The following is a 124,378-nucleotide window of genomic DNA, read 5'->3' as shown; positions in this document are numbered from 1 at the left end:
AGGCCTTTTTTGTCCCGATTGATAACTTAAGTAGGAGTTGCTGTCCATATCTCTAATTTACTTTTTTTTTTTTTCTTGGTTTTTCGAGACAGGGTTTCTTTGTAGCTTTGGAGCCTGTCCTGGACTAGCTCTGTAGACCAGGCTGGCCTCGAACTCACAAAGATCCACCTGCCTTTGCCTCCCGAGTGCTGGGATTAAAGGCGTGCGCCACCACCGCCCGGCAATTTACTTATTTTTAGTTAATTATTTTGCAAGCACATTTAAGTTTACAGTGAAGTAGGAATGTATCTCTAGAGAGTTCTAATATCTCCTTGGTCTTCCCAACAAGCCTCCCCCCACCTAAGCAACATCCCATGCTATGAGAAGTGCCTTTAATAGAGATCATTAAACCAATAATCAACTCAGAACACCTTACTACTCATTAAGTAGTGCACAGTGGTACCAATTTCGAGTAATAGACTCAACAGGGATTTTACATTATTAAAGAGCTTAGGGACTAGTGAGCTGGTCCAGAGGTTAAAGGCACTTGCTGCCAAGCCAGACCGCCTGAGTTCTATCCCTGGAACCCACATAGTGTAAGGAGAGAACAGACTCTGACATGTTGTTCTTGAGCCTCCACATGCTCTCCGCTCAATACATAAATAAAATGTAATTAAATTCTTTAAAGAGTAGTTGCTTTTGTTAATTATATGTTCTTATTCTAGGGTAATTTCATTTCTAAGGAGCAGTGGCACTAACATTGCTTCTTTAAGGCTGGCTGAATTTGTTACCTCCTACATCCACAGCATTCTACCTGGATAAGATAAATAAAACCTAATGTACAGGAAGAGCCATCAGCAGGCAGTGGACCAATGTACCCTAGCCTGGTTGGATCCCCAGCACTCCAGAAAGAGCTAATAGACAGGAGAAACTGGTCACATCCTGAGGTGTCTGGAAACATGGCTCAGTGGTAAGAACACTGGCTGCTATTACAGAGGACCAGGGTTCTCTTCCCAACACTCACATTGCAGCTCACAACCTTGTTCAGCTCCAGATCCAGGGGATCTGTTGCCCTCTTCTGATATTCCTGGGCACCAGGCACCCATGTAGTCCACATTCATGCATACAGGCAAAAATACTCAAGCACGTGATAAAATAAATAAATCTAAAAGTACTTTTTATTTTAAAAGTCTATAAGTAACTTTTTTAAAAATCCTTATATTTTAGAGAGTTCTTTGATTTAGATGTTTCTAGAAGTAGTCTCTGGGGTCAAGACTCCAAGTTCGTCAGGAAAGGATTGAAAACACCAATAAGTTAGCCTTGTGGGGCAGATACTATGCCCTGAAATTCAGTCATGTGCTACAGTTCTAATCTCCAAATAAACACATCAGAGGCTTATATTAATTACAAACTGTATGGCTGTGGCTTATGACTCCAGCTTCTTGTTAGCCAGCTCTTATAACTAAACTCACCCAATTTCTATTAATCTATATGTTCTGTGGCTTTACCTGTGTGCCATTACATGCTGCTTCCTGGATGGCAGGATGGCATCCCCTCTGCCTCTGCCTTTCTTCTTCCTGTCTCTCTCTTGGATTTCTTGCCTGGCTGTATCCTGACTTGGCATGGGCCAGAGCAGCTTCTTTATTAACCAATCATTGCAACACATATTCACAGCATACAGAAAGGACATCCCACAGCACCAGTTCCATCAAAGGTGGATATTTACAGAAAGACATAATTAAAGGAAGATGAGGGCTTCAGGATGGGCCCTTATCCAGTCTGACCAGCGTCCCTTGCACAGGAGGAACGAAGGACACATTCACAGCCTGGGGAGGACACTGTAGACCAAAGGAACAGCAACAAGCCCAAGATAGGGTCAGCCCAAGGCAGAGGCAGTCAGAAGAATCTACTGTGTCAACAGCTTTGCCTTGGACTTTCAGCCTCAACCACAAGGAGCTCATGTGGTGTCGCCCAGCCTTCTGCTGCCTTGTTTGTCAATCTTAACAAATCAGTCCAGACAGTGAGCAGATGTGACAGGGAATGGAATGGGAACAATAAAAACAAGATAATCATCCAGTCAGCTGCCAGGATGGCAAATGGCATGTAATCTCAGAGAGACTTTGGATAAGTGTGTGAACAATGTCTCTGAGTCACCTAACCAGGAAGCTGGATTGTGTGTGTATAGATGGTTCCTGGCTTAGGACAGACTCAGAGTTTTTCACCTTTATGATATTACAGAAGCAGCACACACTCAGTACAGACTGTGTTTTGAATTTTGATCTGTCCATGGCTGGAGATGTGTGATGTAGTGCTCTTTGATGGTCCTGGGCAGCCTGAAGTCAACTAACAGAATGGAAGAAGCTCTGTAGTGTGCTGTGCTGCTAAGCTGGGTTGCTTGTAGGCTGGATGATGCATCAAATGCCTATCTTTATTGAGACAGGGTCTCACTATATATCCCAGTCCTTGAACTCATGATCCCCAGCCTCCACCCACCTCCTAAGTGCTAGAATCACAGGAGTATACCACCATATCCCAACTCTTTCTCTCTCTCTCTGCTTTATTGTGGAAACAATTTTATTTATTTATTGGCATAGAATAAAATGAAACAAAAATTGACATTGCACACATACACACAATGTGCTGTAAGTATGATTGCCCCCCACCCACCCTCTGTTTCCCTTCCTTTTCCTCTCTCAGATTGGGCCCTTCAGTGGATACAAGAGATACCCATGATGCCCCTTCCTGAGGAGATAAGGAGTTGTGGACCGTTAACGCTTACCTGCCTGTCTGCCTGCCTGCCTCTCTCTTGCCCACCCTTTTTCCCTCCTGTCTCCCTTTTTGTAACTTTAGCTGTCCTGGAACTAGCTATGTAGACTAAGCTAGCCCCAAACTCATAGAGATCCACCTGCCTGTGCCTCCCAAGTGCTGGCACCACACCTAGCTGGGCAGAGAGAGGAAATGAGATGGCAGAACAGAAAGACATATAGACATGGGTATACAGGAAGTAGGCCTCTTGGGAAGCTGAGGAGTCGGTGAGGTGAGGTTGGCTGTGGCTTGTCCTATTCCCCTGATCTCTCAGTTTTTCACCCCAATATCTGGCTCTTTTTTTTTTTATTAATAAGATAATTTAGCAATTTGTCTTACATCTGGTGCCTTAACGTTTGTGGCACTAATTCACTGAAAAGCCACTTGTGACCTTGCAGGCCAATGGCTCAGGCTGGAGCCGCATTCGGCAGGAGTATCCACCCAACATGGATGGGAGTCTCTTTGGATTCTTCTCTCCTGGTGGGTGGTGGGCTCTGTCTGGATTCCCATCTCAGACTGCTACCACACTAGGTAGCTGCCTTGAAACTCCCCCAGACTTCTACTTTTCTACACAGTTGACTGACTTGGTGAGTCAATTAAGATATCTTAAAGGAAGAAATTAGTTAAAGAGAAATTTTCCCATATTAAAAAATGGGAAACGTTTTTACAAGGGAGGGAATTTGGTCTCTGTTTGATAATACATTAGGCAGTCTGAAAATGGAACAATTAAATGAGAGGATAATTAATGTTGATGGGATTTACATAACATCAATTATTAATATTATTTGTTTGATAATTTTTATTTTAGCATTAAAAAGGTTGGTAAATTTGAGTACCAAGATAAAAGTTTTAGAAAAACTTGTTTAAACAGATTATAGAGATATTCAAACCCAGACAGAAGAATTTAAAGGTGAACATATCTCAGCATTGAATTATACAGTTACAGAGAAACAGCTTTCTTTCAAACAACCAACCTTAATCTACCCAGTAACCTTATCAGAACTGCCAAATGCTCAAGGCTGTGTACAAGCTGTGGAAATGTTAGATATGAGAAGATTTAAAGAAGCTGTAGTTTCATATGGTATACATTCTCCATTGGTAAAGCAAATGTTAAACTAGTGGTCAATTTGTAATAGAACTATCCCTCAGGACTGGAAAATTTTGGTTACATCTATCCTAGAAGCTAGTCCACAGTTACAGTCAAAAATGTGGTAGAAAGAGGAGGCTAAGACTATAGAACAACAATGTAGGGCTAGAGGTATGGAAATTTCCCAAGATCAACTTCTTGAAGAAGGTGATTATGCTGATATACAAAGACAGTCTTTATATGATGACCACACTCTAAATTCTGTGCTGCGTGGCAGCCATGCATGTGTGGGAAAGCAGTGAAGAAGTAGGGAAGCTGGGCAGTGGTGGTGCATGCTTTTAATCCCAGCACTTGGGAGGCAGAGCCAGGTGGATCTCAGTGAGTTCAAGGCCAGCCTGGTCTACAGAGCAAGATCCAGGACAGGCACCAAAACAACACAGAGAAACTCTGTCTCAAAAAAAAAAAAACAGGGAAAAAAAAAAAGAAGTAGGGAAGAAAATTGAGTCATTTACAAAAGTTATACAGGGCCCAAAAGAAACCTTCACAGATTTCTTACAAAGGCTGCCTTCAGCGTAAATAAAATGATACCAAATTCAGAAGCTAGGCAGATAATAATTGAATATCTGGATTTTGAGAATATTAACACAGCATGCAAAAGGATAATTAGGCCATTAAAGGCAAGATCAGCACCATCGGAGGAATGGATCTGGGATACAATTAATATTGAATTTCATGACCATGATGATACATGGATAGGAGAGGTGATTTCAAGAGATTTGAAGAAAAATAATAATGTCAGATGCTTTAATTGAAGTAAACAAGGTCACCTAAAAAGGGACTGTAAATAGGGAATTCCTAGAAACAATATTTCTTCAAGGAACAATGGCAACAGAACACCCCTCCCTTCTGGAGTATGCAGAAGATGTAAAGGCAGACATTGGACTAATGAATGTAGATCAGCAATGGATAGACAAGGAAATCCTTTGCTTTTGCTGTTGGGAAACTCCCTGAGGGGCCTCTTATAGGCCCCCATGGATTCAGTTCAGTCCTTTCCTGCCATCATGGAAGAAACCCCTTCTCAGAGCAATTAAGTAACCAAATGCATATTGTAAAAAAGCCATACTGTTCAGGGTGATAGTAGAGAGAAAAAAATTCAGGAGAAACTATAAACCATTTTTTTTTTTTTTAGCAAACTTCTATAAATAAAGACCAAAATTTAAAAATACAAAGAAAGGACATTCTCATTGAGGGGCTTGTAGACATAGGTATGGATATAACAATAATTTCACCAGAATCTTGGCATCCAAATTGGCCCCTTCAGGAGGTAAATGTTAAGTTGTTAGGGATTGGAACATTATCTCAAGTGAAACAGAGTGCAAGATGGCTCAAATGTATAGGTTCAGAAGGACAGAGAGGAAAATTAAAGCCATATGTGGCTAATGTAGCTATGAATTTATGGGACTGTAATCAATTACAACAATGGAATACCCAGATTAACAGTTCTCCAACCTTGGAAACAAACAGATGTTTCTAAGAGAAATATTAGAAGATATTATAAAGAACAGTCACCAGCCATCCAGATTGTACAAGAACAAAGCACACCACCTGCTGATCTTTCAAAGATACCAACAGCTCTACCTTTATAATGGTTAATAGACAAGCCTGTATGGGTTCAGCAATGGCCTTTAACAACAGAGAAACTGCAGGCCTTGGAAGAGCTGGTAGAAGAACAGTTAAATGCTCAGCATATTGAAGAATCAACTAGCCCTTGGAATTCTCCTGTATTTGTTATTAAAAAGAAATCTGGTAAGTGGAGAATGGTAACAGACCTAATAGCAATTAACAAAGTAATTCAGCCAATGGGCTCTCCACAGTCCAGAATTCCTTTGCCTACTCTGTTACCTAAAGTATGGCCTCTTTTTTTAGGTGATTAGTTTTTCATGGAAAAAAATTACACACAATATGGGAAGTCTTTTGGCATTTGAACACACATGGAATAAACAACTGTACTTAATGGAGGCTTTTGGGGATCAGAAATAATTTTTTAAAGATTTATTTATTTATTATACAGAAGAAGGTGCCAGATCTCATTACAGATGGTTGTGAGCCACCATGTGGGTGCTGAGAATTGAACTCAGGACCTCTAGAAGAGCAGTCGGTGCTCTTAACCTCTAAGCCATCTTTCCAGCCCCAGAAATAATTTCCTTAATAAAATATAATTACATAACTTCTCTTCACACCAATCCCTCCCTCTCCTTCCCTTCTCCATCAGTTTTAAATTTGTGGTCTCTTATTTTTATTTATTTATTTATTTATTTATTTATTTATTTATTTATTTATGTCATTCACCTCAGCAGAATGCCAAATGCCATTTATTGAAGGAGGGAGGAGGAGGAGGGCCTCTTATAAATACCGATTTAAAAGACTGTTTCTTCTCAATATCCTTACAAGAAAAGGACAGAGAAAGATTTGTCTTTGCGGTGCCTTCTTATAATTCTCAGCCAGTTAAGAGATATCATTGGAGGGTTCTCTCAAATGGGATGTTAAATAGCCCAACCCTATGTCAATATTTTGGCTGAGAAAAATGTTCCTTGCTTGCTCATGACAGACTAATGAGATACATTGCATGAGAGTCAGCAGAATGTCTGTTTTTAATCATATATTTACCTTTGGAGTGTGGCCTTTTTATGACTCTTACTGCCTGAAAGGTTTTGTTTGAGTCTTTAAGCAGTGGAGGGGAAGGGAAGGAAGGAGCAATGAGAGTAGATCAACATGAGAGAGAACAGCATGATGAGATCAGCCTGAGAGAATAAAGAAAGAAACCATCAAGAAAGGTGTGAGTCTTTCCATTTTCCCCTAACCCCTCCGATAGAAAAATCATAGCCTCGCCAATGCCACAGACTTCTTCCAAACCCTGTGCTGTCCCAGAGGCTGGCACTTCAGGACAGCAATAGACATCAACATGGCCTCAGGTGGGGACCCACACCATGGGCATCCATATGGCCTTCTGTGGTAACATGGGCCACAGACATCAACACAGACCCAGACATGGCCCTCGGTGGCAGCAACAGACCCCAGCATCACATGACCCCAGGTAGAAGCATAGGTCACCCATATCAGCCTGTTCCTCATCACGTGTCACGCCTTCCATTCTACTTCTCTCCCCAAAGCACGGACCCCCACCTCTCCTTCTCGCCTACTTCTCCACCACATACTTGTTTAGGAGGTAATTCCCATAATTCCCACCTCTGAGAGAAGGGCACACCCAAACCCAGAATTTCTGTAATAATATGATGAGAAGTATTCAGTTAAAAAGTACAAAACACAGATGGGCAGTGGTGGTGCACGCCTTTAATCCCAGCACTAGGGAGGCAGGCACAGGCAGATCTCTGTGAGTTTGAGGCCAGCCTGGTCTACAGAGCGAGTTCCAGGACAGCCAGGGCTACACCCATCTCTAAACAAAACAAAACAAAACCCACAAGTAACTGATATTGTCCTATACAGGAGAAAAAGTAAGTCAATAGAAACTGTCCCTGCAGAGGCCCAAAGGTTGTAATTATCAGATAAATACTTTATTATAAAAAGGCATCTATCTGTAAATGTGTTTAGACAAATAAAGAAAATGGCTTTTAAATTTTATCTATTTTGTCTGGCCTGGAATTTTTATGTAGATAGAGCAGGCTGGCTTTGAACCTGAGGCAATCTTATCTCTGCCTTCCCAATGCTGGAATTATAGTTATGTGCCACCACACCCACCTACATTTTTAATAGAGGATATCAATAAGGAAATAGAAGTCAATTAAAACAAAAAACAAATGCATTTTTAGAAAAGAAGAGAAAGAAGCAAGCCTTCAGGCATGTGGCACCTAATGTCCTCTGTGTTCCTTCTCCAGTTTGGAAGACAGGGACTGTGAAATAGAAGTTTCAGTCAACACACACACACACACACACACACACACTCACACGGCAGTTCCAGAGTGGGAGAAGTATAGTGATCAGAGGGGCCATGGAGACTGCTCAGTCTGTAGAGCACTTACTATGCAAGCCTGAAGACCTCACTTTAGAGTCTTGTCGCCTGTATGAAGAGCCAAGTTCGTGGTGTGCCTACAATCCCAGGCTGGCGTGGCAGGAATAGGCAGATCCTTTGAGCTCACCAGCCAGCCAGCCAGCCAGTCTACAGTCTACTGAGCTCCAGTTTCAGCAAGAGATACTGTCTCAAAAACTAAGGTGGAATAATCAAGAAAGACCCTCAGCAGCACCAACCTCTGGTCACCTTCACGTACATGTGCACCCATATGCACACACAGACACACACACACACACTTTAGAACAGCCTAACAACAGATAGGAACCTGCAGAAGAGAAAACTGGCCACTTGAAGGAAGCTCATTAGAGATACCATTTGAAGTACAGGATGAAAAGGAACTAGAGACACACACATTTGAGCCCAGGAAGGACAAATCAATCCTTTAAAAAAGCCATCAGCAAACTTGGGGGTGCGCAGCAGCCTGCCTGCCTCCAAGCTGCTCAGACTGCGGGTGGTGTGAAGGGGTTGTGGTTTTCAGATCTCAACTGATGATCCTTTCCTTTTAAGTCACATGGGGCAGGACCCTAGAGCTTGCCTTGGGGAAGTTTATTTGTTTCTAGTTCAAAGGTTTCTTAGTCTTTAAATGGCACTTACGGGTTGAGAGAGCCCTTCACACTGCGGACCCCTTCATGGTGCAGACTCCTTCACAGCTGTGCAGACCCCTCACAGTGCAGACCTCTCATGGAGCAGACCCCTTCGCTGTGCAGACCCCCTCACGGTGCAGACCCCTCACTTTGACCACTGATGGCTCCAGCAAACCATCTAGAGCAGACATTCTGAGGGATATTCTGTAAGAACTGACTCATCTACCCATTTTCCTCTCTGGCTACCAGACAGCAAGGCCTAGACGGTCATTGTTTGTAAGATTCCAATCCTAGCGCTGGGTTCTTCCTCTGTATTTGTGACTATGTCACTCATAACTGCTGCTTGAAAACGCTTCCCTGGACAGACTTGTAATTGTATTTTCTGAACAAAACAACTGGAAGTTATCTGTAAGGAGTAGTAAGGGTTAATTCTTAGATTTAAGGTACTTTTTTTTTTTTTTTGGTTTTTCAAGAGAGGGTTTCTCTGTGTAGTTTTGGTGCCTGTCCTGGATCTCGCTCTGTAGACCAGGCTGGCCTCAAACTCACAGAGATCCACCTGGCTCTGCCTCCAGAGTGCTGGGATTAAAGGCGCGTGCCACCACCACCCAGACTTTTTTTGAGGTCTTTTTTTTTTAAAGATTTATTTATTTATTATAGTGTTCTGTCTGCACGTTTGCCTGCAGGCCAGAAGAGGGTGCCAGATCTCATTACGATGGTTGTGAGCCACCATGTGGTTGCTGGGAATTGAACTCAGGACCTCTGGAAGAGCAGCCAGTGTTCTTAGCCACAGAGCCATCTCTCCAGCCCAAGATAATTCTTAAATCTAAGAAAAATGCTTAAATTAAATTAAGATAATTCTTAAATTTCTATTTTAAATATCTATATGTAGAATCCACATGACCTCTCTGTGCTCTCTTTCTTAAAACTTTTTTAAATTTATTTTTTTTTTGCATTTTGTACAAGAAGATTTTATTTTAATAATATTTCCATAATAAGTAATCACCAAGTTCTTCTTCAATGACAGGGTCTCATGTAGCTCAGGCTGGGCTCAAACTCTTTATATAGCCAAGGATGATCGTGAACTCCTGATCCTTCTGCCTTTACTTCCCAAGTGTTGGGATGGCAGGTGTGAGACACCTTGATTATTGTATGTAATGTTGGGGATAGATCATTCCCTTATGCATCCTAGGCAAACATGCTACCAACTGAGCTTCACATCCAGCCCCTTAAATCCCATTTTAACAAAATATGGTGTACATGAAAGCCTTTTTTTTTTTTTTTTTTTTAGCTGGGGATCAAACCCAGGGCCTTGTGCTTGCTAGGCAAGCTCTCTACCACTGAGCTGAATCCCCAACCCACATGAAAGCATTTTAAAGTAGTGGGTTACAGTTTTTAGAAATAATCATTGCATTTAAAAAGATGAAATAAGTAATTGGACAAACTTTGTTAAACAGAACAGTAGTTTTGCAGAAATTTTTATTGAAAAGAAAGGAAATAAAATCTAAATGAAATGCTGGGCAGTAGTGGCACACGCCTTTAATCCCAGCACTCAGGAGGCAGAGGCAGGTGGATCTCTGTGAGTTGAGGCCAGCCTGCTCTACTGAGTGAGATCCAGGAAAGGTGCAAAACTACACAGAGAAGCTTTGTCTTAGGAAAAAAATCTAGATAGAAGAGCATTGTGCTGTACTGACATGTTCATTAAAGACTTCCTGATTTCCCATTTATCCTCCAAAATAAGGAAAGGTCTTTAGAGAAGTGGAAGGAGCTGTTGTGCAAGTTTACTGTCAGGCTGTCTGTCTGTCCACTGAGTCAGCAGAAGTCCCAACTTGCTTAAGCCATTGATGGGGAGAAGTTACATCAGCTTGACTTTGTGAATGAGGATGACCAGAACAGGCTTGATATGGGGAACTTCTGTTTGATCTGGTGAACTTAAATGGAGAGTGGAGAGAGAGAGAGAGAGAGAGAGAGAGAGAGAGAGAGAGAGAGAGAGAGAGAGAGAGAGAGTCCTTAGACTCTGACCCACTTCATGTCCCTACAACCATTAGGTAAGGATCTCACACACATGGGAAAGGGACGCCAAGGCTCACATGGTCAGTAACTAGCCAGGACCAGGTTTGTGCACAGGAAGCAGCTTGCAGGCTCCAGAATCCAACAGTTTGCACGAGGTGAGGAGTGGAGTCATCCTTCATTCTGCACTTCCCAATAACGCATCTCTGGCTGAAGGGACATTTCCTCTCTCTCTTTCTCTCTTTCTCTCTCTCTCTCTCTCTCTCTCTCTCTCTCTCTCTCTCTCTCTCTCACACACACACACACACACACACACACACACAGAGGAAAATATTTTTTTAAAAAAGACTATTTTATTTACTCTTTAACAACTTCATGTATGTATACATCATAAAAATATTATATCATACACCCCCCTTTCCCTCCCATCCCTCCAGCACATGCCCTTCCCATCTTCTTGTCCTCTCTTTAAAAGAAAATAACACAGAGACCACACTACCTGTGTGTGCATTGGTGTGGAGCCATCCACCACATGGGCAACCTACTGCTGGCCACATCCCTGAAGAAAAATGACACCCTCCTTCCAGCAGCCCAACTACCTGGAGCTCCTCAGCAAGGGGTGGGGCCTCATGAGCCCCTTTCCATCCATGCTGGAATGTTGACTGACTTGCTCCTGTGTAGGTGACCGCAGCTATTGGGAGTTCATGAGTACAGAAGCCATGTCCTGTCTAGAAAACAACATTTCACCCACCCTGCCCCAATCCGCAGCGCTTGCACTTTTTCCATACCCTCCCCCACACACACCTCTAGGATGTTCCCTGAGTTGTGATGTCGCTGATATGAATGTTCCATGTGGGACTGAGCACTCGATAGTCACCTTCAGCTCTTCAGCAGCTCCATGTCATTGCATTGACAGCTGCCCAGTGCAAAAAGAAGGTTCCCTGAGCAAGGCTGAGAGCAGCGCTTATCTATGGGTCTAAGTACTTAGAAGGCACCTTGACAATATATCAAGGGAGACATTTCTATGTGACAAACGTTGGTGGTCTTGCACTGCATAGGAACGAAGCCTCAAATTAGGAAGAACCTCAAGCAAGTTTGCATGGACGGAGTTCTTTCAAAGACTCTGCCTCATCCCCTTCCTATGCAGGGTGCTGTAGCACAAGATACTGGTGTCTTGCCAAGAAAACCTGGCATGAATATCCTTGATACAGCCCTTTCTTATGGCCACATGGGCCAGCACTTCAGTTTTCCCCCTCAAAGGCCCTTAGAACTTTTATTAAGAAAGGGAAGAAATCTAGAGCAAGGAAAAAAAAAAAAAAAAGAAAGAAAGAAAGAAAGGGAAAAAAAAAGAAGCCTCCTTCAGAGGTCAGACAAGGGGTTGGGGATTTAGCTCAGTGGTAGAGTGCTTGCCTAGCAAGCACAAGGCCCTGGGTTCGGTCTTCAGCTCTGGGGGAAAAAAAAAAAAAAAGAGGTCAGACAAGCCTCATTGTGCAGACCACAGTGTTTCTGGTGTTTGTTTATTTCCCTGTCCTCTTGGCCTCTCAGCCTAGTCTGAGTTTAGCAGAAGACAATGACCTGGCTTGTTTCCTCTCTCCAGCTTTTCACCGTAACAGCCACTTGGAAAAGTGACGAGTGTGTCCACAGAGAACAGGAAAGACTCTATAGTCAATGGGAAAGTTTGGGACAGTGAGTGGTCTCCACTAACATTCAAGGCCAAGGCTGAGAACCCCACAGACTCTAGGTTCTCAGGAAGGAGGTTTAAATGTGATGAGCCATGGTAGTGAAGGGGGACATATAATAACAAACTTTAACATTGATTACATACAAGTTACAAACAAGCTTACTTGGAAAATAGTGTTACATAGAAATAGAAATTTAAAGAAAAAAAAGAAAAGAAAAATAAATAAGAGAAAAAAAAGAAATAGAAATTTAGCTAAAGCTGTCTGTCTTAATTGTTACTCAGACATAACTTTAAACTGTTAGCTTACTAACAGGCTTTGTCAGGACAATTTAGAAAAATAAAGGAAATAGAGTTGTATTCCTGATTTTATCAGAATTTACGTTTGCTGAAGCTAGATCTTCTGTAAACCGTCTCATTAGGGCTCCTTGTTCATTAGACCCCCTTTCCTTACAGACTCCCTCAAGGAATGACCCTGGTTGCCAGCTGCTCAGAGAGCAAATCCTGCTTGCTTTAAGATGACTGAAACTAGCCGGGTGGTGGTGGTGCACACTTTTAATTCCAGTACCTTGGAAGACAGAGGCAGGTGGATCTCCGTGAGTTCGAGGCCAGCCTGGTCCACAGAGCGAGTTCCAGGACAGGCTCCAAAGCTGCACAGAGAAATCCTGTCTTGAAAAACCAAAAAAAAAAAAAAAAAAAAAGACTGAAACTAATCTGTTTAATTGATAGAAATGTAAATTTAATTCATTTTTAAAGAGTTAATTTATTTTATGTCTATGTAAGTGTTCATCCTTCTTCTATGTCTATGCGCCACATGTATGCAGTCCCTGTGGAGGCCAGAAGAGGGTGTCAGAGCCTCTGGAACAGGAGTTACAGACAGTTGTGAGCCACCATGTGGGTGCCGGGAAGCCAACTCTGGTCCTCTGTGAGAGCAGCCAGCGTTCTTTTGCTGGTCCATCTTGCCAGCCCCAGAAAAAACCAGAGTTCTTTGACTCTACAAAACTCATTTAATTGTTCAGAAAATGTAACTTGGGGTTGAGGATAAAAGCTTACATGAGATTATGAGATTATAACTAAAACCCCGTGAAAAGTGAGAGGTTTTTTGGTCAGGGTCAAAACCTCCTTGAACAATAGCTAGCACGTAGGGCTAGGTGCTAAAATAGTTTCTCCTTTTCAGTACACAGGACTGATTATTTCTTCTTCTTCTCCTTCTCCTCCTTCTCTTCCTCCTCCTTTTTGGTTTTTCAAGACATAGTTTCTCTGTGTATTCCCAGATATCCTGGAACTCACTCTGTAGACCAGGCTGGACTCGAACTCACAGAGATCCACCTGTCTCCACCTCCTGAGTGCTGGGATTAAAGGTGTGTGCTACCACCGGGCCATGAACTGACTTCTTGCCAGAAGGAGTTAATATATCACTGCAGTAGTTCAGCTTCATTTGCTACATCACAACTGATGTTAAACGGCGCTGGTTACCGGCGGAAAAGTCACGGGCCACGACCACGACTACCAGAGTTAGAAAGAGCTTTATTAGAAAGAAGCCAGGCCTGGTGGGAGGAGGAGAGAGAGAGAGAGAGAGAGAGAGAGACAGAGAGAGAGAGACAGAGACAGAGACAGAGACAGAGACAGAGAGACAGAGACAGAGAGACAGAGAGAGACAGACAGACAGAGAGAGACAGACAGACAGAGAGAGATAGACAGAGAGAGAGACAGAGAAAGAGAGAACACAGAGAGGAAACACAGAAAGAGTGTGGGGGTCTGTGTCTGTCTTTTTAAGGTGGGGATTGCGTGACCACTGGAAGGGTACACAGTTGCCCGCCCGCCCCCACTGATGATGTAAGACGTTAGACCCAAGCTGCACATGTGCCAGAGTAAGAGCAGGATCCTAACACCACCACTTTGCAGCAATACCAGGACTGTGGCTGTGTAGCTGGATGGAGCGAACATCTGTGCTGTGTTTGTTGATATCTCAAGAAAAGCCAGAAGACCTGGCTTGCTCACCCCTTACACCACTACAGCAGCACTGACCCAGGTCACATGGAGAACAGTCACCTGGATAGTATTTGGAGAGTGGTGGGCATTTGATTAACTATTCTGTATATACTTTTGTTTGTTTGTTTTTTGAGACAGGGTTTCTCTGTGTAGCTTTGCGCCTTTCCTGGAACTCACTTGGTAGCCCAGGCTGGCCTGGAACTCACAGAGATCCGCCTGGCTCTGCCTCCCGAGTGTTGGGATTAAAGGCGTGCGCCACCACCGCCCGGCATACTTTTTTTTTTTTTTTAATAGCATGTAGTTAAAATAAGAAATATAAAATCCATGGTATAGTAGTTTAAATTTATAGGAAAATTTTCCAGCAGAGATGCACATTCCTTTCTATGTAGATGTTTGTTGTTTAATCTAGCTATTCTTAATCCCAAATCAGGACTTCAATGAAAAGAGTTGTTTTTCATTAAATACAGTGGCTACCCTTTAAGCAACGGCTGTCCTGATCAGCACCTGTAACTCCGCATCTACCAGCAAGCAGTCTCAGCTCAAGGGCAGCAGCCGGCGGGAATTCTGTTCCCTCAGGCACTGATCTCTCAAGGTCACTAAGGGAAACTTTATCTAGATCTTTACCTCTTTAAATATCTCAGGATTCAGAGGTTGAGGTGAAATTCTGCTAGCTCAGAGAGGCTGAATAGCAAGTATTCTTCTCTCCTTGCTTATGTCTCCTCAAAAACCAGCCTCCTTCTGCTCCAACCCCACTTAAGGACCCTCACTATACATGGCTGCTCCTCCCTACCACTTCCTGTCAGCTAATTGCAAACTCAGCCTCCTGACCACAGGTTAATTTTATTTAATCAAACATATGACACATCTCTGCATCATTAAACAAATATTCCACAGCATAAACAAATGCAACACATCCTAAATTAATATTGCACAACAGAAAAGTTGTTTTAATTCATTTTTAGTTCATGTATTTGAGTGTTTTACCTGCATGTATGTATGCATACCACATGTGTTGTCTGGTACCTGCAGAGAACTTTGGGTCCCTTGGAGCTGTGGTTAGCAAAGGCTGTGAGCTACCATGTGGATTCAGGAACTGAACTCAGGTCCTGTGCAAGAGTACCCAGTGTTCGCAACCACGGACTCATCTCTCTAGCTCTCTTCAAATTCTTTAACAATGTTTTTTGATTACTCTGTGTGTGTGTGTGTGTGTGTGTGTGTGTGTGTGTGTGCGTGCGCGCGCGCGCCACTGCCCTTGTGCAGGGGTCAGAGGACAACTTTAAATGTCAGTTCTTCCTTTCTACTGCTGGTTAAATCGGTGCTGCTGGTGGCTGGCCGCCGTGCTGGAGGAAAGTCACGAGCCATAGTTACCTTTTTAGAGCTTTATTGAGAGAGAGAGGGAGAGAGGGAGAGAGGGAGAGAGGGAGAGAGAGAAACAGAGAGAAACAGAGAGAGACCGAGTGGAGGGAAGAGAAAGAGAAAAGGGAGGGATGCAGAGGGCCCGCCGCCTTTTAGGCTGGGCCGCGTCCCAGGCTGATGACATAATTAAGGACAGAATCCTTACATCTACCATGCAAGTTATGGGTCCTATGGATCGAACTCTGGTACTCAGGCTTGGTGGAACCACCTTTACCCACTGAGCCTTCTCACTGGCCTGAATTCTTCAAACTCTTGTTGGTACCATCAACAAGAAACTTTTCCCAAGTGTTAAAAAGTGTTTTAATTAGCCAGGTGTGATGGTGCACATCTTGATTCCCAGCACTCAGCTGGCAGAGGCAGGCAGATCTCTGTGAGTTCGAGGCCAGCCGGGTCTACAGAGTGAGATCCAGGATAGGCACCAAAACTACACAGAGAAACCATGTCTCAAAAAACCAAAATAAATAAATAAATAGATAAATAAATAAATAAAATAAAAAATGTGTTTCATTAATTTTTTAAACTAGTCACAAAATTTCAGTAATATATGTTTAAAAATATTTTTTAAAACAGGGACCTGAGAGAGCGAGAGACAGAGACAGAGACAGAGAGAGAGACAAAGAGAGAGTAATTGCATTCTGATGCTACTGGAGGCCAGGGAATTAGATTACAGAGTGAGACACCTGACTTGGAAGCTGAGAATTGATCTCAGGTCTTCTGCAAGAACAGCATGCTCTCTAATTATTGAGCCATCTCTTCAGCCCCTTAAATAGTTTAAAAATATTTATGTATTTTTATTTTATGTGCTTGCCTGGTCTCCACTCTCCATAAAAGTGTCTGATTCATTGGAACTGGAGTTACAGACAGTTATGAGCTGCCACATGGGTGCTGGGAACCAAACCCAAGTCCTAGGCAAGAGCAGCCAGTGCTCTTGACTGCTCAGCCACCTCTCCAACACCATAGCATAATTATCTTTTTTGTTTGTTTGTTTATTTGTTTTCAAGACAGGGTTTCTCTGTGTACTTTTTCAGCCTGTCCTGGAACTTACCCTGTAGACCAGGCTGGCCTCGAACTCACAGAGATCCACCTGCCTCTGCCTCCTGAGTGCTGGGATCAAAGGTGTGCACCTGCGCTGCCGCCCCCGAGACCCGGCTGCATAATTATCTTTATAGGCTATGATTGTCTTTTTTTCCTTTCACTAATAAAATGTGACACTGAGATTTGATAAGGATGTAGATTCATTTAAGCTCCTCAGAACCTTTGCACAGGGACAAAGGAGCCACCCTGGAGATGGGGATCCTGGGCTGGCGGCTGGAGCCAGGACTCAGCTTTGAAAGACTACAGCCCTGAACCCTATGTATTCTGATCCCTGAAGGCTGCCGCAGCCTGGGTGAGCTCACTCACAAGTTTGAAGCAAACAGTTCTGATGATGCCAAGGGCCCTGGATCTGCACAGTGTTTCCGTGGATGGCATTAGTTTACTGCCCTTGGCCAGTCAGTCTCTCCTGGCCTATCTGCCCACCTGTCTGTTCCATGAAATTAAATGAGTGCCATCCCTGGCACACAGTGAATGAATCTGTATATATTAAATAAAATGTCTAGAGGCTTTGGAATAGAACCCTGCTATGATTTGGGTGGGTGTTCCCCAGGGGTCCCCTGTAGTTTTTTTTTTTTTTTTTTTTAACTTTGGGGACCTGCCTGCCACCCAGCTCCCAAATACACGGAGACTTATTCTTACTTATGGATGCTTGGCCTTAGCTTGGCTTGTTTCTAGCTGGGTTTTCTAACTTAAATGATCCTGTTTCTCTTTAACTACATTTTGCCTCTGGGCTTTTTACTTTTCTTTATTCTAAATACCGTTCTTTCCTTCTTACTCTGTGGCTGACCCAGTGGTTGGGTGGCTGGCCCCTCTCGTTCTCCTTTTCTTTGTCCTCCCTTGCTATTGGCCGTTCAGCTCTTAATTAGACCAATCAGGTATTTTAGAGAGGCAAACTAACACAGCTTCACAGACTTAAACAAATGCAACATAAAAGAATGCAACACATCTTTGCATCATTAAACAAATATTCCACAACATAAATGAATGTAACACATCTTAAATTAATATTCCACAACAGTTCCCATGGAGGTGGGGTCTTGTGGAGGACCTTCAATGTTTGGAAGAGTAGTCTTCCAACCATGGCCTCTCTGCCTCCTGGCTAATGGTGTGCCCATAAGCATGTGTTTCTTCAACCTTTACCATCTGCCACCCTTACTAAAGGCAGAGCCAAGGAGCTGCCCTATCTAGGATTATAATCTCCAAATTGTATGTTAAATAAACCTTATCTTTTTTTTTTGTAAGTTAATTGCCTCCAGTACAGTAGTTCTTAACCTTCCAAATGCTTTGATGACCCTTGAATACAGTTCCCTTATGTTGTGGTGATCTCCAGCCATAATTTTTTTTAAAAAAGATTTATTTATTTATTATGTTTACAGTATTCTGCCAGAATGTATTCCTGCAAGCCAGAAGGGGGCACCAGATCTCATTACAGATGGTTGTGAGCCACCATGTGGTTGCTGGGAATTGAAATCAGGATCTCTGGAAGAACAACCAGTGCTCTTAACCTCTGAGCCATCTCTCCAGCCCCAGCCATAAAATTATTATTGCTGCTACGTCACAACTACAATTTTGCTACTGTTATGAATCATAATGTAAATATCTGATATGCAGACAGTCTTAGGTAACCCCTGGGAAAGTGTTGTTTGACACCACCCCACCCCCCCCCCCCCCCCCCCCCCCCCCGGGGGGGGTCACGACCCACAGGTTGAGAACCAGTGCTCTAGTGTTTGTTGTAAGATGAAATTTACTAGTACAACCCCCTAAACCATGTGCTTATTCAGATGTTGTAAAATCTGGCTCTCACAGTCTCTAGACATGGGCCCTAAGCAGGTTATTCAGTCTTTCCAAGCCTTGGTTTCCTGGCCTAGACATGGTGATGACGACACTGGTACCCATGGTAGAAGGACGCACAGTAAAGGGAACGGACATATATAGGGCTGGAAACAAGGCAAGTGCTCAACAAGTGATGGCTGAGCCGGGAGTGAAGGCAGAACTCTATGGCCTCAGTCCTGGCCCTGCGCTGCCCACCTCCTGTGAGCGCCCCCTCCCCAACAGCAGCGTGACTCAACCTGCCAGACCCTTCCAGCTTCTTTGAAATCTTCTCAGTATGCATAATCTTGAATCCTTTAGTATTTTTCTCATTTATGACTCTTTAAAATTACATTTATTTATTTACTAATTTATTTAGTGGGTGCATGTGTGGGTGGGTGGGTCAGAAGACATCTCTGTTGGCTCTTTCCACCAGGTCAGTCCTGGGGATCAGATCCAGGACATCAGCCTTGGTAACAGCTGAGCCTTTTTGCCAGCCACTCATCTATAGATGCTGAGATGGTTTTTCCATTTCCCTCAAAAGCAATCCTAAGAATGGGCAGAGGAACTGTGGTGATGAGGGACAGCCAGCCATTAAGGGACTCCTTTGCAAAGGTATCAGGGCTGCTGGTGACTGTGGTCTTTCCAAGTCTGAAGCATGCTGAACACATCCTTCCTTGTTTGTATTTTATTAGGAAGTCATATCAGACGATCAGTTGTAAAACCTTGAACATGAAATAAATCATTCTTATCAGACACACGATTCATGGAGGCATACCAGGCTTCTCATGAGGGTCAAAAACGAAGTCAAAATCTGGCATTTCATTTTACAAACACTTTTACATTTAATACTGTGGAAAAGAAAACGACTTTAAAAAAAAGCAACATTGATTGTGTACAAACGTTAACACTGAGAAATATATTTTAAGATCTGAAAGGTCAGTGAAATAAGTCATCTTTTATTAAAATATAATATCCTTGTCTCTTTCCACCATATGCATATATGTTCTCTCTTTAAATAAATATATTATGTATCTTATGTCTACTTTTCTTGTGTGTACATGTTCATGTATGTGCTGTGGTGTGTGTGTCTGTGTGTCTGTGTGTGTATGGAGGTAAAAGGATAGCATCAAGTATCACTCCTCAGGTGCTGTTCATCTTTTTTCTTTGACACAGGGTCTCCTTTGGCCTGGAATTCACCTAGGCTGGCTACCCTCTGAGCATCAAAAATCCACCTGTCTCCACTTCCCCAGCACTGAGATGACAAGCCTGTGCCACCACATGCAACTTTTTTGTTCTGTAGGCTCTGGGGATCAAACTAACATCCTAGTGCTTACAAGTCAAAGACTTTAGCAACCCAGCAATTTCCCCGAGCCTCTGCATTTTTATTTTGTACTGTTTTGGGATGGAACATGGGGCAGTCCACAGGTGAAGCACATACTCAGAGGCTGAGCCACACTCCCAGCCTTGCTATTTGTTTACTTATTTTTAAATTTACTTGGATTTATGTGTGACTGTATGTGAGTAGGCCTCATGCATGCAGGTGCCCTCAGAGGCCAGGAGACAGTATCAGACCTGGAGTTACAGGTGGTTGTGAGCCCCCTGATTTAGTTGCTGGTAACTCAACTTAGATCCTTTGCAAGAACAGCAGACACTTTTAACCCATGAGCCATCTCTCCAGACCCTGGATATGTACTTATAGTGAAAACTGACTTGATAGCAGTCACCTGGTGCTGTCAGGCCACAAACTTTACAAGTAAAGCAAGTAAGAAAAACAAATGCCAGAGCATCAGGTATATTCAGTGTGCGGTATTTTGAGTGAGAATGGCTCATATGTTTGAACGCTTCATCTCCAGCTGGTGGAACTGTTTGGGAAGGATTGGGAGGTGTGGCCTTACTGAAGGAGGTGTGTCGCTGGGAGCGGTTTTGAGGTTTCAAAAGAGTGGTACCATTTCCCAGAGTACTCTCTGTCTCTTGCTTGCCATTCAAGATGTAAGCTCTCAGCTGTTTCCGCCACCCCGCCTTCCTTCTAAGGTCAGGGACTCTAACCCTCTGAAACTATAAACCTAATTAAACACTTCCTCTTATAGATTGCCTTGCTCATGGTGTTTCATCACAGCAATAGTGAAGTAAGACCACCAGATCCCACAAAGCAGTATTTTCTTGGTCCTCTCATGCCTCCCTCAGCTGGCCTCACATCGGGACTTCAGAGTCTTCTGAGGAGTCATCTGCAAACAAAAGTTCATCTGGTGATGGGCTCCCCAAGGGTAGCGTACTGCAGTGAGACCAGGGGATCCCATTTTTGGTGTGTTTGTCCTCTGGTAAGACATCGTCCTTTCCAGGTGTGACTGTAGCAAAAGGAGTGGAGGCCACGTCCTCCCATTCCTCATTGCCCCCATTCAAGATGTACCTTTCCTCATGAAGGTTGTTCTCATGAACTTCGGCCGTGACCACGCTGATGGCAGCGCTGGGGGAGCAAGAGGCAATGATGGAGTCAGGGTCAATGTTCATGTCTAGCCCAGCGAGCGAGGGCCCGTCGGCCAGGCCCTCGCAGTTCTCTAGCAACTGGGTGTTGATGTAGATGATGGATTCTTTGTCCTGTGCATCAGGCAAACTCTCAGAGAGCTTTTCCAGCTGCAGCCTCAACACTGAGAAGGTGGGTCTGTCCAGGGGATCAGCACTCCAGCACGAGTACATGATGTCATACCTGGTGATGACAGACAAGTGAGTGTTACCTGGCACAGACCCCGATCCCTCAGTGCCACCACTCCTTCCTCACCTAGTCTTCAACTTCATTCTGTTTTAATCAGCATTTATTCCACCTTTTTATGGAAATGAATGAGGTCTGGGGTGTGTGTGTGTGTGTGTGTGTGTAGAAATGGTTATTCAACTTTTTAAATGTTTTGCGCGCGTGCGTGTGTGTGTGTGTGTGTGTGTGTGTGTATGCACTTGTGCGTGTGTATGTGAGGCTGGGGACAGCATCTGGTCTATTGCTCTAATTCTTTCCACTTTATTCCCTTGAGACAGGGTCTCCCACTGAACCTGGGGCTTGTTTGGGCTAGACTGGCTGACCAGTGAGCCCCAGGAATCCACATGTCCCTGCCACTCACAGCTCTACCAAACTTTTTACATGGGTGCTGGGGATTGAACTCAGGTTGTCACACTTGCTCAGCAAGGAATCTTCCCTACTAAGCCATCTCCTTAGCCCCTTGTCAAAAAAAAAAAAAAAATTCTGTTTCTAAAATAGAAGATGCATCTGACAATTATATCAACTCTTGCAAATAAAAGAATTTGATGTCCTTTTCTTATATAGGCTTTGCAACCAAACTAGGCACCTACTCTGTAAATAAAGTTTTATTAGAACACAGCTATGTCTAATTAAGTGCTGTTGTCTGTGACTCCTTTTGCTACAACTGTAGCATTGAGTGGGTGCTACAAAGGCCCTCAAAGCCAAAATTACCTACTATTTGGCACTTTACTGTGGTGATTTAAATGAGAATGGCCCCCATAGGCTCATCTGATTGATTGCTTAGTCTGAAGTTGGTGGAACTGTTTGGGAAGGACTAAGGAGGTGTGACCTTGATAGAGAAAGTGTCACTGGCGGTAGGATTTGAAACTCAAAGCCCAAACAGTCTGTCTCTGTCTCTCTCTGTCTCTCTGTCTCTCTGTCTCTCTCTCTCTCTCTCTCCCTCCCTCCCTCCCTTCTTCCCTCACTCATGCTTATGGTCATGGACTTATCTCTGAAACTATAAATGTCCCCAATTAAATGCTTTCTTTTGTAAGTTGCCTTCATCCTTGTGTCTCTTCACAGCAATAGAAAAGTAGCTAAGACATTTACTAAACAAGTTCGCTAATCTCTGTCTCTACCATTAGCCTGAGGTGTGACCAAAAACGGTGACTGAGCTAGACCAGTGAACTAAGTAAGAAGACCCAGAGCTTGAGTGAGTGGCACGTGACGGGTAACTGAGTGGTAGGTAGCGTGTGTCACTCCCTTCTATATTCCTGACAGCTCTGTCACTGCACTTTGTAAATTACAGCACATACCCTGGGCTCATAGGTAGCAGGAGGAAGCAGAAGAATAATGCTCAGATTGGGCAAGTCCATCACATAAGTGTTCCTCAAGACCTTTCTGCTGAGCTCTACCGGGGATGCTCTTCTCTTCTGGGCAACATCATCCCCAGTATCTAGTATCATTAAGGATTACAATCGAGGGACATGGGAAGGAAATGACAACTGGGAATTACCAGGCTGCGGAAAGAGTCACGCCAGCATTTCATTTTGATCCTTCCCTGCTTTGGTAAATTGATATTAATATCACTGGATAGAAAACTGAGCTGTGGGGCTGGAGAGATGGCTCAGAGGTTAAGAGCACTGGCTGCTCTTCCAGAGGTCCTGATGTTCAATTCCCAGCAACCAAATGGCAGCTCACAACCATCTCTAACTGTAGTCCCCTGGGATCTGATGCTCTCTTTTAAAGACATAAAATACATAAATAAATCTTCTAAAAAAATAAAAGAAAACTGAGCTGAATCTAAGTAATCTAGTTCATGCTGATTCCTGGCTTTTCAGGAACAGAAATGTGCAATTTCCATTTTTACATTTACATATAATCTATAGATCCTTGAGTCAATCCTCGTAAGTGTTAGTCCTCACACAGCACACAGATCTCATCCATGCAGACATGATCATGTCCTTTTATCGGTCTATTTCAGCCTTTACCGGAGCTTTTCCTTGCTTCTGGAATGTGCAAACTCCCATGCTTACAAAGGGGTGGGACCTCAACCCAGAGCTCCACTCCGACACCCTCCTCACAGTCCTGTTCCATCCTCGCCTCAGGAGTTTCTCTAACTCACTCTCTGTAGCTAGTCAGTCCCTTAGACCGGACAAACAAGCTTTGCTCCTGTTTTTGAGGTTTTCACAGTGCCGGTCAATTTGCACGACTCCAGTTTTGCACAGAGCCTTACTTGTTTGCTTAGAAAGGCTTTGAGAAATTCAGTCCTTAGGGACATAACATCCTCTTCATTACTGTGCCATGCTGTTTAATCCTCTTTCATTTACCCCACATCTCCCCACCACCCCAGCTGAGGACCGAACCCAGGGCCTTGCTCTACCACTGAGCTAAATCCCCAACCCTGTTACCCCACATCTTAGAAGAAAGTGCTAAGTGACCTATCTTCATAGAGAATAGTAGCAGTACTATCTTGAAATGTATTTTCCTTTCATGTCTAATACTTTATGAGAACATAATTTTGTGATATATATCACAAATATGTATTTATTTATTAGAAATATTTTATATATGAGATACATGAGATAGGGCCTTACTAAATGGCCAGGGCTGGCCTCCAACTTTTGACCTTCCTGCACAGGCACACCTCACCATGCCCATCTTAAATACAACTTTGAAAGATATGATGAGGGGCTAGAAAACCACAGGAAGATGCTATCCAGAAGCAATCCATGACCAGATTGTATATATTATAATTGTAGTTGTCTGTCTGTGGTACTTAGGATGTTACCATACTAGGTAACATCCGTGCATACTGGGCAAGTTCTCTACCACAGAGGCACCCCAGCTTCTGATTATAATATTTGAGAATCTCTTTGTTTGCTGTCTAAGCAATGAAGGAGGAGCCTTGGGGAAGGGAGATGAAGGTTCTGCACTGTATTTATGTCATGATGTCATCATGATGGGAGTGAAATCCTGGGTTTCTGTGATGTCAGCAATAAGAGAGGAAGAAGATGGGAATGTTTGTTTAAAGTTTTATTTATTCTTACTTTATATGTATAATATATGGGTGTTTTGCCTGAATGAATGTCTGTGTACCATATATGTGTAGCATTGCCCACAGAAACCAGAAAAGGGTGTCAGATCCTGTGAAACTGGAGTTACAAACTGTTGTTAACTGCCCTGTAGGTGCTGGGAATTGAACCCAGGTCTCCAGGAAGAATAATCAGTGTTCTTAATTGCTGAGATATCTCTCCAACCCTGTTTTGTTTTCTTTCTCCTTCCCTTCCTCCCTCCCTCCCTCCCTCCCTCCCTTCCTCCCTCCCTCCTTCTCTCCCTTCCCTCCTTTCTGACAGGCTCTTGTAATGTAGTCCCGGCTATCTTGAAATTTACTATATAGACCAGGCTGACCTCAAACTCACAGAGATCAGCCTGCCTCTGCCGGGATTAAAAGTGTTTGCTATCATGCCCAGTGAGGAGGGGAATTCTGTTTTTTTGTTTGTTTGTTTGTTTGTTTGTTTGTTTGTGGTTTTTCGAGACAGGGTTTCTCTGTAGCTTTGGAGCCTGTCCTGGACTAGCTCTGTAGACCAGGCTGGCCTTGAACTCATGGAGATCCACCTGCCTCTGCCTCCCGAATGCTGGGATTACAGGCGTGCGCCACTACCGCCCAGCAGGAATTCTGAATTCTGAAGAATAACTACTGGCCAACAGGACCCCATGAGGAATAAGACTGCCTTCCCAGAGGATAAAGGAAGGATTCTCATGTCATGGACCACTGTAGACAGCTGGGGAGGAGGTTCTGAGGGTGCCAGGGAGGCCGTGAAGAGCTCAGCTAGAGAAATGTCCCACAGAAGATGACTGAAGCATAATAGAAAGTGACATCCTGGACAGCAGGAAGCAAGACTGACAGTCTGGTCACTCCATGACAGGAGAGGTGACCCTCTGAGGGGCAGGATTAGAGAGTAGGGGCCAAGGGGCTCTGTGATGGAGATCTGTCTGTCTGTCTGTCCCTCCCTGCTTCTCCTTCCTCCCCTGTATCTTTCTCTCACTTCCTTATCTCTTTGCTTTACAGTACTGGAGACTGAACATAAGACCTTGTGCATGCTAGGCAAGCTCCCTTACCACTGAGCTACATTGCCCAGTCCACACTGCTATCTTTCAGTTAGCTCAAAGCAGCCAAAGAGTAGCTGCACACAGGAGTGCATTCATCCTAACCATGGTTGGACTCAGAGAAACCCAGAATATTCATTTTGTGTTTTCTTTTTCAAAAGGAAGCACAGAGGTCTCTTTGGGAGAGGCCGTTGCTTGCTGGCATTACACATAAGGCTCAGGAATAAAGCCTGCCTCACCAGCCTGCCTCACCAGCCTGCCTCACCAGCCTGCTGACCACATCATATCTGCAAGCCCAGAGCATGCAGCCATCAGGAACATGGCGACTGCAGCTTGTGTACGACCACCTGGGTCCCCAGCCACAGGAGGGGAGCTGACTCTGCCACCTAAAAGTGTTCTCAGAGACCACCAGCTCAGCAGTCTCTTGTTTTAGTCTGAAGGGAAACATAAAAACCACAGTGTGACACAGCTTAGACCTCACTCAGACCCAGACTGACCACTGCTAATGTCAGCTTCTGCTGGTGCAGGGGGATAGCTAAGAAAGAAACCACAACAAAACTTCCTGGGCAGTGTGGCTACATAGAAAGGCTTCCTCATTTTCAGAAGCCAACGTTTCATGAACACAGCCCCTTAAAAAACTACCGTGAAACCCTAGAACTAATCGAATCAGGACTTTCAAGAGACTTACGGCCTTTGTTTCTGTTTAGTATTTGACAACTTCAACCACAGAGCAGGCTGTGGCTGGGAACCAAACAAGCTTCCTTGTGTTTGGCTTAGCTTTTAAACCACAGATGGACCTAGGATGTTGTGTACAAAGCAACTTGGCCCCAGGTGCCGAATGAGGCTGCAGAGACAGAGCTTGAGATGGGCCTGAGGGTCTTACATATACTCACTAGCACCAGCATCCCACATGCTGCTCCATGAGAGAACTAGGTCAGGTCTATGTTTTTGTAATGTCCCTACTAAATATGATGAGACTATCCCAAGCCCATGGTCCTTCAAGGAGCCTCACTATCCAGAAAGTGTATGTCACCATTGCAAGGCATTGTCTTGAAAAGTTCGGTAAAGTGCTTGGGGAGATTGAACTGGGCTGGGAAGGTGGCTCAGTGGATAAAGCCTCACAGGCAGGAGGACCACAATTTGGATCCTCAGCATACATGTAGAAGCCAGGGAGTTAGAGTGGCCGGCCTTTATTCCCAGGTATCAGAATGTGGAGAGTAGGGATGCTTGGGGGCAAGCTAGCTAACTGGACAAGTCAAATCCATGGGCTCCAGGTTCAGCAAGAGACTCTGTCTCAGAAAACAAAAGTGGAGATCAACTGAGGACACTTGCCACCAATCTCCAGTCTCCAAATACACCCACACATATAACACACACATGTGCACCCCCACACGTGCAAATACACCATGATGGTTAGGATTATCAACCTGACAGATTCTATAATCATCTGGGAGATGAGCCTATGAGCATGGTTGTGAGAGATGATATTGACCACCTTAACTGACATGGGATGAGTCATCTTGACTGTGGGTGGAACCATTCCCTAGTCAGGTGGTCCTGGGCTGTATGAGAAAGGGGCCTGAGGGGCAGCAAGAATTCCTTACTCTCGGGCTGGAGAGATGGCTCAGAGGTTAAGAGCACCGACTGCTCTTCCAGAGGTCCTGAGTTCAATTCCCAGCACCCACATGGTGGCCCACAACCATCTGTAGTGAGATCTGGTGCCCTCTTCTGTATACATAATAAATAAATAAATCTTTAAGAGTACTGGCTGCTCTTCCAGAGGTCCGGAGTTAAATTTCCAGCAATCACATGATGGCTCACAACAATCTCTAATGATATCTGGTGCCCTACATGCAGACAGAAAAATTAAAAAAAAAAAAAAAAAGAATTCCTTACTCTCTATTCTTCCCTATTGTGGGTGTGATGTGACCAGCTGTGCCAAGCTTCTCTTGCCTTGACTCCCTTCATGATGGACACCTTGAACTGTAAGCTGAAACAAACCCCCCACACACACTTCAGTTGCTTTTGTCAAGAACCACAGTTCTCTGAAGAATATACACTCTGTTGCAGATGATATGAGGTACAGAGAGGTTAAACCAGCTGCTATGGCCACATGTGTACAACCCCAAGACCTGGGTCTCCTTCCGTGGTGCGTGGCATTGAAGACTGAGAGAGGACTTTGTGGTAGGAGCTGGGGGAGTTCACACCTGGCCAAGCACAGGTCTCCAGGGAACATTTTAAACACACCATTTCCAGCCCTGCTTTGGGCCAGCAGCATCACACCCTCTAGGCATAGGGATAAACAACTGCATTGTCAGAATGCTTCCCAAGCAATTCTAAGAAGCAGTTTGCTCTCAAAGGCACCAACTAGCCCAGGTTCCTAAGTGTGACCAGTACGTTTGAAATGCTATAGAGGAAAAGGATTACTGGGTTCAAGTAAAGGATGAAGGATCCTAGTACCTCATATACTATAAAGCAGGCCTATTTATTGGCAGCATCTACTTCCCAGTGGTCCTTACGTTGTTCATACTGGTACCTTGTCTTGACTGTGCCCATGGATGGAGGTTGAGACCTTCTGGATAAGTGAGCCACAGTGGTCTCACAGGTGCTGGCCATACACCACCACCTACACAGGAATGACTGCTGGCCGGAGACTTCTGGGAGTGGCACTCTCTGCACAGGCTCCCCTGGCTAACAGCAGGCCCTGCTTGCACTAACCATGCTTGTGTTTCCCAGGTCATTGCACAACCAGGTAGCCACCCCATGCAGAAAGCCCAGTGACACAGGGATGCTCACTTACAGTTCATCCAGGCAGTCCTCGGGCTGCTTCAGCCTGTGGCCGTGGAGAAGGTAATCATACATCTCATGGTTCTGGACTCCAGGATAGGGAGTCATTCCCCGTGTTGCTATTTCCCACATGGTCACGCCGAAAGCCCACTGAGAACAAAGCCACAAGAAGTTAGGACAAAAGTCTTTCCACAAAGGCTGAATGGACTGTTTCATGGGGAAAGGTCATTTCTTTAAAGCCCTGACGAGGAAGCACAAAGCCGGTAATTATGTCTGTGGCCCACTGTTCTCCCAACACAGCAACACATGGGGTTGAAGCCCCATAGTTCCCCAATTGTACCAAAGCTGTTCTGGGAAACTTGGCTGACGGCAGATAGAGCCTCATCCCATATCAACACTGCTTACTTCATGGTTATCCTTTTGCCGTGGAGTATTTTCTTTCCCCAAGCTTGAATCAAGGCTTTAATGACACAGCATCTTCTATAGAGCATATGGGGTCCAAAGGCTACCAAATGAGCTCATTCAATTGAATGTGACTATCTCAGTTACGGGCAAGAAGTCACTCATTTGCAGCAAAGAAACGGGACCCTCTGAAGGTCACACGCGAAGCACAGGTTCTGAATGTGATCACTTCACCACCATCGACTATTTGCAGAGCTAAACTTTCTACAAGATATAAAAGCCAGCCATAACGGTGCAGACTTGTAATCAAGCTGCCAAGGAGGCTGAATCGGGAGGACCGGAAGTTCAAGGACTTTCTAGGATACGTAGACAGAGCCTGCTTCAAAAATAAAAAGTATAGAAGACTGGAGAAATGGCTTAGTGATTCCCATCACTGTCTGCTCTTCCAGAGGACCAGGGTTCAATTCCCAGCCCCAACATGAGGGCTCATGACCATCTTAATTTTAGTTCCAGGGAATCTGACAGTCTTATGGCCTCCATGGGTACTAGGCACACACATGGTGCACAGACATACAAAGAGGCCAAACATCCATAGACATAAAAATTAATAGAAAGAATAAGGGGATGGAGATGTCTCAGTAGTTAAGAGCACTTTCTACTCCTGCAGAGGACCCAAGTTTGGTCCCCAGCATTCAATTTTGACTCATAATCACCTGTGATTGGCTCAGACTCCAGGGGATCTGATGTCTCTGGCCTGAGAATAACTACATACATGTGCACATATCCACATACAGATCCACATATTATGCACATAATGAAAATAAAATTAAATCTTTTTTTGTTTGTTTGTTTTGTTTTTTGAGACAGGGTTTCTCTATATAGTTTTGGTGTCTGTCCTGGAACTCACTCTGTAGACCAGGCTGGCCTTAAACTTGCAGAGATCTGCCTGGCTCTACCTCCTGAGTGTTAGGATTAAAGGCATGTACCACCACCACCTGGCCCTAAAATTAAATCTTAAGAGTAAAAAAGAGGGAGGCTGAGAAATTATATTAGTGCGCTCATAGCATGTGTGAGGCCTAGGGTCAACCCCAGGATCACAAAAAGCAAATGAATGAATAAATCCGTTAAATAAAAGCATGGTCCGAGCATACTCCCAGCCCTCAGTTTACCAGAGTGCAATTCCCTGCATTGTTAATCTCCACAATTTCTTTCAGTGTGTCCCCATCTTTGTCCAATCAAAGCTGTGTACATACCACGTCACTTTTGCTTGTGTAGACACGGTCTGCCAGGCTCTCTATGGCGATCCACTTCACAGGCATTTTGGCAATGCGGCCTTGGCGGTAATAATCACCACTGTATATCTTCTTAGAGAGGCCAAAGTCTGCCACACAGACAGTCATGTCATCACGCAACCTGTGAAGAGTGAATTGAGGTCCTCAGCCATCTCGGGAGCAGAGCCTTTAATCCCAGGTCTGTATCAGATGTGTGAAAAGTAGCTAAAGACACGGGGTGGTTATAGATGTGGCTCAGTTAGGAGACGCTTGGTTGGATTCCCAGCACAGCATAAATGGGAATAGTAGTGAGTGCTTCTAATCTCAGCACTTGGGAGGTGGAGGCAGGAAGAACAAAGGTTCAAGGTCATCCTCAGCTGCTTGGCAAGTTCAAAGCCAGCCTGGGGTTCATGACACCCTTACAGGAGGGGGAGAGGAAGGGAAAGAGCAAGGAGGAAGAATGAAGGAAAAGGAAGAAGGAGGGAAGAGAAGGAAGAAGGAGGGGGAGAAGGAGGAAAGATGGAAGGGAGGAAGGAAGCAAGCAAGGAAGAAGACATGGAGCTCATGAGCTTGAGTAGGGAGCTGCTTTAAAGTTAAAGACACAGCAAATACTAGGGACTAGACACTACTGTGTTCCATCACTCTGGCCCTTGTGGGGCTGGTCCAGCAAAGGCACCCAGGCACAGTGGTCGGAGGCACTGGGAGGACAGGGATGTGGCAGAGCAGGATGAAAGGAACAGTAGCTCCTCCTGGTCCTTTCCTGGATGGCATCAGGCCATGGCCATCCCGCCTGGTGTCTGGAAGCACTGGCCTCATGGACTACGCAAGGCCTTGTGGAGGAGGTGAAGTCTGGGAGACTCAGCACGGAAAGACGGTGCCGAAGGACTTCTTGCTAATGTAGCCAGCTGTGGAATGAACTGGAAAGCTAAAGGGAAGCAAATTGCAACAAAGGTTCAAGGTAAACAGTAAAACAGGTCATCGATAAGGAGGAAAAGGAAGAGAGGAGACAGAGAGGGGACGGGGAAGGAGAGGGGAGAGGCAGGAGGTGACTGAGCTATCCTTGATTGTCTGACATTAACTTTTTTTTTAAAGACAGGGTCTCATGTAGCCCAGGTTGTCCTGGAACTTGCCATGCTGCTGAGGATGACTATGAACTGTGGTCTCCTCCTGCCTCCGTCTCCTGAGTGTTGGGAGTACAGGTATGCACACTCAAAAGTCTCATACTTTCAGGTTAGGGCAAACTAGACAGGCAGTCCTCCTACCTGGCAGGAAAAACATGAAGGGCATATTAAAAGAAAAATAACATTTCATGATTCTCTATCCACAGCTGAAATCCCCTGGGGGGGGATTAAAAACTGAAGTGGGGGGGCCAGTTGAGAGGAGCAAGTGGCCATCTCTACTGTCAAATCTCTGACCAAGAAAAACACACATGGGCCACTCCCTTGCCTCTCAACAGGGAAGTTAAAATCAAGGAACAGTTACAGTTATTTGAAGACTGACATCAGGTAATAGTTCTATTGAAGCAGGGTAAAGAAATGGAGAAAATTCAAGTCCAAAGTTCTTATGTAAATTCTTATAATTCGTCATCTGCTGTGACGGAAAAGCTTCTAGGTATTTCAGGTATCAAGTTTTATCACAGGTGTGGGGCAGATATGAATGCAAGTTCCTGGAAAGAAACTACACCTCACATTGAATCTTCTAGAAGGCTGATTATCTGGTTAGAAGTTCAGTGATTGTGGAGCGGTTGGAATGTCTAACCAGACAGGGCAGAGTCTAACTACAGCATATCTTGAGCTATCTTTAGCACACTAAATTGCCATTCTCTGCCTACCTCTGTGTCTGACCTAAGGTCCTGAGATTATCAGATGAAACCTCTGGATGTATTAACTTAGCAGACAGCTTTCTACCAACCAAGGCCAAAACTGTCATCAGATAGCATCTGAGGCTGATAGCAGAAGTTTATTTACCCACATACCTGATGTTCCCACCAATGTATTTGAAAGTGTGTTGGTTTTTGCTTCTCTGTGTCATGTTACTATAAAAACCTGGAAACAGTTACCATTTTGGGATATGATATTTGAGGTAGTTGAATCTGTATTCTCAGGCCATGGTCACTCATATTTGACTCTTGAATACACTATCTCTTACCCTCTTTGAGGAGAGAGCTTGCTTTGTGTGTCAACAAAGGCTTGGGGAAACAGCCTTCAGGATTTTCATTATTGCCATTCAAGTTATACTATGGTTAGCCGACTTACATATTATTGAGAGTCCAAAGCCAGCTGATGGCTTTTGGAAAAGACCACAAAGATCACGCCTAGTGCCCCTAGCTGAGTAACAAGAAAAAAACAGACTAATCATAAGAGAGAGCTTTGGACACTAGCCAGATTCTTAAAGGCAGAAACATAGAAAACCCCCAAGGAAGCACCCAGTCAAAATCAGAGTGATAGAAATCCCATCCAAAGCAAGGCACTCCATCCCACCTCCAAGCCATCTGCCCTTTATAATCTAACAGCAATCACTCCCTGCCCTATGAAGTTCAAGGCCATGAAGTCTAGTGACCGGGCCTCCCCAGGATGGCCTAGGTTCTTACATGCAGTTTCGAGCTGCTAAATCCCGATGAAGAAAATTCCTGTTGCTCAGATACTCCATTCCCTGGGCAATGTCCACCATGAACTTCAACAGTGTCTGCAGGGGAATGACCTAACGGGAGGAAACAAAAAGAGACATTATGGTTTAGAAGGAAAAGCTGGCAAATTACTCTCACCCAAAGGGAAACAGTGATGCATTTATTTTTATTTTATGTGTATAAGCATTTTGCCTGAATGTATGTATGTGCACCATGTGTGTGCCTAGCACCCAAGGAGGCCAGGAGAGGGTGTCAGATTCCCCTAGAACTGGAATCACAGATGGTCGTGAACTGCTAGGTAGGTGCTGGGTCTCCAACCGGGGTCTTCTGTAAGAGTAGCCAGTGCTCTTAGTTGCTGAGCCATCTCTGCAGCCTTGGAAATGGTGTTCTTATTCCCTAAGTTAGAGCAGTGGCACAGGGGAAGAAATCTTTTCTTTCTGTGTGGTTAACTTTTTTTTTTCTTTTGAGCTGAGGACCGAACCCAGAATCTTGCGCTTACTAAGCAAACGCTCTACCACTGAGCTAAATCCCCAACCGTGGCTATTTTGCTTTGAGAAGAGCTCTCTAAGTAGTTCAGGCAGGACTGCTGTTAGAATTCCTAGCCACTCCCCCATGACTGTGCATACCTCGCAAGACCTTAGTCATCCCGGGCCTTACATCCTACGCAGTCCAACCGTGTGCTGTGTGATCACTCTTATAGTGGGTTTTGCTGTACCTCGTGGCTTTTCTCGCACGGTAAAAAGCGCTGCTTAATGAATAACAACTACAACCCAAGATCCTCCTGCCTCGGCTTCCCCAGTGCTGGGATGACCTGGCTCAGAAATAATACAAATAATACAAATAATACAAATAATGCTTCAAAACAGGAAGAAACTCTCTAAAGCCCCTTGAAAAACATTACATTCTCTTTGCTACTAAAAGTGTTTCAAGCCAGGCAGTGGTGGCGCACACCTTTAATCCCAGTTCTAGGGAGGCAGAGCCAGGTGGATCTCTGTGAGTTCAAGGCCAGCCTGGGCTACAAAGTGAGTTCCAGGAAAGGCGCAAAGCTACACAGAAATACCCTGTCCCGAAAAACAAAACAAAACAAAACAAAACAAAACAAAAAGCCGGGCGGTGGTGGCTCACTCCTTTAATCCCAGCACTCGGGAGGCAGAGGCAGGTGGATCTCTGTGAGTTCAAGGCCAGCCTGGTCTACAAAGTGAGTTCCAGGACAGCCTCCAAAGCTACAGAGAAACCCTGTCTTGAAAATAAACAAACAAACAAAAAAAAGACAAAAAAAAAAAAAAAAGTGTTTCAGATGAAAAACATTTTGTATCTTTTCACTGATCATGAGGTCAAAGGAGAGCCTTCACATCCCGAGAGGCACCGGGACAGAGGACCATGCCAGCAAAGAGGACGAGGGAGGAAGGCTTCATTGTTTGCTTTTAATTTTCTTTTACATCTACCTGTTTACTTTGTATTTGCGAGGGAGGGAGGCAGGAATCGCCTGTGCCACCTCGCACATTTGGAGGTCAGAGGACAACCTGCGTCTGTCAGTTCTCTCCCTTCATCATGTGGGGCCCAGGGAATGAGCTCAGGTTGTCCGGCTTGGCAGAAAGCACCTTCACCTGCTGAGCCAGTTGTAATGAGGGAAGAGGAGATATTCTGGGAAAGGGTCAGATGGTTGCGAGGGGAAAACCCAACCTTTAGGAGGTGTTTCTAATTCTGTATTCTTGCTATCATTTTTTATACTCCCCCCCCCCTTTTTTCTTCTCCTGCTTTTTTTTCTATGTGTTGTGGTAGCACCACCAAGGTTGGTCCCTGGGCCTCACATATGCTAAGACAGCTCATTTTACTTGGAGATAACGTGAAAGATAATTTTCTTCTTCTAGACAGCAACAATTAGAGGCAAGTCTTCACCCCTTATCTTTGAACTAAAATACAAGCACGCATCCAGAAATTCTACTTTTTTTAATCTCTAGGGCCTTTCTAGAGTTTCAGCCATCTAATGTTTTCTCTGTGTTGTAAAAAACTATGTGAGTAAACATGTCACCGGTGGGCTGGGGATGCAGCTCAGTGGTAGAGGACTCATGTAGCATATATACACAACCCTGCAACCCTGGGTTTCCTACCAGCCCTAACACACACACATACACACACACACACACACGCACGCACGCACACACACACGCACACACACACACCTTTTATACAACACTTGAGAGTCTGAGGCAGGAGACTTTCTAAGAATCTGAGCCCAACCTGGGATATAAAATAAGACCCTGTCTCAAAACAAAAACAACAACAACAAATTCCTAAAAGGAAAAAAAAGGAAAGCAGGGAGGCAGGGAGAGAGGGAGGGAGAGAGAGGGCCTTCCAGGCATTTAGAATTGGTTCTAAGGATGCTGACTAATGAAGGTCTCCAAGCAGTAATTTAATGTTTTATTGCAGTCATGGCACTAGAGAAAGGCTGACTACAGGTTCCGGGCAATCATGAATCATGAGTGGTTAGTCCACAGTACCCACTCCCCCACCCCTACCCCACCACAGAACATTTCCACCATGGCAGTGCAGACTGTTAAAGCTTCTCCAGAACTGCTCCCTTCCCCAAAGCTCTAGAGCAGACGCACATTTCCGCTTGATGCATGCCATGCCAGCTGCCATCCTTGGTAAGATGCTGAGGTGGTGCTTATCATCTGCCTGTCTGTCCTGCACACCTCCAGGGACACTGTCCATGCCCAGGACAGTGACACTTGGAGCCCAGAATCCAGGCCATGTTCAGAAGCTCATTGAAACTTAATCTTGGCTGACGGCAGTTGGAACAAAAGGTCTTTATGCCAAGGGATCTGACTGTGTAGAAAGCAAAGAAGCAACCCGAATAAAGCCCAGTGTTCCAGCTACTCTCTGAACCTCTGAACTCCGTGTCTTCCACCTTTATCGCAGGCTACAAACTATCAGAATGTAAAAATATGTTCCTTTTCATCTCTGTAACACCCGGGCATCAGTCTCTACCACTGAGGATAGCCCTATACTTTTGCAAAGGGAAATAATCAGTCAAGAAAATACTCTGCGCTTGCTTTTCTTAGTTGTTGTTTTGTTTAAAAGAATAAAAGATGAGAGCAGAACTATTAAAGTGTGCTGAGGGTGGAGGTGGGGGTGGGAGACTGCAGGGGAGTGTAAAGAAGCAGGACAGAGTGGGAAGCACACTCGACAGTGTTAAAACTTCCAGAAAGGTTGCAGTATTGGAGTCAATGGTGTGGGGACAGGGGATGGGCAGACTGTTGAATGGATCAGAGGGAGGCCTCAGAAATAGATCCACAGTCTGTCAAGTTCTTGATAGAGGTGTGAAAGCAATTTAGTAGATTAAAGGCTGCTGTGGATAGCGCTGTGTATAAATAAAGTGCTGTTTGGCCAGTGGCCAGGCAGGAAGTATAGGCGGGACAAGAGAGAAGAGAATGCTGGGAAGTGGAAGGCTGGAGAGAGACACGGCCAGCCGCCGCCATGACAAGAAAGAAATAAGGTACCGGTAAGCCATGAGCCACGTGGCAAAGTATAGACTAACAGAAATGGGTTAATTTAAGATAGAAGAAGTAGATAACAAGAAGCCTGTCACGGCCATACAGTTTGTAAGCAATATAAGTTTCTGTGTGTTTACTTGGTTGGGTCTGAGCGTCTATGGGCCTGGCGGGTGAGAGAGATTTGTCCTGACTGTGGGCCAGGCACAAACTCTATCAAGAAACTCTAACTACAAAAGGTGGCCTTTTCATAAATGATGACCTATTATATACAAAACTAACTAACTTAAAAAAAAAAAAAAAAAAGAAAAGAAAAGAAAAAGAAACCTTAGGGTCAGGATGTGGCTTAGTTGGTAGAGTATTTATAAAGCATGCAAGTAGCCCTGGGCTCAATCCCCAGCACCACAGGAATGGGACATGGTGGCACACACCTGTAATCCAGAACTCCAGAGGCAGAAACAGAGACAGGAGGATCAGAAGTTAAAGGACATCCTTAGCTATATAGTGAGTTTGAGGTCATCGTGGGCTATAAGACTCCCTGGGCAAAGTAGTAGTAGTAGTAGCAATTCAATTACAGATGGCTGTGAGCCATCATGTGGTTGCTGGGAATTGAACTCAGGACCGCTGGAAGAACAGTCGGTGCTCTTAACCTCTGAGCCATCTCACCAGCCCAGTAATTCAAAAAGGAAGTGCCTTGAACTAAATATCAGACATTCTGCAAAAATTGACCCAAATGAATACTCAAATAAATCATGTGAAACTGAACAGTTTTAAGAAAACAGCAGGGAAAAAAACCCAATTTAAATAAGGGAGTTAGTAAAGAGTTCTCAGACGTAACAGCCGAGCATGAGACACGAAAGACTGTAACTGCCCTCAGCAGAGTCCTGCTGTTGGTGGCAGCTAAGGGGGGCAGCGGTGCCTGTGTTAGAGCATGCCCTGCTATCAACTGGTTGGTACAGTTCCTTCCCACAGCTGCACTGTTTGGCAGCAATGACTTAGGGTACTGCTGGCCCACAGCAAATTCTGTCCTAACCTAGGGTGAGTCCTGATAGAGGTCACCCCATGTTCTCCCTTTGTGGGTGCCTGTAGTGATGCTACCACCTTAGAGAGGAGTGATGGACCAGCCTGAGTATGCCATGGACACAAATCACAGCTCCTATGAATACATAGACACAGGTCTGCCCACAGGGAACATGAGAGGGGAGCACGGTGCTCACTTCACAAGGAGGCCCACGGCAACGGCTCCATCATAGGATCCCCAAAATCTACAGTCTTTGAAGGCCACAGTAAAATCTGACCCCAAAGAGGACAAGCCTTTAAATTCATGCTCCTGAATCTCTGAGATGACCCATCATTAGCTTTCTGGGTATAGCCCAAATTGCAAAGGCTGTGCAGTCCTCAGGGTTTAAGGGAGTAACGGAGTACAAGGATGGCAGCTGAGCCTCTTGCCTTGCCATATCTGTCTGCAACCCATCTTAGTGAGGACCACAAGATGATTCATTCACAAACGAATATTTCACACTTCAAAGGCTGTGACTCTAAGCAGGGCTCTGTAAAATTTACTTTAGGAGAGCTGGGTGTGGTGGTAAAAATTTGTGATCCCAGCACTCAGGAGGTTAGCCTGGGCTATAATGTGAACTTACCTCAAATAAACAAAACACATCTCTTTAGGAGAGCTGCCTTTACCAGCCTGTGATGAATAAAGGCTCCCCAGGCTGCAGTCAAGGAGACTTTGGCTCAAGATTGTGGGACTACCTGGCCTCCTCCCACTGTGAACAGGGATAAAGACTCACTCATAGGCCTGTCGAGGGGTGTACAGTGAACTCTGAACCAAGGCCAGCGCCCTTCTCTGCATTTTCAGAGACCGTGGGGTTGTCCGAGTTGTCATGAAAGCTTCAGGAACAGTTGAAAGGCAGTACAAGTGGCCTGTTTACCTTTGGTCTCGTTTCTATCCGGGAATACAGCAGGAATGTGTGTAGGTCTCCGTATTTCATGAAGGGTAAAATCACCATGGGCTTCGGGATGCCTTGAGAGCTCATTTCTATACACACGCCTGAAATTGGAAACAGGACCAGTTACAAAGAGCCCTTGTTAGGTATGAACACAGTGAACACATAAACCCTGGAGGCCCACTGGCCAAATTGGAGCCATGTGCTAGCAGGTCAAGAGGTGAAGAAATCACAGGCTCAGAGCTCTCCCAGTGGATTCTAGCATATGTAACACCTGCAAGCTGTATGACTTTCTTTCTTTCTTTCTTTCTTTCTTTCTTTCTTTCTTTCTTTCTTTCTTTCTTTCTTTCTTTCTTTCTTCCTTCCTTCCTTCCTTCCTTCCTTCCTTCCTTCCTTCCTTCCTTCCTTTCTTTCATGTTAGGCTAGTGTTTGCAAGAGAACTAACTCTCAAAACTCAATTTGTCACAAGAACAGACAATTAGAAACCAAAGGGGTTTTGTGTTTTGTTTTTGTTAGACTGAATAACTGAGGGGTACAGACCTCAGAGAATTGGGGGGCAAATTAGCTAAGTGCTCCTATGAAGAGGTCTACTGCAACCAGAAGCTTAAAGTTATTAATGTATTTTTGAGGGACTATAGGTAATACCCCTCCTGAACTTTCAGTGACTGAAGTTAGAATGCTTTAACATAGAATTCTGGAATGAGCTAGTCACCTGATCCTAGGCTTACAAAGTGTAACATGTGAAACAAAGTTAAATGTCTCTCCTAGTCTGCTGAAGTCGCTAGCTGCAAATAATAGCTATTTCTTTGACATTAGATTTTATCCAAACCTTAGCTTTCACATCACTACAGTGTCAGCCATACAGAACTCTGAAAGATCATTGAAAGATTTATTATGGACCGAGGCAAAGGGCAGGGAAGAAACAGGCCAGCATTTCTAGATTGTTTCTCTATCTCAGAATATTGTCCCTTGCACATCATGCACTGATACCCATGTCTGTATTTTTTTTTAACATGGATATTTATATAAAACCAAGTTTCATTAAATTGTGTTTATGAAATTGTCAGTGTGCTGTGCCATGACTCACAAGTTGGTTTATAGCTTTACTTCACTGGTTTTCAATTCACAGACAGCCTCTACCCCACAAAGACTATCATGTGACTAGCTCTTGTGTCTTGCCTTTGACTCACTGGGCACTATTTTAACTGGCAATCTGTAATTTCTGTGGACACTCTCTCTATCTCTATCTCTAATTCCACTGGCACCCAGAAAACACAAACCCATTTTTACTCTCAGTCTTGGAAGGTAGGATGACCCAGGGTTGTGATTTTTAGTATAAACCTCTCGACACCAAAGCTTTTCTTTTTCCTCTTCAGCACACAGTGGCCCCTCCCAGCCTCTCTCTGGCATCTCCCTGAGGTACCTAGAAGCCGGATGACGTTTGGGTGGTTGAAGTCTTTCATGCATGCTGCTTCGCTGAGAAACTCCTCGATCTCCCGTTGAGAAAAGTTGTCCACTAGAGGAGCAGATGGAAAATGCAGGGCTTGATCAACGTCTTCAGGTTAGAGGAGGGTTAGAAACAGCACTTTTGTCCAGTAAAACTACAGTCCACACCAGGCTTCATGCGCATTCTTAACCCTTGGGGAAGCTGAGGCAGGAGGACTCAGAGGCCAGCCTGGGCTAAATAGCAAGACCCTGTCTCTAAAAGCATACAGAACAAAACAAACAAATCCCCCTTTCAAACAAAAATAAAAACTCCTAAAATCAGGAAAGGAAAAACTCTAGCGACAGGCAAGAGTACTTGTAGAGTCTGGGGGTTCGGAGGAGAGAAGAGAGAACTAAAGAGGAAACCTGAGGGATTTTTAGGCCACAACTGTTCAGCGTGATGCCATACGAGGACATAGGACACTCACGCATTTGCCAAACCCGTAGAACTGGACAAGACCAACAGTAAACATGAGTGGAAACAAAGAACTTCAGTAGATGAAACGTCAGTGTGAGCACACCAACTGCACAATATTCTAATGAAAAGCGGCTGCTCATTACACTAAAGCTGTGTGAGGATGGGGGACATATGGCAACTGTGCTTTCTGCCTAGTTGTTCTGCAAACCTAAAACTGGTCTTAAAATGTTAATTTAATAGACTTTTAATTTTAATAAGAAAAAAAAACCCAAAAAACGCTGGGCGTTGGTGGTGCACGCCTTTAATCCCAGCACTCGGGAGGCAGAGGCAGGCGGATCTCTGTGAGTTTGAGGCCAGCCTGGGCTACCAAGTGAGTTCTAGGAAAGGCGCAAAGCTACACAGAGAAACCCTGTCTCGAAAAACCAAAAAAACAAAACACAAAACAAACAAGCAACAAACCTCCCTAAATCTAAAGTAATTTCCAACTGGTCTGTCACAATTACTTTTGTCCCCCTTCCCCCCATTGCTATGGATGCATGCCCAGGCCCATAGTGACTAAATGTTAAATCATGCCCATGAGCTGGGTACACTTCACACCAAAATTTTGAAATGTAACCAATTTAAGAGAACTATTTACAATTCAATATTGGCCCATCAAGGCAGCTCAGTGGATAAAGGACTTGCCCCCAAAGTTTGATGACCTGAATTTGATCCCAGGGAACCCACACGGTGGAAGAAGAAGACAGACACCCACGAGTTATCCTCTGATCTCTGCACATGTGCTATGGTCCATGTGCGCGCGCGCGCACGCGCACACACACACACACACACACACACACACGCACGCACGCACGCACGCACGCACGCAAGCACGCGCACGCACACACACAAATAAGTAAATGTAATAAAATAAAAAAAATAAAATTCATTATTATGCTATATGAAACCAGCCAGTCCCGAGACTAAATCCCATTAGATTGCATTTGCAGCAGTAAATGCTTAGGGTGACAAAACCAGACAGAAAGTGGAATGGTCACTTCCTGGGTGGGGGAGGGGAATGGGGGGCGTGGAGTTTCAGTCGGAAAAGATGGAAAGTTTAAGAGCTGGGTGGTGGTGATGGGTCCACGACAACACAAAGGTGATAAATGCCATTGGCCTATACATTTAAAAGTGGTTAGATGATAAATTTTATTCTATCTACATCTTGCTATAATCAAGAACAGACAAAACATAAGGCCAAGCCTGTGTTGAGGGATTTCTTTAACAGGCTGTAACTAGTGACTGAAATGGCCAGAGAGTACCAGGGTCTGTACTGTTCTAAGGGTTTACTATCTATTTATCTCGTCCAGGTACAGAAAACTTAGCAAAAGCATTTTAAAGCCTTTACATTGATAACATGCCTGTCACCTCCATCCTCCCTGCTTCCCTTTGCTACAGAGCACCAGGGGACCCAACAGAAGGTGGGGACGGAGGTCTGCCTGTGAACCTTACCCAAGGGCCAACCTCAGGCAAGTGGGGACTCAGGAGTCCTTTTTTAGTAAGTTTGAAACATGTATTTATTCCCCCACATCATCAATTTTATGTCCCCTCAGGAAAACAGCATTCATGAATGACTGTGTCACCTAGTGGATGATGTCAGCCTTTGGTCACAATGTCAAGGGCTCTTGGTTAAGAGTCTAACAGGCTCTCTTTGGCATGCGCCAGTTTTCATTTTCTCTTCCACGGTGCTTGAGATTGGCCCCATTGTGTGTGCTAGGTGAGTGAGTACTCTGCTCTTGAATGACAAGGAGATTGTGAAGCCAGAGGCTACCCTTTCACTCTTAGAGAACCAGCATGATGTACTTCGTGAGGGGGCTATTCTGAGGAAGTGGCCCCACTAGCCTAGAGATCAGTCAGACCAATCCCTGGGGTCAGATACTAACACGAGATCCCCCGGCCTCAGGAATTCACGGGGATCAGTAGCTGTACTAGATGATGGAGGTGAGGGAGAGAATTGGCAGAGTTGGCGGAAGTGACAATGGTTGCTTTGAGCGTGAAGAATATGCAATGCACATGTACACAGAGAGCTCATCACGTATTTCTGCCGGTGACCACGCTCCCACGTTGCCTTGTGGCCCATCAGCCACTGAGACCAGAGTACAACCACTGTTCCACACGGAGCACCTGAGAGTGAGGGAACTGCCCACCCCGGGAGGATTGGGTGCCACGCTGGAGACTCACACTTCATGGTCTTCACGGCCACCTTCTGAGAAGTCCCGTCTTCCTGCTTCAGATTTCCTTCCATTACAGACCCAAACTCTCCTGTGAAGTGAAGCAACATCCATGCAATGCTGTGCAGATGCCCTCCTGACCACAGAAATGCAGAGTGGCGTGGTCCTGGAGTGACTCATCCACAGACAGCAGGCAGGGCCTGCTCAGACACCTGCACAGCAGGGGTGCACACTGGTATTATGAGCTTGAGTGGTCAGACTTCGCTCAGCTTGTCCCTTCACCAACCATTATAACTGACCCAAGATACTTAGAGGGAAACATGGAAATACTACTGAAGTTCACAAAACTGTCTTTTTTACCCCCAAGTGCTAGAGCTAGAACTCAGGGCTCTGTACATGTTAGGCAAGCACGCTACCACTGAACTACATTCCCAGCCCAAAGCACAAATTTAATAACACTATTATTTATACTAAAAACAATTTTAAAATTTAAGCACATTTTTTTTTATCAACTGAAGAAGTAGATCAATATCTTAAATGCACAGAACTCTGATCAATCAGTAGATAATAATAATAAGTAATAACTAATGGGTCATGTGCTTTGTAATGAAGGAAGGGAATTTGTATTTCCAAAATTTACTCTGTTCCAGGGACTTCAGATGCCTCTGACATTTGTCAGATCCAAGTTTCAAAACTTTCCTCTTTCATTTTAAGCTCCAAAGAAGAATTATTTGCATTATAACGCCAAGTCATAAAATTTGTATTTTTATTCAATGAATACACATTTTAAAAAAATCCTCAGGCAGTGGTGGCACAGGCCTTTAATCCCAGCACTCGGGAGGCAGAGGCAGGTGGATCTCTGTGAGTTCGAGGCCAGCGTGGTCTAAAAAGCGAGTTTCAGGGGTTGGGGATTTAGCTCAGTGGTAGAGCACTTGCCTAGCAAGCACAAGGCCCTGGGTTCAGTCCTCAACTCGGGAAAAAAAAAAAAAAAAAAATATCGAGTTTCAGGAAAGGCGCAAAGCTACACAGAGAAACCCTGTCTCAAAAAACAAACAAACAAACAAACAATCCTCAACTGCTCCTTGTCTCATTTTAAAAAGAAATGCTTTAAAGCTGCTTACCTTCACCCAGAATTTTTCCCAGAATTAGAAGATTTCTGTCGATCACAACATCTTCTAGTTTATTTTGCAGCTCCTCGCTCACCCCCAAGCTGTGCACTGCAAAGGAGTGAGCGTGTGAGTAAGAATTAGCATCAAGCCGGGCCCGTGGTGGCGCACGCCTTTAATCCCGGCACTCGGGAGGCAGAGCCAGCGGATCTCTGTGAGTTCGAGGCCAGCCTGGGCTACCAAGCGAGTTCCAGGAAAGGCGCAAAGCTACACAGAGAAACCCTGTCTCGGAAAACAAAACAACAACAACAACAACAAAAAAATTAGCATCACGCTCTCTTCTGTTAAATAGAGGCAGAAGTATATGGGAAGTCCTATGTCACAGTTACACAGTTTCCCTACTTTGTACTCATGTAAAAAGCCTACACTTGCCAGGCGGTGGTGGCTCACACTTGTAATCCCAGCACTCGGGAGGCAGAGGCAGGGCTCCAAAGCTACAGAGAAACCCTGTCTCAAAAAACGGAAAAAAAAAAAAAAAGCCTACACTTCATTCTACTGTGGTTGGGATGAATAAAATTAATCCTTCAAGGTAAGTGCATCTACAAACAGCTATAAAAATGAGTCACACTTCCCTTTCCTTCCTTACAATAGCAGCTGTCTGCACTGAGATATGCGCAGAAAAAGTCTGCATTTGACTTTAAAGGGGTTAGGGAAACTTATCCATGGATAACGTACCCCTATTTATGGTATAGGAAAGAGCCATCTGGACATCTCCCCTGCCCTCCCATGCCAGTCAGGGAAGAAGAGAAATAAACCACAGGAAATATCCAGAGAATAAACCATCCTTGTACATGTGGTATATGGCATCTCTTTCTAGGAGATCAGGCTAAAATGAGTACTTCTGGGGGTTGGAGAATAAGATTGTCTACAGCAAGTATGTAGACTATAATAAGGTATGTAGCAGATGTACAGCATTAGAGAAGGAGAGCCATTTAATGACCAACTGGCAGATGATGTACCCTGGGCTACAGTTGAGACATGAGCAACCTTTGAAAGAGAAGAGCCTTCTTCATATTGGAAGGGAGATATTCACTCCTGGAAAAAAATTACTCAATTTGTTCCACAATAGAGGGAAAACTATCTAAATGAACAATTTTTAAATGCAAGAACAGAGACATGTAAAGGTAAAAAACATTGGTTAGAAAAGTGGCTGATACTGTTATACACCGAATAAGTTTTGATTCACAGTAGCCTGTATTCCGTCGGGCTATGTCCTGTTTTGTTTGATTTGGTTTTGTCAAATAGACAACTAGAAGCATGGATTTGACAATGTGTACACTCTTTGCACATTGCTCCTGAAATTGCTCAGGAACTTGTATCTGTTCACCCTCCCCCACCCAGAAACCCCCACTCCTACTCATCAAAATTCAAGCCTTCAATAACCTGGCAGACGTCCTTTGAGTTGGTGGCCAGGACAGCAGGAAGTGAGGCTGGAGATTATATCCACTGCTTTGTGGCTTCCTTTAAACCTCTGACCTCTGCCCCATTTCCCATCACCTACAAGGGTTTTCTTTTCCTCATTGTTTCATGGGATTGTGTATCCTTGACTTGTTTCTTTTTTTTTTTTTTTTTTGGTTTTTCGAGACAAGGTTTCTCTGTAGTTTTGGTGCCTGTCCTGGATCTCGCTCTTTAGACCAGGCTGGCCTCAGGCTCACAGAGATCCGCCTGGCTCTGCCTCCTGAGTGCTGGGATTAAAGACGTGTGCCACTGCCGCCTGGCCTTGACTTGTTCCAATGTCCAGTAGCCTAGCCAGTAGAGATCGATAAGACAACATCTGAGTATCTCCTTGCCAGCTTCTGAAAGGATTCTGAAAGCTAAAACTATCCATCCTGCCCGGGTGTGGTGGCCAGTGACTGTAAACTCAGTACTCAGGATCCAGCTGAGGTAGGAGGATCATGAGTTTGAGGCTAGCCTAGACTACATTGCAAGACCCTATCTCAGAAAAACAAAAGAAAAAACCCATATATGTATAAATGTGCATATATATGTATACACACATACAACACACACCCCCATATTCCTCAGACAAATACATACATATACATGTTTTTTCCTTTCTTTCCCATTCTCATCTCTTAGCTTTCATTAGAAACTTATCTTGGCTCTCTACTATTTTAACTTTTGCCAAAAACTGAAATGAAAGTCAACTTACAGGTAAGCTCGATGGCTCGGCGACAGAAGGACTTCTTTGCTATGTAATTTATGACTAACTGGGAATCCTCCTCAGAGAATGCACCCCTGCACAAGAACAGACAGCCAACCATAAAAACAGGGTAATGGAACCATGTGCCATTGGCACCACAAGGAGGTTATGGTGTTGTCAGCATGTATAAAGGACTCTTCGGCAGCCAAAACATTTCCCTGCTGGGGATGCAGCCTGGTGGTAGATGCTTGTGTAGCAGGTGTTGAGGCCTTGGGTTCGATTCCCAGTACTACAATGGGGAAAAGCCATAAAAACCATTTTCCACTGGGAGAAATAGATCACTTTCCTTGAATCTATTTTAGGTCTATCTGGTAATAACAAAACATCTCTGCCCAGGTATCATGAAGGACATAGAAAAGGACTGGGTATCCATGTCATGGCCAAGGCCCTGGATTCAAGCCCCATACCATCTTTACATACATATATGGTTATGCATGTGAATATCTTAAAAACAAAGGATAACTGTTACATTTTTAAAGATATTTACTGCCGGGCAATGGTGGCACATGCCTTTGATCCCAGCACTCAGGAGGCAGAACCAGGCAGATCTCTGTGAGTTCGAGGCCAGCCTGGTCTACAGAGTGAGTTCTAGGAAAGGTGTAAAGCTACATAGAGAAACCCTGTCTCGAAAAACAAAAACAAAAAAAAGATATTTACTTATTTTTATGTGTTTGATTGTTTTGCCTGCATGTATACCATTGCTCCAGGCCCAGCAAGCCTTTTTTTAAGGTTCATTTTTTGATGTTTAAAAAAAAATCGTATGTATATGTGTTTACGTGTACCTGAGGAGGCCAGAAGAGGGCTAAGACCCTCTGGAGCTGGAGTTACAGGTGGTTGTTGCCACTTGACATGGGTGCTTGGAACTGAACTCAGGTCCTCAGCAAGAGCAGCAAGTGCTTGTAGCTGCAGAGCCATTGCTCCATCCTGACTCAGCATCTCTTAAGTGTAATTTTTAACTCAGGCTTACAGCCGTTAGAATTGGTAATGACCTCGCAGTCCACTGAGAGATGGACAATGGCGAGGAAGCCGGGCAATGTTAAAAGGCTGTTTACAGGGACAGAACTGGGGCAGGAAAAGAGGACTTTAAATTGCAATGTTCGAATACAAAACGGTCTCTCTTTGAAATGGATAATTACAGAAAATGTGAAAATTTAGCCAAAGAATGGAGGAGAAGGAAGAAGGAAGGGAAGGAAGAAGGATGGAAAGAAGACATAAAAAGCAAGAGGCAAGCCACCTTCAACCACCCAGGGATGCTAATACCTTGGTGACGGTCCCTGTATCCCCTCTACATACAGGCAGGGCATCCTTCTCTAAAATTGACTGGATCAGAAGTGTTAGGAACTTCAGGACCTTTTCAGATTCTGGAATCTTGGAACCAAATCTAAATATGAAGCTCATACCCATTTCACACCTACTTCACACACAGCATGAAGGTATATAATACTTGTAATCATTTTGTGTGTGAAACAAAATTTCCAAAGGTAGAATCAAGTTGACACTCTGTTTCCCATTGAACCATTTTATGGTTCATATTTTTAGTTTATGGATGTTTGGGCTGTACCTTAAAAAAAATAAGGGAGATGGCTCAGTGGTAAAGGGCTTGATGTACAAGCATGTGGATATGACCCCCAGATCCACATAAAAGCTGAATATGGTGGTGTATGCTTGTAGCCCCAGTGCTGGAGGTAGAGGGAAAAACAGAACTTCCCCAGCTAACCAGTCAGCCAGTTTAGTCAAAACGGAAAGGCCTGGGTTTAATGAGAGAGCCTGTCTCAAAAAATACATGGAAGGGCCTGTGAAACGGCTCAGTGAGTAAAGGCATTTGCTGCCAAGCCTGACACACACACACACACACACACACACACACACACACACACACAGACACAGAAATTTTTAAAAAAGCCTTTTTAAAATTTTTTAAATTTAAAAAAAGTGCTGGTCAACAGAGGAAAACACCTGATGTGTTGACCTCGGGCCTCCACACAGGCATGCACAGGAAAGTGCAGATGCACATACATGTGTATACATGTGCTTATATCACACACACACAATAATTAATAATTGGGGTCATTTTTAAAGCATCTCATTCAACATTTCCCAGCTTGCATAGCATATTCTACTGAGGCTCTTCTCTGTAAAAGAGCCCATTGTAGGGCTGGCTCTTACAGTTGCTGACTTTGCAGAAACTGTTCTAAGTAGGGAAGTCACCTGGCTCCAGGGCCTGCATAAGATAGGACAAGGCAGATAGCCAGACAGCTGCTATCATCCGTTATAACAACTGCACCAACACCACAGGGTTAATTTTTTTTCTTTTTATAGACAGGGTCTCCCCCACCCCAGCTCTATGTAGACCAGGTTGATCTCAAACTCACAAAGATCTGCCCGCCTCTGCCTTTGCTGGGATTAAAGGTGTGCTCCACCATGCCTGCTCATGGTTGATGTTCTTAAGTGGAAAACTTACCCAAACTTTGTTTCCTGGACTCTTCTTCTGATGGCCAGAGAAATATATAAAATCAGCCCAATTAAAATAAATCCACAAAAGCAGCCGAGGACAATGAGCATGGACTCTGTGTTGCCAGGTGCTGGAGTTGATGAGGGCGCATAATCTACCCTGCCTGGAACAAATCCAAACACGTTCATTGGAACTGCTACTCTGGGATTCAGAATACATAGGATATATCAGCTTGCAATTCTTTAACTCCTTGTGATTGGTGAATGCAGGTTGTTCTCACTTTGTGTAAGGTGAAATGATGCAGAGTCACAATTATCCATGAAACTAGGAGCTGGAGAGATGGCCCAAAGGTTACTGGCACTCGCTGCTCTTTCGGAAGACCCAGGTTCAGTTCCCAGTACCTACAACGGGTGGCTCAGAACTGCTTGAAACTCCAGCTTGAAGGGTTCCCTCATCCTCCCCTGGTCTCCAAGGGCATCGCTCTCACATGGTGCACACACAGACAAGCAGGCACACACAATTAAAAATAAACAAAATGGGGTTGGGGATTTAGCTCAGTGGTAGAGTTAACAGCACTGGCTGCTCTTCCAGAGGACCCAGGTTCAATTCCCAGCACCAACATGTCACAACTGTCTGTAACTTCAGTTCCAGGGGATCTGACACCCTCATGCCAATGTACAGAAAATAAAATTAAGTAAATTATTAAAGAAATAAAATTTAAGGGAACAATGACACTAGTTTTATTGTCTCACTACACAGTAAATGCCTGTCAAAACAACACATCAAAGACCACAAACATATATAACTTTCACTTGCCAATTAAAAAATAACGCCTGGCTGGTACAAAGTAGGTCAAAACAGTAAGAGAAAAGTGCCTTCTCTGTCTGAAAAAGAAAAGGTCACGAGACATCTAAACAGTGTTTATCTTCTAGCCAATCAACTGAGCACAAGAAAAATACCTTCTCTGTGTTATAGAGACCTGTCACGTGCTTTTCCAAGTTGGATTGTAATTCTAACATTTTATCTTCTTGCTTTTGGTGTTGTAAGGTACTTCTCTGAATTTCTTTAATGTGAAGGTTTTGCTGTTGTACTGGAATGGCGCCCCAGGGCCTTGTGAATTCTAGGCAAGTGCTGTACCCCTGAGCTACGCAGACCCAGCCTCTAATGTAAAGTTGTTTTGTTTTGTTTTGCCTTGTTTATGATTTTGGTTTTTTGCAGGTGTCCCTTTAACTGGGACACTTTTAGTGTTTCTGTCACATCAGTGGGCTTATGTAAACACATTCACAACCATGTTCATGCCAGTAAATTCATCAAATGACAGCGGAGCCAACATCCCACACTCCACTTACCTCCGATTCACACTTCCCTTCCAACACCTCCTGCTACCTTTTCACATTTTCTCACTAATTCCTTCTGTCAACTATCCATGTTTGTAAAAGTCACTTGGATTTGGTACAGGGAGGCAAGGAAGTCACATGGGCATGTGTCTGTGCCAACTGTGTGAACTGAATGACAGGTATGGTGGTCGTTCACCCACAAGCTTGGAAACACGTGACATGACTGCTGTCGCTCATGGTGACCAGAGGCAACTTCGTGCAATGACAGTTCTCATAGGAGGGGAACCAAAATTCTAAATGTATTGCTGGGAGCTGGTGTTATTTAGCCAGCTAGTCATAACGGCTAAATGTAGTAACAGGCACTTTTACAGGTAATTCTGTCTATGAAGCAAACCTTTAAAATCTTTTACAGTTTATTACACATAAATATGGAAGTTCTGTGGTCATAAATTCTGATTTTTAAGAAGGATGGGCCATTATTGATGTGTATGTGTATATTTGCCAATGTGTGCATGTAGGAATGTACATGCACGTGGATCCCCATGGAGACCAGAAAAGGGCATCAGATCGCTTGGAGCTTTAAGCTGCTTGATGCGGGTGCTGGGATCTAAGCTCTGGTCCTCTGCAAGAGCAGCAAGTGTTCTCAACTGCTGCTCTAAACTTTGGTTTGTAAAGCTGCCCTTTTGCATCAGAATCTCACTGTCTTTGAGTTTCTTCCAGGCAGACAGTCTCTCCACCACCACTAAGTGTGTTCCCAGGAACAGGGTTTACTGCTGCAGGAAGGTAATCTACCTCCTATTTAGTAGGAAAAGGACAGCCTGCTTGGGGATCACTGGGAAAGAGACAGACACAAATGAGTCATCTGCTCTCAAGTCTCATCTGCTATTGGGTGCAAAGGCCATGTTTGGCAAGAACTTGTAAATGAGTAAGTCAGACTGGAAGAGACTCTGGCTGGGCACAGAGTTTACAACAATGGATTCATCCCAAACCACCTAGGATGGGTTGGAGTCAGGACAAAGGTGACTCCCCTGATTTACAGAAGCATGAACAGCATTTGGGCCGTGTAAAGCATCATGATGGCTCCTTGCCAAAGAACATTCCAGTAATAGGCAAGAGCTAATATGCATGGTTGGGCATTTAGCTCAGCTAGTCAGGGCTGCATGAGGACGGCCTCTGAAGGAAACACTTGATGTTCTATGCAGACCAAGCCACTGAGCACATTACCCAAGGGTTGAATGGGTGAAAACAGGGCGACAGCAGTTTCAAACAGAGCAGAAACGAGTGAGGCAAGCCAACAGTGTCGGTCAGAGGCCTTGAAGGACTAGCAGTATTGCCTGTCCACAATGCAGTGTCATGTGCCTTAAACTAAATTCTGCAGCTAACGTCCAACTCAGTATTCTGAAAGGACGAATCTGCTTCTTAAGTTATTAGTGTTAACCGTAATGGCGAGAGTACAGGGGTTCTGGAGTGTATTCTAAAGTTCCTTATAATTGCAACAATGCATTTTGGTTCTTATTTTATACTTGTCAATCAGCTACCCTCTCATTGGGCCCAAGTAGGCAGTCTGTGAGCTACTTAGACTGCCACATTCTGCAGCCAACAGGGTCCCGACTCACTGTGTTCAGGAATGATTATTTTCACTGGCTCACTGAAAGGTCCAACGCCCCCTGTAGTGATGGCCGCAATCCTCACTGTGCAGGTGGCATTGTAGATTTGGACAGGAATCTGAGCCCAGCTACCATTCTGGTCAACTTCTTCAGAAAGCTCTTTCTGGTAACAGAGAAGAAAAAGGGAAATGAAACGCTGAGGCATGTGGGGACCTCACTAGACAGCTACCCACATGCCCACAGTTCCTCTTGAGGGAAGCCACCCATTCTCCATGCACAGAGGTCATGTCTCCACAAAGTTCCTTCTTCATGACAGCCATTGTGGGTGGCACTACAGGGTGGGTCATGGAGGTGGGGATGGGTATGACCTCAATCTCCAGCCTTGGGGGCCCTGGGAAACTAAGGTCCTGAAGGCATGGTACTTGGAGCAGTCACTTCAGAAACTTCTGGAACAGAGGGACATGTAGTGGATGCTTCTAGGTCAGTGGTTCTCAGTCTTCCTACTGTTGTAACTCTATAATATAGTTCCCAACCATAAAATTATTTTGTTGCTACTTCATAACTGTAATTTTGTTACTGTTATGAATGACAATGTAAATATCTGATAAGCAGGATATCTGATATGTGACTCCCCACAAGGGGTCACATCTGATATGTGACTCCCCACAAGGGGTCACAATCCACAGGTGGAGAACTGCTGTCTTAGATGTCAAGAGCAAGACTGAACCCTTGTGATCTCATGTGCAAAATCTTATCCTTGGTACACTGCCATAGATTCACACTGTTCCTGGGCACTCTGTACCTGCTAACCACCCTTGGTTTAGCCAAGCTTCTGTTCCCTGAGGTTCTGGTGATTCTAAGGAAACTCTCTAGTTGGGTAGATAGGAGGAATGATTGCATTTCCCCTTCTGCTTGACAAATGGACAATTTGTGAGGTTTGAAATCTTTTTTAGATTTGTTTATTTTATGCACATGAATGTTTTGCCTGCATATATGTCTATATACCACATGCATGCCTGATACCCATGGAGGCCAGAAGAAGGTGTGGGGTCTCCTAGAACTCTAATTACAGATGGTTGTGAGCTACCATGTGGGTGCTAGGAATTGAGCCTGGATCCTTTGGAAGGGCAGCCAGTGCTCTTAACCTCTGAGCTATCTCTCCAGCCCAAATTTGTTTTTTTGTTTTGTTTTGTATTTTCGAGACAGGGTTTCTCTGTGTAGCTTCATGCCTTTCCTGGAATTCACTCTGTTGCCCAGGCTGGCCTGGAACTCACAGAGATCCGCCTGCCTCTGCCTCCCGAGTGCTGGGATTACAGGTGTGTGCCACCACTGCCCGGCTTCCAGCCCCAATTTGTGAAAGTTTTGAAGCCTGGCTTCCTTTTACTGCTATTGTTTTTAATACCATTGTCATACAACCGTGAGTCATAAAGACCCAGGGAGAGAAACAGCCTTAACTGACCTCCATGGACCTGGATCTCTGTGAGTTCGAGACCAGCCTGGTCTACAGAGCGAGATCCAGGACAGGGATAAAGCTACACAGAGAAACCCTGTCTCAAAAAAACAAACAAACACAAACAAAAACAAAAACAAAACAAAACAAAAGATTTCATGCTGAAAAGGGAACTGGGCCTGAGTCTGGCTGTATACTGTTTTTTCCTACAAGGACTCAAACGTGATACATCATTTATAAGAGAAATTACCTTTAAATTAAAAGGAAACACACGAGTAGGAAAAAATGACACACTTAGACCAATATAAAGCCTAACAATAATGAAATTTTTTAAAAAAAGAAATGTAACAGTACATTTTTTCCTTGGAATCTGTATAGGGCTGGTTCCCACACAAAAGGGCTAGGTGTGTTCTCAGTGGTGGGTACATGCTTAGCTGAAGTGATGCTTTGGGTTTCATCCTCAGTATGCATACACAGACACAGTATCTGCATACAACCCACTGTAAATTCTTTTGTGAAAAATTAAAATACTTTGAGAATTTCATAATTTTGAGTATTAATAATTTCCTCCACTCCCTTTCAAATTCATAATCTCTTCTTCATTAATTAACATTGTCACACACTTACATGTAAATACAACTCTCTTAACCCACTTAGTGTTGCTCATATGGATATGTATTTAAGACTGACCACTTGGATTGGATAACCTATCGTGGGGCTCATCCTCCCTGGAGAGGACGGATTCTCCCTCTCTCAGCAACTGTTAATTGCTTGTAGCTCTTCATTTAGGAGTGGGGCCTTGTGAGAGTTCCCAACCCATGTGGGCATGTGTAACTCCTTTGATAACTTATAATACCCAAGTGTTAACAGCTGCTATATTACTTATAACAATGTGGTTATTCATATTGTATTGCTAGTTGTTAGATTGTTTAGGGAATAATGACCCAAACAAAAAAAGATTTTTTTTTTTCCTGAGACAGGGTTTCTCTGTTACTGCCCTGGCTGTTCTGAAACTCACTCTGTAGACCAGGCTGGCCTTGAACTCACAGAGATTCTCCTGCTTCTGCCTCCTAAAGGCTGAGATTAAAGGTGTGCATTACAATCACCTGGCCCAAACAACATTTTTGTTTGTTTTTTTTCGAGACAGGGTCTCTCTGTGTAGCTTTGTGTCTTTCCTGGATCTCACTCTGTAGACCAGGCTGGCCTCAAACTCACAGAGATCCACCTGGCTCTGCCTCCCGAGTGCTGGGATTAAAGGCGTGTGCCACCACTGCCTGGCACAACATTTTTAATGCTATTTTTTTTTTTTTTTTTGGTCCTATGAAGAAACCCAAGGTCTTATGCATGCTGAACATGTTTTCTAGAACTGACATACATTCCTAGACTCAAACAAACCAAACCAACCTAGGCTTGGTGTATACGTATATAATCTCAGCAATGAGGAGGCAGAGGCAGGAGGATAGCTCAAAGTTCCAGGCCAGCTAGGGCTACTTAATAAGGTCCTGTCTCAGACAAAACAACAACAAAAGCAAATATTTTGATCTAGAGCCTCACTATGTAGACCTGTCTGGCCAGACACTCACTGTGTAGACCAGGCTGACCTTGAACTGACAGCAGTTTTATAACCACAGTTCCCAAGTGCTAGGATTACAGACCGGCCATGCCTGGCTAGGAAGATAAAATGCTTGCTAACAGGCATGATTTGTTTTCTGAATATTTTCAATCTGTGATATTGAGTGCACAGACGTACAAGCCACAGACCAATTATGATTTATAATGACACTTACTCAGGGCCTATAGTTCATTATGAAAACCCAGAGAAACTATTTTTCATTTCCACCTTCTGTTCCCAACAGGAGTTAATACAGGCAAAGAGCTAACCTGGGAAAAGCACATGGAACAGGGTCTAGGCCAGCAAGTGTGACACTTCTTTTAATTCTGAGTTTGGACACTGTGCAGTTGATAAGAATGAATTACTAAGTATCGACCACACATATCCTCTGGGGTTGTCAGGGTGCAGAGCAGAGCCATTTCCCAGCATGCAGGGGTCTGCTCATGAGATGTGTGCCATGGGCTAACAGCATATTTCTTGTTTAATGAGCTTTCAAAAATCTATTAACATTTTTCAGGTAATGAAGCCCAATTTATGCTATGGCATTTGAATGCAATTTCTCATAATTATTTTTAAAAATGACATTATAGAGTTTTGGGGACAAGAAAGTAACAGCACATCTCTGGAAAAGACAATTTCTTTTTTTCCTTGTGGGTGTGGCTTGAAGTTAAGACAGGGCAACTATGGTATTTTTTTTTTTTTTATGATTATCAAATGACTTTAACATCACCAAATGTTCTTGAAGAATTCACTCCCTGTAAGCAATAACTGTGTCTAAGAACACGGCCCATTTCTAGCCCCAAGAGCAATAGCTTCAAGGAGGGAAGAAGTAACAAAGGTCACTTGGGAAAGTGCTCAGATTCAAGGCTCCGATGACCAGCCCATATCTTCCTATCATGACTCCGAGGGACCACACTATGGAGCTGAGTGTGCGATTCTGAAGTATGAAGAGAGCCAATGGCTACTAGGAAGTAACCCGGGGCTCTGAGAAGTTCTGGCTTTCCAGTCAGCCAGGCCCTGGTTCTTATCCCCACATCTCCAGTCCCAAGCTTGTGGCTCTGGGTGAGTCACTCGACACTGCTAAGACTGTTTCCTCGGGTAAATACTGAGAGGACTCTTTTTCACAAACTTCTGTAGGAGTTAAACAAGTCCCTTTTAGAAAACAGTTCGCAGCCTGGCAAAATAAATAAATAAATAAATAAACGGTGGTTCTTAGTGTCTTGAATTGTGTTCATCAAGGTGCTGTGCTCAGGTCTCCCTCCTCTATAGCTGTGAGGCCCTCCTTCAGCATCGGTCTCATGGTATCTTGCAAGCCTTAGAGCAGCGGAGGAAATTAAACTGTCTAGCTTCTCAAAGCAGGACATCCAAGATCATCCATTACTCCATAGTAAGATTCTCCTCTAATCCAAGAACCATTCTTGATTGATTCACGGGTTTCAGAAGTGGCTTAGAACCTTTAGCCATCTCATAAGAACACTGACTATTTCTCAGGCCTAAAAAATTATACCCTCTTTAATACCCTGCCCTTCTGATGAGAGAGAGACAGAGAGAGACAGAAAGAGACAGAGAGAAGAAAGGGAAGAGGTAGGGAGCATGTCAACATGCAGACACATCTCTGCTGCCCTGGCAGCCACTGGCAAACTCAGGAGCAGGCTTCTGGGGATCAAACCTGGGTCCTTGTGCATGAAAGGCAAGCACCCTACTACTAAGTAAGCTATACACCTAAAGCCCAATCCCATTGTTAAGACCACAATTATCTCTGTAGGGACTTCCATCTGGTCTAAAATCTCTACCCACTACAAACACAGATTAAGCCAGCATTAGAGCTAGAATCCCCACTCAGAGGCACGTTCTCCAGCTGGTTTCAATGCTACAGCAGGCTACACACACTGGGCCCTAGCATCACAGATGCCTCCAAAGCAAGGGCAAGGACCCGTGTTCAGACAGTGCACAGATGGATAAGACTCCAGGCTGAAAGAGAACACATTGGGCCCCACAACAACAATAATGATATCACTAAAGCTGACAAACATCATCTACAGATCAGCTTTGGACTACAAAGTACTCAGAGCAATTCTGAGAGGGCTAGCTGAGATGATCCAGTTTCAAAGACTACTTGAATAAGGACTTGAGATAAACCCTGAACTTTGGCATTATACACAGACTGGAAAACAAAGGATATAGCCTTTCCTAGAATTTGACAATTAACCCAAAATTTTCTTTTCAGAATAAAGATACCTTTGCCCATAAAAAAAAAAAAAAAAAAAAAAAAAAAGAATTTGCCCCTCACTTTTGTACTTTGAGTTCTGATTTGGAAGGCAAGAAAAATAAAACAAAAATGGTAACAACAACAAAACACTTTACTGAAGTATAAGAAATATCCAACCAGTAAAGACCAGAAGCTTCTTTCTCTAATTGCCCACACCATTCTCACCACAGAGGGCACCATCCTAAAGGGCACTGGGGATACAGAACACAGCTGAGCATTGCTGATGTTCCATGTAGCAGACCACCGGACCACCGCCATTCACAACATTCTCATTACCATTGACCTTCACCCACCTCAGCTCAAAAGGGCCTCACCAGAAAAGTAGCTTCCTCTCATGCCAGAGGCGGACAGCATGACCAGGCATTGGTTGGCTTTTAGAGTACTCAGAAGTCGCCATTGGCAGTCACTATTTTCTGCCAATAAAGAAATAGGACATTTGAGCCGGTTGGTGGTCGAGCACACCTTTAATCCCAGCACTCAGGAGGCAGAGACCGGAGGATTTCTGTGAGTTCAAGGTCAACCCGGTCTACAGAGTAAGTTCCAGGATAGCTAGGTCAGAAATTTCAGCAGTGTCCGATTTCCGGCCTTACGTAAGAAGAAGTAGCTAAAAGTGTCAACGAAAGGACAGCCGTGAGAGGCCGACACTGTCCCAGCCTTACAAGATGAAGGGTGTCCTAGAAATGAGGCGACATATGCCCAGGTCATTGTAACCGTCACTTCAGCCTGGTTAGGCCCTCCGTGCCTTCTTTAGGAGACCCTCTTTGCCTCCAGGTTCAAGTCAGGAGACAGAAGCATATTGCAGCCTACAACATTCTCAGAGTAATGTGACCCACTCGCCCGGTTATCGTCACAAGGCACGAAGTCCAGTGTGGGCGCAAGGCAAATGACCTCATGACTGGATGACTTGCCATCTGCAAGGAGGTAAAGCTACTGAAAGGTCACAGCCTCAACTGTGCCTATATTGTTCTCGCTGTAGAGAAGACTCATCTGAACAAAGGGCAATGAGAATGTAGGGCATGGCTGGGTGTGAGTGGCACTCGGTGCATTGGGCTCTCTGGCCAAGTCATTCATAAAGGTTTCACCATTGTTCTGAATGCCACAGCTTGAGAAGTCCCCTTTAGAAAAGAAGCCTTCATTTAAACGAGAAGGAATAGCTCTGTAAACGCACTGGTTTGCTTTAGAATGCAGATGGGTCTGCTGGTATCGTCCCCCAACAGAGAAAGAAGAAATTCCTACTGAAATGGACAATTGCCAAACCCTTCTGTCCTACACTCAGCATTACCACTGTGAGAAAATGCTACATCATCTGAACCAGTTACTCCCTTTACTCAGCCCATGGAGAAATCCAGTTAACTTTGTGACTCCTGGGACAAGACTAGGGATGGAGAGGTTTCTCATGTAGGGTTGGATACTTGGCTATCGCTCACATGATGGAGAAGAACCTGACGTCTAAGCCCTTGTCTTTTTCTTCCATCCCATCACACACTGTTTTCAAGAGCCTGTTTTCTTATATAAAAGAAAGAGAACAAATCCCAATTGTCCTTTTGGAAAAAAGCAATTTTCATAAACACTGGATGGCATGAAGGTGGAAATGATGGGAACAAAGGTTGGAAACAAAGTTTGGAACAGGGCTGTAGCTGTCCCTCTCTCTTACCAAGCAGTTTTGTGATGTCCCAGATACATGCAATAGAGACTTAACTTGGGGTCTACCAACAGGGTTAGATGGAAGAGGAATATGATGACTCATGAGGCATAATTTCCGTGACCACAGTAAAGAAAGGTAAGGGAGAATGAATCCTGCTAGCGACACCAGTACATCCACCTTCTCTAGTCTGATTTCTGTGGCTGTGATAAACACCAGGGCGAGGAAGGGTTTATTGGTTTATACTCCCAGGTCACAAGCCACCAAGGAGGGAAGTTAGGGCAGGAATTGAAGCAGAAACCACAGAGGATGCTGCTTAGTGGCTTGTTTCCTGGCTTATGCTCAGGTAGTTTTCTTATACAGTCTAGCTCCACCTGCCTAGGGATGGTCTTGCCCACAGTGGGCTGGGCCCTTCCACAGATAGGGGCTGCTTGCTCTTTGCTGTTCTCTGTAAAGCTAAGGATGTTCCATGACAATCCTTTTCAGAAAAGAATCTTCAGGCATTTCCACAAGGCTATGAATTGCCAGGATGCTAAGCCCTTTAGCCCCCTGACTGCAAGCGATGATTGCTGGATAGTCCACACTACACTCTTCCTGTAACAGCCTAAATTCCCTGAAGACAAGAGACACATGATAACACAGGCTAGTAATACCTATTTGCTGCCAATAAATTAATGAAGAGTAAGTGGGGTAGTGAAACCCCCACCCAAAGACTCCCTAGAATGTTCTGAATGTTTAGTCCTCTCTAATTTTTACTACTTTGTTTGTGTCCCATTGAAAGATGCCTTGCCTTGCTCAATCATAAACACTCTCCACAAAAAACGAAAGCTTCTGAAACAGAAGGCAATTGGCAAGTCAAAAGGAAATAACTAAGTATGCTTTTGGGTGCAGACTTACGGGAGTCCCCGAACTCTCCCACACATGAGATATCCTGTAGCCCACCAGTTCCCCATCCTGCCGCTTAATTGGAGGCTTCATCCATTTGATGTCCACACTATTGTTAGATTCGTTCAGAAACATGGTGACATTTAAAGGTGCTACGGATGGAGCTGCAAAGGAAAGAGAAAAAGATGAAGAGCTACAAAGAAGACCACATAGATTGATTTTCTTCTTGGTTATCAAGTGTTTGGGTTTCAGATGCTCTATGAAAGACCCAGACTAATGGTCAATTTCCATCTTTTTTTTTTTTTCAATTAAGGACCATTGAAATGCCACAGGAGTTTTGCGTGCCCATTTTACATGGTGATGGGATAAAAAAACAGAGCTTGATACACATTGGGCAAGCATCTTACCAACCAACCTACATCCCTGGCTCTCATGTAAGTTTTTATAAGTAAGGGTTTTTGGAGGCTAAATCCTCAAGATTCACTTGCTATTTTAGCCACCCAGGGGAGGCGAACAATGATGAAGAAGTCTGGGAAGGAGGAGGCTGGTGCTCATGGGTTCCTTCCATAGACACCTGGGGTACTGGAAGTGAACAAGGCTGAATGAAGATAAACTGTGGCTCTGGGCTGGGCAGTCAGGGAATGCTGGTGAGCTCAGAATGAACTTTCATTATACAGCCCAGAGGCAGGCAGTTACTGGTTCGGACAGAGGTATCCAGTCAGTAAGTCTGAAGTCATCGCCCAGCATCTTCAAGGGATTCCTAGAGGTACCAAAGTTCCCAGGTGCTCACATACCTATGTCCTCCCAGGGCTATGCAAAAAAACCCTGTCTTGAAAAATAAAACAAAATAAACAAAACAAAGCAAAAAAAAATGCAAAGAAAAGCTTGGGGCTGGAGAACGTGACTTTTTAGACTAAAGAGGTCACTAGATATCCACAGGGCCCTCATTCTCCATCACAGCCTATCACAGTACCAGGACCAAATAAAGAAGATGTTCCAAAAAAAAAAAACAGTCCATGCAGAAAATCTTCCACAGCAGCCAAAACAACAGACAAACAAACATCTCAGAAATAACCAATATTTTGAGGAGGGGAAGGTTTCTAACCTAATAGTCTATATTCTACCCAAGTATGAGGCAAAGGCATAGAGGTCCTCACAGTTTTTACTTCTGCGCACACTCTCTTGGAAAGCTACTTAAGGATGCACTCAGCCCAGTGAGATGGTTTGGTTCAGCACATAAAGATATTCTCTGTAACAGGTAAAGATGATCTCAGCCAAGCCTGATGACCTGAGTTTGACCCTCAGAACTCTCGGTGCAATGAAAGAACTGACTCCTGAAAGTTGTCTTCTGACCTCAACATACATCTACACACACACACACACACACACACACACACTCACATCTAAATAAATAAATACATAAATAAATAAGTGCCATGAAAACTGAGGAATAAATCAAGAGAGATAAATATGTAGGGCAAGGCAAGAGAGTCCTGTGGTGATTCCAAGGGAAGATATGGAAAGAACGACACAAAAAGATTGAAGGCATCAGTGCTCAGGATGGCATCAGGCTGAGGACAGTGCTAATTCCCATCAATTGGACTGGAAACCCTTACGATCAAGGTCATTGGCCACACCACACAGAATGGTCTTGTCTCCACAGTAGTTAATAACATTGCTATTCTGAGCAATGCTGTGGTCTTCCTCAACAAATCTTAAAAAGCAATACCCCAAAAGAAGAACTTGTTTCCTGTAGTTGGTTTTTTTTGGGGGGCCCATCACCCAGCTCCCAAATAAATACATGGAGACTTACTCTTACTTATGAATGCCCGGCCTTAGCTTGGCTTGTTTCTAGCCAGCTTTTCTACCTTAAATTATCCTGTTTCTCTTTAACTACATTTGCCTCTGGGCTTTTTAATTTTTTTTTTCTTTTTTGGCTTTTAAAGATTTATTTATTTATTATATATACAGTGAGTGTTCAGCCTGCAGGCCAGAAGAGGGCATCATTGTAGATGGTTGTAAGCCACCATGTGGTTGTTGGGAATTGAACTCAGGACCTCTGGAAGAACAGCCAGTGCTCTTAACCTCTGAGCCATCTCTCTAGCCCTTTTTTTGTTTTTTTCAAGACAGGTTTTCTCTGTGTAACAGCTCTGGTTGTTCTGGAGCTCACTTTGTAGACCAGCCTGGCCTCAAACTCACTGAGATCCACCTGCCTCTGCCTCCCCAGCACTGGGATTAAAGGCATGTGCCACCACCACCCAGCACCTTTCTTTATTTTATATATCTTTCTTCTTTTCTTACTCTGTGGTTGTCTGTGTGGCTGGGGTGGCTGGCCCCTAGCATTCTCCTTTTCTCACTCCTCCCTAGCTGTTGACCAATCAGGTGCTTTAAGCAGGCAAAGTAACACAGCTTTACAGAGTTAAACAAATGTAACATTTTAAAAAATGCAACACATCTCTGCATCATTAAACAAATATCCCACAGCATAAATGAATGTAACACATTACATTTTTTTTTTTTTTTAGACAGGGTTTTTCTGTAGCTTTGGAGGCTGTCCTGGATCTCACTCTGTAGACCAGCCTGGCCTCAAACTCACAGAGATCCGCCTGCCTCTGCCTCCCGAGTGCTGGGATTACAGGCGTGTGCCACCACCGCCCAGCCGAATGTAACACATCTTAAACTAATATTCCACAACGGTTTCCCACTGGCTCATCTGTGTCCTAAGTAGTGATAAAGATCACTTCTTAGAGGAAATTCTTCCAACAAGGTAGAATTCTCATAGTACTGCCAAACAGCACAGCACTAGCCATGAAAAGAGTATCCATTCCAGGTGTCTTAGTTAGGGTTACTATTGCTGTGAGGAAACATCATGACCAAAAACAAGTTGGGGAGGAAAGGGTTTATTTGGCTAATACTTCCACATCATAGTCCCTCACTGAAGGCAGTCAGGACAGGAACTCAAACAGGGCAAGAACCTGGAGACAGGAGCTGATGCAGTGGCCATAGAGGGGTGCTGCTTACTGGCTTGCTCCTCATGGTTTGCTCAGCCTGCTTTCTTATAAAACCCAGGACCACCAGCCTGGGAATGGCACCACCCACAATGGACTGGATCCTTCCGCATTGATCACTAGTTAAGAAATGCCCTGTAGGTTTGCCTACAGCTTGATCTTACGGAGGCATTTTCTTAATTGATGCTCCCTCCTCTCAGATGACTTTAGTTTGTATCAAATTGATGTAAAACTAGCCAGCACACTAGGATACCAAGAAATCATCCCAGATAGATGTTAAAATCATCAATTATCCTAACTGTATTATATATGATCTAAAAGTTTAGGCATGAAATATATAAGAAGCAGAAAAGAATCACAGCATGAGAGACAAAGACTAGTTAGGATTAGTAGCTGGTTAGGTAAGATGACTAAGTAAAAGATAAGATTACTGAACCAGAAGACATAAACAATAGAAACTCTACAAAGGAAAAATGAGAGCAAAGGGGAGGGATTAGCAGAGTATCACTGAATGATGGGACTTCTAATGGTCTGTTGTGCACATAGCTGAAGTCCTTAAAAGAGAGGAGAGGTAAAAAGGGCAAAAATGTGTGAGGAGTACAATAGGCACCCAGTCCTAGATTCGGTCTCCAATACTGTGAGGGCAAGATGGTAGCCCGAATTCTCCCAAATGTGATACAAACTAAAATCACAGAGATGCAAGAAGTCCAATGGCCTTCAAGCACAAGGAATATTAGTAAAACAAAGCTAAAGGATGTAATTGTTAAATTGTTCAAAGTCAGCACTAAGGGAAGAAATGGAGACAAAGCGCATCTTACACACAAAGTCAAGTTTACCACCAACATGATGTTGGAAACAAAGCAAGAAAGGAAACAGTGGAACATTGTAATACACTAAAAGGAAAAACAAGAACTCTCCCTCCCCCTTCACTTAAGAAAAGAAAAAAACAAACCCAAACCTCTCCACACTATTTACTTTTTGCTACTGTAGTAAACATCACCACCTTGGCAGAGGGAAGGGTTCATCTTATCTTACACTTCCAGGTCACACTGCCTTCTTGAGGGACATAAGGGAAGGAACTTTTAGGGCAGGAACCTGCAGCAGCAGCCATGGAGGGGTGAACCGCTGTTGCTGTTTTGATCTCTGAGCAGGAGGGTCTCTAAGAGTTCCAGGCCAGCCAAGACCATATGGTGAGACCCTGTCTCAAACAAACAACCTAACTAGAACATCCTCTAGACAACTGTGAAGTTAGAATTTTATATAATTAAAAAAAATGACTTTTCCCTCCTTGGGTCGCCTGCTATGAATAAAAACTGTGCATTATATGTTAATTGAAAATAATACTGGCTTTGAGAATGGTGCCACCATCTTCCCATGTAAAGGAAAATGTTAAATACACATAGTACAGATAAGGTTTTTAGGTGTTTTTTGTTTTTGTTTTTTAATTACTAAGAAACAGTTTTCTTTCCCATCTTATTGGCCACCCCACTAAAATGCACCCCACAAGCAGAGTGCACACAACATCAGGCTGTTGGGGGGGAATGTTCATTGTGTATCTCAGGAATTACCTCCTTCTGTTGTGCTGGCCAGAATCCAAGGGCTTACTGCAGACCAGCCAATTTCGTTCCGACAGGACACACCGATGCTGTAATTAGCCAGGGCTTGCAGCTGCTGGATTTCATACAGATGTGGCGAAGCAGAGGTATTAAAAATCATGACGGAGCCGTTACTCAGCAGGTCAGCTTCCTTGACCTGAATGAAGAGTACAGATGTGGACCAGCATTAGTCAGGTTGGGGGAATGTCAGACTTGGGCACACAAATGTTGGATGCACGTAGCCCTTCCGCTGTGCTGGAGGAAGGGCCTGTTTTATTCCCATCAGCATTGCTTCTGTTACTCATGCCACTCTGGCAACAGCTGGAGTCCTCAGGAAAACGTCTACACCGAGGAGTTTCACTAAGGCAGGCAACAGGCAGACAGCTACCGTGATAATGATATTATTAATACATTAATAATTATAACTTGCTCTGTACTCAAATAGAAAGTGGCCCTTCTCCTCCCAGATCCACTTGACTTCTTTTTTTTTTTAAAGATTTATTTATTTATTTATTATGTACACAGAAGAGGGTGCCAGATCTCATTACAGATGGCTGTGAGCCACCATGTGGGTGCTGGGAATTGAACTCAGGACCTCTGGAAGAGCAGTCAGTGCTCTTAACCTCTGAGCCATCTCTCCAGCCCCCTACTTGAGTTCTTAATCTAGTCTTTTGTTCCATAGTATCTGGCCCTTTAAATAATTTCCAGATCTCGTTTTAGAGGATGGGGTTCTTGGCTTTTGTCATCATCCTTGTTTGATGATAACATGAAAAGCAAGCACAAAATATCATTCAAGTATCCTTTCCAGTACTTCATAAGGCGGGACATGCTTGTGTGTGTGTGTGTGTGTGTGTGTGTTTTAGAGACACTATATCACCATGGTCTTCTGACACAGTGCCAATGGCTTTGTCAGATTTTACTATTCCTAAAGAGTTTATCATGAATTTAAAAGCTCACAACTTGGGGTTGGAGAGTTGGCTCAGCAGTTCAGAGCACTGGCTGCTCTTTCAGAGGACCTAGGTTCAATTCCCAGCACGAGTATGCTTGTGAGCTAGCAGATGTGGGTTCTGGGAAATGAATTAAGGTCCTCTGGAAAAGCAGGCAGCATTCTTAATCACTGAGCAATCTCTCCGGTCCCCCTGTAAAGCTTTTTATTAGCATCTGTTAATTATACATAATAATGGGTTTCATTATAACATTTTCAGACATGTATATAAATGTTTTTGATTATATTCAATCCCCATCACATTCTCTTGTTCCCTCCACCCCCTTCCTTGCTCTGGTCTCCCTTCTGTTATGTATGTTTCTTTCTTTCTTTCTTTCTTTATTTATTTATTTATTTATTTATTTTATGTGTATGAATGTTCTGCCTGTATGAGTGTGTGTGCACCATACATATGCCTGGTGTTAGCAGAGGTCAGAAAAAGGCACCAGATCCCCTGGAACTGGAGTTTCAGGAAGTTCTGAACCTTCATGTGGGTGCTGGGCCCCCAAGCTGGGTCATGGCAAAAGTAAATAATACTGCTAACACCTGAGCCATCCTCCAGTACTGTCATGGCTTTTTTGTGTGTGTCTCTGTGTGTGAAATGAATTCCATTAGGATTGTTTACAGGAGCATGTGTGAGGAGTTATTTACAGAACCACGGGCACCTTACCAGTGGCTACACTTCTGAAAAAAAAAGAGTAGCTCCTGGAGCAATCATTTACTGTCTACAAAGCTTCAAGGTGGAGTGAGGCCCCATGAGCTAACAATTATTAACTGCCTATCTAGTCTCAGGAAGGAGGAAGGCTTTACACGCACCTCCCCACTCCATGACAGGATGTTGGTGGGCCCAGCTTTGTGCAAGTCTTGTGTAGGTGACCACAGCTGCAGAACTCAAGAGGGCAATGGCCTTGTCATGCTGGGAAGACCACTGAACCACATTTTAAATTTCCAGCATTATATCTTGTTCCAGGTAGAACTGTCTGTATTAGTCAGGGTTCTCTAGAGGAACAGAATGGATAAAATACATACAAAGGCGATTTATTAGAATGGCTTACAGGTGGTGGTCCAGCAAGTCCAACAATGGCTGTCTACCAATGGAAGGTTCAAGAACCCAGTAATTGTTCAGTTCATGAGGCTGGATGTCTCAGCTAGCCTTCAGTATATGCCAGAATCCTGGAGAAGTAGGCTCCAATGCCAGTGTGGGAGTGGACTTGCAGAAGAGAGCAAGGAGGCAGAGAGTGGAAGCTTCCTTCTTCCATGTCCTTTATGTAGGCTGCCAGCAGAAGGGGTGTCCCAGGTTAAAGGTGGATCTCCCACCTCAGAAGATCTCAATTAAAAGTGGGTCTTCCCGCTTCAAATGATTTAATTAAGAACAAAATCTCTCCCAGGTGTGCCCAGCTGCCTGGGTTTTAGTTAATTCCAGATGTGGACAACCGAGAATAGAATCACACCTTCTTTCTATCTTCTTTTTACATTCCAGTTGGAAACCCTGGTCACGTTGACTTCTGAAGTAAGTAGTGAGTAGGTCTTGAAGAAAGTCAACATCTTCCTCAAGAGAATCAAGATTCTGAGGCTATCAGAAAATTCATATGCAGCAATTTACATTTGAGGAGGAATCTGAGGTTTTGAGGCGCAGGCTATCTTGTAGGAAGATCCTGTTACCCCTGAATGGCCACACACACTTCTGGGCGAGGCTGAGTTAGTTCCACGAGCTTATTACATTGTAGATATTGCTCTTCCAGCTTCCTGGTTCTGGGTCTACACTCATTCTCAGGCTGTTTTGTGGAGGAATACACATCTTGTACAAACATGGCCTCAGGAACCTCCCATGGAGCCATAACCTAGACGCTCTCCTAGACACTCTCGTTTCCACAGCACACCTGCCCTTGGAGTGCCACCCTGACAAAGCTAGTGTGCAACTGCTGGCTTTGCTTCTTCTTAGAGGCCTGTGATCTGTCGTCATCGGGCAGAGCTACACACGTGCTAGGGAACTGACTGCCACGGAGCTACAAACACCTGAGTCTCCTCAAAGCTTCTATTTTGAGAGTCTTGATAAGCAGCCCAGGCTGTCGAAAAACTTACATTCATTCCCCCTTCTCCGTCTCCAAGTAGCTGGGTTTCTAGCACACTGGGATTGGCAGTCACCATGCCCCTGCAATGCCCTGTCCTTCTCATTCTGTAAAGTGCACACCCCTGCTGTTGCCTTGAGTTGCCTTTAGTAATGCTGAATGGTCCTTTACGCTAATTTCTCTTCACTCTAACAGAAACTCAACCTGAAGAGCTCACACAGTTGGCATATGTTTTGGGAGAAGCTGGGAATCACAGAAAGGATGATTTCTATCTCATCCAGCACACCTTTCTCTAATCTCCTTAAAATGCTTATCTCCTCGAAATGTTTATCTCCTCATCTTTATACCCTCAAACTCCACAGTTTCCTCCACACTGCCCTTCAGATTGATGCTCACAGAGCAAGAGAACAAGATTCTCAGCTCAAATCTAGTCCTTGGCCAAACTATCCCCTGTCCCCTTATGCATACTTCCTGTTTGGGAATGGGGTTATGGGGGAGTTTGGAAGTGGTTTCTCTGGTATGTATAAAATTAATAGAAAGACAGAACAGTGGTGGGTAAAACAGAAGCAAACAAAAGCAATTTTGGGGGAAAAAAAACTTTAATCCAAAAAGATGAATTTCCCTTAATAATGGAGGTACAATTAAGGCCATGGATGTAGAGTTGTTATGTCAGGATAGGTGTATTTGCAGTTTAACACCAGAACCATAAATAGACATTTTGGAATATTTTGGAATCCCCTGGTGGATACCATGAGGGTGGGTGTCGTGAAGGCCGAGTTCCACCTCTGACTCAGACCTCATGGGTGACAAGAAGGTACCAGCTGGCCTGAGAAGCCACCACTGTTCAAGGAACAGAGGCCATGTGCTTATCTTGGGGGTGGCTTTTTGGCAGAAATTACTTTTTGTTCTTTCATATTAAACTATGTGCTGACTTCCTGGTGACCAACCACTAAAACTAAGGTGGAGGAGACCTTTGGCTCTCTGCCCCAATCCCATTTCCGGAACCCTATTTACAGGCAGGTTCTTGGGAAAACAGACTTTCTAAAATGGTCCTCTTCTGTGGACCCTGGGGGAGGGGGCAGAGGGCATGAAATGGCAAGGAACATGTGAAGCAGTTAAAGATAGAAATGGAGCATGTGTCCCAAAAATGGGGGGGGGGGGAGAAACCAGTCAGGATCAAAGGACATGAACGGGTGTGTCCTGATAGTGCTCAGTCCAAATCCCATCCAAAACATTCATTGTTACTGAGTCAGAGCTTAAAATGGTGATGAACTACAGCCCATTTGGTCCCTTCAGGAAGGGGACGCGCCACATACAACCTCTAGACTCCCTGCAGGGCTTCTATGGGAAACAAAGGTACTCTATTAAGTGTGAAGTTCAGAAAAATAAAACCAGGTTTTAATACAGGAAAAGAAGGAGATTGCTGTGTCGTTTAACTGGCTTCCCAATGCCCTCATTTGCTCGTTTAACAATTCCACCAGAGATGGGAGGGAGAAAGAGTGAAGGGCGGCTGAGCTAGCTGGTGGTTTGAGTGCAGAACGACCACATCTGACATCACGCGGTCCAAGGTGGCTGAGAGGAGCCTGTCATTTGTCTGCCCTGGGATGCTTTCTCATATGGACCATGACTATGCAGAGCCACAGTCAGAGAGAACGGCTAAGCTGGTGTTTGATTCTCCTCCTCCCAAAGTGACCTGGTGCTTTCTGACTCCAGCTGTCTCACCCCACCTCACAGCCACCCTGAGGCCACTCTCTCAAAGTGGTGGTGGGAGTAGCCATTCTCTCTCAGCGTCTCCCTGAAGTTCACCACTCTCAGGAGGGAAGATATGCCATACCCTCTCCGGTTCCTCAGTTTAGCAACTTGAACTTGCAGCCTTTCAGAAGGCTGTCTGTAACTTCAGCTATGTCTATAAGAATAAATGTCAACACCCATCCCCTCACTGTACTCTACATCGGAGCTCTGAACTCACACAAGCAAAACTGATAGAATTGCTGGGCGGTGTTGGCACACGCCTTTAACCCCAGCACTTGGGGAGGCAGACACAGGCGGATCTTTGTGAGTTTGAGGCCAGCCTGTTCTACAGAATGAGTTCCAGGAAAGGCACAAAGCTACACAAAGAAACCCTGTCTCGAAAAACTAAAACAAAACAAAACAACACACACACACACACACACACACACACACACACACACACACACAAAACTGATTAAAGGGGGGAATTAAAGGGGGGAAAGTTTACAAAATAAGAGTTGAGCCCCTAACTCCTACTAAAGTTATGGATAGAAATATTAGACAGAACACCAACAGTGAAGCAAGACAAAGACAACGAAGCAGCTGGGTGAAACTGTACACACAGAACATTCCCGCCAGCTGCTTTACATCATCTCTAGTCCTTGGCAGTCTCCAGGACAGGACATACACTATGTCATTAAACAAGCCTCAATAGATTTTAAATGACTGAAATCAGTCTAAGTATTTTCTAATGAACATTAGAAATAGACAAAGAGGCTGAGGAGATGGTTCAGTGGGTAAGAACACTTGCCGCGCAGGCTTGGAAACCCAAGTTCAAATCAGCAGTACCCACATAAAAGGCTGAATTCGACTGCACGCCCAGACTCTTGTAGCCCCAGGGCTGTGGGAGCAGAGGAGAGAACTGGTGGGGAGTTGATAGGGCATCAGACAGCCTCCACACATGCATGACACACATGTTTGCACACCACACACACATGAAAGAATAATACAAAATTTAAAGCATGGAATCTAAACACATTCCTGAATAGTCAGGAAAAAAAAAAACATAAGGAAAAGAAAAAAAAAACCAAGCAAGAAACCATTGAGATGAATGAAAACATAGTAAACCAAAAATCTCATGGGATACAGCTAAAGCCGTATTTATAGGGAAATGGATAGCACAGATGTGCAGCATAAATGCCTACATTACATTTCTCTCAACTAGGCATGATGGCACACGCCTGTAATGCCCTTTGGGGGCAAAAACAGGAAGAGCAAGAGTTCATGGTGATTTACGGCAATAGTGAGTTGACTATTGCAGTGTAGACTACACGAGGCTGACTCTGTCTTTAGAACATTCATTAGGCAGTCACTTGGGACGATTTCCTGGTAGAGATTGTAGACACAAGAAGGGCTCGCACTTACAGTGCTTGGGAGAGTGACAAATACAGCTGGGCAGGAACTAAACAAGGCTGGGATGGTGGGGTAAAGACAGATACATTTTAGAGATAAAGCATGTTTTTATTTTTCAGAGAAGGGACATCTGTCAGTAAGAGTGGGAGGCACCAAGAGCAGAGAAACTAATTCCAGTTGGTAGGAAAAACATCTAGTTATCAACACAAAGTTCTCTGGAAGTCACATCTTCAAACTGAGTTGGAATGAGGTTAATGTGTTTGCCTTTTTAAAATTTATTATTATTATTATTGTTATTATCAAGTGGGGGGAACACTTATGCTGTGATACACAAGTGGAGGTCAGAAGACAATTTCTAAAACTCAGTTCTTTCCTTCTATTGTGGATTCCAGGGATCAAACTCAGGCTGTCAGGTTTGTGTGGCATCTCGCTGGCCTGGTTAAGGAGGTTTTAACGAGAAAACCAGATATTCAGGAAACTGAGAATAACTCTGTCCCCAAAGCAGAATGCACTCATCCTGGCAGCAGGCAGTCCCCAGGTGACTGGTGACAAGCTCCTACACACTGTGTCTGATCTGACTGTGGAGTTAGTAGCTCTAGCACTGATCTTCATGGCGTCAGATTTTCATGGACCTGAATTCACACAGACAGGTGAGTGTGCCCAGCCCACAGTGCTAGTGTTTTTTTTTTTGTTTTTTTTTTGAGCTGAGGATCGAACCCCGGGCCTTGCGCTTGCTAGGCAAGCACTCTACCATTGAGCTAAATCTCCACCCACTATGTGCTTGTGTGTTTTAAGCAAGAGATACATATCCACAGAGTGAATGCCTTGGCTCCAGTGGGGACTCAGGAAGTAATAGTGTTCTTGCCCATTTCTGTTTTCATGAAAGGAGCATTCAAGAGCACAGCTTATATCACGGCAAGGTACCATTTAGGGCGACTCACCCATATTTCTCCCTGCCCTGTTTCCTAGTTACTTTAGGTACAGTTAAAAAGAGTTGAGGATTGTACAGGGCCAGCAATCCCCACATTTCCCCAAGAGACAGTGGCTAAGGGGTTTCATTTATCAGCACATGTGACCCTCCTTGGGCTGGTGCCTGTCCCTCATAGCACCAGGGGAGGAAGAGCCACACTAAGAGGTGTGTAGCCTCCTGGACCCTTGGCCACAAACCAGCTCTCATTCAAGGGGAATCTTTGTAATTTATAACAAAATATCCCTGGCCTCATGACCTTTGTCCTTGGAGACCTGTTTCTCTCCTGGTTGGGCCCTGGGCCATAAAGCAGCACTGAGGCCAGAGCATCAGAAACAGCCTGTGATGGTCGACACTGAGTAGAGGGTGGAAGAGGTTCTGAACAGAAGTGGAGAAATACCTTCCATGCCTACCCTGGGGAGGAGGAAGGAAAGCTAGAGAGCATCACACGGCACCACACAACCCCTTCCCTCTCTGTTCTGGAGATTTACCTGAATGCTGCAGTTCTGAAATGGGGAGTACCCGTCAAAACCTGGGACCCAGGAGACCAGGATGCTGTGTGCTGTGCTGCTGAGGATGTGGACTTCAGTTGGTGGGGAGGGAATTGCTATGGAAAAACAGAGACACACACATACAATCACAATGGTAAACTCCAGGGGGCCTCAGGCATCAAACCAGCTGTTCTCTCGACCTGTGGGTCCTAACCCCATTGGGGGTCAAATGACCCTTTCACAGGGGTCATCTAAGACCATCAGAAACACAGATATTTACATTATGATTCATGGGTCCCAACCCCATTGGGAGTCAAACGACCCTTTCACAGGGGTCATCTAAGACCATCGGAAAACACAGATATTTACATTATGATTCATAACAGTAGCAAAATTACAGTTATGAAGTAACAATGAAAATAATTTTACGGTTGGGGGTCACCACAACATGAGGAACTATATCAAAGGGTCACAGTTAGGAAGGCTGAGAACCACTGATTTAGACCAAGGTAGTCTTGGTTGCACTGACCTAAGTTTTAACATAAATGAAAGTCAGAAACACAAGTTTGGCCTCAGTGCTGGGGGGACAAGGCAGACGGACCAGAAGCTCAAGGTCATCTTGTCTTAAAATGAACACATAGAAATCCCACAAGCCTTGGAAACAGGATTGAATTTTTAAAGAAATTTTGGATGAGATTCTACATGAAGCATACATTTTCATGCTTCCCATTTTATACATGTTTAAACTCTAAGAAGTTTAAACCTTAGTAAAAGGTCTTTCCAAGTCTACACCCACTGGAGGATTTCTGAGATTCCCAACATGCCTTTGGAAACTGTAATAGCAGAATTTGTAAAGAGGAAGGAAGTTATACACTTCCTCCAGGAGTCACTTTTAGTTTGACTTTTTTTTTTTTTTGCAATGAACTCTTACAAAATGCCATTTCATATCCTTTACCCAGTTGATTTACTGAAACTGAAATCAGAATCTTTTAGGACTATAACTCCTTCTGTACTTTTAAATTCCCTTCTCTGCATGCCCAACCTTTAACTTATATTCCACCTTTTCCTTGTGTTTCTTTGATTTCCCAAAGGATAAGAGAAAAGAACCATGAAGCCAATATTTACTCTTCACTATCTCAAAATCAGAACCCAATATTTATTCTCCACTATCTAAAGATCAGATAGTAAAACATAAAATGTGCTTGTGTTTCTGTGAGCAAGAATGATGATATAAAGAGAAGGCAGAATTTGCTTGTAGGTTTCACTTTCCTTCCAAGTTTTGGTTTTAAATACCTGCTACTACACAGGAGAAGAAGGACAAGGTGATGAACTGCCATGTCTCTACTTGGACGCTGTTACTGTCAATCAGCTGCCCAGGGAGCACCCATCTAGGGAACCGCGCTCACGGGAGGTAAGATGGTGAGGAAGGGAGAGGAGGAGACAGATGGGTACCCCTGTCCTTTGCTCTCAGCTCCCAGTTTGAAGTCTCCCTCTTGTAAGACTTGGATCAGGTTCCATTGACCCAGTCTTCATATCAGGGTCCCTGGTGAGCCCATCTCTGGGCTCCTCAAGGATTAATGAGGACAAGCATAAGGTGAAAATGGGAAAAGTGAACACAGAAGTAGTTTTCCAGCTGATTCTCCCCCTGTGCTCAGCAGGACGACACTAGCTAACGCCTGGCAGTGACTTATGTGTCAAGAACTGCTGTAACTGTCTTACTTGTCCTCAGTCATCAAGCCTCAAGCAGGTAGGCTTTATAAAACTACCCTATTTCCTTCTTCCAAAACAGCACCGATGCCAAAGAGAAGGGACTTGTCCACTGTTACAAAGAAGTCAGTGGGTACCCCAGACCCGCAGGAGATGGTGGAGAGCCCTGGCCTTCCTGCTCACCTTTGATGTTGATCTGCACACCCTTGGACACCGTCAGCCCTTTGTCATTGTGGGCCTCACAGCTGAAGACTGCTGTCTCTGTCAGACCTGGGACAGAAGGACAGTCGTGAGATTCGAAGCAGAGAAACAGGTTGTCCTGGACTGGAAATCTGTGGCTTTGCCAGCTTTTATTTCTTGGGTCGTAGCTTCTGGCCTAAAATGCAATATTCATCTAAAAATTGTGCTAGCTATAAAAGACAAACCTGAGAAGAAACTACAGGTACCCAGAGCAGGGCAGCCCTGGACCCAGAGGTATCTGCTTTCATTCATTCAATCTCTGAATGCCGAGGTAAAGTCATTCAGACTTCTTTCTTTTTGTCTTGCTGTTTTTAAGAGGGGGAGGGGTTGAGACATGGTCTTTCTATGTAGTTCTGGCTGGCCTGGAACTCATTCTGTAGACCAGCTTAAACTCACAGAGACCTACCTGCCTCTGCCTCCTGAGTGCTCCAGCCAGAGTTTAGTCACAGATACAGCAAACAACACACAAGCACATGGGAGCTATGATGGGGGCTCATCACAGAGATGCAGGAAGCAAGGGAAAGAGTATCCAAGGGCCAAGGCTGAAGCAGTCAGAGCAAGAAAATAATGCAGCAGTGAATTACAACCCAAGGTATGCAATAAAGTTTCAAGTGGTGTGTATTGATAAAAAGGGCAGATTAAATAGATGGAAGGTAACAGACAAGTTTCCCACAAAGACACCCTCCATTGGTCTAAGTAGATTCTCCTTCCTGGAGGAAGTGGGCGGAGCATGGTTTGGAAAGGTGAGAAAGAGAGCAGCCTCAGGTTGGAGGAGAACCTGACCACGCCCATCCCTGCCAGGCTGATCAAGTTCACGCCTGCAGTGACTGGTCATGTGGACAGAATGTACCCTGGGATGATGGAAATAGTGAAGTCACTTCTGTGACATTCCTCTTGAAACACAAAAGCTTGTTCTGTCCATAGGAAAAGTATCAGCCAGGCCCATGGGATGGTCTACAAAACACCTGACCAGCGATCCTCAAAACCACCGGGTCCAAGGAAAACAAGGGCCACAAGGTGCCTGATCAGAAATACACAGATGACTCAGTGGAGTGGAGTGTGACATCCTGGATGGAATTCTGGGACAGAAAAGGGACAGGTGTTAAAATCTAAGGAAATCTGAATGTTAGCTAATAAAAATGTATCAGAATTGAGACATCAATGGTAACCAATTTATCACACTAATGCAGGATGTTAATAACAGGGATGTGCAGATGGGCTGTATTCAGATTCTTTGTTCTATCTTAACAGTTTCCTTTAAGTGTTTTTTTTTTGTTTGTTTGTTTTTTTAACTGTGTGTATGTATGCAAGTGCATGCATGTATGGAGGTTCGAGAACAACTTTTAGGAGTTGATGCACCTTGTTGAAACAGAGTTTCTCTTGTTTCTGCCACTGTGCAGCCCCCTCCTGGCTAACTGGTTCATGAATTTCAGGCAGTTCCCTATCTTTGTGTCTCATCTCATCCTAGGATTACATATGTGTGCCTTGGTGTTGAATTCAGCCTTTTCTGGGGGTTCTGGGAGTGAGGAGGAACTCAGGTTGTTGCTTCATCTGCTGACCAACCCCGGCACTATTTCTACAGTTTTACTGCAAACTCTAAAACAAACACACAAACAACCTATATGCACTGTGCAGTTGGTCTGGAAACTTCTATATCTCTAGGACACAAAAGCAGTATTATTATAAACTGAAGATAGACACATTTTTTACAAACAGGCCACAACTTGCTTTTACTATAAAGCTTATTTTGGATGCCAGGGAGATGTCTCAGTGGGTAGAGCATATACTACTCTCACAGAGGATCACGGTTTGGTTCCCATGTCAGGTAGCTCACAATTTTCTACAAGTTCAGTTCTGGAGGATCCCATGGGCTCTTTGGGCATTTGGCTCACTTGCATTCACAAGCACATGTACCCACATACAGACACATACATAATTAAAGACAAACAAACAAACTTATTTAGTTTTCTTTGGTCTACTACACAGGGAATTTTCCATTCTGATATCTGAAAATTCTCGGCTTGTCACTAATGCACTTGAACTTGAGAAATGAAACGGAGGAAAAACAAAACAAAACAAAACTGTCTACAGGAGAGCAGCAGTCATTAAGCCTAGAAAAGTTGTCCAGTATCGATACCCATGTGGCCAGGACTGTGTCAGGGCTGCAGCCAAGTGGTCATTATGTGGCAGAGGATTGTGTTTGGAGAAGTTGTAAGGGAAAAAAAAAGAGCAACACACACACACACACACACACACACACACACACACACACACACACACACACAGTGCAGGTAAATTCCTGTTACTTTCCACTCAGATGGAAGGCTCTCCCTGGAGTTTTCCCGACTTTTCCTGACTAGGCATGGTCCCCCACCCCCCGTGGAAAAATCAACCCTGCATCTCTGTCCTATGACTCTCAGGGTGACTTTTCCTTTCTGTGTAAAACATTACACTGAGAATGTGACAGATATTTACTTTTCTGAGATGGGGAGTATTTTCCTCACACTGGAGGGAAATCCTAAAGTGGATTGCTTAATTCAGTTTTCTTGACCCTCTAAAGCACCCAGTACATCGACTTCAGGCAGGAGCCTCGTCTTTTCGTATTTGATCACTTCCTCTCAGGTGAACGATGAAAATTCTGTTCCTGATTTGTATGGTGACTGAAGCAAATAATTAGTTCTCTGAAAACGAGTATTTGATCTCACACCCCTTACTTGAATCTATAAAGGATGCTTGGGAGGGAACGCTCCACAGGAGGCGGAGGGGCGTCCTTAGCTCATCTGTTTGCTTCCTCCTAATTTTCTAAAGTATGTGTAGTCTCTCAGAAATTCTGATGTCTACAATGCAAAGTTTTTCATGATTTAAACAGCTGAATAAAATGCAGTTGTAGAGAGCTTGGGAACTGGTTAGAATCTAGGAACTTAAGCTTACCTAGTCCTCAAACCCACCTGGAACATTTTGATATTGACAACAGCCACTGAAATCATTCTTCCTGCAAGAGCGGAAATTGTCCACCATGACTTTCTACTTCTCCCAGGAAGTCTATTCTAACAGCATCCACGTGTGTGCTTGAAAATCTTTGAATAATTACCTTACGATTTGCTTCATTTTGGATTGATTATACTTACAGTAATTATCAGGATGCATCTAATTAGTATAAATAACTCCATTTTTCTTTTGTCAGTGCTGAGGATGACACCCAAGACTTCATGCATGATTGACATGCTATATCCCCCCTCAGTGTATCTCCTTTGCCAGATCAAATTGGAATTCTTTGTGCATGTAGCCTAAAAAGTCCTTAGCCTGGAGACAAAGTACCACAGCTGCTGTTCCCAGAGAGAGTCGGGTCCAGACTTTTAGAGATCCCAGGGACACTTGCCCTCAAAAGTTGGCTTATTCTCATAATAACAGTGTTGCTTTCCTTTTCATGCTCATGCTCATTATCTCATGAATGTATGAAGGAATTTTCCGGAGGTGATGTCATACGGTGACGTCACAGGTCAGTGGAACGCGGGCTTGGGTATCTCTGTCTTAAAATTTTTCCATTGTACTTTCTAATTCAGTAACCAGAAAAGCATAACTAATAAAAAAATTGTTTTAAGACTTAAAGGGACCCTGACACCGAAGTCTTTGAAAGCTGAGTCCCACTGAGATTTGGGGGGAGGGAGGGAGGCACCAACTTCTGGAAAATGGAGGAAGAACTTAGGGACAAAAGGCAGGTGGGGAACAACAACAAACAAACAAACAACCCTGTGTGGCATCGGTCGGGCTTTGATCTTAGGAAAGAGAATGCACACAGAATGAGGAGCAAGGCACAGTGTGGGGTCCATTCCGCCACTGCCCGTGTGACAGCCTGGCCTCTGGTCTCCCAGAGGTGTCTCCCCACCCTACCAGCTCCCAAGAGCCTGCAATACTTGGCTCTCATTTAGAAAACTGGGCTCCATCAGAAGACACAAGGGTTCTACTAATTCACTCATTAATTCATTTGTTTTAGGTACAGTAGATGTTTGCAGGCTAGTACCTATCATTTGATTTCAATTTTTTTTTTGTTTGTTTTTTTGAGACAGGGTTTCTCTGTGTAATTTTGGTGCCTATCCTAGATCTTGCTCTGTAGACCAGGCTGGGCTCGAACTCACAGATATCCAACTGGCTCTGCCTCCCGAGTGCTGGGATCAAAGGCGTGTGCCACCACCGCCTGGCAATTTCAATTATTCTTAACAAAACTTTTAGGAAACATTCGTGGTGCATGAACTACAAAATATCACTTTCCAAGCTGAGCAAGAGAGGAAGAGTCGGCCCAACGGCAAAACAGGTTTATTTCACTGAAATCCAGTATTTCATTGTCCTCCCTGAAGGAGGGTCACCACCTCACTGTTCCATCCTCAAAAGCAGACTAGTGTTTAAAGTGAAACTGGCTGCCACGGGACTTAATTTTAGATCAAGCAGGAAGTCATTTTTCCTCTTTGTATTTTTTTTTCAAAGTGTACACAAGGTCAGAAAAACAGTCTGTAGCGGATGTCTCCACAGCACAAGGCACCCACACCGAACTCGAGAGCCGGACTCCAGCGCCATTCTGTATGGACAGGTGCTTGTTGGCCACATGCCAAAGAGACGTGAGCAGAGAGACGTGGAGACCCATTCAAACAAAGGCAGATTTCTCCAAAACTAGATCAGCTCTTACAGCTCCAGAGGTACCCGCCTCCACCCCACAAGGTGTTCCACCCTCCGCATGCCATGGACAGAACCAGGCCTCACTCACTCTAGGCAAGTGCTCTACCACAGAGCCACACCCTCACCCTGTATAACGTTTTCCCTTAAGTTTTTGGTTTCGTGGCACTAACATCCCAAGTCGTCTTGTTTAAACAGCCAGACGAGCTATGTAGAGTGACTGTAGGAAAGGACAGCTCCCACTCCCTTGCTTGGTCACCCCTGTGGATGAACAACAGCCACCAGGTTGGAATAGAGCTGGATGTTTTATAGCCCAAACCCAAGAGGCTTTCCTGGGAGAAAAGCATGTGCTGGTCTCAGATCCCTGCCCTCCCTCCTCCCACAGATCCTGAGTGCTCAGGGTGGAAGCGCCACAGAGCCTGAGACCTCTGGCCCTGGGTTCCTGTGAGTCTCCTCCCCAAGCCCCAGGATGGCAGCGGCGTCTACACCCCTATGGTTCCCCCTCTCACCACCCCATTTGAGAAATGGCAGCCTGTGACCCAGACCTGAGATATTTTAAGGAACTTTGAGGAACAAGATGTTCCCTTGAGGGAACGGCAATCACAGCTGCTGAGGAAGCAACTTCCAGGAGTGTAGTTAGGCTGAGTCTCTGAGATGAAGCAACGCAGAAATTTAATGAAGTAAACAATCCTGCTTTCTCACCCCCCCCCCCTCTTTCTACCAGAGAAGGAACACACAGAACACACCGCATGGGTAAAATGGCTCATTACCTTGGAACTCAGTCTGCCCTGGTTTCATTCATTCACAAATACTGAGTACTCACTATGTACCAGGCGTCCGTCCCCCCCCCCCCCCCCCCCCGCCAGGAGCCTAGGATGTCTTTAAGAATCAAAACAAAGATTCCTGTCCCTTAGGGTTCACATTCCCCCAGAGCAAAATGAAGCATTGGACCTGACAGAGAAGTTGAATGCTGTGTCAGAAAGTGACAGGTACCAGGGACAGGAAGAGGATGGGATGGTATGGGAGGGTGGGGACACAGGCTCTGATTTTCAATGGGTGGTGGGGGGAGATGGGATGGGGGAGTGGAGGAGGCTTGGGTGGAGGGGTGTTTCAGCCTCAGGGGAAATACCTAGGGTGAGGAAATGGACCTTGCAGTTCCTGGTCAGCCTGGGGAATCCCTAGCAAATAAACAGGTAAGAGAGGCTTTTATCAGAGAAGTGCCCGGCGGGGCGGTGGTGGTGGTGGTGGTGGTGGTGGTGGTGGTGGTGGTGGTGCATGCCTTTAATCCCAGCATTTTGGAGGTAGAAGCAGGTGGATCTCCATGAGTTCGAGGCCAGCCTGAACTAGACTGAGTTCTGAGACAGCCATGAATATAATACACAGAGAAATCTTGTCTCTAAAAAAAACAAAACAAACAAACAAAAAACCAGAGTGGCATGGGAAGCCTGGAACTCTCCAGGAGGACTGGCATGATTGTTGCAGCTGCCCTGTAGAGAAGACTTTAAACACGTTTCTGAATAGTTCTGAATTTAATAGGCATTAAAAATGCAATGGGAGTCAGAGCAAATCTTTAGGGCAAGCACTACAAGAACAAGGAACTCATTTGTATAAATTCTCACTGTCCCCAGTTATCACAATAAATACTAGTAACTATATCCAGCTAACGAAAACAAAAGCTAGTTTAGCTATCTGCTAGTTATGCATTTAAACATACAATTAGTGTTTTTTGTTTTTTTACAATTAGTGTTTTTTTAAGTTCTATTTTTATTTGCATGTACGTGTCTGAATGTATGTCACCTGTGTGTGGGTGCCCACGGAGTCTAGAAGGCATTGAATCTCTTGGATTTCAGGAGTTACATTGTGAGCCATCTGATACCAGTGCTCGGAACCAAACTCCAGTCCTCTGCAGAAGCAACAAGCACTCTCAACCGCCAAACCATCTCTTCAGTACAGGGGATCCAACGCCCTCTTTTGGCCACCATGGGCACTGCATGCACATATACAACTCTCATATACTCACAAATAAGTCAAATTAAATTTAAAAAGAAGTTGTACAAGTTGTCCATGGACGAATAACAAGATGTCATCAACCTATATGCTAATGTCAGAGGCCATATTCAATTACCTACAATGCATTCCGCCATAAACATCAGGCAGGAAAGTTCTTTGTAGCCTCCATTATTTGGAGTTGCCCAAGATTAAAAGTCATTTATTTATTTGTTATTTCTGGTGCTTAGGATTTTACTTTCTGATTTTGAGACAGGGTCTCAGTAGCCCAGGATGGTCTTGAACTCATCATATAGCTGATGATGACTTTAAATGTCCGATCCCCCTGTCCTGTCCCAAAGGCTAGGGTTACAGTCATGCACCTCCATACTTGGTTTGTTCCATGCTGGAGATCAACCTGTGGTCTCGTACATGCCAGACAAGCACTCTACCTACTGAGCTACACCCTCAGCCCTGTGCTGGGCATTTTCTTTGTTTGTTTTACAGTGTGAAGGCAGAAACTGGGCCTTCTGTGTGGTAGGCAAACTCTCTACCACTGAACTTTCCAACTGCTTCTTTAAAAGGGAAAAAAATTCAGATCAAAATAATTTTAGATTCACAACAAGTTGCAAAAATAGCGCCAAGTTCCTGTGCCCTCCCCGCCACCACTTCTCCATGATAAAGATTCTATTCAGTCATAACACCAGGATGAAAACCAGAAGGCGGCTTTGTACAATGCTAGTCACTAAAATCAACCTTACTCTGATTTTACCAGTCCCCCCGCCCCTGGGGGAGGGTGGATAGTGTAATGCTATGAAATTTTAATTACAGGTACAGATTTGTGCCTATGAAATTTTTCCACCATTGAAAAAGGACTCCCTCATGGGAACATTGTAGCCTAAGAGAAGCGATGGACAGAACTCATCTGTTTTCCACCATGGTAGTTTTGCACTCGGAGAAGGTGATTTCAGTGGAATCAGACCCCATGCAACCTTTGAGGTTGGCTGGCCTCAGACACAGGGCCTTTTCTCCTGTGTCTTCAGGACAGCTTTTACATCACCAAGTTCAGTGGAGAAGGATTGTGTCAAGAGGAGAAAAGTGCCAGGAGTGGAAACACATCCCTGCAACCCCATCTTCTACAGAGATAAGACCAGCCCTGAGGGAGATCCAGTCAAATATGCTCACTCAAAGCAGTCCAAACTACCAGGGCCAGGCAAACTACCTCCTTATTGGACACTTTCTTAGTAGAATGATAGGAAAAGTTATCATCCAAGATTTCTTTCTTTTTTTTCTTTTTTTTTTTTTTTTTTTTTAGTTTTTTGAGACAGGGTTTCTTTGTACCTTTCCTGGATCTCACTTGGTAGACCAGGCTGGCCTCAAACTCACAAAGATCCACCTGCCTCTGCCTCTGCCTCCCGAGTGCTAGGATTAAAGGCGTGCACCACCACTGCCCGGCTAAGATTTTACTTTTTAAAGACAGGATCTCATGTAGCCCAGGCTACCTCCAACTCACTACACACTCAAGAATGACCTTGAATTTATGACCTTCCTACTTCCCAGTCCTTGAGGTTAGACACTCATTTGTTCAGCGGTTCATTCATTCATTCATTGAGGAGATAGGGCTACACTAGCTAATAACTCTCACATAACCATTACCTGGAATAATAGCCTCTCTTAGAGACCTGATGAGTAGATGGTTGTGGCTGACCGCCAAGCACAGGCAGAGATGTCAGAGGGGCTGTGAGTACACAGGGAAGGGCATTCAGAGAGGAGCAGAGGACTAGGGGGCGTGTCAAAAGATGAATGGGGTGTACCAGAAAGACAACAAGAAGAAAGCAGCTAGGACAGAATGGCCCATGTGGGAAGCCAGGCAAGATGGCCCATTGCATTCATGGACTTGCAGAGGCTCATGAGATCCCATGAGTAGGGGACATCACCAGTAAAATGCTAGGCCTCAACTGGCTTGGACCAGAGGGTCTTGCCTGGAGCGAGAAGCTCCGCCTTTGAGGAGAAGCAGACAAGGCAGAGAAGGATTCACTGTGTGGATGGCAGGCTGGGGGTGGGGGGAGCGCAGAGGACAGAGGGACAGGAATGCAGGGTCACAGGATGCCAGGGTAACAGTGTCGGCAAGGAAGCAGGGAAATACGAATTAAGGGCATCACCGTGGAAAATCACAGGGTAGGGGGGCTCGACTGACATTTGAGAACACTATGCAGACTTGACCGCTGACTGCTGGACAGCGAAGAGGAAGTAATTTGGGTAGATTTCAGGCTTCTGACTGGGATATATTACTACCTCAAGAGGCCGTTACTGTTGGGTATCAGCTACACCACATCCGCTATCAAACATATCAAAATATTGTAGGAGGGGCCAGAGATATGGATCAGTGTTTATGACCATGTGTGGCTCTTGCAGAGGATCCAGATTCAGCTCGCAGCATCCACATAGTGGCTCACTGCCATCTGTAACTCCAGTTCCAAGCTATCAGATCCCTTCTATGGCCTCCATGGGCATGAAGCACACACGTGGTACACATAAATACATGCAGGCAACATACTCATGCAGATAAAATAAATTGAATGAGTCTTAAAAATGTTGTAAGATTCCGAGATGGTGAGGCACCTTATATTGATCCCCTCCTGCATAAGGAAGAACCAGGGTAGCAGGTGGATGGCTGTATTTTTTAGACAATTTTAAGTTGGTTGAATTGACTTACATGTAAATCTGACATGTTATTTTGATATAATCAACATGAATCCTAGAAAACTTTAAAAACAAGGGGTTTTTGAGCATTGCTCAATGATAAAGTATATGGTTAGCATGTACAAGAGTTTCATAACTAGGAGTACCCCTTATCCTTCCTAGAAAAAAATTTTCTCACCAAAAAGAAAAGAGAAAGAGAGAAAAGTAAGAATCTATTCTTCCAACCTTTCACAACCAGAATTGCTTGAGCAATGTAGCATACAATAGTCATTTAGAAACTAGGTGGAAAATGCTGGCTTAGCAGCTTAAACAGAGGTCCTTCATTTACAGACACATCAGTCTCTGCTCTGGAAATTGTAGAAGAGCTGGTGAAACCCAAGTCATCTATAAAATATCCCATGTCCTTCCTATGGCTTTCTGGTCCCTGATGGAAGGTGAGCTTATTAGATGTTTATAGTTTTGAAGGGACTCTTGTAATACGGCACTGGTCACTCTCCTGTCATTTCTGGACTCTGAAGACATGGCCAAAAGAGTTTTAGTGCTTGCTCCTGGAGACTCTCATGGAAATCCAAAGGAGTAAATCAGATAAAGTACCCCCACACACATAGTCTGCAGGGAGTATGTTTCCAGACTTCCAATGTAGGCCTGAAATCTCAGTGACAGACTCCAGAAATATGTGATTTTCCTAGATACTGATGCCTCTGACAAAGTTTAGTTTATAAACTAGGTACACTAAAAGATCAACAATGTGAGCTACTAATAAAATAGAACAAGCCCCAAAATATAATGTAATAAAATTTATGTGAATATATTCTCTTTTATTTCTGGAATTTTTGGACCACAGAAAGTGAAATCTCAGATGAGGGGGATGACTGTATTATGAGAGGTGAGAGACTCTGCTAGCCAAACTGGCCAATAAGAAAAGGTAGATGGCCCAGTTATCAAGTGCCGGGAGCAGAAGCCTGAGGACTTGATTCAATCACCAGCAGCCATGTAAAAGGGAAAAGCCAGAAGAGGTGGTGTATAATTGGATTTTCAGTGCCAGCAGAGAGACAGGAGGAGCTCCGGGTTTGCTGACCAGGTGGTCCAGCCAAATCCACAGACATCAGGTTCAATGAGAGACCCTTCTCAAAAAAGAAGGTAGAGAGTAATTGAGAAAGGCACCTGATGTCAACCTGTGCCCTCCACATGCTTGCTTATGCACATGCAGACACACATAAAAAAACAAAAACTGGTAACAAATAAAATCTGTGAATGCTGTATGTACACGGCATGCGGTATGTACCTTTGTGTTTTGCCAGAAAGACCAGAAACTGGCAAGATCTTTTTAGAAAGAGATTAGAATTTTCAAACTTTAAAATATGTCCACCTTTTCCTTCAATCCCCCTTTTAGCTATTAGATACAGATGATTTCACACACACACACACACACACACACACACACACACACACATGCTAAAAATTAAAACAGTATGTTTGAGGGAGTACATATGTTAGTTACTAAAGCTGTTCCACAATGCACATATATATATATCAAAACACCATACTCTACGTTATAAATGCATATAATATTTTTATCAACTAAAAAATAAAATGTTACCAGGCATGGAGACACACACCTTTAAATCCCAGCACCTGGGAGGCAGAGGCAGGCAGGTCTTTGTGAGTTCAAGATCAGCCTGGTCTACAGAGAGAGTTCCAGGACAGCCATGGCTACACAGATAAACCTGGTCTCAAACAACAACAACAAAATTAAATAAAGTGTTGAGGTCAGTGAGATGGCTCAGCAGGTTTGCACCTGCTGCTAAGCCTGATGGCCTAAATCCAATCGCTAAAGCTTACATGGTATGGAAGGAGAGAACCTACAAGCTGTCCTCTGACCTCTACATGTACACACAAGCCTCCCACAAGTTGATGTAAAAAGGATTTTAAATTAAATATATAATATCCATATTTTATAAAATTAATCTTAGTATTTCTGGATGTGGTGGCAGGCTTGTGACCCTAGCACTTGCTAGGTAAATGCAGGCGGATGATCAGGAATGCAGGGACAGCCTGGGTTGTACAGCAAGTTTGAGGACAGCCTGGGTGACATGAAGCCATATCTCAAAATAATAACGATAATAAAGTGTTTCGTTAGTGGACTTTGGAGCAATTACCCCACAGAGAGGGTATTACTTTAAACTGATTTGAACACCAAGTTCTTCAATTATCATCTATTCCTTGGAGAAACTCAAAGAAAACTTAGATGAAGGTAGAGAACCCTGTATTACCTATCCCACAGTCAGGGGTGACAGAGGGGCCTCAGAGACAATGTTAGGGGCTGGAATTCACTTGCCTCAGCTCCAGCGATCACTGAAATTCTGCTTACGATGGCATGCAGCGGTGCATAAAAATACAAAGTCCTGGTTCTCAGTGAACATGCTAAGAAAGGAGGCTGGGAGTAAACAAGTTAAGCCCTGATATGTGCAACGAAGGACGCACACACAAATGCCTGAGAGTCAAGAAAAGAGTGACGAGAATCTCTTAAGAAGTGATATATGAGTGTGTCATAGGGCAAAGGGCAGATGGGAAAGCACTGTACATAGAAGAAGGTTGCAAATGTTCTGAGCAGGAAGAAGTAGATGTGTCTGAAGAAATGCAGTCAACTCAGTGTGAATGGTGCTTAGTGAGCACAGATAGAGGATTGGGTGTGGGGTAGAGAGCTGGGCAGGGGCCAGAGCATGCAGGACTGATGGACAAGGCCAGGAAGGAATCTGGGTGACAGTCTAGATCAATGGGAAGCCACTGATGGGGTTTCATCAGATGGGTGACATGAGCCACTGTTGAGGGCAGAGAGATGTGGTGACAGGCCAGGAGCAGTGGCTTTGGCAAGACCTGATGGTGATGTGAACCACAGTGCCCGAAGCAGAGATGGATAGAGGCAGATTGTGCTGTGCTGTAGAGGCAGAGTTCACCAAACTGCTGATGCTTTCGGTGTGAAAAATGGTAAGAAGACTGAGAGGAATCAAGAGTTGCATTTTAAAATGCCTACACACTCAACAAGTAGAAAAGGCAAGGATGTGGCTGGTCACAGGAGCTGGCAGCTCAGTAGAGAGGGTAGAGCCCAAGATGTAAAGTTCCAGGCTGTCATCCCACAGATGGCATTGAAGCTGGCCAAGGAACTCAGCCAGGAGGGTGTGTCTTGGAGGGAAATGAAGCTGGGCCAGGACCGAGCTGGGCACCCGATGTTCAGAACTGGCCCAGCAACAAAGGAGAGGCAATGAAAAGGGAAGAAAGCCAGGATCATGTGCTTTTTAAAAGTCTACCACTGAGATCTCAAGCCTAGAACTGCCTTGGGCACACAGCAGATCCTCCTGAACATTTGCTGAATGCATGAGGAAGGAAGAAGGGATGGAGCTGACACTGTCAGATGGAGCTCAAAGAGGCGATTGGAGGGGCAATAGAGGGGCCCCGTTGGCTTTAGCGGCACAGGAAGCTTCAGTAGCGTTGCTGACAGGAACCAGCCCAAGAGCAGGAACAAAGCCAAGACACTCTGGTTTGGATGGAGATCAAGATGGTCATGGAATGTCAATTCACCAGCAAACCCTCAGTGACTCACAAGCTTCCTGCCACAGTGCCCCGTGAGCGATACACTTTCTTGGCATCCAACCTTAATTAGGTCTTTACTTTAGTGTTTCCACAGGGCTAATTCCTGCCACGGTGCCACGGAGATGTGAGCAGGGCTCTGGATGCCTAGGCTGGATCTGGCCAGGTAGGCAACTGTACATCCTTCCTCCCTTCCAATACATCTAGTCCCCTATTACTCCCACACCTGTTTCTGTCCTTCTTGATGGACCACTGTTGGGTTGTAGCAAACATCACCAAAGTTTTATCACCTCCTGCTGTTGGGGATTGGGGGAGGAATGAAAAAATACATGCATGCATGAGCATAATGCTCAGACTTACCAGGTACAGTTAGGACGGATGGGGACCTTTCTGGTTTTTCATTAACACGGCTGCTATTTTGGACCCAGAAGATATTGATGGGCTCAGGTGGACCCACAGCCTGGCAGGTGAGGTTGAAGGCTGTGTTTCTGGTGACATTCAAACTCTCGGGCTGCTTAATAAAGTAAGGAAGTCCTGCAGAGAGAGATGGGAACAGAATACGTCTTAAGCAGAAGCAGCGCCTTTGGAGACAGGGATGGGGGCTTCCTTGGCTCCAATTGTCGCCTCCCAGTAGAGTAAGAAAGGGTGCAGGAGCTCTTGACTACCAGTCTTCCCCAGCCAGCTTTCTAGGACACTTTTTCTAGGGACTGTGTGTAGTGATTCATCTGCTTTGGCCAGAAGGGAATACACAGCCAGTTTTTACATCAGGTGTTGCTCAAGGGCCTGGTGCTGGTTGGCAGGTTGGCAGTATTTCTCATCAAAACAAACAGAGTGAGGCAAGAGAGATGGCTAGCAGTTAAGAGCACTCGCTGCTCTTCCAGAGGACCTAAGTTCATCCCGGGACCCACCTCAAGCAGTTTGCTACTATCTGGAACTCCAGCACAAGAGGATCCAGCATCCTCTTCCAGCCTTTGAGATTCACTTCACCCCACATACGCACAGCATACATTCACATAAAACACACATTAAAAAAAAATACCAGCGCGAAAACAAAGCTATACAATTGGTGTGTCCAAGTTTTGAGGGAACTCTGTGGTGTGTGTGACTTTCAGATGGGTGAAGATGGATTTTAAAACCTGTGCACTTGAGACTATGGGTCTATGAGATTCAGCTATAAGGCATGTGCTTAGCATGCATAAGGCCCTGGGTTCAATGCTCTAAGCACTGTGAGTGAGTACACACACACACACACACACACACACACACACACACACACACACACTCTTTCATGTATTTGTGTAAAACTGAAGAGTTTTCAAGAGGCACCCACTTGAACACAGTTCTATAGTTATAATCCCTGAATCTACTGAAACTCCAAAATCTGACCCATAAGGGAGCCTGGAAATTTTCAGGGAAAGCCAGTGATTACCGGTTTGGACCGGTACCCACAGTTTTAGTAGGGCAAGCTGGCTAGCCTTGACACTTAAATCACGGGTTTTGTAAACTCATGCCTCACAAATCTGGCTCCAAGTGGAATAATAGGATTCTTTCCCCTCTTTTCAAAGCTTTCAAGATTCAGACTTTTCTCAACTTGTACATTTTTCTTGGGATCCTGACAAGTAAATTGTCTTCTAAATATTGTATTTTACAAAATCAATTCCAAATGTAGGAGCTGCCCTCCTGTTGACGAGTGATCACATGACCCAGGCACCAGCTGTTTAGCCTGGGAAAGCCAAGGTCCCTAGAATATTCATCTGAGGGGCTTTTCCTTGGCTCTTCCCCTCCACACTCACCCATTCACTGACTCCCTCCTTTGTCCCTCCTCCTCCTCTCTTCCTCCTCTTCCTCTTCTGAAGCTTTCTGTGGGGTTACTGGGCATCAAGTTCACATTCACAAGAGAATAGGCACCAGAAAAGCCTTATAGTGGGAGCAGGATGTAGAAAGTATATAGAGACGAAAGAGAAGAGCGGTGATGAACGGTGGGGCTGCCAAGGGCATCTTGGAAAGTGGTACCTCAGGGGTGGGGAGCAACACTCAGGTGGGACACATGCTTAGCATGTGCAATGCCCCGGGCATGTACATGTATGTACACACACACATACACACACACACACACAGAGCGAACTGAATCTATTACATCATTATCCAAAGTTTTGAAAAGAGGATTGTCTTGTAAAATTCCAACACTAGTGGATCCATAGAGTTTACAGAGTTACAAACAGGCAGGCCACACCCTGCATGTCACACAGGAAACACTTTGATGCAAGCTCTAAACAGCACCTGGGCAGCAGGGTATCCCAGCTTTGGGCTCACCTTGAACTTCGACGTATATGGGATCGGATACGATTTCTCTGTCGTTCACCCTCATCTTACAGAAATATGACCCGTTGTCTGAGCGCTGCACACTGGTTATGCTTCAAAGAAAAACACAGAAAGAAATTTGCCGCCGCTACCTTTTGAGTCCCTGTTACAGAAGCAGAAAATCCTTCAATACACTTACGTGTGAAGATGGTTAATGTGTCAACATGGCTAGGCCATGGTGCTTGGTTGTCTAGATGCTGCCGTAAGGATATTTTTCAGATATTTTTCATTTAACTTGGTAACCTTTGAGTAAAACAGATTATCTGTCCCAGCATGCATCTCGTCTAATCGGTTGCAGACTGAGGTCCCCTGAGAAAGCGCATTGTCAATTTTCCATGGGTTGCCAACCAACACTCTGCTGGTTTCAGATTTTTTTAGTACCTATTACAGTGTGAATTCAATGAAACTCTCTCTCTCATTCCCTCACACACATGCATGAACACACTCACTCACATGGGTGCTCGGGCATGCCTATCTCTTCTTGCTTTTATATCTCTTTGAGTCCCTGGTAACACAAACACCCTCAGGTGTCTTGCTTTCCGTGGCAGACTCTAAACGAAGGCTTTGGGATTTCTTTTTTTTTTTTTTTTTAAGTTAGGGACTTTATTTTGTTTTAAAGGTTTATTTACTTATTATGTACACAGAAGAGGGTGCCAGATCTCATTACAGATGGTTATGAGTCACCATGTGGGTGCTGGGAATTGACCTCAGGACCTCTGGAAGAATAGTCGGTGCTCTTAACCTCTGAGCCATCTCTCCAGCCTGGCTTTGGCATTTCTTTCAAGATATTTTGGAAATCTGAAGAGTTTTTGGCAGTCCCAATGACTAAGGGGTTCCATAGATTTCAGGGTCCTGGGCAGTTGTTCTATATCCCAAATGACCTTCTGAAACTGGGACCTGATTCAAGTTTGCATTGTCTCCAAGTATTTTACACGGCTTTAATGTTCACCTAATTGCCTAAAACTCTAAAACTGCAACTACTGTGGAAGTGGAGGGCTGGTATCCTCTTGTCTAGTTTGGAACTTTCTGGCGCCTGAGTCATCTTTTGTTTTAAGATCTCTCTCTTTCTCTGTGTGTGTGTGTGTGTGTGTGTGTGTGTGTGTGTGTGTGTGTGTGTGGTGTGCTCTCAAGTGTGCAGATGCCTACAGAGGCCCAAAGAGGCATTCGATTCCCTGGAGCTGGGGTTACAGGTGGATGTAAGTTGCCTAACACGAGCGCAGGGAACTGAACTCAGTGCTCTTCCTCACTGAGCCGCCTCTCTTACCCTCGCCTCAGTCACCATTCTGGAAGGTCAGTCACTGACAGCATCACCGCATTTGCTCAGGCACAAGTTTCGTGCTCAGGTGGGGTGGGGACAAGGGACATGTGACTAGCTCTTTTTCCCTTCTTCTCCTGGGATAGTCAGGCCAGCACTGGTACACAGAAATTTGTCTTCGTTTGTTATCAGTCATCTTAGCTTTGCTTTGCTTCTGTTCCAGCTGGAACACTTAGAAAATATCTGATCCATCGGGCCCAGTGCTGCGTGCCTGTGATCCCAGCACTCAGGAGGCTGAGGCAGGAGGATTATGAGTGACTTCATATGACTTCAAGAGCTTGTCACAAAACAGAACAAAACCGGCAGCTCTGGCTACTACGGCCTTCTTTCTACCTTGGCGCTGTGTTTACAAACAGAAAGTTATACAGCACACATAAAAGCTACACTGGGGGCAGGCAACATGGCTCAGAGTGTAAACATGCTTGCTGCCAAGCCTAAGGAGCCGAGTTCAATCCCCAGGACCCATAGTTTGGAAAGAGAGAACTGACTCCTGCGAAGCTCTTTTGGAGTAGTTTGCAAACTAATATTCAACTTGCATATTCAAGAATCAAAGCTAGGGCTTCACAAAGGCCAGGAAGCTGTGGGAGGAGAAGGAGGGCCTCCATGCTGGCCTGAGCCCAGATGGCAGTTCAGGCACGGACTTGGACGGGAGGAATCAGACTGTGCAAAATGTGCTGGAGTGTGCTGACTCAACAGGCCAGGGAAATCTAGCCTACGAATAAAAAAGGGACGCTCGAAATGCAAGCCGTGACCCCAACTTCACCTTCAGCCACTCACGTCAGGAAGGAGTTCGCAATCTATCTGTTCCTGGACAGTGTCTAGACCATTTACCTGTTACTGAAAGAGCTAACTTAGACATCCATATCAAGTCTCCCAGGAAAGGCAGGCTGTGGGGTGGGACCAAGGAGAGGAGTGGCTATTCCCAATACCCTCCTCTCCCAGCTGAATCAGGAAGCTGGGGTTCTGTGGAAGCAATATCTGAGCTCAAAATAACAAACCTAGGGAAGCGGACAAGTAAAGGGAGTTGAGGAAAGAGGAAGAGGAAAGAATCTAATTGTCCCAGAGCTGTGCTGTAGGCCTGTCATAACCCGGCCCCCGAGAGAATAGCCACACCGAGGGGCTTCCTGGGAAAATGCTCTATCTCTAAGTCAGAGTCAAGATCATAGAGGTTCCAGAGGGAAGGGTGAGGCCACCTCTGGTGACCTGGGTCCCCACCACACTGAGCAAAAGCAACTAGGAAATGTGTTCAAAGACTTCAGAACTACAAGGAATTATTTTCCTTTTTTGGTTCTGTATCTAAATAAAGCATCTCGAGGCCTGGGTGGGGGAAAGATCTTTTCAGCATGTGAGTCTCGGAGGTGAATAGAGGAAGGAAAACCCACGTGAGAGGGGGCCCTGGGCCCCGGAAGTAGAAGTGCGGGAAGAATGGGGGTCTTCACTGCCGGTGAAGGTGGGAGGCGATGTGGCAGGACCCAGAACTGGAGGGTGTCGATCCTGTCCAGACTGAGGTGGGAGCCAGGGCAGGAATTTGGGAAGAGGAGGGGCACATTTCTGACAGTTTCATGACCATGAGAGGAAGCAAGACAGGGCTTTCTTTCAGAATTGAAGGAAGAAGGAATAGTTGAAAATTTGAAACGCTTAAGTAAGTTAGCAAGAAAACAAATATGGGAAATAAAAAAGTAGAATACACTCACAGCACAGTACATGATTCAGCTAGCTAGGAACACAACTTCCATACTCATGCACACAAAAAAATATGAACCCTGGGTATTGATTTTTGCCACTGCCATGAATAAATACTTCGTTGACACAACATTTTGGGGATGGGCACACATGCAAACACGCACAGGATGGCACATGGACCGAAGAGCTCTGGGAAGATGCCTAAGGGCTCAGCTCCCCATGAGGAGGGACTAGGGGCAGGGATGAAGGGGATGATTTAAACAGTTGGAATACATTGCTTCAATTTTTTTTCCGTTTTTTTTTTTTTTTGTTTGTTTTGTTTTGTTTTGTTTTGTTTTGTTTTTCAAGACAGGATTTTTCTGTGTAGCTTTGGAGCCTGTCCTGGATATTGCTCTGTAGATCAGGCTGGCCTCGAATTTACAGGTTCACCTGACTCTGCTTCCCAAGTGCTGGGATTAAAGAAAGGCGTGTGCCACCACTGCCTGGCTTTTTTCCATTTCTATGTATTTATTTTTGTATCCAAGTATATGTGTGGTGTATATGTATGTGTGCATGTGTGTGTGTGTACCACAGTGTATGAGTGTGTGTGTGTACCACAGTGTATGAGTGTGTGTGTGTACCACAGTGTATGAGTGTGTGTATGAGTGTGTGTATGAGTGTGTGTATGTGTATACCACAGTGTATGAGTGTGTGTGTGTGTGTGTGTGTGTGTGTACCACAGTGTATGAGTGGGAGTCAGAGAACAGCTTTGGGGAGTTGCTTCTCTCCTTCAATCATGCTGGTTCCTGGGATTGAACTCAGGTCACCAGACTTGGTGATAAGTACCCTTACCCACTGAGCCATCTCTACCCTACTCCCCCCCCCCCCCCCCCGCCCCCCGTAGTAAATTTAATGAGGCTATATGAAATATCATTTACATTTAATGCTTGGCCAGATGACCAGATAACTACAAAATATTTCCTACATGTTAATGAATATATGTAAAATAATGTACAATTTACTATATTGTATATGTAGCTTTACTAGTCATTACCTTTTCTCAGTTATGGCTTAGTATATTTGCTATTTAGGTCTATCTAGCACATATTTTGTTAATCTTATTCCTCAATATGTTTGTGGGTATTACTTTAAATAATATATTTAAATTTTTTAAATTTATAATTGTTCATGGCTGCTTTAAAAAAATGTTATGGGGCTGGTCAGATGTAGCCCTGATATAGAACACTAGCACAGGAAACACCCTGGGTTCTAGCTCTAGCTTGGGTCTCCCACCCAAGGCATGAAAATCCCATCAGCTTTTGACATAGAAACATCTGGACCAAGAGGCAGAATGAAATGATACAGACTGAGCCATAGTGTCTAGACAGGAACCACCTGGCCACAGCTGCAGGGCTGGCACTGGGGAAGCCCAGGCCCCAGGGCAGTGGTGGCTGGGCTGGCCCCAGGATACTCTCCAAGCATCCCACATCTCTATCCCTCAGCGTACCAATGCTGGGCTGGCATACAGGGAAATGTCTCACAAGCAGCAGCTAAACTCTCAAGTCTTCTTCAAAGAAGTACAAAGACTCAACGGTACTATATGATTCTGCATAAACGGGATGCTTGGAGCGGTCGAACTTGTAGACAGAGAAGGTGGAACACCTGTTACTACAGGGGTGGGGCATGTGGGGCACGTACCATGGCGCAGGTAGGGAGGGTCACATGGTCGTGTGAATGTGCTTATTATTACCACTGCTCTTCACACACGCAAAGGGCTTAAGTGGTGACTTATTTTACATTCGTTTTACCAAATACAAAGGCCAAAAGAAAATACATTTCATGATCAATGCAAAGAGCCCCTGCCAAGCTTCTCGTTTCCACCTGGCACTGAGAGGCGGTAATGGACAACCAAGTATCTGTGTATCATGTGCATGCCTGGTGTCCATGGAGGCCAGTCAGAGCCCCTGGAACCAGAGTAACAGACAGTTGTGAGGCTACCATGCAGGTGCTGGGAATTGAACTTCAGTCAAGCTAAGAGTCTGTGCTCTGAACTGCTGAGTCATCTCTCCGGTCCCTTGATTCCATTTTAATTGCCACCAAGAGCAGTTAGATAAAGAAGCAACAACAGAAACTGGGGCCAGGAAAGGCCAAGTGTAGGTGAGTTTGACTCACAGAGTCTGTGAGTGCCCCACCCCAAATACAGCAGGAACCTGCTCAGAGATGGAGGCGTGGATCTCAGTAAGCAGATCAGGCTGGTGGCCAGCAAGCCCCAGGGGCCTTCCTATTTCCACCTCCCTAGCACTGGAACTTCACATGCATGCCAATACATTCAGCTTGTTTAGGTGTCTGTTCTGGGGATCAAACTCAGTCTTTATGGCAAGTACTTTACCTTCTGAGCCATCTCCCAGGCCTAAACGACCACATCCTTAGGGCCAGCATCATAGGATCCAAGCCCATCACTGTGGAAAGAAAGCCAGGGAGCTGTGGCTGCTGACCCACAGTCACATAGATGGCTGTAACAGCAGGGTTGTGCTCTCTTCAAGTGACATCTGACCCATGAGACCCTTCTGTTTCTTTAGGCCATTAAACACCCCCACTATGTGCTTATTAAATGTTTTCCTTTTCTCTTTGTAAGCTTTGTTTATGTAGAACATCTGCTTTCTGTAGTGGATGCAAAAAAAAAAAAAAAAAAAAAAAAAAAAAAATACAGCCAGATAGCCTGTGTGGTCCCTGTATGAGAAGAACAGCTTGATATACCTTGCCAGAATAAAATGAACCAAGAGAACCATAGATGTCTGTTCTCCCTGAAATAGAGCACAGGTGGGAATAATACAAACTCAATTCCGATGTCAGGTCTGTGGGAACTGTGAGGTGGCTTTCTGAAAAGGAAACAAAAATGATTCACCTAAAGGCATGACACATATGAGATGGGGCAAGTATCAGGCCAGAGAAAGTGAAGACATCAGATCAAAGAGAGCTCCACTCCAGAGTGCGGGAGGCAAAAAGGTCTCGCTCTGACTCGGGGTGGCGCAAGTCTCATTTTGAGCTTTTGGTTCCAACAGGCCAAATCAGTTCTTCAACTGCAACACATGAGGATAGAACCCTCCAGGTTAAAGGAAGGCAATCGGAACGTAGAACTCTGACGACTAGAGGCCAGAAGTGGGGGACAGGTAGAAGAAAAAAAGAGAGGCTGGATCCAGGAACCAAATACAGAGCCAAATGTATTCCCATGGAGCACCCAAGCTCCACAGCCCAGCGGGATAGCTGCCATGTGCAACAACCTGCGATATACTTTATGAAGCTCTAGAAGAGACTAGCTCTAAACAATAAGGAGGAGGAAATACTAATTACCCTGATTCCATCAGTACATCGTGTACATACCACAAGTACCTCCTTAATATGCATGATGAATACATGTTAATAAAAACAAAAACCGGGAAATAACTAAGGAGGTGGAAGAGCAAAATCTCAGAGTCTACAACCTCTGAAATAGGATGGCTCAACTTTTGGGAGAACAGACTCTTCCAGATGCATGTCCTGTCTTGGCTGATCACAGCCCTAACTTATCAATCTTACCTTTGCAAAATGGAAAGACTATTGGAAGTGTGGCTGACATCAGAAAGGCTTCTTCTAACGGTTGATGAGAGCAGACGCAAAGACCCACACCAAAACATTAGGCAGAGCTTGGGGAATCTCGAAGTAGAGGGGGAGGAAGGATTGTAGGAGCCAGAAGGGTGGAGGATACCACAAGAACACATCCCACAGAATCAACTAACCAGGGCGAGGTCTTCTACACACGTGTTGTTTAGCTTGCAGTTTTTGTGGGGCTCCTAACAGTGGGAGAGGAGGTGTCTCTGACTTTTGCCTGCTCTTAGGACCCTCTTCTTCTGGGTTGCCTGGTCCAGCCTTGATAAGAGGGTTTGTGGCTAGTCTTACTGTATCTTATTATGCCATGTTCGGTTGATCCCTAGGAGGCCTGCTCTTTTCTGATGAGAAATGGAAGAGCAGTGGATCTGGGGGAGAGGGGAGGTGGAGGGCGTCAATTGGGAAGAGCAGAGGGAGGAGAGGCTGTATTGTATGAGAGAAGGATGATTACAAAGAAAAAGAAAGTGTGGCTGAGAGTCTGTCTCATTCATTTTCCTTCTTCCTCTCTGGGCACAAGATGCACTGGTGCCACAACCGGCGGCAGCAGAAAGGCAGGAGATGGGGCAGAGGGGTGACACTGAGTGAGTCAAAGGCCTGGGACAGCCACACTCTTTTAAAGTTCCCATAACCACGGGTAATACTCATATTGTCTCGTGTGTGTGTGTGTGTGTGTGTGTGTGTGTGTGTATGTGTGTGTGTGTGTGTGTGTGTGTGTGTGTATGTGTGTGTGTGAGAGACAGAGTGTGTGTGTGAGAGAGTGTATGTGAGAGTGTATGTGTATATGTGTGTGTGAGAGAGTGTGTGCGTGTATGTGTGTGTGTGAGAGTGTGTGTGTGTGTGAGTGTGCGCCTGCCAAGTAGGCTATGCTGGTTTGGTCAGTAAGACGAAGGTAGCCACCTGCCTCTGCCTCCCCAGAACTGGAATACATCATGTCATCTCCCACTGAGGACTGAATTTAGGTCCTCATGTTTATAAGGCAAGCACTTTACCAACTGAGCTCTCTCTCCAACAGCTGATCTCTTCTCATAATCCTTTAAAAAGCTACTTTCCTGGGGCTGCAGAGATGGCTTAGCAGTTAAGGGAACATGCTGCTCCTGCAGAGATCTGGTGTCCAGTTCCAGGATCCACACGGTGTTTCACGACTGTCTGAATTCCAGTTCCAGAGGATCTAACACACTCTTCTAGCCTCTGAAGGCACCAGACATATACATAATACACATCCATAGGTGCACACACACACATTAAAGTAATAAATAATTTTTAAAATAAACAAACAAAAAACACTAACCACTTTCTCAATCCAGCCCTATAACCTTAGCATGTGGGTGGATCAGGAATTTAAGACCAGCCTTGGCTACACATTAAATCTGAGTTTAGCCTGAACTACATGAGAGCCTGTCTCCAAAAAAGGCCCACTTTTTCTTGGGTTAGGGTATAACTCAGAGGTAGAATGTATGCTTAGCATGCTCAAGGCTCAAGGTTCTATCCCCAGAACTGAAAATGAACATACACACTCTCAAACACACTCACACGCTCACACACACACAAACACAAATATTCCCCCTTCAATATAGACCATTATCCACTTCCTGGTAGCTCTTGGAGCTAAGGTGTACTTAATACTGACTGAAGATGAGTTGGGAACAGCTTTCTAAGCCCTTAGAGTGTGTGTTAGCCAGCATTTACTATGGGGCAAGCTCATTTAAAGGAAATCAACAACACAGTCAGGTCAGTATTTATCCATACTCTAAAGGGATCAAGGCTTCTTAAAACGAGGCTGATTTTTACTTAAGGGTTCTGCTTTGGGGGCAGCATCAGCACAATGACATTTAGAAAGAAAGGACACATACCTGAACAATGCAATGATTGACACCCCTTCCTCGTCAGGATAAAACTGTGTGATCGAATGATGTGCCCCAAGCAATTCCTTTCCATCTTTCCACCACGTAATGCCAGCTGTTTCTTGGTACGTGTTAGGAATATTGATTGAGCAATTAAATTTGACATTTTTATGTTCTGAAAGTATTATGTGTCCAATTGTGTGATTAAAGGCAACAGGAGGTAGAAGCTTTGATGCTGCAGAGGTCACCTGGGGAGTGGCTGTGTGTGCAAGAAGTGATCTTCGAGTCCGGGATGGTGACAGCTGGTACCCACTAGAGTGAGGAGAGAATGGCCTGTGGTCCGCTGGTTGGTTTCCTGGTAAAGGTCCTGGGGATAGTTGATCTGGCTTGGTTTCTTCTGCCTTTTCAGCAGTGGCTGCAAAACAGAATATTAGAGTTTTAGCCTTTAAAACGATGAAGAAGAATTTCCACTTCTTAGGTGAAGCAGAGCATCCTCCGTGACCTCAGAAAAGATGAACAAGAAGTTGAGTGTAAAGGCACACCCTTGTCATCCAAGCACTAGTGAGGCCTGTAATCGGACAAGGCAGGAGAGTCAAGAGCTCAAGGCCAACCTGGGTTCCACAGTGAACACAATCAAGATCTGGGGTGAGGGGCTGGAGAGATGGCTCAGAGGTTAAGAGCACTGACTGCTCTTCCAGAGGTCCTGAGTTCAATTCCCAGCAACCACATGGTGGCTCACAACCATCTGTAATGAGAGTATACATAATGAATAAATAAATCTTTAAAAAAAAAAAAAAAGAATGTTAAAAAAAGATCTGGGGTGTAGCTCAGTGGGAGAACACCTGCCTCGCATGCACAAGTCCCCCAGTCCAATCCCTAGCGCCTCAACAGAAGAAAGATGGGGAGAACTTGCCTATCTGAATCTCCGACAACTATCACCACTTACCAACCTGTGTATCTGTCTACTTGCCTCATTCTGAAGAGTACTTATGGAAAAAGATTCCAGGGCTGGTGAGACGGCTCAGTGGGCCAGGGTGCTTGCCGCCAAGCCTGTTGACCTGAGTTCCATTCCCAGCACCCACATAGTGGAAGGAGAGAACTAATCCTGTAAGCTGTCCTCTGACCCCCATGTGTGATGGCAGGATGTGCACCCCCTCCCACATACACATACCAAGTATATAATTTTTTTAAAAATAAAAGTTTCTCTAACAATGTTTTTTCTTTTCTTCTTCTTCTTCTTCTTCTTCTTCTTCTTCTTCTTCTTCTTCTTCTTCTTTTGTTTGTTTGTTTTTCGAGACAGGGTTTCTCTGTGTAGCTTTGAGCCTTTCCTGGAACTCACTTGGTAGCCCACGCTGCCCTTGAACTCACAGAGATCCACCTGTCTCTGCCTCCCGAGTGCTGGGATTACAGGCGTGCGCCACCACCCCCCGGCGCACAACGTTTTTTTCAAATGCTGACTCACTCCAAGTTCTATACACACAAGAGCAGAAAGACACAGCTATGGGACGCCTACGGTCGCCTTTCTCACTCCCATCTGCTCGGTCAGACACAGCTACAGGAGGGCCAAGATCACCTTCCTCATTCCCGTCTGCTCCGTCAGACAACCAGACTAGAAACCCTGAAATGGTTCCCGCAGGGCACAGAGAGACAGGTTTCCACATTTTGTGTCCAACAGGGAAAGTTCCCTTATGCTACCAGACTTGGAGTTTCCAGCAAATGCATGCCTGCTTGAACGAGCCAAGAAATGTTTTCATTTAATCTGGCGCGCAAGTATTTTCTAAAAATAGAGGCTTGTATTCCCTGTACTTGTAGCGTCTTTAAGCGGCATTCTGGGATCACAAATTTTCTGCTGGTTGCTGTTCATTCAAATATGTTGGCAGTGAATGGTTGGGGCAAGTAAGACAGATACAGGCCCAGCATTCTATGCTATGGCTTAGTGTCTTGCAGTGTCCAGGAGTCCCCAGCCCTGCTAAGAGGCTGTACTTCCTGTTTATATAGTATGCTATTTAACTCACTGAGATGGCTTGGTGAGTTAAGTCACTTGCTGCCAAGCTCGCCAACCTGAGTTCAATCCCAGTGACATCCATAGGAGGAGGAGAGAACTGATTTCAAATTGTCCTTTGACCTCCACATGTACACACAAAAGAAATAAATGTGAATTAGAAGGGAGGGGAGGGGGAGGGGGGAAGGGGAGGGGAGGGGAGGAGATGGGAGGAGAGGAGGAAGGAAGAACACAGGATCCTGTGGTGGTTTGGATGATAATGACCCCCATAGGCTCATCTATTTGACTATGTGGTTCCCAGTTGGTGGAAGAGTTTGGGAAGGATTAGGAGCTGTGGCCTTGTTGGAGGAGGTGTGTCACTGGGGTGGGCTCTACCTCCTGCTTGTAGATAAAGAAGTAAGCTCTCAGCTACTACTCCAGTTCCATGCCTGCCTGCCTGCTGCCATACTCTTCATCTTTCTGGTTGTGGAATCGCTCTCTGGACTTTAAGCCTCAAATAAACTCTTTCTTCCAAAGTTGTCTTGGTCATGGTGTCTTATAGCATCAATAGAAAAGTAATACAGACACCCAATTAAGCTTGAATTTTACAAATAGCATGTCATATGAAATATCCAGCCAGACTACACCAATTGGATATCCTATACCAAAGGGTCATCCCTGAAGACATAGATTAACATTATACAAATTGACAGGTTACATTTATATATTTAGGAACACACACACACACACACACAAATATATATATATATAAACAAAGAAGCAAAAAGTCCATGAGTTTGAAAGAAAACAAGGAGGGATTAATGGGAGGGAGGGTTTTGGAGAACAGAAAGGAAAGAGGTAAATAGTGTAATTACATTATAATCTCAAAAAGTAAAGAAACAACTCTTGAAAATAATATGGTCAAAATGTACATATGAAAAAATTTAATTAAAAGGAAAAATAGTACATGCGCAGGCACACACACACACACACACACACACACACACACACACACACACACACGAAGACATTTAAGATGCTGATGAGACCATGTGAAGTTATGTAGAACTGATATAGAAGAAACTTAAATTATAGAATTAGAAAGAATTACCAATCGATTTGCTTAGGAGACATTAAGTCACACAAGTGGAATTTAGCTAAAGGAGTGCTGCCTTTAAAATACTCCAAAATACCCAAAGCTAAGTAACAGGCTAACCAGGCCTGCTGGAGATAAGTGAAATCTAGGGTGCTAGGATGTAAATGTTTCCTCCCCAGAATTGACTAGCCATTAGGCTCTGATTCCCACGACGAAGGAGACAACACTGATTTATGACATCCTTTAGGCCCTGATTCCCATACCAAAGACAGGCATAGGGGTGGGGGTGGGTCACAACCATCATTAAGTCTCCTTTATCCTTATCAGAAAAAACATAATTCTGCCAGGTAGGCAAGCTAACCCTGAGCAACAACTATTTGAAAAAGAACAACACTGGTGTACTTAAAATAAGTCTGGGAATATGAAATGTCTTTGCTGTGTAAATCTCTCATCTGTCTAAGTCTCCTGCCTCCATTTAAACCATTTGGAGGGTAACCTGGGGCCTGGACCCAAAAAGGAGATTTAAGGATGACAACGTACATAAGATGCATAAGCTTGATGTGTATCTAAGCTAACGAAATCTTCAGCTTGGGCTGACTTTTACTGGGTGTCAGCCCCCTCAGCCTGGCGCTAAAGTAGAGAGCTTTGCTTTAACTCTTCTCTAAGTGTGTGGAGTGATTCTGCATTGGGAAGACGCACTGTTGTGATTCCTCAACCACATTCCTCAGTCCCAAATTTCTTATTTGTATCTATTTTTTAAACCTTTATATGTATGGATGTTTTGCCTGATGTACATCTGTGCATGCAGTGCCTGTGGGAGGCCAGAAGTAAGTGTCGGATCTTCAAGAACTGGAGTTGCAGACACTTGGGAGCCACCATGTGGGTACTGGGAAACAAACCCAGGCCCTCTGAAGAACAGCCAGTGTTCTTAACCCCTAAGCCATCTCTCCAGGCCCTCATTTCTACAACAGAAATACATGTCACAGTATGCTTGAGAAAGTCCACTCTATGTAGATGACCCCCAAAAGCCCGTATTATGTGACATAAAAGCCCCTATCTCTGTACGATGTGGCCATCGCTGTGGCCATTTGAGCTTCTAAACTTCCTTCTTGCTCCAGCATTTCCAGCTCAGTTTCCTTTCTTGGAAATTTATCAGTTTCTAATAAACTGTCCCTACTTTTGGCTGCCATCCAGGTGTCTCTAATTCCTCATTCTGGGACTTAAGAACCAGGAAGCCCTCAGGAGGTGCCCACTGAACCCTGATATCCACTAATATCAAAAGGCTCTCTACTTTTCCCTAGCTTGAAATCTTCATAGGTGTAGGAACGACACACGACTTCCTAGATCAGCTGGCGGCTAGCTGTGAGCCTATTCATCTAGACAGATCAGCAGGTCACAATGAGAGGGATGATCCATGGGACCCTCGAGAAGGTGCTTGTCTTCTGTCCTACATATAGCTAAGCCAAAAAGCTTCATCCACAAGTCAGGACTGTGGTCTATGTAGTCACTGGGTTCCATCCAGTCCTGCTCTGATATGGCTGTTCTCTGTGGCCATGCATTTCTAGGTGTTTAGCTCATGCCTACAAACCTCCTCAAAGATGCTCTGTTTATCTCTGTAACTTTTGAGGAAAAGAATTACAAAGAATCCAAATATTTTCAATCAAAATAATGATAGTATGCCCATGTGCTCTTTATGCAGTATCAGGGGGTCCTTGAGCCCTATATTTTATTTCCAACAACTTGGGGGCTCATCCAGGATTCTAATTCTATCTGCAAAGAAGTCCAGAATCATGTCATTGGAGAAATGTGTCCCATGGCCCCATTTCAGTGGCCCTATAACTTGGGCATCTGGTAGTTCCTAGATTGGTAATGATCCTGAGACAGAGAAGTCAGCAACAGGCGAGCCCAAGAGCAAAGGCAACAGGCAACTCTGTTCACAGGTCAAAGTAAAAAGTGTCAAGTACTGCCTTAGTGGTTGGGACATTCTGGGGGTACTTGAGAGTGAATTAGGTGCACAACTGAGCAGGGTGTGGGCATGGAGCCCCCTCCACAGTTCTGTAGCTGTTCAGTGGCCTCATGAGGCTCATCAGCCTCTAGATCCAGTTGTGGGATTATAGCAATCTGCTGAGTGCTGAGAGGCACTGATCTTCAACACTGTCCTGCAAAGGAATCAGTTGGAGAGGGGAGAGGTGGCAGACTTTGGGTACAAACCACCTGCCCAGTAGGGATGGTGAGTAGTGGGGTGCTGAGCCTCTTAGGGACTCTTGATTTAGGGATCAGAAAGGGGAGTAATCAGATCAAACTGGACTCCAAGAAAAGTAAAGAAACAGATATCCCCCCCCCCCATCAGTCTATTAGGACTTAAATAATGGAAGAGAATGAAAAAAAGCAGAAACAAGAAAACTGAATGATCAAATATTGTTGTTTTATTTGGACTAAGGAACCTGCCCTTATCCCTCAAACTGTCTCTGTCAGCTCTTTTTTTTTAAAGAGATTTTTTTTGTTTATTTGTTTTAGATTTATTTTTATTGTTTTATGCGTATGAGCGTTCTGCCTCCATGTACATCACAGGTATACCCGGAACCTGAGAAGGTAGTGTGTCTCCATACGGGTGCTGGGAATTGAACCTGCGACCTTTGCAAGAATAAGTGCTCTTATCTTAACCACTGGCCTGACTCTCCAGCCCCTGTGGCTGTCATCAGCTCTTAATTGAATACATCAATTGTAAGAGTCTGATCTCCCAAGAAGAAACAGACTATGTACTTTGTTGGAGGAAAAGACCTGTGGTCCTTTATCCAATGAGAACCCAATACAAAGAAAAGGGAACTACTTCAGAGGTTCTAAACAGCTCCCCTCAACTCTTACTCCCCACTTAGATCTCTGTCCAGCCCTGACCGAACCTAAATAATCAGGCTGACGGGACTCGCTCACCAACAGCTCCTCAGGTGGAAACGCCAGCCCCTCTGCTTGGACCAACTGACCAGAAAGCAGAGGAACCGAGTCCTCTAACCAGGCCAGAAGCTCCCCCGCCTTGCTCAGTCTACCTCTCTGTGCCCCAGCTGAGGAGAGAAATTGAACAATGAGAAAGGAAACTCTAAAATTTACCTTCTTTCCAATCTTCCAGGAGAAACCCTTGACTTTATTTCCCCACAGGAAGTTCCCCCAGGAGAGGAAGGGACTGGGTTTGCTGATGCCTCTCTAACTAGCACTGAGGCCAGAACCTAAGTGAACCTAAGTTCTTATTAGAGGGTGGCAGGCCAGTCAGGCCAGTTCTCAGGGCCCCTGCTACCCCTGGGCTGTTCGTGACTATGCTGAGCATTCTGTCCTCTGGGGGAGAAGAATGATTAGTAGGGCCACACTAGTTATTTGGGAATGAGAACATCTAACAGGTCGGGGTCCCTGCACAAGGGTCCCTAGTCAGGACCCTCGATGGGACAACATTAATGAGTCCCATCAAGAATACGTGAGGGAACTGGAAAAACCTAGGTATAGGAAGGATAAATAAATATAAATAAGGCTTTTAATATTTAACCAGGAATAGAGGAAGACCCAACCAAACTCTCAGTGTCGAAGGCCCCAAATCTTTCCACCAGGCCATCCCAGGAGGGTACCGATGCAAACAAGGGGACAGATGGGAAGATACTCTGAAGTAAAACTGGAGGGTCCCTGGAGTGGTTTGGATGAGCAACGAGCTTCTCTTAGTCTCAGACATTTGAACACATGGTTCTTGGTTGGCCATGCTGTTTGGGGAGGCTTAGAGTGGTGTAGCCTTGCTGGAGGAAGTGTGCCACTGGGGATGGGTTTTCAGAGTAAAATGGTTCACCCCCTTCTAGTACACTTTCTCTGCTTTGTGTTTGTGGGTCAAGATGTAAGCTCTTGGCACCTTGCTCCAGCCTATGTCTGCCTGCCCCCTTCACCCTGTGTCTGTCTGCCCACCCCCTTCACCATACCACAATGAACTCTAAACCTCTGGAACCATAAACCAAAGTAACTCTTCTATAACTTGCCTTGGCCATGTAACTTTATTGCAGAAACAGAAAAATAACTAACATAATCCTCTTGGCCAGATAATACTTAATTACATGTTGTGATCAGAAGCGCTATTCCAAAAAAAAAAAAAAAAAAAATCACAAAAGATAGAAAATTGGAAATACAGGGTTGGGGATTTCGCTCAGTGGTAGAGCGCTTGCCTAGCAAGCGCAAGACCCTGGGTTCAATCCTCAGCTCCACCAAAAAAAAAAAAAAAAAAAAAAAAAAAAAATGGAAATACAGAGGGTTAGAACGGTTACTCGGGGAAACCCAAAAGGTCCATGTAAGAGAGGATAAAGAAACGCAAAAGCAGAAGGCTAAATTTATGCTCGCAGCTGTAGGATAACATGTTCTGAGAAAGAACGAATTTCAATTCCACAGGCCCAAGATCTTTCCACCAGGCCACCCCAGGAAAGGACAACAGAAAACAAGCCCATAAATAGGGGGGTGACAAAGTTACAGGGCGGAATGACAGGCCATTTCAAAAGGGGATTCCTTACATGGAAAGAGGAAGAAGAGCTGACTTTCTTTATTGCTTTCAAAGAGGAACAGGGGTTCAGGGCTCTTTTCTACTGATGGGCCCTACCAAGAGCCTCTAGTGAACCTAAAGAAATCAGAGTTATAATTATATGTAGTTATAATTGTTTGTAATTAGAAATGACCTCTTGGTTAACTCTGGTACAAGTAGGTCTTCTCTTTGTATACAACCCTCTGGACACAAATTATCTCCAGAGCGACTATTCATCTCAGGAATCAAAGGAGAACCCCAGCCCTCATTTTTAAGAAGCCAAAATGTGAGTCCAGGAAAAAGTGACTAGAAGAGCTTCCTATTTGTACCCAAGGCTAGAATTAACCCAGTAGGGTGAAGCTTCGTGTCCAGGTTAGGCATAGGGCTAGCAATCGCTAAGAGGCAGAGCCAAGTCTCCCTAAACCTCTTGACTTCACAGGTGAAAAGGACATTTTCTCAAGGTTTGAGATAAGAAGGGAAATAGAAGAGGCCTGAAGTGCCCTCCAATCCATATCGCTGTAAAAACCTCAAGAGACACAGTAAGGACAAGTCAGTATTCCATCTCCTTCAAAGGGAGGTCAGGTCTAAAATCTGTCATTGAAGGACTGATAAAAGCTGATAGCATTGAGCCCTGTATGTTCCCTTGTAACATCCCAATCTCGCTGATTAAAAGATGGATGGGCTGGGCGGTGGTGGCGCACGCCTTTAATCCCAGCACTTGGGAGGCAGAGGCAGGCGGATCTCTGTGAGTTTGAGGCCAGCCTGGTCTCCAAAGTGAGTTCCAGGACAGGCTCAAAACTACACAGAGAAACCCTGTCTCGAAAAACCAAAAAAAAAAAAAAAGAAAAAGAAAAAACCCAAAACAACAACAACAACAAACAAACAAACAAACAAAAAACCCTGACGGATCCTATCTTAGTTACGTTTCTATTGCTGTAACAAAATGCCATGACTAAAGACTGCATTTAATTGGGCGTAGGGTTTCAGGGGGTCAGAGTCCATGATGGTGGAGTAAAAGAACAGCTGAGAGCTCATATCTTCATCCACAGCCATTAGGCAAAGAAAGTGCATTGGGAATGGCATGAGTCTTTTGAAAACTCAAAGCTCACCCCCAGTGTCACACCTCCTCCAGCAAGGCCACACCTCTTAATCCTTCCCAAACAGTTTCACCAACTAGGAACCAATAAGCCTATGGGGGCCACTCTCATTCAAACCATCACTGATCCTATAGGTTGGTCCAAGACCTTGTAGGACTGTAAATCCAACTGTGCAGAGCAGACATCTGTAGTACTCAACCCCTATATTCTCATCACAAGATTCCACATGACCATGGCAGGTTCAGTGTTGCAGACCTACAAGATACATTGGGGGCCTGGTCCCCCAGCCAAGAACAGCAAAGATCTTGTTGCCTTACACTGGGAAGATCCTCAGACAGGTAGAAAGAACTATCATAGGAGGACAGGTCTCCCCCAGGGACTTACCGACTCCCTCAGTCTATTTGGACAAATTCTGGAACAACCTTTCCGGTTTGTACGTGTGTCCCTTTCTCAGAAGGCAAAACTCAAAAGTGGAAGAAATAGGTATTAACTTTCTTTTATGTAATTTATTCCTTAACATCAAGCTCTTCTAGTTTAAAGGTACCACAAGTTTGTCATAAATTTTTTCACATATATTGAAGCAATCTCACATAAAATGGAAACTACTTAGCAATTCCAATCCTGCAAGATAACCTCTTCCTACACTATGGGGCCATTCTAGTTTTCAGGTTTAGGTGAGCCAGGCTGTTGTAACTGAACAAGCTGCTAGGTGAGTTGGGGAAGACTCCCATCTCTGGGACCACTCCTAAGTCAGGCAATGGTTACACTCCACCTGTACTTTCTCCCTACTCCAGATGGCCTAGAAGACAACTGATCTCCATGTGTGACTGCCCAGAAGTGGCCTAAATGAGTTGACTGCCAGCACCTACTTAGATAACCTCCTGACATCAAGACTTCCTCCGATAGTTCAGTCAGAGAGAGTAAGGCACTTGCCCACAAAGCAGAGCAGCGGGACACACACACACACACACACACACACACACACACACACACACACGACACACACTGCAGCCTTAGCTGAGCTGGTGTGCACTGCTTCCTCCCAGGGAAAATGGGGATGGCAAAACTGGTGTCCCCAGGGCAGCCATTAGGAACAAAGGAGTTACATATCACCATGTGTGGCTCACAGTAAACAGTGAATGTTAGCTATTATTTCTATTACTTTCTCCTTTTACGATGAGCTATTAAAACCCCGCTGTTGTCTAACACTTGAGCAGTGGTGACTTTCAAGGGTCGGTACTGCGGGCCAGGCCTCTCTTCGTGGCTGGTGAGACGAATTTTGGGGTGCAGCAGTGGTGCCGTCCACATGTGTAAACGGTGCCCTATCATTGTGCAATTCATCGCCCTCAGTATGGCTAAAGAGAGTGGGTATGCAAAACAGAAACAGTCTAAGATTCTGGACCCAAGGGTCAAGACAATAGTACAACACAGTTTTGTTTTCTTTTCGGACAGGGTCTCATGTAACTCGGGCTGGCCTCAAATTTGACTTGTTGCTGAGGATGAACCTGAACTTCTGACCCTCCTGAGTGCTAGGATTACAGGTGTGGGCACCACACCCAGCTTATGTGGTGCTGTAGAATCTGGCATGCTAGGCAAGCACTCAACCAACCAAGTCCAATCCCCAGCCTTCAAAATGCGTTGTAAGCTGCCAGTTTTCCACTCCCCGGCTATTTTGGCATCCTATAGAATGCCCCTTTGTTGCCCTCTTTAATTTGCTACAGAAGTAGAATCCTGTCAGAATTATTTCTGGTGGCCTGAGGGTGGGAGGATGAGATCAGACAGAAAGAATGGGTTCCATAACAAGCCTTTAACACTGTCATTAGCATGTCTCTGTCAACTTCAGGAAAACGGGCACATGTGGGCCTGTAGGATGACTTTCATTTTGAAGAATGCTCAGTGGAGAGCTGTAGTAAAAACTCACCTCAGTGACTTCCTGTGAATTTTGTCCTTCTTACACAGCACATGGGGAAAGGGGTCTGCCTCTGGCTATGACTTGGGTGAATGCATATGCAATCACACCCTACCTGCTTCTTCCAAAGGTGTTCTGTTGTGTGGCCTGGGTAAGCAGGCCATAGGAAATGGGACTTTTCATCTGTAGTACATGCTACTAAGCAGCCTTGGGTACACGGCCTCTGGCTGGCTCAGTTCCAAGATGGCTGCCCAGCCCCTCCCCTCCAGCAGTCACGGTGACTGAACAGTCCCAACTAGTCCCAGCACTAGATCGGGGAGCCCCTCTGCCCCTGCCTTTGTGTTTCCAGTCACCACTTAGCCCTTGATTAGAACCCAAATGATGGCTTCCCAACGTCAGAGATTTGGTCAACCATCATCTTTCCCGAGTGCTCGGTTCAGGGACGGACCTGTGGGGTAGGATGAGCCATAGTTAATGGTCCCATTGCTAAACTGGTTAGGTATGACATGCACTTTCCATGTGGGTTTGCTTGGTTTTTCTGAACACATTGACCATAGGTGGCATCCTCAGAGTCCTGCATGATGTGTGTGATCTAGAGCTGATACACCGTGAACATCCAGGGAACATGGGCATGAGATTGCACAGCATTCTAAAGAGTAGGCAGGGAAGACAGGCAGGCCAGGCATCAACACTGCCTTGGCTGTGGGGACAGCAACGGGACCGTTGCCATCCTCTGGAACAGGCTTCTGGCACCCACACGGCTGCAATGGCTCAGACACTCGGACCTTGTAAAGACTCAAGATTGACCTGGAGTTGTGATACCAGCAAACAATCTACATTCTGTATGATAAACTAATGCAACTCTCAATGAAGACCAAGAATATTTGGTGAGAACAATGTGCAAGGACGGGTGGGCAGTGATGCTCAATGGTTAGTCGGCAGTTCTGCACTCAGAGAGCTGAAGTTCACCTAGTCTGCCACTGCCTTGACATTCAGGATGGACTCTGACCACTCTGAAGCCCAGAGGAAAAGAGGACTGTGGAGGCAAGAGTTGGGAAGCACTCTCCGTCTACTGCCCGAGACGGTGGTCACTGATTTTCCTGTGAACTCTGTCCTGGTGGCCCTCTGAAGCAGCAATTTCTGAAGTCTTTGAGAAACAAGCTCCAAGAATAGTCATTGAGATCCACGAGGGACAGTGCACAGGGGATGACCGCACCATGGCCAAGTACCTAACAGGCATGAATCACAGGGAAAGCATGCTTTGGGCTCTTAGCTCCCAGGGATCTTCATCTCTCCAGGGTTGGCCTCTGCAAGACGTTCCTAACAGGAACGTCATTTTGATTATCTTGAAGCGTGGTGACCACAGTCTAAAGTGGGAAAAGGAAGCTGATACTGAAGGCCCAGGACAGTGGGTAGGGGGGCAGCCAGCACACTTCCTGGATCTGAAGTCCCTCCAGGTTGTGGGCTGAGCAGGACAACAGCCCTGTAGGGTAGAGGGTTCTGGTGAGTCACCCTGGGGTGTTATAGACCATCAATCTGGTTCACAACCCAGGCAACCCTGGGGTCTGGGAAAGGCACTCCTGGGCCAGATAGTGGAGTAATGTCCTGAAGTACAGGCTGCTCCTTCTGCTCTTTCTCAGCTGCATGCTCTATAATTTATTCACACCATCAGGAGAACCAAAGGCCGTTTCAGGAATGGTGACTCACCCTTGAGCCCTTAGGTGTTCTTGGCTTTCCACTCCATAGATGTGCAAGGTCAGATGTAGCATGACTGGGCCCAAGGATGCTTTACTTCAGCATGCTCTGCTTTCCTTCCAGCCCTGTGGCCTCCCTGTGGTACGGTCTGCTGTCATGCTCTTCCCAGGAAAGCCTCCACCTGGAGCATACCTGTACTTAGATTAGAAGAAAGGTCTGCATATCCAGGACTCCTGCCTTCCTCAGGAGAAGGGGCCAGAAACTAGATCACCAAGCTCTCATTCCATGTGCATCACCAACTTGTGGATCTGGGCAGATTCCGTGGTTTTTGTTAAAAAACAAAGGCAAAATTTTTCCACGTGGTGTAGTTTGGCTTTATGCAAATGCAAAAGGATTTTGGATTTAAAGACAAGAATAACAATATGGAGCTGCTGATGTAGTTCAGGAGGTGCTAGCAGCCCTGCATACAACTGGGCCTGGTGGCACATGTCTGTAATCCCAGCACTCAAATGGAGGGGGAGGCAGGAGATCAGAAGTTCAAGGTCATCCTTGGCTAGACAGTAAGGGTCTGAGGCCAGCCTTGAGATATATGAGACGCTATCTCAAAAAATAAAATAAAATAAAATAAAATAAAATAAAATAAAATAAAAAAATAAAGGAGTAGGAAAAATATGACCTTCTATCAGAGATCACTGGACCTGACCAGTCCTAAACTGTATATAGTAACCATTAACTTCAACAGAGAGACTGCCCTCAGATCACCCGAAAAGAGGCCATTTGAGAAATGAAAGACTCTGGTGCTGCGCTTGTATATACGTGTACAGCCCCTGACCCAGAGTCAGTGCTGGAGCGAATGGGAATGAGGCTTAGGAGCTTGAAGAGAGCCGGGCGGTGGTGGTGCACACCTTTAATCCCAGCACTCGGGAGGCAGAGCCAGGCGGATCTCTGTGAGTTTGAGGCCAGCCTGGTCTACAGAGTGAGTTCCAGGAAACCCTGTCTCAGAAAAAAAAAAAAAAAAAAAAAAAGAGTGGGGTGGAGTAAGTGGCCAGGGGTCAGATGTGTGTAAGAGGTTGCAGCTGTGGTATAGCAGCAGGCCAAAAGCCCCTGTGATAGACACAGTCCAGAGCTCCCCACAGAGTGGGAAGAGTGTAAAGTAGCCAATGAGACACGATGTTTGGCAGGGCCAGATTTTTCACATGGACCCAGTCGGCGGAGCATGTCAGATAACAGACGGGCCACTACCTTTTAACACTTAAACAACACTGTGTGGCATACGAGATTACTTGGAGCCAGAGCTCTGTGGCATTCATTGACAGGTCCTATTACCACCACAGGGCGGCCTTCTGGGGTCATGGTGGGATGAAGAGTAGGTGAGGAAGGACAGACAGGGACCCCAGTCCACCAGACAAGTTACCTATCCTCTGTGTCCTGGCTTGGAGGGTCTGAAGGGCTCCAAAGCTCTGCCTAAAGTGTAAAGAACTTACCGGGGTGACATCCCACTGCCCTTACCCCACACATTCCTTTGGGCTAAAGGGGACAGGGAAAAAAGAGAAACATGTACACCCTTTGCCAAAGGTCGTTAAGTGACCCCTCATGATGTCTCCAGCCTGCCTCTTACATCTTGACAGGAGTATTTGGCCCCTTCTCAGCAGAAGTCCTTTGCAATACCAGCTTCCCAGCAGACCTCAACTCCTAGGTTCTCTCTGTAGAAGAATACCAATGCAACCGGAAAGAACATTCTAGAATCTTATTGCAACCTTTCACCATCCTCCCCAAACTTCCTATCATGTTTTCAACACAGGCGGAACACCAGCATCTTCCAAGGGAGGTTTTAAAGGTTTTATGCCTAAGGAACAACTGGGCAACAAGATTTTGAAAAATCTCTTCTGTTGATTCTTCTGATGAACTCACTGCCTTGGGGCAGCCATGCAGTGAAGGTAGTCCATCCATCTTCAGGTGGCAGGAGCGGGTGCTGGGGGTAAACACTGTAGTATCTGGAGTAAACAGACAAGTACTGAAGGGCAGGGCTTTCCACAACACCAACATCTGATCTGCCTTGTTTCGGAGATGCAACTAGTCATGCCTGGACTGGAGATGCTAAACATATGGAAGCAATTGTGCTGACTAGGCGGCTTCAGCACCTCACAATGAAATGTGAACACACAGTGTTTATTTAACCAAGGGTTTTCCGTCCTTTCTCCTCTGGCAGCCTGCCAAATGCCCCAAAAAGACTTCGAAGCAATTCTTTCTGGCCACAGGCATGAGGCCTGGCTCTCTCTCACCAATGGAGGTCTGGAGCTGATTCCCTCACCCAGAGGTGAGTTCCCAAAACCCGGGACCTGGGAGAGACTCTCAGCCCCCAAGTCCCTATGCTATACTCCAGACCACAGAAACCCGAATTCCTCTTTACAACGAAACAAAACAAAACAACAACAAAACAAAACAAAACCTTTTTAAGGGAAATAAGTATTTCCTTATAAAATGTGACAGTTCTGGAAGACTAAAACCTTTGCAAGAATAATTTGTTAAGGCCCTTTCTAAGTGACAGAAAGCAAGGCATCCACTTAATAACCACAGCTGAACTTTTGCCCGCTTTCTGTAGTGTGTATAATTAAGAACCCTGGCCATTATGTGTAAAACACACATTTAAAGCAACAACAAACACCAGGAAAGAGCAAAAGCAGTCAAAATGAGAGAAACCAGAAAGCCGTCTCATGGCTGCCAACGAGGGGGAGGTGGGTGGTTACTGAATGGTGTGGCGTTACAGTGGATGATGGCTAATCTTGGTTGTCAACCTGACTACATCTGGATTGAACTAAAACCCAAGCAGCTGGGCAAACCTGTACAGGATTTTCTTTGCTGGCTCACTTGAGGGGAGAAGACCCACTCTACATCTGGGCCACACCCTCTAGAGGCAGGCTATATAAAGGAGTGTGGAAGAAGAAAGCCTTTGTGCCTGCTGGCCCTCACTGCATACAGTTATGCAAGTCAACACCCACAACCTAAAACATTTTAAACCAAAGTAAAAACAATAGTTTTTAAAATATTGTTCCTTTTACATCTGGGGCCCTTATGACTGGGTCTGCACGGCCAGGAAGGCAGGATGGATAGGGGCTTCTTATGGCCTCACCCTCCCCTGCTTTTTTGGTGTCCATCTACAGGCCCTAGCTAGAGAGGCCCTCATTTCAGCTGGTTGACCAGAAGGAGGGGTCCTCTATGTGAGAACCAAGGGCAACGGGAAAGGTCCAAATCAGAATTCAGTGAATGGGGCCTCAGCCATAGTGACAAACCAGCTCCCACCTACCCTGAAGAGGGCAGACCTGTCTGGAGCAGACTTGGAAGCAACAGTTCTGTCCAGATGTTCCATCACAGAAACCTACTGAGCAGATGTGCAGAACCTGCACTGTGTGAGTGTGGACTGCTTTTAACTCACAGTTCAGCATTTCCATTTTTATGTGTCTATGTTTACTGGGAAACATATAAACTCTGGGGGCTGTCTTAACTAGTCTGGTGGTTTTGTCATGACTATGTGCCCAAACTCATCAAGTTCCACACTTAGAAATCTGTGGGTTTGGGGACTGGAGGAATGACTCAGTGGTTAGGACTGGCTGGTGTTGCAGGGGAGCCAAGTGTGGGGTCCAGCATCACGTGGCCGCTCACAACCGTCTGTGATGACAATCAGGAGAGCCGACACCCTCTGCAGGCCTCTTTGAGCACCAAGCATGCCTGTGGTGCATAGACATACACACAGGCAAAACATCCATAAAACATAAGATGATAAAAAAATTTTAATCTGCGTGTTTTATTACAGCAAATTAAAGCTCTCTAAAGTAAAGATTAAAAGAATTGTTCGTGTCCACATTAGTTGTAATAGAACACATTAAGGAAAACCTAAACACCTATTAAGAAATAACTGGGTTGAGGGTAAAGAAAGGGCTCAGTAGTTAATGCATAGTGCTCTTGCAGAGGACTCAAATTTGGGGGCTTATTAATCACCTGTAACTCCAGGGAAAGCTGATACCTCTGGTTCCTACAGGTACCTGTACTCACATGCACATATCCATATCCAGATACATACATGTAGCTGTAATGAATCTGTGAAGAAATGAACCATGCTGAGATGGGGCTCAGTTGGTAGAGTGCCTGCCTAGTATGCAGGAGGCCTTGGGTTCCAGTCCCAGCCAGCACTGCATTAACCAGACATGGTAGCACACCCCTGTGATCCCAGCACAGAGGTATGAGGATCAGAAGTTCAAGGTTATACTCAGCTATATAACAAGTCCCAGGCTGACGTGAGCTACATAAGAACCCACCCAAAAACACGGAACAAAACCAGGCACACATTTCAATCTATCTGCCACTAATGTACTTGACATGGAGGGGTTGAAACAAGTGAATTAACCTGTATTGCTAACATTTGACCTCTTACACTGGATGGTAAGGACATGGGCAAATCTTACTTCCTGTGTCCCACTTAGATGAGTGTTGGAGCCCACTAGGTTTTCTAGTGGCTGTACCCAGCAGGCCTGCATAAGAGGTTGATTGGACCACTGGCCTGGGTACCAGGTGACTAACTAGCAAGGGGAAGGTCTTTTGCTCCACCCCTTGGCATTGTTATAAATAGACTTTTGGAATAAAGTTCTGGGCCAGTGGTTAAGGATCCAGGCCCACCCGAGTCTATCCTGTGTTTTCTGTTTCTCTCCTCTCTATTTCTAATGAACTCTCTTATCTCTCATTCCTCAAGAGTTCCTGGGGTAAATAAGTGTGGGGGCTGGTCCGCCACAGGTAAGTCTTTAGTATAAAGACTAAAGAATAGATTAGAAAAGAAAAGAAAAGAAAACAAAAACAAAAACAAAAACAAAAACACCCCGCGATGGTAAAAAGAAAAAGTTCAGCATATTTATTGGTCGGCCCACTAATTAGAATCGCAGCACCCCTGTGTGATGTGGCTGAGATGAAGCTCCGCCCTTGTCACTCACTCCTCCTGCGGGTCCTAAAGCCATGACAACAACAGGCCTGAAGGCCCACCCCACAGTTCTCGCTCGGGCCTAAGCCCTGCACCTCTCCTTGGATAAGCACAACTATCTCAGTCCTAAATTCATGGCCAGGTTCTGAAACACTTCCTCCTGGGAGGTAGGAGAAGGTGCCCAGCCTTCCCTAGGGATCAGACTTCAGACACACTGGCTCTGTGGAGTGCAATTAGAGAGGTGACTTAGAATGAATGGCCAGAAGGGTCACAGAGTCCATAGGTCCTGGGCTGACCTGGGCAGCTGGGTCTTTTTTTAAAAATATATTTATTTATGTATACATTATTCTGCCTGCATGTGTCCTTGCAGACCAGAAGAGGGTACCAGATCTTGCTGTGGATGGTTGTGAGCCACCATGTGGTTGATGGGAATTGAACTCAGGACTATCAGGAAGAGCAGTCAGAGCTCCTAACCACTGAACCATCTCTCCAGCCCCTGCAGCTGGGTCTTGAAAAGACGTTTTAGATGGGTTTAAAGCCCACCTTCCTAAGTGGCTGTGGTAGCGCATGCCTTTAATCCCAGCACTCCCAGAGGCAGGGGCAGGCAGATCTCTGAGTTCAAGGCCAGCCTGGTCTACAGAGCGAGAGCCAGGACAGCCAGGGCTGTTACACAGAGAAATCCTGTCACAAAAACAAAACAACAGCCCACCTCACCTCACCTCCTGCTGATAGCCTCTGCCTCAGTCGACTTACACTTATCCTTCAGCTAAAATACTTAGATGACTTATATTTTACTGTATATAGCACATCTGTGTTTTTTCCAAATATAAAATTTACACCATAACACTAAATGAAGAGACTTTAAAGTGGATGTCAGTCTCCCTCAGACCCTGAGGATTCTAGTGTTCTCTCTAGAGAGCATGCCCCCCATCCTATCCCTCCAGAAGATCTAGGGTTCTTCTTGCTGCCTATAACTCAAGAACTCATGGTTTATTCAGGGAAGTCTAATATTCTCAGAAAGATGATTTTGCATTTCTAGACTATTCTATTTCTCTAGATAGAACTGGGGGGGTGGGGTTATTTCACTGGAGGGCCCAGGTAGATAGGCAGCCAGGACAGCAGCTGCCAGCACTCAAGAGTGATCACTGACTGAGTGACTGGTGTTTTAAACCCTACTCTGCCCTCTGTCCCCATTTCATCCACTGCATAATGGAAACTGACTACTGCTAACATCCAGAATCCCAGCCAGGGTTCAGAGCGCTAGGGCCAATTTCAAGAAAGTGTCCCATCTCCTTTCCCCACCGGGCAGAAGTGTGTTCTATCCAGACTCATGTCTCTGCTCTGTCCACTGACAAATGGGCATTGCATTATAACCTAGGTGTCCCTGCAAGACAAAATCTAACCCAAGACTCGAACTCACATGTTGGTCTCCCAAACTGGTTTTTGTTGTTGTTTTTAACTAAATCTAAAGAGCTTCCTTTTAATTTTGCTCTAAAACTTTCAAAGAACATTGATTTCATCTACCATTTCCAAGTCACATGGAGAATTGTCAAAGTGCTTACAAGCTGGTTTCATTTCCTGTGTGCCAAAGGCCAAGGGCCATTCACAGCAAAACTGGAACATCAGCCACTAGATACAAGTAGCAATGGGGAATCCATGAATATTTATCACCTCCCAGAGAACTCCTTGGGCGGTGTGGAGACAGAAAGCAACTTCGGCTAATCTGAGTCCTGTTCTAATACTCTCCACAAAGACAGCCTGTTCTTACTTGTGAAACCCTCATCAAAGCCATAACGAGGCCAGACTGCTGTTGGTAGCTTTGACTAGAAGCCCTGAAGGCTTAAGATAGGAAAACAACACTTTCTCCAAAACAAACAAGGCTTTCCTTTGTGTATCTAATGAGGAGAGAGTGTAGCTAAGGCAGATCCTACCATGTCTAGAGTCCCTGGATGTTGAGGTAATTAGAGCCTGCAAGAGCAAGCAGATTCAGGGTATCCAACCCATGGCCTGTTGGCTGAATGTGGCTCAGGTTAGCTTTGAGTGAAGCCCAACACGAAATTGCAAAATTACTTCAAACATTATGAGGTGTGTGTGTGTGTGTGTGTGTGTGTGTGTGTGTGTGTGTGTGTGTGAGAGAGAGAGAGAGAGAGAGAGAGAGAGAGAGAGAGAGAGATTGTTTGATAACTCAATTGCATGTTTTCTGAGTGTGACTGAACCACGTAGGTGTTGGATGTGTCTGCTAGAAAAGGGATCTCTATCAGAGTGTTTGCCTAATTACACACCTGAGGCCTGTGAGCTGTGGGCTGTCTCTCCAGAGGGGAACTGAACGAGATACCAACTCTGTATTGATCACATCATTCTGGGCTAGACAGCACCTCTGAAGAGGCCAACTGAGATATCCGGAAGGCTCTGAGCACAAAGAGAAACACAGACACATCAAATGAATTGCGGGACAAATCCATTGCTGAGCTAACAAAACTAAAGGGGCTTTCTCCAAAGCAAACCAGCGGAACACCTTGGTTTTAGATATAAAACTTCTTGTGCATGACCTTGGCCTACACAAAAGCCAGCATCTCTGGTTTTGCTCTTTTTTCTTCCCTCTGCCCCATCTATCCCTCTGACACCTCAAGACTTACAGAAGACCCATTTGATCATTGAGTCAAATGATGACAGATGAATAGGCAAGAAGGAAAACTAACACACTTTGGAGGCAACTGTAGATTTCTCGATGAGTCTGTTCAAGGCACAATCACCTTCCCTTCGTCACTAAAACACTGGAGCCTGAGGAGGCGACTGGGACAAGGCTGCCTGGGACTTGAGGTACACACACATCCACTGGGTCCCACCAACAGACAGAGGCCAGGGGAAGGAGAGCAACAGGCTTCCATCTGCCCAAAATGCAGATGGAGCAGAGTGTGGGGTCTCAACAGAACCAGGGTTCTTGCTGTGATAAAGAACTTGCCACCTATCACAAGCCAAAGTATCAAAGTATAGACCAAAAAAACCAAGCAAACAACAACAAAACCAAGAGCTGGTGACTGAGAACACCCTTGGTTGACAAGTGTCTCATTGTTCCCTAAAAGGAGCCCACAGATAGGAATGGAATGTTCCACCCTATCAGGCTGCATCTTCAGCATTTCAGAAGCCGGCATGTGAGCAAGTACAATGAAGGGGTAACCACAAGGTAACCACTTACCTAAGGTCAGGGCTTGATGGATACTCAGAGTGAGACCAGAAGAGAGGTTGGGTCTCCCTCCTGGCTAGCAGAGGTCCCTGATAGTACCTGCCACGGAGTGGGAAGCAAGAAGGCAGGCACACAGGACCTACCTTCCTCCCCACTTCCCACAGTCCAAGCTACACACAGACCCTCATATTTGCACAGAATTAACAATGCTCATTTTCTTGTGGAGGCCACCAAAGGAAAGGAAAGACCTGGATTCGGTCACTTAAAAAGCCGGAACCAAAACAAACCCACACCCACTTTGGCATAGAGCTACGTAGGAAAAGTGGAGCCAGAATTGGACCTCATTTTTATGCTTTCCTGTGAGGCACATGACAGGAAGCTGTTCCTGTGCCAAGTCAAGTCTGTACTCCACAAGGAAGACAGGGGGAGGGCTTAGTCGTACCAGTCTATCCTGAGAAAGCCTGCTCCTGGTTGGGTATGGCTGGCAGAGCTAATGGGAAGCACCCAGAGTGACTACCCAGAGGTCACCCAGCCAACTGCAAGTGGGTAGCCCCAAATCTGCCTCATATCTTTTTTTTTTTTAAGATGGGGTCTAATATAGCCCAGGCTGGCCTCAAACTTGATATGTAGCTAAGGATGACCTTGAACTTCTGACTCTCCTGCCTACACCTCAGACTGCTGGGATTGTAGGTATATGCCAGCTCTCTCTGTCTCTCTGTCTCTCTGTCTCTCTCTGTCTCTCTGTCTCTCTGTCTGTGTCTCTCTCTCTCTCTCTCTCTCTCTCTCTGTGTGTGTGTGTGTGTGTGTGTGTGTGATTTTTAACTTATTATTTCAGAATTGTATACATGTATATAATGTATTCTGATATCTACTACTCTGCTTCCCTCCTTAACTCTTCTTAACTCCCCTCCCAACTTCATATCCTCTTTTTATTTATTTTTTACCTCTTGCTGAGTCTAAGCTACAGGGTGCAGGACTATCTACTAGAGCACGGTTAAGCAAGAGCCACGCTCCTAAAGAAAATTGACTTCCTCTTCCCAAGCAGCTGTCACTTGCCAATAGCTCTTCAGGTGGGAGTGAGGCCTGGTAAGCCACGCTCCATACCCGGTTTATGCAGTGCTTGGAATTGCACCCAGGGCATTGTTCATGCTAGCTGAGTGCTCTAACAACTGAGCTACAGCTGAACCTTCTATCCTCATAGTTCAAGTTTTTATTTAGGAAGTCATCCAGTAAGGGAAAACAAACAAAGAAATAACTTTCCACTCAACACTTTTTATCTAGGAAAAACGATTACCCACCCCAAATTTGAATGTAGAACCATTGGTAATTATACTGCTATTATTCAGGATGTATAGTGTCCTGTTAGCTCATTTCACCTTTTCCAGCATGTCCTAGTTTGCTTTTCTGTTGCTGTGATAAAATGCTGACCAAGGGGCTGGAGAGATAGATGGCTCAGTGGTTAAGAGCACTGGCAGCTCTTCCAGAGGTCCTGAGTTCAATTCCCAGCAACCACATGGTGGCTCACAACCATCTGTAATGAGATCTGGCGCCCTCTTCTGGCCCACAGGCATACATGCAGACAGAACACTGTATATACATAGTAAATAAATAAATCTTTTTAAAAAAATGCTGACCAAATTCACCTTGGGAAGGAAAGGGTTTATTTGGCTTACAGGTGAGTCAATCAGATCATCAAGGGAGGCCAAGACAGGAATCTGAAGGCAGGAACTGAAGTAGAAACCACCAAGGAATTCGGTTTACTGGCTTGTTCCCCATGGCTTGTTCAGCTTCCTATAGCCCAGGCTCACCTAACCAGGGATGGTTCCACCCACAGTAGGCTGGGCCCTTCGTCATCAATTAGCAATTAAGAAAACACCCCAGGGCTGGAGAGATGGCTCAGAGGTTAAGAGCACTGAACTGCTCTTCCAGAGGTCCTGAGTTGAATTCCCAGCAACCACATGGTGGCTCACAACCATCTGTAATGATATATGGCGCCCTCTACTGGTGTGCATACATACATACAAATAGAACACTGTATACATAATAAATAAATAAATCTTTAAAAAACAAAAACAAACAAACAAACAAACAAACAAAAAACACCCCAGTAGAAATACCCACAGGCCAACCTTCTGGCAGTTCCTCAGCTGAGCTTCCTTTATCCCAGGTATGTTTAGGTTTGTGTCAAGTTGACAAAAACTAGCTATAAAACAACAGTTCTATGACATAGTGTCCCACTGTACCAAAAATACTCTGGAGGTTCTGAGACTTAACCACCTCCCCAAGGTACATAGAGTTCAGCCCTGAGTTTCCTCCATGTAGATGTAGTCCAAGCCAGAGTCATGGGCTTTGAGTTATGATGAAACTATGAATCTTCATTCAGAGTCAAGGTACTCACAGCAACACACTCTGGGTCAAGGGGATGTTAAAATTGTGGCTTCAATTTTTTTAAAATAGGCTTTGGGGACTGGAGAGATGGCTCAGTGGTTAGGGTGTGCACTGCTCTTGCAGAGGCCCACAGCTGCATTGCCAGCACTCAGGTGGCTTCCAACTTCCTGAAACTCCAATTACAGGGGATCAGACTCTGTTCCCTGGCCTCCTTGGGCACTAAGCATGCATAGGTGCATCTAGGCACCTGCAGACAAAACACTCACAGACATGAAATAAAAATAAACATATCTTTTTTTTTTTTCTTTTTAAGTTGTTCAGTGCTAGGAAGGTGATATAGAGGTGACCAGGTCAGCAGCAACAAGGGGGAGATGACTGAAAACAAGTGAGTCCACAGTCCAACAGGGATCTGTGAGGCTTTACAAGATCTGAAAATCTGGGAACAGTATACCTGGATGTTATGAAACATCTCATTCTGGCTGTTGTGTGGGAAGTGGCCGGAGTACATGAGTGCTTCATGTCCCAACTCCTCTTCCCTACCTGGCAATCTATTGTGACTCACTAGCCCTCCTTCCAGAGTTATCTAGAGACTCTTTCAAAAAGTAAGACTTAAAAATATAATTTTGAGCTAGAGAGACAGCTCAGTGGTTAAGAGAACTGGCTGCTCTTCCAGAGGACCCATGTTCAATTCCCGACACTCACATGGTGGCTCACAACCATCTGTAACTCCAGATCTAGGGGATCCAATGCCCTTTCCTGCTCTCCTTGGAAACCAGGCGTGCACATGATGCACAGACACACAAGTAAGCAAATACACCCATACAGTTAAAGTGAAAATTTTAAAAATAAAGCATGATTTTGTTAATTTAAAATTAATTATGTCTTGCTCACCACCTTAAAGAACTTTACAAAATGCATTCATTCATTTATTAAAATAAACACTACTTATTTCCAAAAAGCAATAGAGGTTGTTTTAAAAAATGGCTATAAAGCAACAGAACCACTTAGAGTTCTCTTTGGGAAACTTTAAAATTTGTTGGAATATCTGTTTTCAGGATCAATTTAAGAATTCAACCTTTTTTAAAAGCCCAGTTTGCTCTCAGGGTTCACACTTCTCAGTTCCAGACTAAGGCATCAGACTGGCTTCACTTTTACGCACTTTCAAACTTCTCTATCCTCTTTCCTGATTCTCCCTAGAGAGACAGGAAGCCACCTATGCTGCTCCCTGGCACCCCAACCCCCATCTGGGACTGAGAAGAGAGGAAGGTTTGGAACGCCTGAAATGCTCCTTTCTCAGCACCTCCAATTCTGTTAGGAGGAAAACTGAGAAACTTCCATTCTTCCTTGAAGTGTATTTTAAGACTGGTTATCTAACTAAACTTGTCAGTTACAAAACTTCATCACTTTCTTCAAAATTGAGAAAATACAGCATAGATTTTTAAAACATGAAACAAAAACTTTTGTTCCCCCTACTCTCCGCGTGCTTACCACATTCACAGCCTCCAGAACTGTTCAGGGCTGGCCAGCACCGAGCAAAAATCCACCCGACTCGCAGCAGATTATTAAGAGACCTGGCAGAAAGGCTGAGGAATTTTTAAGGATTTGGTGATGGAAAACAGAGCCGCCTCAGTTCTTTGCTTGTTTTTGGCTCTTGGTGTTTGTTTCAAATTGTCATGTTGCCTCAAACTACAAATTGCTTATGTAATTTAGTAGGCAAGAAGAGAATTGTTCAAGAAATGTTCATTTGAGCAAATGGACTTAGTTTTGTAGCTAGACTTGTAAACCGAACTTCCCGGGTATTCTTAAAAGACAACTTTCGTCAACCAGATGAAAGATCAAAGGAGACAAAACCACATTCTGAATGGAAACTGATCCTTTTAGGGCAGGGGCAATACCTGAATGTGCTGATTTAGCAGTACTACATCCAACCCCTCACTTCTCTCGGTAAAGCCTGCTTTATTTATTTTTTTCCAGCCTCTTCAAAAAGTGCCCCAGTATCAGCTGTTGGAGAAACCTGCCGTACTTGTTTGTGCTTATCAATCCACTGTGTCATATTGAAACGCGTGTGAGAACACTTAAGCAGGTCCGAGATGAATGTAGAAGCCACCCAAACACCCCAGATTCTGCTCCACAGTAATAGTGGTGCAAGGATTGTGTCGTCCCCCTCCGCTTTTTTTCCAGGCCTCTACACTCACAGGGTGTCCCTGCAAAGGAGGGCCAACACAACACAATGCTCACCAGAGCCCAGGGGAGAAGCCAAAACCAGTCTTTCCCTGGCGGGACACCCAGCCTCGGTCCAACGCTACACGCGAACCGCGACACCCACCTCTCGCAGCCGCTCACTGGTTTGCGGCGTGAGATTGCCTTAGAAGCCCTGGTCTGTGACCTGCAGAAATCCCGCCAAAGCGCGGCCAGGCCACCAGACAGTGTGGAAGGGAAAGTTTTTGGCGCCTGCCGTACCAGACCAGAGGGCTGCATTCCACACCAGGCTCTAATTGAGGTGCTCCCTAAGCGCCCCGCTGGGCTTAATGTGGTGACGAGGAGCCCTTGGTGCCCACCGGTGCGGGTTCCACTCGGACGTGCACCCCATGATCCGGCTGCGGATCCCCCCAAGACCCCCGACGGCTAGCTGGAGTTAGCGGCAGACCTTCGAGACTTCACAGCCGGCACTCACCTCTCCAGGGCGCGGGTAGCAGCAGCAGCAGCAGCCCCAGCAGCACTGAGGCCAGAACCATCGCGGAGCCACGGATCTGGAAGTTCTCTCCGGACAGATGCACGGACCCACTCACGTCCTGAACTCGCCGGTGGCCGCCCGAGCGCGCTGGCGTAGCGCCGCAGTCCCTGCTGCCCCGGCGGCAGGCGCCGAAGTGGCAGCGCCGAGCGGAGGAGCGCTGGCGTCGTAGGTTAGGAGAGGGAGGCGGGCCCGGGGCTCAGGCCCGGGCGGGGCCAGCAGGTTGATTCCCGAGTGGACTCTCTTATGGGCGTCATCCTAGTTCCCCAGCAAACTTCAAGAACCTGTCATTTACCTCTCCAGTGTGGTACTGAAACCACCAAGAGTTATTTAAGGGTAGTGTGAAGGAAGTAGCTATAATGCGTGGAATGAAACTTTCTAGGGATGAGGGGGAAACCCAAAGATCTATAGCTAAATGTAGCAATCAGAGCTGGTATAGTCTTGTTAATTAATTCATTTTCTAATGTGTTATTAGCGTACATTAGTTATATGCAATAAAGGGTTTATTATGAACCCATTACATATGCACATAATATATTTTTATCATATTCACCTTGTTACCCTTTTCTATCCCCCTTGGAATACTCTCTTGACATAAAGTTTACGGTCAGAAACTTTGGAGAAGAGGGATGATCTTTGGATGATCTTAAGGTAGCAAGGAGAACCCCACCTCTCAGACTCAAGGACAGCAGGAGTGTGAGTGTAGGTGGTATGATTTATCAAAGAAAAACCTGGAAGCAGTTACTGAAGGGCTATAGTATGGATTCTGGATGAGTGGTAGCCAGAGTGGTCCAGGCTCTAACTGGCACTAGGTCCCATGAGATAAAGCCTCCCTGATGGAGGAGCCATGCATTGTCTCAGCAACACTTCCTCAGCATCTGTTTATACCTGATATGGAGCAGGTATTGGTCCATTTATGTACATGAACAACTGGCTCTCTAGCACTGAAAGCAGATTAAGGTCATTTCATGCCACACGGTGATGTGCTGAGTATCCTGTGGCCAATCTGATGTCTAGATCTCCATCAGTGCAGACTGTCAGCTTGTCACAGTGGATGCGGAGACTCGTTGAGGAGGGTGCAGCATTGGGGGAGGGAACGCATACTGGAACAGAAGCAGAAGTAAGTTATAGGTCATCACTAAGAACCATGCTGAAAAGAGCGGAAGGCAGTGGTTAGGATAAAGAGCAGGATTCAGTTTAGAATGAGGTCATCGAGTCAGGGACGTAGCTCAGAGTGCTTGCCCAATAAGTGCAAAAAGCCCTGGGTTTGATCCTCAGCACACAAAGCCAGGTACAGAGGCATACATCTGTAGTCCTAGCACTAGAGAAGTGAGGCAGAAGGATCTGAAGTTCAAGGTCATCCTTAGCTATACAGCAAATTAGATGCAGGAGACCCTGTCTCAAAACGGGGAGGACTGTCATTCACTGAAGGATGCCTTAACTAACTCTCATGAATGGCCTGGCATAATCCCACTGGGGCCTTGGACTGAAAGTCTTCAGTGGGGCTGGAGAGATCGCTCAGAGATTAGGAGCACTGGCTGCTCTTCCAGAGGTCCTGAGTTCAATTCCCAGCAACCACATGGTGGCTCCCAACCATCCACAATGATGCCCTCTTCTGGCCTGCAGGCTGAACACTGTATACAGAATCAATAACTAAATCTTAAGAAAAAAGAAAAAGAAAAAGAAAAAAGAAAGTCTTCAGCCATGTCACTGATGCATTAAACATACTTAATACATCGATCATGACCACACTTCATATTGGTTAGCGCCTTCTACAATCAGTAGAAATGATTTTCTCTGGTTCTGGATCAACAATGCTACAGGCCCTGAATAATCTTTCCTTTGGCTAGTTAATTAACAGTAGATTTAAGGCTCTAAGCTACATGGGGTCGTTGAAACATGGGCTCCAGGTCATTGTTGCCCTGGGCGTTCTACAAACACAGAAATAGGGGTAAGACTACGGAGTCTGGTATCGTTTTGTCTCACATTTCTCTTTACATATTTTGGTAACAAGCTGGATATTTGGTAAGTATGAAACTAATACTACAGGATGGACATCTGCCTTTTAGAGCTTGTCTTGCATGCTTATGGAGGTTTTCATTTTTCTTTTTAAAGATTTATTTATCTATTATGTATACAGTGTTCTGACTGCACATATCCCCTGCAGGCCAGGAGAG

General features: G+C 44.9%; 1 protein-coding gene across 1 annotated transcript; it reads right to left on the bottom strand.

Moving 5' to 3' along the window:
- Window positions 1-19,605: 19,605 nt before the first annotated feature.
- Window positions 19,606-122,383, bottom strand: Mertk (MER proto-oncogene, tyrosine kinase). Its single transcript, XM_036185342.1, has 19 exons — window positions 122,145-122,383; window positions 96,627-97,032; window positions 88,107-88,207; window positions 86,154-86,327; window positions 72,792-72,878; window positions 70,902-71,017; window positions 63,219-63,402; window positions 58,655-58,806; window positions 50,794-50,947; window positions 47,850-48,003; window positions 45,338-45,423; window positions 43,141-43,236; window positions 42,030-42,110; window positions 39,330-39,422; window positions 37,892-38,010; window positions 32,428-32,537; window positions 29,820-29,979; window positions 28,178-28,314; window positions 19,606-21,246 (listed from the first exon to the last, which is right to left on the bottom strand). The coding sequence occupies exons 1-19, from the start codon at window positions 122,203-122,205 to the stop codon at window positions 20,733-20,735; spliced, it is 2,985 nt and encodes a 994-aa protein (XP_036041235.1). The 5' UTR covers window positions 122,206-122,383; the 3' UTR covers window positions 19,606-20,732.
- Between the last annotated feature and the right edge of the window lie 1,995 nt (window positions 122,384-124,378).

Source organism: Onychomys torridus, chromosome 4, assembly GCF_903995425.1.
Source record: "Onychomys torridus chromosome 4, mOncTor1.1, whole genome shotgun sequence".
Classification (NCBI taxonomy): domain Eukaryota; kingdom Metazoa; phylum Chordata; class Mammalia; order Rodentia; family Cricetidae; genus Onychomys; species Onychomys torridus.
The sequence above is the reverse complement of the archived record's forward strand: the minus strand, read 5'-3'. Positions and strand labels throughout refer to the sequence as shown.

Coding starts and splice junctions, on each gene's coding strand:
- Mertk (XM_036185342.1), bottom strand. CDS start 122,205: ATGGTTCTGGCCTCAGTGCTGCTGGGGCTGCTGCTGCTGCTGCTACCC. Junction 88,208..96,626: donor TCAATCATTGCATTGTTCAG/GTATGTGTCCTT, acceptor TTTTCTTTGAAG/CATAACCAGTGTGCAGCGCT. Junction 58,807..63,218: donor GGCCAGCACAACAGAAGGAG/GTAATTCCTGAG, acceptor TTTCCTTTGCAG/CTCCATCCGTAGCACCTTTA.